Source organism: Chaetodon auriga, chromosome 12, assembly GCF_051107435.1.
Source record: "Chaetodon auriga isolate fChaAug3 chromosome 12, fChaAug3.hap1, whole genome shotgun sequence".
Classification (NCBI taxonomy): domain Eukaryota; kingdom Metazoa; phylum Chordata; class Actinopteri; order Chaetodontiformes; family Chaetodontidae; genus Chaetodon; species Chaetodon auriga.
In genome coordinates, this window is record NC_135085.1 from 1,177,636 (window position 1) to 1,321,814 (window position 144,179).

Genomic DNA, 144,179 nt, shown 5'->3' on the forward strand with positions numbered 1-144,179 from the left:
AGGGACAACCACAAGTTGTACAGATGACACATGAATCAGTTTTCACTGTTCAGGAAGAAGTAGATTCTAAGAGAGAAGAGATGCTACGACATGTACCTGAATGTTTGTGGTCTCGTTATAGTACTGATATTGGACTTGTGAAGTCAGCTCAACCAGTGAAAGTTGAATTACGACCGGGAACAAAACCCCCCTGGAAACACCAGTATCCATTGAAAGTGGAGGCGATACAAGGGATTGAACCACAAATTGAAGGACTTGTGAAAGCAGATGTTTTGACGATAACTCAATATCCGCAGAGTAATACGCCTTTGTTACCTATACAGAAGCCGGATAATTCTTATCGTTTGGTACATGATTTGAGAGCAGTGAATGATGTGGTGGCCGATTTTCCAGCAGAGGTGCCGGATCCGCATACTTTGTTGGCCCAGATTCCTCCAGAGTCTACGTATTTTACAGTGTTGGATTTATGTGGGGCATTCTTTAGTGTTCCACTGAGTATTGAGAGTCAGGGTCTATTTGGGTTTACATATAAAGGGCAGTCCTATGAGTACAAGAGGTTGCCCCAAGGATTTAAACATAGTCCTCACATTTTCAATAAAGTATTGAAAGATGATTTGATGGGGATAAATCATGTGTTGAAAAGTACAGTTATCCAGTATGTGGATGACATTATCCTTTGTTCCCCAGACGAGGAAACCTGTCATAAGGATTCAATTAAGTTGTTACAGATATTGGCAGAGAAGGGGCATAAGGCCTCCCAGAAGAAGTTGCAGTATTGTCAGGATAAAGTTGTTTATTTGGGTCAGACGATAACCCGGGGACATAGGAGTATTTCTGATAATCATTTAGAGGCCATTCGTAAGGCTCCGAAGCCCAGAACTGTCAGAGAGATGTTGACATTCCTTGGTATTGCTGGTTATTCCTCAGCATGGGTAGAGGACTATGCTAGTTTAACGGGGCCCTTGAGGGCTATGATTAAGGATACTGGGAATGCTCATCTTCACTGTAATCTTTCCTGGACTCAGGATGGGCTTTTGGCATTTGAAACGATCAAACAGAGGTTACAGGAGGCTCCAGCGTTGGCGCTTCCAGATTATTCTAAGAATTTCTTGTTGTATGTTTCCACTTCTATTGGAGGCAAATATGCATGTGCAGTTCTTTGCCAGTTAACAGGTATGGGGATAAGTCCTCAACCTATTTCTTATTATTCTGTTGCTTATTCAGATGTAGAGTTGGGATTGCCACTGTGTTATAGAGCAATGGTGGGAGTTTCTTTAATGTATGAAAAAGCGTCGTCTGTCACAATGGGTTATCCGGTGACGATTCTTACCCATCATAGTCTCAGAAATCTTTTGAACTATGGAAAATACACATTGACTATGCCTAGGCTTAGAAACTATCATAGGCTCTTAGAGCAAGAGGATGTTACCCTAGTGAAATGTGCCACAGTGAATCCAGCCGAGAATTTGCCAACTCCTGAGGATGGTGAACCACATGATTGTGTTAAAGAAACGGAAAGATATTCGAGGCTTAGGTCGGATTTGCAAGCTCTTCCATTGTGTGAGCCAGATGTAGAATATTGGACCGATGGATCTTGTTATCGCATAGGAGAAAAGTTGAGTGCTGGATATGCTATAGTACAAGCTCAGGGAGTTGACTTTGTTGTTGTGAAGGCTGAAGTAATACCACAGCCTGCATCTGCACAGCTTGCTGAATTGGTGGGATTGACTGAAGCATGTTTGTTAGCAGAAGGCAAGCGAGTGACAATATATACAGATTCTGCATATGCACATAATGTGTGTCACTTGTTTGGATCGGTGTGGAAAAACCGGGGATTTAAGAAAACAGATGGATCTCCGATACAGCATCATGCTCAGATAATGAAATTGTTGCATGCTGTAATGAAGCCTAAAGAAATAGCGATTGCAAAATGTGCAGCACATAAGATGGATATGTCAAGAGTGACACAAGGTAACAAGGTGGCTGATGAGGCTGCAAAGACAGTCACAGGTGCAGATAAATTGGGTAAAGTATTCTTAGTCACACATGAAGTGGACTTAGAAGACAAAATCACGCTTAAGGATGTGATTTTAATGCAGGAAGCTGTTCCTGAAATGGATAGACAGTTGTGGTTAGATCGAGGTGCCACCCAAGACTCTACGGGTCTATGGAGAAATCATGAGGGGCTGATAGTAGCACCGCCTGATTTGCTAGGTCTGATGATTCAAGAGGCTCATGGGTTAGCACATGTTGCCAGAGGTGAAGTTTGGAGGAAAATCACGAAGGAGTATGGTTTTTGGGCACCATACTTGTTGCAACAGATCGATTATGTCATAGGTCGATGTATAATCTGTCTGAAAAATAATGCTCGGAGGGGTATGATAGTTCCACCTGGTCATATTCCAACTCCAAGGGGTCCTATGCGTGAATTGGTTATGGACTTTGTCGACATGATAAAACCAGTTGGAGGTAAAAGATATATGCTTGTCGTTGTGGATAGATTTTCACGATGGCTGGAAGCTTGTCCAACTAAGCGGAAGGATGCTCAGTCTGTTGCGAAGTTTCTGTGTAGAGAAGTTATAAGCAGGTGGGGACTTCCAGATCGGATATCCTCAGACAATGGAAGGGAGTTTGTGGATAAAACTGTGAGACTGATCTTGCAAAAATTGGGAATTAAACAGCGTTTTGGATCAGTCTATCATCCGCAAAGCCAGGGAATGTGTGAAAAAATGAATGGTGTTTTGAAAAATCGTATTGTTAAAATTTGCCAACACACAGGTTTAAATTGGATAGCTGCACTTCCGTTGGCTTTAATGGTTTGTCGCTCGAGTGAGCTGCGTGATTTACGTATGACACCTCATGAGTTGATGACGGGGAGACAGATGCCGACGCCCTGTTTACGTACAAGTGGAAAGGGTCCAAGTTTGGCCCTTTTGGAAGATGAAATGCGAGCATATGTTACATATATGGCTACTTTGCATAAAAGAATATCTACATATGTTTCTGACAGGCAAAGACAGGAGGAGATACAAGCGAGGCTTGATGAGCACAAAGAGCGGAGCACAGTGTTACCTGGAGACAAGGTGTTCGTGAAGGTCTTTAGAAGGAAGTGGTATAACGAACGTCGTGAAGGTCCCTTTGAAGTTGTTCGCAGCACTGGAACTGCAGTCCAGGTTAAAGGGTCTCCGACGTGGTATCATTTATCACATTGTGTTAAAGCACCGAGAGAAGAAGTGCTACACTCACAGAGTCAAGATATTGAAGGTTCAAGAGAGAGAGAAAGAGATGGGGGAGAACATGCAGGTGAAGAGAGGCATGACGACCTCCAAAGTCAAAATCCAAGAGAGGAGATTGTCCCTGGTATGGATGATGATGATGACACTATGCATATTTCTGATGATGCCAGAGTTGACTCTGCAGTCAATGGACAGGAAGGGAGGTTTGGTAACATTGATCTCCAATATGTCCCAGAGAGAGAGGGGTTACATCCAGAGGTATGTGAAACGTCAGAGGTCACCAAGGGGGGTGACTCCGCTGCAGGGGAATCTGGAACCTCAGTTAGGAGACGTAGTCCAAGACCAGTTCGGAAAAGGGTTAGACCGAAACGATATGACGACTAAGGTTGAAGATATTTTGGGGAAATTTGCTCAGTTGACTACAGTGGAGCCTCGGAAGACGTCTGTGTCACCAACTTCGGAGACAACAGTAGTTAAAACTGAGTTAGGAGGGGTGATTTCTCTTCCTTGTAAATGTGGACGATATAACGTTGATAGTAATATTCCACCGGTGTGGAGAAATAGTCGTGGGAAAGAGTTGGTGGTAACAGGAACTGAAGTTGAGAATATTCCTCACAGACAGAGGAAGTATTTGTTGTATAACGATATGAGAAGGATGAAGATTAGAGATGATTGTTCACTTGTCGTACGAAATGTTACATGGAAGGATCAAGGAGAATATACATGTACTTACATAGAACCAGAATTTGAATACTCTTTAATACCACCCTATTGGAAATCGGGTTCTATAATTCGTAGGGTGATGGTGATGATAAACGATTTGAGTTTGATTAGACCCTCTACGGTTGCTGAAAGAGTTCAAGAACAATCTACTGTAGTGACTACTGTAGGAGTGAACAGCGTAAAAGGGGAAGCAACTACTCCAGTTTTGGAAGTAGTTGAGAGTGTTAATCTGTCGACTCAGGCTACTACTGTAGCTACGATTTTGAAGAGAATGGATGTTACATCAGTTTTGAAAGCGACATCTGGGGTGTCGCAGACATTTATAAAGATAACCAATACATCTGAGCAAATGTCTGCAACCTCTGAGACGGTAGATGTGGATAAGAGATCTTTCAATTTTGAGGGGATACCAGAAGATCAGTATCATACTTTGAGGAAGAGAGACACTAAGTGGAAAGCATATGGCTTTGACTCTTCAGTGTTACGAATTACTGATCCATGGGCAAGCAGGAACTTGTGGTTCCAGCAGTTGACTCATTCTGTGAGATCAATAAGGAAGATGAATTGTCCATGCGTGGTGAGAATCCCATCGCCAGGTACATGGCCTGCAATTCTGGAGGCAGTGCCAGAGCCGCTGGCTACTGTATGTCAGTCTAATGCCTTATCATGGCTTTTGTATCAACAGCGATCAACAGTAGATGTGATAATGGCCTTGTCAGTGAAATTGTTTAGGCCAGGATCTGTTTGTTCTTGGTTGGAGGAACTGCCATATATGAACTTACTAGATCAGCATGAGAATGCGCTGACAGCGCTTCCTGATGCATTGGATGTGAAACCTGTGAGGGCGTCCGATTGTTTCTGCTCGAACAATACTTATAATGGACCTGGGGTGTTTATGGGAATATCAGAATGCAATAACTATATGATGTATTTGGGTAAAGGTAAACGTAAGGATGGTGATGAAAGGTATAAAGTGACTTTTCAAATACCAGGTCGTAAGCAAAGTAAAACTTTGATGGTACAGGACCAGGTTTTGCCTGGAAATGTGACTATAGGTAATTTTCAGGATATTTGGTGGGTTTGTGGTGACAAGGCATATCTATTTCTACCATATGGATGGATAGGATGTTGTTATATGGCAACACTGAAACTGCCATACGAGGTTCTTGCTGTTCAAAGAGAAAAAACACCTGTTGAGGTTCAATCTAATGCCATTTCTAAAAGTAGGAAGAAAAGAGATATGGCACAGTTTCATAATCTGGAGGCTTATCATTGGAGGATTAGCTTAGGAGAAAAGTGGGGTATCGGATTGTTTCCATGGTATGGTGTGACGTTTTTGGCAGACCATATTGATAATATTACTTATACCCTACAGGGTTTTGCAAACGAGACGATTAGAGGATTTGAATATTTGTCAAATACTCAGAAGAGTCATAGACTGACATTGCTGAAGCATGATATGGCTCTTGACTACATTTTGGCTAAACAAGGAGGTTTGTGTGTGGCCTTAAATTTAACTGGGGATGCTTGTTATACCTTGATTCCTGATAGTTCTGACAATATGACGAGTGTTATAGATGCCTTGAGGCATATAAGGGATGCGTTTGGTGCTTCAGAGGGATCAGGACAGTCTGCAAATTCTTGGTTACAGGAGAAGTTAGGTCCATTAGGAGCAGTATTGGTTCAGATTGGAGTAGCATTCCTTATGTCATTGTGTGTGCTGTTTTGTTTCTGTACGCTGCTGTTGACCTTTGCGAAGGCTATGATATTGAGATGGGTTGGAGTGGTGATGCCTGGAGAGCAGGTTCAGATGCCATTGTTGACTAAGATTGACGATGATGATGAAGCAGTGATGTTAGGCAGTGAATTAGTGGAGAAATACCCATTTTAGATGTAGTCTTGGAGTTTTCACCTTTCTTGTTAGTGTTGCTTGTTGTTCATGGGTGTTTCCTTTGGTATTATGGCAGATGTAGGGCTCTATGCATGATTGTGTGCATGATAATGGATACCGCCCCATTCAACCCCGGAGGGGGGAAATGGGAATAAGTTACATTATATGTTTTATTTTGCATTTGTTGTTTTTGCAAAGATACTGGTGCTTTCTTTCCTTTTTCTGCCTAGAATGACACTGGGGGACGACTACTGTGAGAGTAGTTGGTTTTTCACGGACTCTAAGGACACCAAATAATCAACTGACGGCCGAGCAAGGATACTGTGGAACCCCGTGTGGGCCCACAGGACCAGTGCAACTACATGGAGAAGCTTCAGTGTGATCCATATCTCTGTTTTTGTCTACATGTTATAATGTTGTAGTTTGTTTCCTCTTATTGTAATCTGTGCTATTGATGTGCTTTTTCTGAAGGATGATGTTGTAAGTGAGCAAATACATAGGGATCTCAGATGTTTTTTTCTTTGTCGATGCCTAGGGATAGAGGGGCTAGGCAGGGACAGGTCCATTGGAAGGTCCGATGGGTCGACTAGCCTGAATTTGGACATTGTTTGATTTTATTTTTCTGAGATCTCTATAGGTGTTTGTTTAATGTATGTTTAAAACATATGTCTTAGTTCCTCTTTCTTTCTAATTGGCTTGGAGTACTATATGTGGTCACCTGGGGCAGAGGGGCCGTGAGAGAATTTTTCCTGTCTAAGAATGTGCGATGGATATTTCATGACAGATGGCTGCCTGACAGGTTTTTTGCTCTCATACTCCATAAATTTGTAGTGTTGCTAAGGTTAAGCTATAGTAAATGTATAATGGAGGAACTGTGTTTTTGATGTGATGGTAGACATGTCTGAATTAACTATTTTCGAGACTTGTCAAGTCTCGAAGGGGGGAAATATGTAGTATCTGCTCATCTTTTTGGGCATCCCCTCCCCTGAGCTTGGAGATTTTTGTTGCTCGTAAATACCTTTAACCTAAAGATGGAGAGGCCATGATTATATTAGGCCCTCACCTGTTGTGCGACATATGTTCTGTCACGACCATATTAGGTCTTTTTAACTTTCTGTATTTAGTTGTGTCAACACAACTCCCCTATATAATGCATGTTCGAGATGCTGTATGTGTGTGTTGCTTCTATTGGTTGAAACCACCCAGACATCGCATGCTGTCTGTGATGCTGTACTTGCTTCAATAAACTTTTTTGAACAAGACAGTATCGGCGGAGAACTTCTTCATCGTCTTCACTTCATTGCTGCGTCTTCGATATACAACAATATAAATATAACTCTATGCATTACATTAACGCTCAACTTGGACTTCTTTCTGAAAAACAGACTGTGTTTCCGGTAAATAGCAACAACAAAAAACAGACTTGTGTATATATATTTAAACTGTTATATTTCATGCTCTTATTTTCGTAGATGTGTCATGCACCAATTTCACCAGAAAAAATTCCTCGTATGTGTAAAAGCGTACTTGGCAATAAAGCTTTTTCTGATTCTGATTCTGATTCTGATTCTAAATGTCTTCCCTAATAGTGGGACTAGTTCAGACCTTAGGATGTGATACCATTGAGAATCGAAGCCATCTAGTCCCACTGCCTTACCCAATTTTAGTCTGGTGATGGCTGCATTGATTTCCTCTGTTGTAATTGGTTTTATTAAAATCTCACTTTCAGAGTCTGAAAGTGTAGGTAGGTTCAGATAGCCGAGAAAAGCATCCAAACAAGCCTCCCCAGGGGCATCAGGCTGAGTATAAAGGTGTTTCAGCTTTAGCCTTGACTGTAAATCTGCTAGTTTCTGCCCTTTGGTTCTTTTTAGGTGAGACGTAATAGAAATTAATTTGCCCCTCATTACCGCTTTGAGTGTGTCCCAAATAATAATTGCTGATACCTCTCCTGTGTCGTTAATTTCTAAAAATTCTTTTATTTCTTCCTTTATTTTAGCAACTATGGCACGGTCATTGAATATATGTGAATTAAATTTCCATAGGGTATTTCGTTTTTTCCTAGCTACCTGCAGGGACATAGATATAGGACTGTGATCAGATAAGTCCCTTGTTAGTATATCACAGTCTTTAATCTTAAAACTGTCCACCTTAAACATAAAGAAGTAATCCAGCCTAGCATAGACTTTAAATGAACCAGAATAGTGAGTATAATCTCTGGCAGACGGGTACAGCTCTCGCCACACATCTATAATCCCCATTTCTACCATATAGGAGTTGATTTTCCTTGTGATTGGATTAGTTTGATTAGTTGGATTGGATGAGTCTAGTTTGGGATCAAGTCTAAAATTAAAGTCCCCCCCACCGTGCCCTGGGAGTCCACCATTAAATCAAAAATCTTCCTATAAAATACCCAATCACTCCCAGGTGGGGCATACACATTTAGTATTGTAATTTCAGTTCCCTCAATCCTTCCTATTACCCTGACAGATCTGCCTTCCTCATCATGATTTCTGAGATATGTTCATAGTTAAGAGCTCCAGAGATAAGTATAGCCACACCCCTCTTATGTTTGGATTGGACAGATGAAGAAAAAACATATTTAAAACCCTTTCTCTTCAACCTCAAATGATCCGTTTGGTTCATGTGTGTCTCTTGGAGTAGGGCGATCTGAGCTCTTTTTTTCTTTAATTTAGATAAAATCTTATTCATCTTAATCATATTCAGAACCCCATTGACGTTAAAGGAAATAATTTTCACTGGTTCAGTTTGCATGTACTTAAATTAACTGACAGCAACGTATTCCCACAACAGCAGCAGACCCCCCCCCCCCCCAACAACAACAGCAGCAACGAACAAAATAAACACAGAACAAACAGACTGGAGCAAAAGCTCCTAACCAAACTTCAGCAGTGAATCACTTCCACTGCTTTCCTTAGTCTTTGAAGGAATACCCCTACTTTCTCCCTGAAATAGGGGGCCTTCCATAGTGATGACACCCTCAAAAAGGAGGATACCCGCCCATTTTGGCTCGACACTAGTTAAATTTTCATCATATCGTCCATATCACACACTTAACTTAATAATAGTTCTCCTCCCTTCTGAATACTTGCAGCCTCTCCTTGTACCCTGCAGCTCCCCGGTCCTGCCGCAGGCGCCGCCCCCTGACCCCCCGCCACGTCGCCCATCTCTGTAAACTCTCTCTGGGGGTTGCCGGTGGTTTAATCACACTCACTGGGAATCCCTGGCTCGCCAGGTCCGCCGTCGCCTCCTCCACCGTGTTGTAGATTTTCACTCCTTCCTCAAAAAACACTTTAAGACGGGGTGGGTAGAGGGTCCAGAACCGCAGGTTCTTGTCTTACAGGATCCTCCGCACCTCCGCGTATTCCTTCCTCATAGCCATAATCTCCGGCGGATAGTCGTGGTCGAGATTTATCTTGTTGTTCCATGTGAAACCTTTCTTCTGCCAGGCCAGTCTGAGCACTTCTTCTTTAACAGTGAAACACAGAAACTTTATCAGGATCGATCTGGGCTGGGAGCCGCTTGGTGAGGGGGGAGACAACGCTCTGTGCGCTCTCTGGATCTGTAATGCTGTTGACGGGGGGATGTTTAAATTCTCCCGGAGTAGCTTCTCCACAAAATGAATCATGGATTCTGATCCCGACTCTGCACCCTCCGGGACCACGTACAGTCTGAGTGTCTCCCTCCTCGAGTAGGCCTCCATCGCTGTCAGTTTTGATTGAAGTTTTTCCTGTGCTGTTATCATCTCGGCTAGTAACTCCTCTGTATTTTGGAGCTTATCTTCCTGCTCAGCGACCCTGCCCTCCACTTTGTTGAGCCTTGCACTTGTTTTGTCCAGCTCCCCCCTGATGCCTTGTAGCTGTGTTTTCATATCCTGTCGAAATTCTTTCACTTCATTTCCAACGCCTCTTAGCAGTTTCAGGATCGTCTTCAAGTTTACCGGTTCCTCCTCTTCCTTCGTATCAGTGCCATCGTAGCTAGGAGCGGGGGAGGCACCCCGGCTAGCCCCAGGGGAGCTAACATTAGCTTCTTCTGTTAGCTGCACCACGTCGTCTCCAGCTTGTTCGGTAGTTGACTTTTTACCTCTCCTGTTCTTTTTGCACGTCATCTGTGCCCCTTTCTCCTTGTTGCACTTCGCTGAATAATGAGATCACTTTGGGGCAGTTTTAATAACTCTTGTCGAGAGCTCTCTCGCTAAGCTGCTGTAGTATCTGCTCCTCTGCAGGACACTCTTCCCCCAGGGCTTTGAGGAATCTTGCCGCTCGTAAATACCTTTAACCTAAACGTTGAGAGGCCATGACCATATTAGGCCCTCTCCTGTTTGCAGTATATGCTCTGCCATGACCATATTAGGTCTTCTTTAACCCTTCTGTGTTAGTTGTATCAACACAACTCCCCTATATAATGCATGTCTGAGATGCTGTATGTGTGTGTTGATTCTATTGGCTGAAACCACCCAGACATAGCATGCTGTCTGAGATGCTGTACTTGCTGTAATAAACCTTTTTCATATATAAACAAGACAGTATCGGCGGAGAACTTCATCATCTTCACTTCATTGCTGCATCATTTATACACAACACTGCCATCCCCTCTAACCCGGAACTGGAAGCCCCCTGGAATGGTGTTATTTATGGTCTGTTCTCCAACATATGGGTTTCAGTGATAGCTTTACTTCTATGATTAATAAATAATGAATATTGTATGCTAACCCTTCTGCAGTTGTTATAACAGGCAGCACTTGCTCATCTAGGTTTCCAGTTTCCAGATCCTCTAGTCAGGGTTGCCCTCTATCTCCTCTTTTATTTTCTCTGTATTTGGAACCTGTTGCCCAGGTGATTCGGCAGTCTGAGGCTCTCAAACCAATTGTTATTCACAACACATCACATTACATTTCTCTGTACGTGGATGATATTTTGATCTTTACAAAAAGTCCCTCTAAATCCCTCCCACATATTCTTATTGAGGTCTTTAGCAGTATTTCAGGTTATAAAATAAACCGGACAAAATCGGCTTTAATGTTATTGGGTGGATTGGGTGACACCTCTCCCTAATATCCCAGTTGTCTGTAATTTTAAATACTTAGGAGTTCTAAAAGATGTTGATGGTGATTTGAAAAGATGGGGTATGCTCCCTACTTCTTTTCAGTCCAGACTCTCAGTAATCAAGATGAATATATTGCCTTGCATTAATTTCGTCAGTTCTATGATCCCTCTAGCTCCACCGGGTGGTTACTGGAAGAAGCTGTATTCTATTATCAGCCCTTTTTTTGACAGAACACACACACACACACACACACACACACACACACACACACACACACACACAAAAAGATATTCATGGGGCTTTGTTTTGCGTCCACTTATCACTTGGCTGAACTCAGAGACTTGTGTGTGTGTCATGGCGCCCCATCAAAGAACATTTAACATATCCGCATAGCCAATCTAATCTGATTTATTCTAATATACCCCATAGGACAGTAAAATGAGACTTTGGGCCAATAATTTCAGATCTTTTCACTGTATGGCATAAAGTCCACTGATTTGCCAAAATTGGCAATAAATTCTTTGCTCAATCTCCTATTTTTCATAATTACTCTCTCTTAATTGAGATGAAACCAATTTTGTTTCCACAATGGAGGGATAGAAGTGGATGTGTTTTTACGGACATCCTAGGGAAACAAAGTCTCCGTGAATTCCATGATTTAGAGAAGTCTTATAACTTATCGGGCACTTTTTATTTTTATCTACAGTTACGTGCAGCAATGCGTGCTCAAGGTGTTCCTTGGGGCACTGAGTTGGGAAATCACCCTCTTCATGCCATTTTTGATACTAAGGGAAAAAACAATTGTATTTTCTCTGACCTATATATATTTATAACTAAAGTCTAATACAAACCTCTATCACTTAACAGACTCTGGAAGACAGATATTAATAACTCCTCGGATTTAGACACACTATATGGTCAAATATATCCCTGTCATCCAGAAATCCGGACCATCAAATGATAAATTATAAATTTATTCACAGGTCTTATTTAACTCTTCGAAGACTACAGCAAATGAAACTCAGAGATAACCTGTATTGTGATTTCTGTCCAGACAATACCATTGCTACTTTCTATTATATGGTTTGGCAGTGTCCAGAGGTCAATAGATTTTGGGATAATGTCTCGTCCATCATGTCGAATGTCATCAAAGAAGCCGTCCCTCACTCACAGTATTTGCTTCTACTTAATGACACCTCATCTTTAAAGCTAACTATAAATAATAAGCGTCTCTTATTAGCTGGTCTCATAGCTGCTAAAAAAATGATAGCCTATCGTTGGAAACCACCAAATGCACTGTCAGTGAGGGAATGGCTTTTTTCTTACTGGGATATTGCACCTTTACATTATGCCAAAACATCTAATATAGACTGCTGGTCAAAGTTATTAGAGAAAATAAATGATATGTCGTAAATACTTATGGTCAAACTGTCTTTCTCAGCTATGTTTGCATATATTTGGTCTATATTTTCATATACTTTGTCCACTTCTATGCTTGGAATGTTATTAATTAATTAGTTATTAGTAATTAGTTTAATTAGTTATTAAACCTCTAAATTAATGTTGCATTCATTAATAAGATAAGGGGCACCAACCTTCCTCAGCTAAGAAGGATTTTATATATCATGTCTTGTAATGCTGATGTAGTGAAAATGAATGAACCAACAGTAGATCAGTCTGATAATCTAAGGCGTAAATTCTCAGCACAGGGATTACTTATACCCAGCTCGAAAGGACACCGTCTGACCACGACTTGTATGAAAAGAATTATTTATTAAACACAATAATGAAATGAATATGAATAATGGATACGATACGAAGTAATACAAAAAACTGCAGAGAGAAACTTATGGCAAGAGAATGGCAAAATGAGTTTGCCGATCGTGAGAAGTAGGTTTAAAGGGAAAAATGGGGATGCGAATGTACCGTTAATTTGTTGAATAAATGATTGCCCTTTCCACTGTGGCGGTCCCGGGTAACACGTATAAATTAAATAGAGTGACCACGAAACTTCGTAAGTACAAGCTCTTAAAGACATTAAACCATGCTTGTGTTATTTGGGACTCAAAAGCCAAACCAAGGGGGCTTCTCGGTGGCCATCTGAACATACGCAGTATAACAAATAAATGTGAACAAGTGCAACACCTGTTATATGAGTCAAACTTAGACTTTCTTTGTATCTCTGAAACATGGCTTCACTCTAACTCCCCGACGGCTGGGCTAAATGTGATGGGATATAACATCTTCAGGAAAGACAGGTCTGAGGGTAGAGGTGGGGGGGTGATGTTTTACGTCAGAGAACACCTAAAGTGTAGACAATTAAAATGGCAATGTGTGAATAATCTGGAATGTATTGGACTCAACATCACTCTCTCCCCACATTAATTGGGATATACAGACAGCCATCAGCCTCTAGTGGTTTCTATGATGAACTGCAAGACATTCTTAAAGAATGTAATTTTAAAAACGAAATTATTCTAATGGGAGATGTGCAAACTTCCCTGCTCTGCCGAGTTTGGGGCGTCACCGTCGCAACACCGAACGTCACCGGAAAGACCCGAGTAGTCCCGAAGGACAACCGACAAGTTACGTGTAGCGTGCTGCGCACGTCTTGTTCAGGAGAGACAGCGCTAAACAACCGGGTTGTGGCTATCCATGTCGTTATTTGCTGTTGTGCGTGAGTACAAAGTATGTTTGCATTTGTTGTTATTTTATGTTGTAACGCACCACCATACCTGATGCATGTTCTTGCTCACGGACTTTTTTCTAAGTGATGTATGTTGCTACGGGCCGGTAATGCGTCCGTCTTTATCCATGTGTGTGTTTTAACCGTGTGGGTCTGTTGTGGTTGAGTGTTTCATGCATGGATGATTGCAATATCTGACGATATGTATGTTACGTTGTGTGTAATGACGCAGCCTGAAGCGCCCCCCGTGCGGCCATTAAGAAGTATTAATAGACCAAAGTTCTTGTTTTACTGCATTCTTTGTGTGCTATCATTCGTGTGTTTATCTTACAGACATGTTAATAGCTGTATTGTGTATTTGTTCCATACTTCAGGAAACCACATCATAAAGCAATACAAGCATCCTGCACCTTGTTCATGTGTGGACCAAATAAAGAAGAAGAACAAAACTCTCTGGACTAGCTGCAGTTTTTCTGACCGAAAACTAAGGCCAGACTGTGTACGCCAGCATCCAACATACATTTCACAGGAGACTTTAATGTAAATTGGAATGATAAAACAAATCGGAAATGTCTTGAAGCGTTAACAAACAGCTTTGACTTGGTACAAACAATCAAAGAACCCATTAGAATAACAACTTCGTCAGAGACATGTATAGATTTGGTTTTCAGTAACAAACACGAAAGAATCCAAAAAATCTTCAACATGGTTAACAGGACTGTCTGACCACAACATGATTCTCTTCTCAAGAAAATTAACGAAACAAAGACTTATTTGCCCCCCCAGTGACAAATTAGAACAGTTGAGAATACCAAAATGTGAAATTGAAAATTTAGAAACTGCCCTGAGTGAAATAAACTGGTCTGAGCACCTTACCGGTGAACAGGTTGATGATAATTGCAACGCTTTCATGACAGTAATACAAACAACCATGTCTGGCTTTATGAAAAACATAACACATAAGCCAAGGAAAAAAAAATCACCTTCCCTGGTTGAACAGTACAATATGGTCACTGATGAAACAGTGGGACCATGCACTCAAGATAGCTCTCAAGACAAAATCAACACATAATAGACACTTGTTTACTTCACTCAGGAACAAAGTAACTAAGGAAATCAGAACTGCAAAGGCAAATTTCTTTGTTAATATTATAAGCAATGCAAGAGGCAATGCCAAGGAGATTTGGTCAAACATAAAGAAATTAACAGGAAATAATACCTCTAACAAGAACATCAGGGAGTTGCAAATAAATGGAAATTTAACACATGACCCAAAAGAGATGGCAACAGCCCTGAACTCTTATTTTATTGATTCGGTAAAAAACCTTGCCACCAACCCCTGTTTACAAATCCATCCTGCAATGCCTCTGAACGCCTCTACTCCAGTTTTTAATTTAAATGAAGTCTCTCAGATGGACGTAGATCGGGTGGTCTGTGGTTTGAGAAACTCTAAAGCCAAGGATGTATTTTATATGGACACAATGTTTCTTAAAACGCATAAACAATCGCTCATTGCCCCGATGACCAGCATAATTAATAAATCTATAACCGAGAGTACGTTCCCAAATTCATGGAAAACTGCAGTCATCACTCCAATTTTTAAATCTGGCGACCCTGCAACAATCAGCAACTATAGACCAATAAGCATTCTCCCTGCAGTTTCCAAAGTAGCAGAAAAGCTGGTGGCAGAGCAGCTTATTAAACATTTGAATGACAGTCCTTACAACCTGAATCCAATGCAGTTTGGCTTTAGAAAATATCACTCGACAGAGACCGCCATTTGTTTTTTTCTGGAAAACCTAAAGTCTAAAATTGACACTGGGGGTGTCATAGGAGCTGTTTTTCTTGACTTAAAAAAGGCGTTTGACACTGTGAATCACCAAATTTTACTAACTAAGTTGTCATATTTTAACTTTTCTGTAGAAGCACTGTCATGGATCGAATCATATATTGGGCAGAGAAGACAGTGTGTTAGAGTTTATAATACAACATCCACAACTTTTGAAAATAATCTTGGTGTACCTCAGGGCTCAGTCCTTGGACCACTTTTATTCAGTCTGTACATCAACGACCTGCCAAACTGCTGTCCATCAAATGTAGCCTTCCAGATGTCTGCCGATGATGCAGTCGTATATGTGCACGCTAAAACAAAATGCCAAGCTGCACAAGACTTGTCAGCAGCTATGTCTGATGTGTCCAACTGGCTGAAACATTCCCAGTTACATCTCAATGCATCAAAAACTGTTGCATGTTTTTCTCAAAAAAGGCAAATGTTGATTTGACCACTGATGTGCTTGTCGATGGAACAAAACTTAAAGTCGTACAAGAATTCAAATATCTAGGAATTACTATCGATTCACAGCTCTGCTTCAAACAGCAAGTAAAAAACACCGTGAATAGAATAAGATTCAACTTGTCAAATTTCAGATATATTCGAAATAACTTAACTACTGATTCTGCAAAACTATATCTAAGTGCGATGATCATGCCATATATGACCTACTGTGTAACAACTTGGGCACTGGCATGCAAATCCACACTGAGGCCTGTAGAAATCGCATATAAGCAGGCTCTAAAAGTCTTAGACAGAAAGCCCAACTCACACCACCATTGTAACATCTTGAAGAAGTACGAATTGTTGAGCTGGGAAAATATAATAATATATGCAGATTCTACCCTAGTCTACAAGGTTCTCCATGGACTAGCACCACCGCCATTAAAAGATTTCATAAAAATTAATACGAACAGGTCAACCAGAGCAGGTTCCAGAGGTGACTGTCTGGTCCCTTACAGGAAAAGTGCATTTGGGCAGTCAGTTTTTTCATATCGAGTGTCTCACTCGTGGAACATGATACCAAGTGACATACGTGACTTACCAACCCTTACCTCCTTCACAAAGCATCTAAAAATGTGGCTACTAGAAAATCAAAACTGCACCCACATTGAATCCTGAATCTTAAGTCATTGGATATTCTGTATTGTTATGTGTACTTTATGTATCTGAAATTTGTACTTGTATTATTCCTGTGTATTTGTCTGGATGTTGGGAATGTTGCTGGTGACGGGCCAGTCTGGTGATCTTGTATGCCTGCATACATTTGCTATGTATGCAACTTTTGTAAAGAGCGTATATAATTATATCTATGTATGCTAATATGTGCGATAACACCTGCACACACACGTCTGTGTGTGCAAAATATGTGCAATTGGGCAATGTGCAATATCCATTCAGCACTTTAAAACTTTAGCACTTTAGCACCAAAGCACTTTAGCACTTATATCACTTTAGTACTCCAGCACTTTAACATTTAATTGTCATTTCTGTTTTTGTTATTGTTTCTTGTTTCTTGTTTTTTGTCTGTCATGAGTAACAAGGTTTTTTTGTCTGTCTATGCCATGTACTGTACCTGTCATTCCTATTGTTATTGTACCTCACACCCTTTTTACTGATAATGTATCTTGTTTTATTAACTCCATGTTAACACCAACCTGCCTAGGGACAAAGGATGGAAATTAGCTGCTTGCTACAATCCTACGTATTTATACGAAAGTGTCTATTAATATGTATTGTCCCTGATGTCTTCATCAAATAAAAATAAATAATAATAATAATAATAATTGAGAGAATTTAACAAATTGACAGTATCTTAACCTCATGGACCAACTCTTATTCAAAACCGCTTAAGCATGCCTACTTTGTCAGCGCCGCTCCTGTAGATGTCTGCTCCGAACTGACATGAAGAGGCTCCACGTTACCGTCTGTAACTCTGATCTGCGCTGCGGGCTGCCAGACGAATCAAGCAAACCACGGTTGAGAGCCGGTGTTGGACAGGGATGTCTCAGGAGCTGAGGATCTTTGGTGTCAACTACAGACGAGGAACGGCTTCTGACGGTTATTTAACCATTTAACCAGCGGGTCAGCAGCAGGCTACAGGTTTTAGGTTGAGTTGGCGACTGTGTGGCGAGACTTTAGATTGGTAATAAGAAAATTAAGAAACTCTACGATGGCCAGTCGAAAATGTCTTAAATTATTACGTTACTAGAATTTTAACACAAAAACAAAACAAATCATGCGGCTTAATGTGGCGAGCAAAAATTAATGTTTCATGAAGATAAAAAAACGAGAAAAATACGTTTTCTGAATAACGAAGTAATATGGACGAATGAAGACGTATTAAGACAAAGACAAAAAGAAGACTGAAGACTAACAAAAGACAAAAACAACTGAACTAAACATAACTGAGCGTCTGCTACATGCTGCAGCCAATATACTTGCTCCAGGGCGTGTCTAATCAATAGGCCGTCACGCATGTGGGATGGTTCGCAGACGCGCAACGTGATTTCATTTCACAGAGCGAGAATTAATTAATGATTCATACGAGGGGCTCATCTGCTTCTCACTATGGTCAATCGAATATATTTTAAATGATCAATTTTCAATGCCATTTCAACATTGTTCACAGCATGCGTCAGACACCTTGGATGAATAATAACAACATTCAACAATAAACATGATCACATTTCCGAATACTAAACCTAATAAACATGATGACTAAGGGTATAACTGCCTTAATATGATGACGGAATAAAGAAGGGCAGACTATATTTGCCGAAATGATTATTGCTATTATAGTTACTTATTAATAAATGCCTCCCACTAAACACATTCAACCTAACCGCTATGAACCCCTAGATCGCAGTAATGGTTCCACGGTAGAAACTCAGAGAAAGTTTTTTGGAACAGTTAAAATCACAGTTCTATCATCCTGTAAGTTAGAAACACCAGAAAAGCATTGTTATTATACACATCGCGGGCTTAGTTATGTAAAGACATCCACAGTTAAATCAAACACAGAGATTTAGTTATTTTGGTAGGTTAAGAAAAAGGCACAGAGATGTACAGCACAGTTTGCTTCAGGAATGTCTAATTTACAACCCATCAGCATAATCTGGTTTGTAGATTCCTTTGAGACATGGCATTTGTCCGTCCAGGCAGTTTTATTGTCCTTAACTCCCATGGGCTGTCGAGAAAGAGTTAGCACCTCCATGAGAACGTCCTGAGCAGAAGATACCCTTTGAAGTGGGAGCCATCAGTGACTCTTGTTGCCCTGAAAGAATGTGAGAAGTTGTTTTACAACCAGACATCTTGTCTCTGCCTGAGTTCACACCTTCCTGTGAACCTTCCAAATGGTCAATAACTCTTAAAAGTATGATTGTTTTATAACTCCATTTCTCCTGAGGAATGCAAAGAGGGGAAAAGAGGGTCAGTTACAGGCCAGTTCTGCTACACACATGTACATAGCATATTATATGTACATCATTTAGTTATTTTGTATATGTGCATACATATATTCTATGTATATTCTATGCTACATCTATGCTACTTCTGTGGATATCGTCATATTATGGAGGAAATTAGCATTCAATCGATACTTCTATGCCTGAAAGATGTCTATTTTAATTCCTGGGTGGCAAGGAGAAAGGGTTGAGAGTGGTGTGCGTGTGTGTGTGTGTGTGTGTGTGTGTGTGTGTGTGTGTGTTTTCTTTTTTCTTTTTTATTCTCTCTTCTTTTCATTGTTCAACCCCTCTATTTCATCATCATCATCTTTTTACTCACAGTTCTTATGTATCATGGGGGAATGGGGGTCTCTTTTGACACCCCCTTCTTGAGATCACTGAATTCCTATGGAAATATCTGTGGCATTGTCATGGCCACCGACGTTCCTCCCCACTCCCTTTATTTTTTGGTCTAACCCGCCGTGCATCGGAGGAGTGTGTGTGCGGAGCAGGCGGAGCAGACCTCAGCGTGGGATTGGCTCGTTCTGCAAGTATGATCTCCCTTCGCCTCCCACCTTCGGCTGTCCGATTGGTGCAGAGTCGGGGCCCGTTCACCAATCACCAGGTGCCAATCGGGGACGGGATGCTGAAAGGCTCGAGTGGACCGGCACTCTGGGCGGCTGAGGAGCAGCACGCCCAACGTTCGTTGTGTAGTCATATTTTGTGAAGAGGCATTTTGTAGTTTGTGAAGGACTGGGCCAGGGCCAGCTTGAAAACACTGATCTCACTAGTGATACCGCGGTGGTGAAGTTTTGTTAGTGCACACTAGGAAGAAGGGGTGCTGATCTGCTGTTTTTGTTAAGCTTTAGTTAAGCAGAGAGGGTTTTATTTTTGGATGGTTTCTTTTGTTTGACAAATTAGGGTAGTTCCAGAGAGTCCTCTTTTGGTTTTGATTGTTTTTTGATTTATCAGCACTCGTAGGCCCATTTCCTTTAGAGTTGCCTCTGGTGGTTTTTGTTTGTACATATCATTTTCCTTACCTTTAAAATAAATAACTTTGTTGAACCAATTACAACTGGTTTATGTTGCTTCCCTTTTCCCACTACGAGCTAGGGATCGTAACAGGCATGCTGAGTAAATTTAGAGATCGCCGTCGTCATCACCCATAGAGAGCATAAGTGCATCTTCCTCCAGTGGAACAGGTGTCACCAGTGACAGATGTGGTGGCACTGGTGTATTAGTGAAGCAGATAAGTGAAATAATCGTTCAAATGGTGATGCAAGCATGAAATTTGGTACCTGTACTCTTCAAAACCTACTTTAAAATAAAAAAAATGCTGACCATGCAAAAATCCAAGATGGCAACCATTTTCCAAGATGGCTGACATGTCACACTGAGCCCCATTGTAATGGGTTATAAAATTGAAGAAAAAAAAAATCACAATGTTCAGGTTTTTGGACACTATAATGGCAAGTGAAGGTAATTTTGTCCATGGCAGTTGCGTATTAGACTTTAGCCAAGGTGGTGTCCAAGATGGCTGCCGCAAAAGACAAATTTTTGCCATATCTCAGCTACTAATAGAGACAGACAAAATTAATGATTTTTGTGTAGTCACACCTCACATTGGCAAGTGCACAGATCTGTACAGGTGAGACCCAGCCTGTGGCACTTGCACCTGCCACGACTGATTTGCAGCCGCATTTGGTCAACTGTTGGCAACTCTTGACTATGGGGGAGTTGGTTGTCCAGAAGACCTGCCATTCTTCACCAACTTTCTGCCATCCCCAGTCAGCAGGACTCTCTGCTTCTGGCTGACATTTGGTTTCCTGGGCCCAAACACAGGCAGCCTTCTAGGCAGCACGCCTGGTGTGCTGGAGCAGAGCTGAGCAGAATTGCCTTGTAAGGCAATTTCTGGCAAACATGTCAAGCCTGGCCTCATCCACAGAGGCAGCAGTGCTGGACCTGTCATACATCGGTATGACAAACTCCTCCAGTATCTCCAGGTCACCATCTTCCACTGTGAGAGGGTACTGGCTCAGCTTGGAGAAGAAGAGGGGAGGCCTCGGGACAAATGTCCCATGTTTGCCAATAACATGCCTTTTTTTTTTGCCTTTATTGTGACAGAGACAGCTGATGACATGACAGGAAAGAGGGCAGAGAAAGGGGACGACATGCAGCAAATGAGGGTGGTACAGGTGGGAGTCAAACCTGCGGCCACTGCAGAGGGCTGACAGCCTCAGTACATTGGGCGCGCACCTTACTTACTGAGCTATAGGGGCGCCCAGAATAACATGCCTTTGACCTTCTCCTGGCCGACATAGTGACACAGGTCATGTACACTGATCTAACGCAGGCTCTGACCTTGCCCAGATACCACCCACAAGCGCTCTAGCCCCAAACTGTGAAGGGTAGGGAAGGCATTCAGTACAATGACGACAACATCTATATCATTTGTCTTGACCATGATGGCTTTGCTTCCATGTTCTGTGGCATATTTGGCATGCACAAAGATACGGCTGTCAGCTTCCTCATGAGAGCACTTCTTCAGTCCCTGAAGACCAGTTTCATGAGTGCTGAGGACAGGAGGGCCCTTTGTGACAATGACTAGGTTTGCTGCAGACATTTGGGCAACCTTGTCTGCCAGGAACTGGAACAACTCCGTCTTGTTGTCATTATGCCTAAGGAAGTTACGCCAATTGGACGGAATGGTGTTCTTGTTTGTCACCTTACATCTCCCTTCCTGGCCATGTTGGGACCTGGTCTCAGCTTTGAGGCTGGATGGCCTTAATTGCCTTAATTCTGTACTTACAAATGTGGAAATTGCTCCATTGGATTCTATGGCCCAAATGTATGCGCACACCAAAAAAATCATGTGTAAATGTTCAGTAGTTGCCTAGGTATGAATAGTTTAAATTAATGGCAGCCATCTTGGATGCCATCTTTATAATCAAATTGTATGTTATGACAATAATTAAAACAAAACTCATTAAGCTAGTTATCAATAAACATTTTTATCTCAAAATATCCATTAGGCAACATTTAAAAAAAAAAAAAAATAAAGCAAAATGTGGTCAGGCAAGGCAGCCATCTTGAAAAATGACCGCCATCTTGGATTTTTGCATGGCCAGCATTATTTTTGAAAAAAGTAGACCTTGAAGAGTACATGTACCAAATTTCATGCTTGTGTCACTATTTGAACAATTCTTGTGAAATATGCAATTATCTGCTGCACAAGAGTCACAACTTGGGCTTCCCAATTGTCAAGCATTTCATCAATGCAAAGGGTACCTGCAGAAGATGGCGATGTTGCCTTGATGGTGGCTACCACTTCCTCGGTGAGGTCCAGTTGAGCCTCCACAGCCATCGCCATAGTCGCTGCAACACAGCAAGCCATGCACTGCCTGTGCCCATACAGGTGCTGACCACACACATTAACCAACATTGTGACAAGGTGGCCAGGTTCAACGCACGATTCATACATTCTGAGTAACAGCATGGTTGGGAACAGACTACAAGCTGGCACTGTGCGTGATGGGTGGCTTCTTGGTGAGTAAATTTATTCGTGTAATTGTCCTAATATCAATCCCCATGATACGCATTCAGCATGTGCGCCCCCAATTTCTGTCCCATCTTCACAGCATCATTACTAGTCAGTGGTTAAAGTTAGTGACTTGCTGTTTCTTGCTGGTTAAACTACAGCTTAAGATCTTTCTAACAAGCCCCTGATTGTCTCTGTGTGCAATGTACTCATGTTAATAACCCCGTGCGTAGTGTGAGATGTCTTAATCAGCCTCACCTTTTCCCCGGCGTGCTTCTGTACTAATTTACAACAATAGTGTGCAATCCATGTAAGCAGTGTATAAAATTAATGAATGGAAACTGTAAATCCAGTTTACTTTGTCTGCTTTCAATTGACCCCAGGCAACCGTGGCTACCCACTTAAGACCTGGCTGATGACCCCTCTCACCAACCCTCAGACTGACCTAGAGCGGAGTACAATGACTTCCATTCCCGCACTCGGTCAGTCGTTGAGAGGACAATTGGTCTGCTGAAAGGACGGTGGCACTGCCTGTACTGGGACTGGGGCTATGCTGCTGTACAGTCCTGAGAATGTGTGCCGCATTGTGATGGCGTGCGGCGTCCTCCACAATGTGGCACACCAGCACGCCATACCACTGCCAGAGCAGCATACCCCCCACCAGATAAACCAAAAGCTGGACCCCTGAATGTGCATCCTACCGAGGAGGCCATTCGGGCCTGGCAACATTTGATTTCAACCATGTAAAAGAGGCGAGAACGCGGAATTCACTTATTCACCAATGCATTTATTGATTCAGCAATATTTGTGAGGACACCTATTAGTTGATTTAGGCGATGATTTATGCCGCCTATTGCTCTAATGATTTCTTGCTGTGACTCCAGCACAGCACGGGTGAGGACACGGCCAGTGGGGTGGACAGCAGCAGCAGCAGCAGCCGGTGGATGCGGCGTACTGGCGTCGGAGACGCTAGGGATGCTGGAGGAATCCCCTGAGTCTGTGACGCCGGAGATGCTGGGGACAGTGGAGGAATCCCCCAAGTCTGTGGCACATGGCTGCGACTGCGTGTCCTCAATCAAACATAATCCGTAATCAAACATGAGTCAAAGTCTTTGATATCCTCTTTGATATGCTACCATGTTTAAATTTAAATTCAAAAGATATCAAACCAAATTCAATACCATACATACAGCATTTACACATGAACCTCTGTCTTATAGGGCTGTGAGCAGGCTACTGTCTGAACACATTTGTTGTGAGTTACACCAATACATAGGTATTTACCTTGGGGGTAATCAGAGTCACCCACATGTGCTCCCACCACCCCTGAGAGAGCAATGTCACCCACAATTGCGGCGACTCTCTGTTCAAACGGGGTGGGCCCCTCTCCTCCTGTCCCCCCACCTGTTTTGGCCACACTTTGGTGGTGGGCAACCATCCTCCGCTTCACATCCACCTTGATGTTGGACCACTTCTTTTTTACTTCTGCTTGTGTGCGCTTCTCTGACCCCACAGCATTGACAGCGTCTTGTGTTTGCCGCTTATGCCAGAGGACAGCGTGCCAAAGAGCACATTTTTGCGCACCTCCGCTTCAGCGAGTGGCGGCTCCAATTCGCTTTCAGTGAAATTCTTTTTCTTTCCCGTCTTAGTCATTCTTTTTTGATTTTCGTACAGAGAGGGGAATCCCAGGTGCAGGGCTCATTTATATATGATTTGCGTGTTTAAATGGGGGCGTGGACACGGAGGGATCGGGTACTCCAACATGTGTGCTCAATTCCACGTTGATTGGGATGTACAAAGGAAATGTGCTTGGATTCATGCGTGTGCACAGATTCATACATCTGGATATTTTCGTGCGCACAACGTTTTCTGGATTTGAGCGTATGCCATGTCTCAGGAGGAAATCCACACAAGTCTTTGTACATGAGGCCCCAGGAGAGTAAGACATTCTATCATACTCACAGTGCATAACTGATGAATGATAATATATTAGGATGAGGGTTGAGGGATAAAGGGAAGACAGGGTGTAGGGAAGGAGAGATGAGGGGACCAAGGGATGAGAAGTGAGGGATGGAGGGATGACACAGTAGGGGAGGAAGGCTGAGAGATGAGAGGAGGATCTTGGGGGCATCAATGAGGTGATGCAAGAATTGGACAAGGAGGGACTTGACTTAATTTCCCTGATGTAGACTTGTACAGTGAAAGTTGTAATCTTGAGAATGAATTGGAGGACGGTCAGAGGTTTGAAACAGGAAGGTAGAAGAAGAGATTTTCTTCTGGACTATCCGTGCCCCCAAAGAATGACAGCTAGGATGACTGGGTACATTTCACAGGTGGTAAAGGAGGGGGTAAGAGTTGTGAATTCAGGTGGTCATTGAGAATCACCTGCCACCATGGTAGCCAATGGAAGGGACTACATATGTGAATATGTGGATGTCTTCTGGCTTGGTGACATGGTTGTCATGAAAGGAAGATCTGTGGGGATAGGAACTGGTGGCATGGCTTTAGCTCTATCTTGCATGCATCATTGAACATGATGTGACCTTGGAAAGAAGGAAAGGAGGTATCGCAAACATATTGACCTTAACTTCAGGAGTCTGCTGATCTTCGAACAGATGGCTGTCCAAAGAGTTGAAAATGAGCTCCCGGTCCGTGGTGTCAGAATCAAAAGTGATCTTAAATATTTGTGCTGAAATGGGATGTGTTCAGGGCGTGGTCTTTGTTTTTGAACTTAGTTATAAAACTTCACCATTGAGTAATGTGTAGGGGAATAACGTCATTAACCCTTTGGGTTTAATGTTTGCACTCATTAATATAGAAACAGGCACCAACCTTCATCAGATCAGAGGGATTTTATTTATTCTATTTCTTTTAATAATTAATGAATTAATGGTAGATCAGTCTCATCATCTGAAGCGTAAACTCTTGATACAGTGATTGTTTACTTCCAGCTCAAAAGGACACTGTCTGACAACGACTTAAATGAAAAGAATTTTTTATTTGGCAGAATAATGAGAATGGGTGTGAATAATGAATGACACGATGAATAACATGGATTATATGGTGTACCACAAAAAACTGGATGAAAAAGCTATAGCAGGATAATAAAAGGAATGAGTTTGGCAATAGTGAGAAGTAGTTTTGAAGGAAAATTGGGACGGGAATGTAGTATTAATTTCTTGAATTAAGCGAGTCTAATGAAAATTGAGATTGTTATAGCCTACGACACCAACTCTTATTAAATGCAGCATAGAAAATGCCTACTTATGTGCCAGTGGTGCTCCGATGATGGTCTGTCCCGAACTGACACAAAGGCTGTTGCTCATGGCTCCGATCTGCGCTGTAGTCCAACAGGGACAACCAGTCGAGCTGTGGTGTTGAGAGCTAATATTGGACAGAGATGCTTCAGAGGCTGGCCCCTTGTGTTGGTAACAGAAGAGGAGCGGCGCTTCCAGTGGCTATTTGACCCAGACAGATGGGTTGAGGCTGGCTGCAGGACTTTGGTCCAAAGAGGTTGACGACCGTATGGCAAAACTTCTCGGTTAATAATAAAGTTGAGAATACTTTCTATGGCCAGTCGAAAATATCTACAAAAATATTATTACGTGACTGCCTTAATGGTTAAAGAAAAGAAGACTTTGGCTTTAAAGCCGTAGTAGGTAAGATCAAGAAGAGAGCAGACTTAGCCTGAAAATTTGAACCAACACAATGTAGCAGGATAAGCAGTTTGGTTACTTTAGTTTCCGGTATGCATTAAGGTGCACTGGTATAAAAGCGGTAGTCCGCCAACTGTCTCTTCCTCTGTGCTTCTATCGTCACCGGTGTCACTTCCGGGTCAGCGGTTGTGTGTCCGACAGGTATGGTCGTATGCTGTTTCATCATGCTGGTCATTTGATCCAGTTGTGTTTGACTCATTTGTATTGCGCTGTAGGGCAACTGTTGGTTTGCTGCTCCGTGCTTACTGTGATTATCTGGCGGCTGCCTGGAGTCCTTTTGCCCCCCCTCTCTTGTGAGTGTTTTGTGCTGCTAACCAGGTACGTACGCGCCACATGCTACCATAACAATTCTAGCCTTCTTAGTAGTTGCTAACAGGCTCTTTTTGAATTAGGTGCTATTTTAACCCTCTCATCGGGCCGCTGCTGCTTTGGTTGTACCACGTTTGTGGCGTGTGCTCGCTGCGGCTGCTTGCCGTCACGGCGTCCTGTGGCCGTCAGGGGATTGGTCGCCACTTCCTCTGCACGATTGCTGGGCCGCACGCCAGGACCGGGCGCGATAATTTTTTTTTTTTAATCTTTTACTGGGGATTGAACCCCTTTTATTTTGAATGAGTGTGGCTCGTTTCATTTTATTATTATTTGTAAGTACTGTGCTGGTGTTTATTTTTTTTATTTCATTTATGTAATTTTAGTTTGGTAATCCTGAGTTGTTTTTTTTTATAATTGGGGTAACTGAGTTTGGTTTTGTGTTCTTTATTTACTTTTTTTTCTTCTTTTCCTTTTCTTTTGGTTATATTGGGCAGCCATTATTTGATATATTGTTTAGTCTGCGACCTGCCCATAAATTGTGGTTTCGTTTTTTTGGCCCTGATTAGGTTTGCCTTTTCCTTTGTGTGAATGGGGTTTTTTTTTGTACTGTTTTTTTAGAAAATAATAAATGGTATTTTAAACTTGGAACCACGTCTCGTGCTCTCAGTAACCACGAAACCTGTGTGCCTGGTGTCTGACCAGAGTAATTCCCTGGGTGAAATTCCCAGGGTGGCGTTGTCGAGCTCTTTAGTAATAATAGGAGTTGTACCTATCCTCTTTATCACCTCCTCGCCACAAACTTGGCGTTGTTGGCAGGATTTTACTGTAGAAGCGAGGCGGAGACGTGTGTTCCATTGTTTTTCTTAATTATTTGTTTTCTTTTTGGTACTGATACAAAGCAGCAGCGGTTCTTTATTAAAATTTGCACTCATGGAGGAGGAATTGCAAGAGCTGCGAGATCTGGTTGCGCAGTTAAAAGCTGACAATGAGAGGCTACGTCAAGAGCAGGCCTCTGTTGGACCCGCCCCTAGTGCCACACCTTCAACCTCATCAGCAGTGCCTACTGCCACCGCCAGTGTCCCTGCCGTAGAGAGGTTAGTGTTTGTACCTCGTGACAGAAAGTGCCCCATGTTCAGGGGAAGATCAGGGATCGCACTGGGTGAATGGATTGAGGAAGTACAGGCATGTATGCGGGCTCGTCATTTATCTCTAGCTGATCAGGCTTTCTTCCTCTTCGATCATTTAGAGAGTGAAGCACGTGAAGAGATCAAATATCGCTCTAGTGCAGAGCGTGGGGTTCCAGCTAGGATAGTTGCTATACTTCAGGAACTCTATGGTTGCTCTGAGTCTTATGTCGCCTTACAGGAGGCTTTCTTCTCCCGAAAGCAACATGACGGGGAAACGCTTCTGGAATTCTCCCTCGCCTTGATGGGTCTTATGGAGAGGGTAAGGCAGCGTGCACCGACCGGAGTGCCTAATTCTGAGGTTTTGTTGCGGGACCAGTTTGTCGAGCAGGTTATGGATAGCACCTTACGACGGGAGCTTAAACAGTTTGTGCGTAGACAGCCCACAGCTACATTGCTTGACGTCAGGGGGGAGGCGATTAGGTGGGAACGTGAAGGTCTAACAAGTGCTGTTAGAGGCCGCAGTAACTCTGTTCCCTCAATCAGTGGTATTCAGTATGGAGTCCAGGGTGCTCACCCAGTTGCTTGTGCTCTTCCGTCATCTGAAATAAGTGAGATGAAGGAAATGATGAGGCAGCAGCAAGAGCAGCTTAATCGGCTAACTCAGGCCATGGCTTTAATGCAGCGCCCTCTTCCACACAGTCGTTCAGCGCAGCGTGGGCCTGTACTATGTAGACGCTGTCAGCAACCTGGCCATTTTGCTCGGGAATGTGATGGTGTGCGTGCTCCCTCTCGTGCCCAGTTCTCCTCACTAGCTCCCCAGCCTTTAGCTAGGCAGCCAGAATCTGCCCCGGCTTCGGAAAACTAGCACCCACCGAACTGCAGAGCCACAGTTTGGGTGGGGCCTCTACTGGCTCAGATGCTGTGCAAGGTGAATTGGCAGATGCACCAAACCTGGTTTCGTCTTGTCCCCATTTGAAGGTGGATATGGGTGGAGTTAAGGTGCCATGTTTGGTTGATACTGGTTCTATGGTTTCCACTGTTACAGAGAGCTTTTTCCGCCAGCATTTTGAACCATGGGGTCAAGAGCGCCTTAAATCCTGTAACTGGTTGCAGCTTAGGGCAGCTAATGGGTTGGATATTCCTTTCCTTGGTTACCTGGAGCTAGATGTTGAGCTGTGTGGCAAGTTGATTTCACAGTACGGCGTCTTGGTAGTGAGGGATCCTCCTGGCGACGCTTCCCTTCAGGTCCCTGGTGTGATGGGAATGTATGTGATTCGGAAATGCTACCAAGAGCTTTTTGTGCAGCATGGTTTAGCCCTGTTCGAACTGTCCTCTGTCACTCGGGCCCCACAATCTGTCACACAGGCGTTGCAGAAGTGTCATCAAGCAACCACGCAGATCCCTCCAAAGTTACCTGGAAAGGTAAAGGTCAGAGGTAAGCGTGCATGCCGCATTCCAGGTGGTGTGATGAAAATAGTAGCCGTTACATGCTCAGAGCAGTTTTCTGATGCCACAGTGTTGTTCGAACCCCTGGACTCTGGTTTACCCGCTGGCTTGCTGGCTTCTCCATCTTTGGTTAGGGTGGTTAGGGGTACAGCATACATACCCATTGTCAATGTTGGTTCCATTGATGTACTGCTATACCCACGCACGGCTGTCGGCACTCTGGAACAGGTGAATGTCGTGAGCTTACCTGCAGGAGTCACAGAGGTTCCATCCACTGTAGCCACCATAGCCTCTCAGACAGCCCTACCTACAGTGCAGGACCAGATGGAGGGTTTAGATCTGTCTTCGTTGTCCCCAGAAGAGCAAGGTCAGGTGAAGTCTCTCCTCAGGAAATATACGCCTGTTTTCTCTGCTCATGACAGTGATTTAGGTTGTACCAATCTAATATCTCATGACATCCCTCTTGTAGATGAGACCCCTGTCAAACAACGCTATAGGCGTGTCCCTCCTTCTGATTATGAGGCTGTCAAAGAGCACATTAACCAGCTTCTTGCCGCACAGGTGATCAGAGAAAGTAGCAGCCCCTACGCCTCCCCCATCGTGCTAGTTAAGAAGAAGGATGGAAGTCTGCGCATGTGTGTCGATTACCGGCAGCTCAATGGCAAGACCCGGAAGGATGCTTTTCCGTTGCCACGCATCGAGGAGTCATTGGATGCTTTGACAGGTGCCCGTTGGTTCTCCACTCTGGACCTGGCCAGTGGGTACAACCAGGTCCCAGTTACTGAGAAGGATCGACACAAGACCGCATTCTGCACCCCATTTGGTCTGTTCGAATGGAACCGTATGCCATTTGGACTCTGCAATGCCCCCAGTACCTTTCAGAGATTGATGCAGAGAATCTTCGGTGATCAACAAGGTCAGTCATTGCTCCTTTACCTTGATGACATTGTGGTGTTCTCTTCTACTGTACAGCAGCATCTTCAGCGGCTTGATGCGGTACTGGGTCGGCTTCAGCAGGAGGGACTAAAGGCGAAGCTCTCCAAATGTACCTTTTTCCAGCCAGAGGTGCGTTATCTTGGCCACGTAATATCTGCTAATGGTGTCTCCACAGATCCGTCCAAGATAGAGGCTGTGGCAAAATGGCAGCCTCCCAAGACAGTCTCTGAGCTCCGGTCCTTCCTGGGTTTCGCAAGCTATTACCGCCGCTTTGTAGAGGGCTTCGCAAAGCTGGCAGCTCCTCTTCACCGACTGGTAGCTGAGCTGGAAAGCACCAGGCCCAAGCGGAGGTCCACACAGAACTTCATCGGGAACTGGACAGAAGAGTGCAGAGAAAGTTTTGAGGCACTGAAGTTCAAGCTCACGACTGCCCCCGTGCTTGCCTACGCAGACTTTTCTCTGCCTTTCATCCTCGAGGTTGATGCCAGCCATGGTGGGTTGGGAGCAGTGCTCTCACAGGAGCAAGAAGGCAAGGTGAGACCCATAGCTTATGCTAGTTGAGGACTGAGGCCCGCAGAGCGTAATATGTCGAACTACAGCTCGATGAAGTTGGAGTTCCTGGCCCTTAAGTGGGCAATGAGTGAGAAATTCAGAGAGTATCTGTTGGGCCATCGCTGCATTGTTTACACGGACAATAATCCCCTCAGTCACCTGTCCTCTGCAAAGCTTGGTGCTGCAGAACAGCGCTGGGCAGCCCAACTGGCCTCGTTTGACTTCGAGCTGAAGTATCGATCTGGCAGAAGTAACCGAAATGCAGATGCTCTGTCCCGTCAGCACTTGCCTGGCCCATCAGACTTCGAAGCCATGCTCCCTGGTACCTCGCTTCCCAAACCCCTTCAGCAGGCCCTGAAAAGGGAAAAGACAGTGATAACTCAAGCCACCGTCACTGTTCTGCCTCACCAGACGCCTTCAGATATCTGTGCCCTTCAACTGGCTGATCCAGTCATCCAGGAAGTCCGGAGGTACTGGGACCAGGGGCGGCGTCCCAGCTATGGAGAGCGGCAACAACTTTCCTCACCTGGGCTCATTCTGCTGCGTCAGTGGAGCCGGTTCGTGGAGAGGGATGGGATCCTGTATCGGCAGATCTTCCGCCCTGACGGTGCTGAACCGATGTTCCAGCTGCTCCTGCCTGCTGTGTTAATCAGGGAGGTGTTAACCCAGGTCCACCAAGAGCATGGGCATCAAGGTGTGGAACGGACTCTAGCCCTCCTACGATCTAGGTGCTATTGGCCAGGTATGTCCACAGAGGTTGAACAGTGGTGCCAGGCATGTGAGCGGTGTCAGTTCGCCAAGGACAACCAACCCACTGCACGGAACCCCATGGGACATCTTTTGGCGTCCAGGCCAAATGAGATTCTGGCCATCGACTACACACTGTTGGATCCTGCTAGAAATGGCATGGAGAATGTTTTGGTGATGACAGATGTCTTCAGCAAGTACACGCTTGCGGTCCCTACCCGTGACCAACATGCCACTACCGTGGCCCAGGTTCTGGTGGTAGAGTGGTTCTCTAAGTTTGGGGTCCCGGCCAGAATACACTCTGATCAGGGATGTAACTTCGAGGGCGCCCTCATCCAGCAGCTTTGCAGTCTTTATGGCATTCAGAAGTCTCGCACGACCCCATACCACCCAGCTGGCAATGGCCAGTGTGAGCGATTCAATCGAACTCTCCACAACCTGCTGCGCACATTGCCCCCATCTTGGAAAAGAGACTGGACCTCCTGCCTCCCTCAAGTCCTTTACTGTTATAATACTACTCCCCATCAGGCAACAGGTGAGTCCCCCTTTTTCTTGATGTTTGGACAGGAGCCCAGACTCCCCATTGACTTCCTGTTGGGTAGAGTCTCGGACCCTGTCAGTGGAGATGTTCATGAGTGGATTCAGGAGCATCAGGCCCGATTGCAGATGGCTTTCGATGGTGCACAGGAACGACTGAAGACAGCTGCAGCACGCAGAAAGAAAGCTCATGATCAGCACATTCGAGGTGAACCCCTGATGGAAGGTCAGTTGGTTTTGCTGCGTGATTTCAGTGCCAGAAGGCGGCACAAAATGCAAGACCTATGGGGCCCCACAGTGTACCGAGTTGTCCGAGCGCCTAAGGAAGGGGGGGCTGTGTATTCCATTGCCCCAAAGGATGATCAGTCCAATGTCAAACACGTTCACCGCACCCTGTTAAAGGCTGTGATTGGAGCAGAGTCCCCTGGTTGTGCTGCTGCTAGTAATTCACCTCTCCCAAATACACCAGTCTCTGATGATGAGTTGTCCTGTGATGATGACTTGTTTCTGGTTCCTGAAACTGCTTCTGTCTCCACCTTGCCAGCTACCAGAACGGTGACAGGGACTCAACCCACACCTCAGGTGCCACACCTTCCAGTTGACCTGGTCCCCACTGAGCCAGGTCCTTCTAGCCTTTCTGGCATAGCCCCTGCTCAGCCATCCGTATCTCTGGTTATTCCATCCACCACCTCCTCTGAAACCAGCAACATGGCACCACGGAGATCTGCACGATCAACTGCTGGTCAGCATTCCAATGTCCACCGCATCCCAAGGCCGGTGGGGGACTTGGCATTGGGGGCTGCGAACTCCCAAGGTTCGGTATCGCATGCTGTCACTGCACTCTTTAGGCCCTGGAGCTAATTATAGTTTTAGTTCATCGTCGGGGCGACGATACAAAAAGAGGGGGTAGATTGTAGCAGGATAAGCAGTTTGGTTACTTTAGTTTCCGGTATGCATTAAGGTGCACCGGTATAAAAGCGGTAGTCCGCCAACTGTCTCTTCCTCTGTGCTTCTATCGTCACGGGTGTCACTTCCGGGTCAGCAGTTGTGTGTCCGACAGGTATGGTCGTATGCTGTTTCATCATGCTGGTCATTTGATCCAGTTGTGTTTGACTCATTTGTATTGCGCTGTAGGGCAACTGTTGGTTTGCTGCTCCGTGCTTACTGTGATTATCTGGTGGCTGCCTGGAGTCCTTTTGCCCCCCCTCTCTTGTGAGTGTTTTGTGCTGCTAACCAGGTACGTACGCGCCACATGCTACCATAACAATTCTAGCCTTCTTAGTAGTTGCTAACAGGCTCTTTTTGAATTAGGTGCTATTTTAACCCTCTCATCGGGCCGCTGCTGCTTTGGTTGTACCACGTTTGTGGCGTGTGCTCGCTGCGGCTGCTTGCCGTCACGGCGTCCTGTGGCCGTCAGGGGATTGGTCGCCACTTCCTCTGCACGATTGCTGGGCCGCACGCCAGGACCGGGCACGATAGTTTTTTTTTTTTAATCTTTTACTGGGGATTGAACCCCTTTTATTTTGAATGAGTGGACGTGTGTGTGGCTCGTTTCATTTTATTATTATTTGTAAGTACTGTGCTGGTGTTTATTTTTTTTATTTCATTTATGTAATTTTAGTTTGGTAATCCTGAGTTGTTTTTTTTTATAATTGGGGTAACTGAGTTTGGTTTTGTGTTCTTTATTTACTTTTTTTTCTTCTTTTCCTTTTCTTTTGGTTATATTGGGCAGCCATTATTTGATATATTGTTTAGTCTGCGACCTGCCCATAAATTGTGGTTTCGTTTTTTTGGTGTGCAACCTTATTAATTGTTTTGTTTTTCCCTTTTCAGTTGCTGTAGGCCGGTGGTGGCGGTGCTGATGCTCTGGTGGTGGCATCCCCCTCGTTTTGTCTTGCTGTGTCCCTGGGAGCGGGTTTTCTTCACGGAGAGTGTCTGCCACGTGTGCCTGGTGATTTGAGATTCTGTTTTTTTTCCTTTCTTTGGTGGATCCTTCCCCTGCACTAGCCTTTGCCCATCCCCTTCGGCCTCAGCCCTGATTAGGTTTGCCTTTTCCTTTGTGTGAATGGGTTTTTTTTTGTACTGTTTTTTTAGAAAATAATAAATGGTATTTTAACCTTGGAACCACGTCTCGTGCTCTCAGTAACCACGAAACCTGTGTGCCTGGTGTCTGACCAGAGTAATTCCCTGGGTGAAATTTCCAGGGTGGCGTTGTCGAGCTCTTTAGTAATAATAGGAGTTGTACCTATCCTCTTTATCACCTCCTCGCCACAACAAGTTTCATGCCACTCTGCTGCACTCATGTCCTGCCTCCAACCCCCTCCTCCCTGCAGCGTCTGTGCGGCTGCCCAGTGGTATTGCTAGGGTGTCTTGGGGCTCCAAGCAAGAAGTCCCTGGGTCTCCCACCCCACCCGTGAACGCTGCAAAAATTTGGTTTTTGTACACATAAATGCACAACTTCTGGGACATTTCAGATGAATACTGAAAAAATAGATTAGTGGCCTATCAATAATCGTTGTTGTAAATAAATGGCTGGGGCCCCCCTAGTAGCTGGTGGCTCCAAGCAACTGCGTGGCTTGCCTGTCTGCAAGCCCCGCCCCTGCGGCTGCCGTGACTGCGACCAAAGATACTCTGCTGACGCGACTTGAAGTGGCCAAATAGCATACATGACATGGAGCACGAACCTGTAAGAGCAAAACATAAACTCACCTCAATGCAGCTAGATTTATGACGCTGGCTATACCCAAGTTATAAAGTTGTTACTCAGTTCTTTATTTGACAATAAAAAGTCAAACTTGAGATCACAGAGGTTTGCATATGAACGTGTAAGTAATTGCCTGTTTCTATCTACAAACACTTATCATTGAATCTAATGTAATAGCTGTTGTTAGCTGTTCAGCTGTGTATGTATGTACATTTACTTTATCTTGTGACTTCTAGGACCAAATTCAACAATTGGATTTACACCAGGCACGCCACATTTTGGACTGAAGTTTGACACCAGACCCCAGTCTCATATTTGATGTCCTCAGCCAGCTGGTACCTGCTGCTCCTCCACCAGTTCCTCCTGTTCATCTCCAGCCCTCCTGGTGCATCTGCCAGAGATGCAAGGACATGCCTACACTAGTGGAGAAGAAATGCTACAACCAACAGCCACCAATGTGCACTTCAAGACTACCGCACATGGAGGTGTACATTTTGCAGGGGGTAGTCTTGCGCCTTGCCAGGAGTATTTGGAATGAGCTGTTTGCTGTGGCTGACCTTCCAGATCCAGGAGAAGACAACAGACAGTTTCGCCATGCAGCATACCGTCAATTTGTTGCTTGGCAGCACAGGGTTCTGGGTGCTGGTCACAGAGTTGTCATTTCAAGCTGCTGTGTGTGGAAAATCCGTGACTGCTTTCCAGATCCTTATGGACAGCATAGGGGGTTTATTCCTTGGAGGGTGTAGCTGCTTTTACACTTCTCGTCGTCTTCCTCCCGCTTTATCCGGGGCCGGGTCGCGGGAGCAGCAGTCTGAGCAGGGACGCCCAAACTTCCCTCTCCCCGGACACTTCCTCCAGCTCATCCGGGGGGACCCCGAGGCATTCCCAGGCCAGCCGAGTGACATAGTCACTCCAGCGTGTCCTGGGTCTTCCTCGGGACCTCCTCCCTGTGGGGCATGCCTGGAACACCTCCCTAGGGAGGCGTCCAGGGGGCATCCGGTAGAGATGCCCGAGCCACCTCAGCTGGCTCCTCTCGATGTGGAGGAGCAGCGACTCTACTCCGAGCTCCTCCCGGGTTACAGAGCTCCTCACCCTATCTCTAAGGGAGTGCCCTGCCACCCTGCGGAGGAAACTCATTTCAGCCGCTTGTATCTGGGACCTCGTTCTATCGGTCATGACCCAAAGTTCATGACCATAGGTGAGTGTAGGAACGTAGATTGACCGGTAAATCGAGAGCTTCGCCTTTCGGCTCAGCTCCTTCTTCACCACGACGGACCAATACAGCGACCGCATTACTGCTGCCGCTGCACCGATCCACCTGTCAATCTCACGCTCCATTCTTCCCTCACTCGTGAACAAGATCCCAAGATACTTAAACTCCTCCACTTGAGGCAGGATCTCTCCTCCAACCTGGAGGGAGCAAACCACCTTTTTCTGGTCGAGAACCATGGCCTCGGACTTGGAGATGCTGACTCTCATCCCAGCTGCTTCACACTCGGCTGCGAACCACCTCAGTGCATGCTGAAGGTCCTGGCTCGATGGAGCCAACAAGACAACATCATCTGCAAAAAGCAGAGCCGAAATCTGCCGGCTCCCGAACTGAACCCCCTCCGGCCCCTGACTGCGCCTAGAAATTCTGTCCATAAAAATAATGAACAGAACCGGTGAAAAAGGGCAGCCCTGACGGAGTCCAAGATGCACCGGGAACAGATTCAACTTACTGCCGGCAATGCGGACCAGGCTCCTGCTCCGGTTGTACAGGAACTGTACAGCCCTCAGTAGAGGGCCTCCAACCCCATACTCCCGGAGCACCTCCCACAGAATGACGCGAGGGACACGGTCGAATGCCTTCTCCAAGTCCACAAAACACATGTGGACTGGTTGGGCAAACTCCCATGAACCCTCAAGCATCCTGTGGAGGGTATAGAGCTGGTCCAGTGTTCCACGGCCAGGACAAAAACCACATTGTTCCTCCTGAATCCGAGGTTCGACCATCGGCCAGATTCTCCTCTCCATTACCCTGGAATAGACTTTCCCAGGGAGGCTAAGGAGTGTGATCCCCCGACAGTTGGAACACACTCTCCGGTCCCCCTTTTTAAACAGAGGGACCACCACCCCAGTCTGCCAGACCAGAGGCACCATCCCCCAACTGCCATGTCAGGGGCCAACCGGTAGTCCTCCCCCATGGCCTCCCCGAACTCCTCCCAGACCCAAGTTTTTGCTTCTACAACCGCCCGAGCTGCCGCACACTTAGCCTGCTGGTACCCGTCAGCTGCCTCAGGAGTCCCATGAGCCAACCAAGCCCGATAGGACTCCTTCTTCAGCTTGACGGCATCCCTTACTTCCGGTGTCCACCACCGGGTTCGGGGATTGCCACCACGACAGGCACCGGCGACTTTACGGCCACAGCTACGGATGGCTGCATCAACAATGGAAGTGGAGAACACGGTCCATTCGGACTCGATGTCTCCAACCTCCCTCGGAATCTGGTTGAAGCTCTCCCGGAGGTGGGAGTTGAAGACCTCCCTGACAGCGGGTTCTGCCAGACGTTCCCAACAGACCCTCACAGTACGTTTGGGTCTGCCAAGTCTGTCCCGCTTTCTCCCCTGCCAGCGGATCCAACTCACCACCAGGTGGTGATCAGTTGATCAGTTGGCCAGATGATACGACTACAAAGTCAATCATTAATCTCCGGCCTGGTGCCACGTGCACTGATAGACATCCTTATGCTTGAACATGGTGTTCGTTATTGACAGACTGTGACTAGCACAGAAATCCAACAACACTAGGGTTCAGATCAGGGAGGCCGTTCCTCCCAGTCACACCCCTCCAGGTATCACTGTCGCTACCCACGTGAGCATTGAAGTCCCCCAGCAGAACGATGGAGTCCCCGATTGGAGCACTTTCCAGTGCCCCAGGGACTCCAAGAAGGCCAGGTACTCTACACTGCTGTTCGGCCCATAGGCCGAAACGCTCAGCGGGGAGAACTCCAACACATGATGGCTGAGCTGGGGGGCTATAAGCAAGCCCACACCAGCTCGCCGCCTCTCACCGTGGGCAATTCCAGAGTAGAAGAGAGTCCAGCCTCTCTCAAGGAGTTGGGTTCCAGAGCCCAGACTGTGCGTGGAGATGAGCCCGACTATCTCTAGTCGGTACCGCTCAACCTCCCGCACTAGCTCTGGCTCTTTCCCCCCCAGCGAGGTGACATTCCATGTCCCCATAGCCAGAGTCGTTGTCCAGGGTTTGGGTCATCGGGGCCCCCGCCCACGACTGCCACCCATAACGCAAAGCTCCGGCCCCTTCTGGTCCTTCCGGTGGATGGTGGGCCTACGGGAAGGCGGGCCCACATCGCTCCTTCGGGTCAGGTCACTTAATAGCTGTAAATAGTCTTAGGGCTATGTCATTTATTAATCTTCATTATTATTTTTATTTATTATTCAATAAAGTTTGTTTTCTAAAGTGATTTGTTTCTTATTGCATAAATGTACAAATATAAAACCTTACACTATTTATTGAAATATCATTTGGACTACTTAAAAAAGAAAAATACAACCTTCAGTTGAAGTAATAAGAATCACTGGGTCAATACTAGGCATGAAATGCCTCAAAAGCAATTAACAAGCTTATTAAAAACAAATAGTAACATTTTAGAAACATTGTCTAACTTTAATTTACATAGTAATAAAACAAATTTTGTTGTGTACAGTAATAATGCACAGCATTCTATTTCTGGGATGGCAATCTTTATTCATCAAATTGAAAGGGTAAGCCTCATGTCTGGGGCAATGTCTGAGTTTGCTTTTTGAATTATTATATCTTGATGGGAAAAAGAGTTGTTTCAAAGTAATTCTTACTATCACTCAAACTAACAGAATTTTGTAACCACTAGATTGGCCATAGAGGTTAGACTGACTCCATAGCAGTCATTCTTACCCTTCCCTCTGCTGACTTGTGTCTGCAATAGTTCCTGGGTGGTTGGAGCTGGTACGCCAAACAGCAGTCCATGTTGAAGTGGGTATTATGAGAAACATACTGGGTGTGGATGGGGATTTAGTGTCCAATGAAAGTGAAGGCCGGAAGTGGGGGTTGTGTGGTGGGGGAATGAGTAGAGTGGTGGAGGACAGTGTTCTTTTCAAAGCAGCAGTAGAAGGTATTGAGGTTGTCAGCAAGGCGTAAACTGTTGGCTGAGTGGGGAGCATTGGGATTTAGGTTGGTGATCTATCTGAGTCCATTCCATACAAATGCAAAGTCATTAGCTGTGATTTGTTGTTGTTTCTCACCATGCAACCGTGGTGCCCTGCTAAACCTGGTCTACACAAGGTATTGTTATCTGCCTGAATTGAGAATCATTCCTATTGATAACTAACGTACATTGTTTCCAAAACTTGAATGGCAGGTTCCTCAGCCTCACTGACACCAAGACCCTCCACAGCAAAGTCATCATCTCTGCAGAAAATCAAATTAAAGATGTCAGACCACAATCCTTTTTGCCTGGTAACAAAACAATAAAGTAGTGCTCAGATTAAATCTAAATCACCTACTTTATATTCTGTGTAATGTTGCAGACATGCCTCAATTTTTTTTAGTTCTGCTTATGTTTGTAGAAAGAATCAAAGATCGTGATCAGAGTTGGACCAAACATCTAATTACATAGCATGAATCCAATCGGACAATCATTTTCTTATCTATCAGAGAGTACCTTGCCAACAATGCTGGAAAGTGCAGGCATCGGATGTGTGGCCAGCCAACATTTGGTTGGTGTTGACATTGTCGTGAAAGAACCTGCCGGATAATTGCAAGAGAATATACAGCATATAATTTGTTTGTCTATTTTAAAATTTTAAACAAATACATCTAACTCAGGTAATATCCTCCTGACATGTCAGCTGGGGGTTAACATTATTGTAAGTTCATAAAGAGCAGGCATTTAGACCCCCTAAGTTTGACAACATTACCGTTGCAAATAGTCAACATTGCTGGCCAACAAATGAGTGGATATAAATCTTTTTGACATGAACGCTAATCTATGGCAATATATACTTGGTAAAAAAAAAAAAAAAAGAAAAGAAAAGAAAGGAAGAGAAAAAAGCAAACACTTTTTTCAGTATTTCATGTTTGGAGAAAAGAGAAACTGTTGTATCGTAAGAATGAAAGAAAGCTAGCAGGCAAGCTAATTCAGAGGAGCGGTGTTTACTTCTTGTGAGTCAGATACAAGTGCGCGGTATATGCATGGTTTACATAGGGTCACACTGCCACCTACTGGCTTGATATATTTATGCAGGCACACGCGTATACCACATATCCCTCTTTTTAAGAATAATTCCTCTCATGAAAATGCGAACAGATAGTGAACGTTAGCTGTGTCAACACTTCAACAGTAACCAACCTTGCATAGGTAATTACAAAATGAAAATAACAAACTGAAATTAGCTTCTGAATATCTCAGTATTCCCTGTAATCTGTAAGCAGTACTTTTTAGTGAAACATTAAGACATCTCAAAACAGTGACACATTTGCACTTAGAAAAATTTCCAGTTTTCTGTAGTCTTGTGCTGCCTGTAAAGAGCTTCACATGGAGAAATATGTTAATTAGAATTGTCCATAACATCATAAATTGCGAACGTGTAACAGTCCATTAATCACACCAAATTCTGCCCCTTTTAAAAGACAGAGTTCAGGTGTCAAAATCTCTCAGACATGTTGAAACTGCCTGCAACTCTGCTGGGGCATGGGACATTATTGAGCAGGTGGGGGCACCTGAGGGAGCACATAAACATCCTCAGGCTGTGCACAGGTACTGGGTGTGGGCACATCAGGGAAGGGGGAACTTGCAGGGGACAGGTGTATGGCGTTCCATACTTTACCATCAGAAAGTTTGTAGGTTGCAGGGCCTTTCTGAGCAACTACCCGGAGGGGCTGTGTGAACCTGGAGTGTCCTTTCTTTGTGATTCCTGGCTTCCTGATCCAAACATAGGAACCACACTGAAACTTTGGAGACTGTGCACCACGTTGTTCATCCACATAGTGCTTTACTTTGGCCTGTTTCAGAGTCATAGTTTCTCTCACAGCATCAGGCTGAGCAGATGTGCAAGGGGAAGAGATGTTTTTGATGTTCAGCTTGGTGCGGAATGGATGGCCATGTAGAAGTTCAGCAAGGGAGACTTGAGACAATGCATGAGGAGTGGCTCTATAAGTGATGAGGAAGTTTGTGACAAAGGGCTTCCATGGCTGACCTTCAACGTCAGCTGTTTGTAGACAGTCCTTTAATATTCTGTTCCATCTCTCAACTTCTCCATTGTTTTGCAGATAGTAGATGGACCTGTGGCGGTGTGTAATGTCCTGAGCTGCTAAGAAGGCCTCAAATTCAGCAGACACAAATGAAGGGCCGTTGTCAGTCACAAATTCAAGGGAGTTGCTTTCACGGCTGAAAACAGCAGACAAGAATGTAATGACAGTAGCAGACATAACATCTGAGGCAAATGCTACTTCAGGCCATGTACTGTAATAGTCCACCAATGTGATGGTAAAATGGCAGTCGGGTGGGGCAGAGTGGAATGGGCCCACAATATCCATGGCAAGTTTTTGCCAGGCTGTATTGGAAAGGGGCACCGGTTGCAGTGGGGCAGCTCTGGTTATGGTGGTTTTGTCATGCTGCAAGCAGGTGTTGCATGACTTAATGGCAGCTTCAACATCATATTCCATACCAGGCCACCGATAGAGCTCTCTCAGTCTCTGTTTAGTCCTTATTATACCTTGGTGAGGGACATGGGCAAGCTGTATGAGTTGTGGCTGAAGAGCTGGGGGAATCACGACTCGGTGAGGACCTCTTACCAAAACCTCATCAAGTTCAGCCAGCTCAGTCTGTACATGGTAGAATGGCAGAAGAGCAGGATCAAGGCCTTTAGCTGTATGGGGCCAACCTTTTCTCAGATAAGAAATAATCTGCTGCAGCACCCGGCAATCTTGGTAGGCCGTATGTAGCTGCTCTGTAGTAACAGCTGCAAGATCCACAGACACCATTGCTATCATGTCCTTATCCAGCTCTTGTGGGTCAGAAGATGGCAGGGGCATGCGTGACACACAGTCTGCTATGACCTGCTATGTTATCAAGACCTGGCGTGTATTCCCTCAGTATAATTAAAACACGAGGCGAGCAGATCATCTTGAAATCCTCATACCTGCTCTTCCGAAACCTTTGGTGGACAGCAGGGCTGAAGTGGGCTATGGTCTGTGTGCAGGGTGAAGTGTCTTCCCCACAGATATGTGTGCAACGCTCAGCTGCCCACACACAAGCAAGAGCCTCTTTCGCTATGTCAGAGTATTTCCTCTCACAGTCAGTAAGGGATGCAAATGCAACAGTCTTTTCAGTGTCTCCGTGTAGCTGAGTGAGCACTGCACCTACGCCGTAGTCACAGGCGTCTGTATTGACAAGAGTAGGGAGAGCAGGCTTGAACAGTGTAAGCCCTGGGCTTGTGGCAATCAGTTCTTTAATGCGAGAAAAAGCCTCTTGTGCAGCATCAGTGTTATGGTATGTAGATTTGGACCAACAGTAGCGGAGCCGGACACAGTCAAACAGTTTTCACAGTTATTTAATGTTCAACAGAAAATACCGCTGGCTAAGGCGGAACACAAAAACACCAGCTCTTAAAAAAACCAAAGGTGGAGGAGACAAGAGACATCGATCCTCTGTGCGATGGGCGGAGAAGCCAGAACAGGAGGCAGGGACCCACAGGAGACAGAAACCACGAGGAGACGTAGGTGAGGTGACTGGGAATAATCTGGCGACGAGGTGGAGGAATGACCAGTGTTTTATGGAGAGATGATTAGTGAAGATGAGACACAGGTGTGCCTCATCTGGAGACCAGCAAAGGCAGAGATTGGCCAGCCCCGTCACCTGTCGCACCTGCAGTAAGAAAACCAAAAGAGGGAGGGGGAAGGTGAGAGAAAAGCACAAGTACAAATACCAAAACTCAAAAAACACCCACAAAAAACACAGACCCTGACAATCAGTCCATTTAAATTCTGCATTTTTCCTCAGCAGTGCACAAAGAGGTCCCACAACAGAGGCGTAGCAGGGGATGAACTTTGAATACCACCCTGTGAGGCCCAGGAAGGACTGTAGGGCCGTGGCATCACGAGGGGAGGGAGCCTCTGTGATAACAGTGACGTGGTTAGGGCTGGGACGGATGCCCAAAGCAGAAACAACATGGCCCAAAAATGTAAGTACATTTTTTCTGAACAGGCACTTTTCCACATTTAATTTCAGTCCACTGTTATTCAGTCGGTGCAGAATAGCTTTGAGTCGTGTCTTGTGCAGCGTAGGAGTGTCAGCATACACAATAATACCATCTAAGTAACACGGTACACCATCCAAACCGACAAAAATCTGTGACATCTTCCTCTGGAATGCACTCTGGGCTGATGTGAGACCGAAGGGGACCTTAGTGAACCGAAAAAGTCCATCATGAGTGATAAAACCAGTAAGGTCTCAGCTCTCAGGGTGCAGAGGTACCTGATGATATGCATTTCGTAGGTCAATAGAGGAGAATATCTGTGCTCCTCGTAGCTCATGAAACACCTCCTCAATATGTGGCAGTGGATGGCTGTCAACAACCACAGCCTTGTTGGGCTCATGTAGATCTGGACATATCCTGAGCCGACCCAACTTTCGGTGCACCACTACTATGGGCGAAACCCATGGTGAGGAGTTCAATGACACCATCCTTTTCCAGTCTCTGTAGCTCCTGGGACACTGCATCACGTATGGCGAAAGGCAGATGATGCAGCTTTTGCTGCACAGGCTGTATTTCAGGTCTTACCGTGACTTTGTGGACAAATCCAGTAACTGTTCCAGTATCTGAAGCGTCCGATCAGCAGCTGTGTACTGTACAGGGACAGCAGGGGATGTGTTAGTAGTGACATGACCATCTCTGATCTCAAGTTGCAGGGCATTGAAGAGATCCATGCCTAAAATAGGAGTATCTGCTGGGACAATATGAATGTACTTGAACGTGCATTTTGTCATGTATGTCACCACCAGTTCCAAACAGCCTAGCACAGAAATAGGTTTCTTTGTGTATGTGGTCAGTGTCTTTCTGTGCTTTAGGAGAGGGTTGACCATGACCATACATGTGCTCTAGGAGAATAGAAACACCAGCCCCGGTATCCACAATCAGATCAGCAGCAATTGTAGAGCCACCTGAGGCCTTCATGGAGACGGTGCACATTAATTTACTGCTCCGTGTAATTGCATCATCTTCATCAACTAATAGCACTGTGACGCTGTCACTGGAAACTTCTCCCACATTGCATGAAGCAGTCCTGCTCCTGCACACTCTGGCAAAATGTTCAAGCTTATTACACTGTGTGAATGTGACTGATTTAGCTGGGCAGTTGGGGTAACTTGCAATGTGTGTGGAAGAGCCTTATCTGTAGCATGTCTTGCCAGCTGCTTTTGAGCTGTTCGAGAGAGCAGTCTTAGGAGGTGGTCTGGGACCAGAGGAGTGTTTTTGCTGCCTTTGCTTCCTGCCACGAAAAGCATTCTTGTGTGTAACCGTGTGTATTAGCAGAGCATGCTTCCTCTTATCCTCCACTTCGTCGGCCTGAGCAACCACGTAGTTATCAAACATGCGAATCCATGCTTCAAAAGGCACCGTAGGCTCACCTGGGCTTTGCAAAAATGCCAGAGGTGGCGAAATCCCAAGCACAGCCAACCTCGTGAAAGCTAGCAGGAAAGCTAATTCAGAGGAGCGGTGTTTACTTCTTGTGAGTCAGATACAAGTGCACAGTATATTCACAATGCATGGTTTACATAGGGTCATACTGCGACCTACCGGCATGATATTTATTATTTATTTATGCAGGCACACACGTATACCACAGAAACTTTTGTGAATATTTCCTAATAAGCAGTAAACCACATAGGACAACATTAGCTGTGAGAGCATGGATGACGCTACACATACATATTATGAGGACAAACACCAAACCAAGACTGCACAGTCACTTTATAAAGGTATTTTCTGCCGTTTTCTAACTAAACAAGACAACCAGTTATGTTAGCCTTAGCATCAAAAAAAAGCCAACCCTGCCCAGCCACTACATCAGAATTGCTAACATACGGCAAAATGTTACTGTAACAATTACTGTATTAGCTTTATGGTTATTTTCCCCTGAAAATCAAAACAAATAGAAATCAAGCAGGGGTAATTACCTGTCAAGTAGAAACATGGCCAACTCGGAATCGGTTTTAAACCCTTTCCGGTCACGTAGCTCTGAAAAGCTACTCTGATATTTACCCTTGTTTTATCTTGGGCTTGGTTGAGTACTTTCTTTTTTGCTTTTTTGTCCGGTAATCTTCTTTTTTGTTGTCTTAGTGGTATATGCTGTTGTTGGCAGCAGCAGTATGAGCAGTTTCTCCTTTGCGGGTGGCTATTGCTCCGCCATAGCTTTATAGCCTCCTGACGCCACTCACAGAGCTGTTTGACTGAGCGGCAGTCAGCAGCATGAGCGGAGGGAGGGGGCGATTCTCAGCTTATGTGAGTAGTGATTGACAGATGTCAGACACTCCCTCAGATGCTCCTCTGGCTCTGATTGGTTGTTTTGTGTCAGGCGCGGTGGATTCTTGCAAATCGCAGGAGGAGCAGTAGGTGGGACCAATGGAGCTTTTTTTTTTTCACGTATTAGATATTTCATGCACTGCTGTCTGGGCGTAGGGACAGTTTTAGCAACTGTGACAAAAAATATTACTTTTATACAAGTTACCTACAGCAGCTTTAACTTTGAAAAAGTTATGCAGTTTAATGTGGCGAGCAAAAATTGAAGACTGGAAAAAGAACTAGAGAAAAAAGTTTTCCTGAAGAGAAGCGGAAAACAACGTGAAGACGTGACACAACTAAAGTGCAGTGAAGGAGTGAAGGTAAAAATAACTGTTTGCTGCAGGTTGCGGGGAATATACCTTCTGGCGCTCTGGGGCGTGTCTGTGACAAACGGGCCTTTGTTCGCTTTAGAATGATTTACAGGTCAACACTGTTATTTTGCCCTAAAATAAAAACAACATTAACTAACGATTGCGTGTGATGGACTCATCTGCTTCTCACTATGGTCAATCTCAGAGTTTAAATCAGGGGTCGGCAATTAATTTTTACAAGGGGCCGCATGAGAAACCTGAGCTGTGTTGAAGGGCCGAACCAACAACAACTTGAACTTAACTCTGCTCAATATTAATTTCTTCCATTGTAAAAAGCAGTAAATTATATATTTCGATTAGCTGCTACTGGTAATCAGAAGAAAAAGGATATTCTGTAAATATTTATATGAAATTATGGTGTAGGTCAAATGGGATATTATTCCTATAGAAGTAATGAACAGTAAAAACAAAAACAATCATTACATCAGTGTTTCATTTTATTTTTAACATGTTCATCTTCACAAATACTGAAAAGGTGTTTTGCAGTATGTTAAAGATCAGCAGTTGGTCAACTTGTCAACTTGTTCAGTGGAAAAATCCAGTCTGTCTTGGGCTTGAACAAGTGCATTGAAATCTGGCTGAATGTCTGAGAATGTCTGCATTCTCTTCAAAAAATGGTTCATTTTTTTCTAGCCATTTTGTGGGACATGACATAACTTGTCGACAGCTGCATCTCTGGATGTGCAAAGTTTAGTAAAAAGTCCTGTTGATTTTGCAGCTTAACTAGCAAAGCATTCGACTCCCTTGCACGCTCTGGATTAGACAACTTGTTGTATTTCCCCTCGTGTTTGGTCACGTAGTGGTGATTCAAACTGTAATCCTCGAACACAGCGACCTGTGGACCACAAACTAAGCTCACGGCTTTACCTTTGACTTCTGTACATAAATATTTAGCAGTCCATGTCTTGTTGAAAACATGGCATTTGGTATCAACTCTTCTTTTTTGGCGTAAACTGACATTTTGAGGGCTAGCTGGCCAGCATCACTTGTAGCTGTTCACCCACACATGTGCCTCCTTGCGTCAATTTTTAAAATAAAAGCAACACAGTTGTATTGCGTGCACAGCATAAATACTTTTTCATTTATGTTGTAATTTATGATTGACCTCACGGGAGCTGGACAGGGATGCCCTAAGGGCCGGACGTGGCCCACGGGCTGTAAAATGCCCAGGTCTGGTTTAAATGATCAATTTTCAATCACACATTGTTTACAACATGTATTTTGACACCATCAGACACATTTTGTTGATTAATGGCAACATTCTTCAATACTAATACAAGCGCATATGATAGCTAATGGTATAGCTAACTAATAGAACAAAGGAACAAGGAAAGTTTGTAGTCTCTAAATGGCAGTATGGTTCCATAGTAGAAACCTGGACAAAAAGGATTATGAGAATTAAATTCATATTTTTGTTATTTTACAAGCTAGTAGCACAGGAAAAGCATTGATGCCATACAAATTGTGAGTTTAGTGCTGTGGGAACATCCAAAATTGAATCAAGCATATCGTTTGCATTATCCTGATGTGGTAGAAAAGAAAGCACACAGACACACAAAACAGTTTTGCTACAGGAATGTCTGATTTACAACTTGTGGATGCTATGTGTTTCTTGAAAAGATTAGCATCTCCATGAAAACAGTGATAGATAACCCTTTGTAGTTGAAATGTCTTTCCTCTCCAGGTCTCCTGAAGGAATGCAGGATGGAAAGGTTAGATTAAGGCCTCTTGTTCTCCTACAAATGTCTAAAATTTGGTTATCGAGACTTCATCATCATTTAATTAGGTTCATATGAGAAACCAAAAGCTCTTGTTTATTACATAAACTTTGTAGCCCCATTATGAGGTGGGGACTTCTGCCATTTAGCTAATTCCAGAGCAAACTCTGCATAAATATTATGATACTACCTTACACAATTCACATCAGAATAATGTAAATATAAATGTCAATTAATTTATTTTGCATCCCTTTTTATAGTCTATTTGACTATTTTATAGTCTATGTCTCCTGTTTATTCCTACTTGCTGTCTGTAACACCAGAATCAGAAGAATCAGAATCAGAAAAAGCTTTATTGCCAAGTACAATTTTACGCATACGAGGAATTTGTTGTGGTGAAATTGGTGTATGACACATCTACTAAAATAAGAGCACAAAATATAACAATTTAAATATATATACACAAGTCCATTTTTTGTTGTTTGTTATTTTCCGGAAACACAGTCTGTTTTTTCAGAAAGAAGTCCAAGTTGAGCGTTAATGTAACGCATAGAGTTGTATTTATATCAGTGTGACAAAATGAGTCCGAGGTGAAATGTGAAGAGTGTAAGGGGGGGTTCCGGGCCTTGTTGATAAGGCTGACAGCAGACGGGAAAAAACTGTTCTTGTGGCGTGAGGTTTTGGTCCTGATGGACCGCAGCCTCCTGCCAGAGGGGAGTGACTCAAAGAGTTTGTGTCCGGCGTGAGAGGGATCAGCCACAATCTTTTCTGCACGCCTCAGGGTCCTGGAGGCGTACAGGTCCTGAAGAGATGGGAGATTGCAGCCAATCACCTTCTCTACAGACCTAATGACACGCTGCAGTCTGCCCTTGTCCTTGGCAGTGGCAGCAGCGTACCAGACAGTGATGGAGGAGGTGAGGATGGACTCAATGATGGCTGTGTAGAAGAATTACCTTAATTATACCCTACCTTACCTTAATTATATCTTATTTTATCTTGTTTGTTGTTGTTGCATCTTGTTTTGTCTTAATGTCATGTTAATTTTCTGTGTCAAAGCCCCACCTCTCTTAAACCTTCAATGTCTCCAGGCTGGCCAGCAGCTCTCAGTCATCGGGACTATTTCAGTCATATAAGAGCTGAGCCAACTTTCACACTTTAGAGTTAGATTATCTCTTACGGAATGGAACACTGCATGCTGTGGGGTGGATCAACAGCAACAGGGAATGTCCCTCTTCTCTTACCAACTATTATCTTATTGCACTGGATAAGAATATAAAACTAATCATTGCATACAGTTTCCAGTGCAATAATGGCTATACTACATTTTACTGTAGTGATTGGCATAGCGATAGCGATCATACATTCCTTGTGAAGTGAGTCTTGAACCTGGAAAGCAAAGGCAAACAATACACAAACACATTATGTAAAATGTAAACCCACTCTTTAATTTACCTGAACATTTTAATGAAAAATAACTGACAATGTGCATTTTATCACCAGCAAAGATGACAGTTTCATTTAGCAATCAAGCCAAATATTCAAAAGTCAGTCATGAAGTTTTAGGGAAAAAAAAGTCTCTCAAAATGCTTTAAAAACATACACAGCATACAGTGATGTAGAAATCCTATACAGAGGGGAAAAAATTACATTATTATTTCAGATATCAGTCATAATAGGTTCTGTTGGGGCAAAAATATGATGATGCATAAGGTAGAATTAGCAGAAACTATACAGTTCAAATAGCATTTTAACACTTAAAATATTGGAGCTCCATACACATCCGTAATGGGCTTGACTCTTAAGTTATCACATAAATCACTGTCAACACCTATTTCATGAAACAAGCTCTCATGACATAAATGAGCAGGGTTCAATTTCACATTTATTACCAATTATAACTTAGCACAAAAAACATTCCTAATTAGCCCAAGACACCCTTATCTTCCCTTCCTCATTCTCCTGAAAAACAAAATTTTATCAAAGAAACCAAAAAGACAAGTGCTGTTCAAATCCTTTCTTCCTCTTTCCAACTGAGGTAACCTCTTTCTGTGAGAGCTTGTTTGCGCTCGTTGATCAGACCTGAGTAAACCATTATGATAGTATTTTCTCTGCTTGAAACTGACAACACCCACACTCCAGCAAAGGTTTTATTATGAGGAACACCATAGGCCTTCCTCATTGCAGGTTACTTATGATCAAATACACCACTGAAGGCCTAGGGCAGGCACAAACATTTCTTCCTAATAAATGAGTGTTCTGGTTGAAAATAGCACTGCATTTAACAGAGCACAAGAGTCTGTTTGGTGTCTGTATGTTGCCACAATGAGAAGATGAAATACTGCATGTTAACTTGAAAACCAATCAGACACATAGTACACAAGTACTACATATCAGTTAGTACTATGGGACATGATTTTACATCTCAGAAAAGTTACTGGGATGATAATGATTATATTGTTCATAGTGACAACCATGAGTTAAATGGGCATATGTTGCTATAATTTACAATTTATGGTTTGAAAACTTGGGTTTGCAATATGCTGTGGCCTGTTATTATGTTATCCAGGGATGTTCTGTGTACAATAACACTGAATAAAACATACTTAGTTTTGAGCCCTTGACTCCTTGACTACTGCTGCCCTTGAAATATGTGGTTTTAGAGACTTGGTGATTAAGAAATATGAAATACTAGGAAATACTTATAGGGCTAGTTTTATGAACCATATGTGATGGTATGGGGATGTGTTAGTGGCTATATAACATGGGTAATTTGCACATCTGTGAAGGCACCATTAATTCTGAAAGACATGTCTTTTTCTGATTACTTCCATGCTTATTCCAGCTTAACAATACTAAGCCACATTCTGCATGTTACAACAGCATGGCTTCATAGTGAAAGAGTGCAGGTACTTGAATGGCCTGTCTGCAGTCCAGGCCTGTCTCCCAAATTTGAAAATTTATGCTGCATTTTCAAGTTCAAAAATACAACCCCAATTCCAAAAAAGTTGTGACGTTATAAAACGTCAAAACAGAAGGCAATCACTTGCAAGCAAGCTGTGATTACCTACAATGGTATTTACAAGGTGTTCCTGAGCATATGTATTAATAACCCTTACATACGCATGTTTCACAAAGCGACAAACCTCGCCTCATCTTTGTTTGTGGACAACTGAGCCATTCGATGATGCCCCTTTTCAATCATGATATCATATCACCTGTTACCACCCATGTACCTGTGGAATGTTCCAAACAGGTCTTCTCTGAGCATTCCACAACTTTCAAAGTCTTTTGTTTCCCCTATACCAACTTGTTTGACTTGTGTTGCTTGTACCAAATTTAGTATAAGCATATATTTACAATTTAATATCTTGTCTTACTTGCACTGTATTCAATTGAATGTAAATCAGAAAGGATTTGCAAATCATTGCATTCTGTTTTTAGTTACATTTTACGCAGCATCCAAACTTCTTTGAAATTGGGGGTTGTGTGTGTATATATAAATAGTATACATACATATACAGGGGTAGAGGAAGTATTCAGATTGTTTATTTAAGTAAAAGTACTAATGCCACTCTTGTAACAATGGTGTCAACTGCTGGCCATGGACCATCTGGTCCATCCAAGCTTCCCATCCAGTCAGAATAGAAACATTAAAATCATTTAAATAATGAAAAGGAAAAACAGCAAATCCTCCTATCTGTGAAGCTGGAACAATGAAATGTTTGAAATATGTATCAATGTAGTAAAACAGTTTACAATTAATTTCCTGTCAACTGACTAATGAACTGATGGTTTCAGGTTTATAAACTGTAGTTAGATTTATATGCTCTTTATATTTGTTTGTAAAATAACTGGTAACTAAAGCTGTAAGGTCAGCACTGTCAAGACTGCATGCTGTCGGTCAGTGGTACAAATTTGCATGTCAAAGTTCATCATTGTTGAACTTACCTCGTACTTGCAAGTGAATCAACTGATCACAGAAAATCTACTGAAACCATTTAATTTTGCCACAAAATGCTGCTCTGACCGAGCCTTAAATGCTAGTTAGATGCTATATGATGAGAAATTCTATTAATTTGCTGCAGAGTGGGTGAAATGCAGTTTTCAGATCAGACTTTCACACCTCTGCATGTGAACTCTGTGCTTTAACACCACAACTTTGACTCATTAGACCTACAGTAATACAATACCTGTGGGCCCAAATCATCGTCTTCCAGTTACGATAACACAGCACCATTCATGTTTGGCATCACATACAGTTGCCACAGTGCATTTGAAGCTGTCATTTCAACTATTAGAAGCGTCACTTCCCCCTACTGTATGTACAATATTCAGGATGTTCCCTAACAGCCACACAACTGTGCTGATTACAGGCATTCAACGCTACATCATTGCTTACAGCCCTCCCCATATTCCATAGTGGCAAGAAATTCAAGTAAAAATAGATTATGACACATAATCAACCCAAAGTTTGCTAACAAACTCTCCTTCTACACGTGTAATTAGTATTACCTCTATGCTATTTCCCCACTGGATTCCACTTTGAAGTAACTCTAAGTTAAGCTTTAATTAAAAGATGCTAGCAGGGAATTCTGATATCCTCAAGATGGGAAAAGAAAACACACACACACACACACACACACACACACACACATATAAAAAGAGATTAAGATTAAGAGATTTTCTTAATCTCTCTCTCTCCATATATATATACATTACTACAGTTCTATAAATTGTCAAGTTACTCTTACAGAACAGCCGTATCTAAAATAAACCATTAGAATGGACTTGGTAGAGGATTTAGTTATCCAAATGTAGTCACATTTAAAGACACCGAGTGCCTCCTAACGGTATACTGACTTCATTGATATTTGTTCTAACCTTCAAAACCCCACCTCTTATATCTCTGGCTAATCTTTGGTGATACGGTGGACTTGCAGTTTCAAGATTATATATTTGGTTATGCTATATACTCTGAGCTATTTACATTATTATAACAAGCCTGAATGAGCAGTTTGCAGCAGGTTTTCTGTCAGCAACTATGTTGTTCCTATATCCTGATTTTATAGAAACATAGTTTATAGGTAGTGATGAATTTTTCTGCTGAAAATGTTGTTCATGCTGTATCAGTTGACTGTGTTATTATCCAAGAAGAAAGAAGAAGCTATTTCTCTGTGGATAGTGGACAGCACTAAATTCCCAGTGATGGAATGAAGAAGATGCATGCCAGTTGTATTTCTGGTGTTCAGTGGGATTCTATAAATGAATGGAAAAGGAGCTTTTCAGCAAGTTATAATCTAAAAATGCACTGTAAGCACCATACTGCAGCCTTGTTATGACTTTCATACAAATCTAAGAAAACTAAAAACTTTCACACACTGACTTTTACTTTAACTTCTAACCCATTCCAAACTGTTAACAGTTACTCAAAACACTCCCTTACTTATATTTTACAAACTTGCAAAACAAAACTAGTGAAAATCTGCATGTTAAACTAGGCACCACAATCATAACAAAAATAAATTATGCTAAATTCTGAGTGGAAACATTTAAGACAACGCTTCTTCTTCTGTTAACATAAACTTAATGAGGAGTTCAAAAATTCCTGTCGAAGCCTTTCATCCAAACATATAAATATATAAATATATTCGACATCGCGTGTTAGAGGTGGTTCATTTCAAATGCCAAATACTTTATTTTGAAACCACCATTCACACAGCAGCAGCAAAAATGTTCTTCAGAACAGAAATCATTGATATTTGTAAAACTGCTGATTTCAAAGTCTCATCTTTTGAAAAATTCAGTTGTGTGTGTGCATGTGTGTGTGTGTGTATATATAAATATATATATATATACACACACACACACACACACGCACACACACACACACACGCGCACACACACACACACACACACACACACACACACACACACACATATATATATATATGGAAATTATTTGTAAATTACAAAACCAAAACCATAAAATTAAGTGCGTCAGCATTTTGGCTTGTGGTTAATGATAATTAATCATCAGGACATTGTTACACAGAACAGGTATCATGCCATCATGTTGATTAACTATTAAAATGTCTCTATTCAGACAAAATCAATGTTTATCATTATTCAGCTTAATCAGCAAACACATTATTTTATTGGTTAAAGCTGAAAAATGCATGTTAACATATCAAAACATAAATAAATAAATGAGATATATTTTGCATCATAGCTCCTTTTTTGTGGCATATATACTATAAAGGCAAAATATCAAAGCAAAAAAAAAAAAGTTAGTTTGTCACATTTTATTATGTAGGATTCTTGGGATAGTCTGTAAAATAACAGATCTTGGCAGATTTTTTTTGAATACTACATGAGACAAAGTCTCAAATTCTGTTGAAACTGTGTGATGGCTGACAACATAAGGGAAATCATTATCATCAACTCAACATCAAATAGTATTTTGTTAACAGAGGAGTAATTTACTGATAGCAAAATACAGAAATATGCAAACTAAAATGGTATGATAAAAATAAATAAATAACAAGCTCCACCTTCTCCAAAATGGCCAGAAAGTCATACAAAGTAGTAGACCTAAAACTAAATGCTGAAGTTAACTGCAGCCCTTCAGCAAAGGTATACCCAAAATCAGTTCTAAGCAGAGGAGAGAAAAAACAAAAATAGCAACTTTCTTGGACTGAAAGTGTTAGTGCAGTTACATAGGTGTACCTTGCTGTGTTGCATATTTAAAAATATAGTCTGCTATGCAAAATATAATTTAAAGTGAAAAAGAATATCAGCAGGTACCATGTTATACATGGATTATGTGTTTTGTATACTAGTATATTTCACAGACATCAGTGGAAGCATCTGTTCCTCTTTAAGACAGTACCTCTGAATATTCAGTGCAGTAGATGGTCATGGTATTTTAGGTAATGTTGTCAGCTTGGGTGTCGAAAAGGAGACCTCATATCGATCTTTAACAAGCAATTTTTTTAGCTTGAGCAAATCTTGAAAATGAATTTATGTAAGCTCTGCTTTGTAGTCATCCATCTCAGTCTTAGGGCGTATTCAGATCAGGAAAGTCCTTTGGTCCGCTGTCTTTGGTTTGGACCAAAACACAATGTTTCTTTTTTGGTTTGGTGCGATTCCTTTTCACATTGCAATTTTTGCAAGAGCCCTAGAATTTGTCAACAAACCCACATGTTTGCAAAGATCGGTCAATCATTGGACAAAACGCTCAGGGGTGGGGTAATGCAGGGTAATGCAGTAAAAAAAAAGGGGGGGGGGGGGGCTGGTGAAAACAAACTATGGAGATTATAGAGATTAAGTGTGTTGCACTCGTGCTTTGATTTGTTTCATACAGTCACAAACATTTGCTGAACTTTTGGAGCATCAGGTACTGAAATTATTAAATGCATTGGCATTTTTATGTGTGTTTTCCGGCATACTTTTTATGTTGCCTTAAACTCCAAAAGACATTTTGTCTCCTCTTCGCTCCATGTTGAGCCACGATTCATTTTAAACCAATGGTCTGATAACGTGCAGCTAATCTTTGGAGTTACCGCGCTAATCAAAACAATAGTTCCCATAATGCCCGCAGCAACGGCAGCCTGTTGCGTCCAAAAAGGCATATAATTTTTAGAACAGGGTCAGACCGAGCGCGGTCACTTTCACATATCAAGGGAACCGCACCAGGGTTCGTTTGGAATCGAACCGAGACCACCTCTCTGGCTGGGTCTCAGTCTGGCTGTTTGGTCCGCACCAGAGTTTGATGGTTTGTATTCACACTAGCCCAAAAGGTCTGCACCAGCAATTTTTTGGGTTTGGTTTGAACCAAACAAGGAAGGTGTGAATACGCCCTTAATCAATACAGCTGTCTATGCCAATGGCAAAATCGCTTGTGCTTTGCTCATGCATAACTGCAAACCTGCAATCACTCACTTGATTTCTCTTCATATGACAGATCCAAACAGAGTTAAGTATGTAACTTTGGTTCTATGACTTCTGGATGACTACTGGAGATATTGTATTGGATTTATTGTATTGTAAAAACACAAAAAAATCAGGAGGATTTTCCTGTGAAAGCAGCCCCACTGTTGGGCTAACTGCTGCACTCACTGTTTTCAAACCTAGCCTGCTATAACAGGTGGTCAGCAATATAAAACAGCGGGCGCTGAGACCCGCAGAAACAGATATAAACAGATCGATAGTTAGAGTGATATAAATAGAGCAACTCTCCCCGGACATGGCACAGGGAAAATTAGCCGAGTGCTTCACATTTTTGCCTGGGTCCCTCTGACCCACCACCACGTCACTCTGTAAAATGGTAAGGCACCTGTTGGCTTCCATCAGCTCAAAGTGCATCTCCGAACATTTTCAGTCCACCACCCACCCCCCAACCTAACACACACACACACACACACACACATAAATATACACACACGCATGCACACAGCAGAAACAGACATATGTAAAACACACTAAGATATGTACAAGCTTAGTTTCCATCCAAATAGGTTTGAGTGGATTTATGTAAGAAAGAAGTGGAACAGAAGTAAAAATTTAACGTAATGTCCTTCACAACTACTCCAGAATATTGTTTCTTAGTCAACTTGATATTCTATGGCAGCAGGAAAGGCATTGATTGATAAAATAAAGGCTTGGTGTGACTGACCCGGTGACATAGTTCAATTAAAGTGCACAATGTGCTCTAAATATTGTAAATAGCCTATCTGATGATATTTAAATTTCATGAAAGCATGGCATATTGACCTGAACAGCAATAGTTTAATTTTATCATTATTCGACACTTTGTTCTTCTGGTGGATCGTTTGGGAAACAAATTCTCAGTCTCAACTAGAAGACGCACAAATTTTTTATTGCAGCATTTCAAAACTTTCAAATTTGCTGAACAGTTTGATGGAAATGGAGCTTCAAACAGACAAGCACACACATAACAGGCATTTACAGGCAGTATAGATGCCAGGCCTCACGCTCGCTCACATTCACTCTACTCTCCAGGCCTCCTGTTATTTCGAGCCCTGATAGACAGGCTCAGGGGCCCTATTCCAACCAACGTCTGCTTGCTTCAGCTGTCACTGCACTCTGAGTGGTGTCACAAATCATCGCCAGTCGAATCAAGTTGGACTCGGGGGGTGGGGGGTTATGGTGGAGGTTTCATCTTTCTCCGCCTCCGTGTGTTTTTTCCTCCACTTCTTCTCCTCCTCCTCCTCCTTCATACGTCAATTTCCAGTCCTCCGTTTTGCCTGTCTTTGCACTTTTGACTGGCGCCACTTTTAAAACGGCCCCTTTGTCTGATGGAGAGTTGGCCACTTGGGTGTGTTGTTTGGATGAGTCCACTGCAGGGTAAGAAAGTTGGTGATTAGGGATAGAATGACATGATGCCAAATGACATTCAGGGACTGTGTTTGGTGCCATATTACAACGATGCATATATTAAAGTAACCTAATTTGAAAATGGAAACATAAATCTTTAGATACAAAGCTAGATTTTAAAATAAATAACTATTTGGCAGTTTCATAGGTGATAGATGGGCTGTGTAACACCTTAAAAACAAATGATGAAAGTGCGACTAAAAAGACGTGATGTAAAACTATTAACAGTTTTTTATTATTGCTGTAAAGTCTCACAGTGGCCAGGGCCTTTATTTACATCAAATGCAGAATTGGGCCTTTCTTTGAAACAGGCTTGTGTTAAAGGCAGACCTATATTTAAAATTTACTTTGTAATAGAATCACTTATCTGATTGCTAAATTCATCCCCAAGACAGCAATTGTCCAATGATGGCTTTGGATTTCTCCATATGCCAAAGTGATAAGCATGTGGCTATAACAGGAGCAATACCCTGCATTTAAAAAGTTTGCAAGATGGTGTCTTTTCTATCCCTTCCAAAGCTAAAAACAATAAAGCAAAAGCATAAGGAATAGATGAAACAAATGAATTAGTGTGAATCTGCTTGAAGGTTGAACTGCAAATATTTGCATGTCTGGCAACTAGCTTATGATCTAGAGCAGTGGTGCCCAACTAAGGGTCTGCGCCCCCCACTGGGGGGCACCAGAGGTCACAGGGGGTGTGCACAATTTTGTCTGTACTGAGGCTGTGAGGTTACCAAAATTATATTTGTGCAGATTAAATTCATAAAATCCCAATAACACTCCCAATTGGATAATCAAAACTCTGTATAATCCAAATTAAATTATGTTTGGTCCACATTTAAATTCATTCAGTTATTTATTACCTCTGACCTTTTATTTATGCAAATAAAAGTTTGTAATTAATCTCTTTATTCATTTAGTGTGTGTAGGCAGGTATGAGTTGGGGCTGGGGGGGGGCTGGCTTGTCTTGGACACAGGCAAGGGGGGCTTCAAGGAGAAAAGGTTGGGAACCACTGATCTACAGTAGTAACTACCATTACTTCAAAGTTAGAAAGCCACGTTCACGGCATTCACACCCACTGTGTAGTATTTTTCCACTGTATGATGCTGCTCCTGAAGGCTACGAGAGTTTATGGTGATGTTGAAAGCTTTGTCCTGCTCTTTTTTCAATTTAGAGAAGTTTATAATCTAGCAACCCCTGCCACCATTTCCTGAGATATTTTTATGCTTTCCAAAGACATTAATCAAACAGTGAAATAATGGTGAGTAGGATTGGGCATCGTTTGAATTTGAACGATTCCGGTTCCGATTCCGATTCCTCGTTTCGATTCCGGTTCCTAACGATTCTCGATTCCGATTCTTTTAAGAGGCAGGGTCAAAAAAGTTTACATGTTTTAAATGAGCTAGCTAACCAGAGGCCTTTCTTGACAAAATAGTCTGAACTTCTCCATGAATTTTAATTGTATGAACTTCTTACTTTTTATGAACTTTACTATGAATTTCTCACAGGGCTGTTTTCAACTAGTAGGGATGAGCAAGTACACCACTATCTGTATCTGTATCTGTATCAGTGGCGGCTGGTGAATTTTTGTCTTGGGGGGGCGCACTTAATTTACCAAACCAAAAAGCGGAGTTGGCAACGCCAGACCACAAGAATTAATGTATATTATGTTTACAAATAGACAGTTAAATGCAGGTGAATGTTACCAGTTAGTGAATTTGAATTTATCTTCCCAGTGTTTGATATGTTTTGCTCCAGATAAGATATAATTGGTACACAGAAACCCTTAAAATCTCCTTTTCCATCATTAAACAGACCAAGAATGTATAAATATATTTTTTACTTCAACAATAAAAAGAGAAACAATTCATTTTCACAGTTTCCAAGAGTACCAAGTGCTTCTTCTGTCCAGCTAATTGTTTGGAACAACATATTTATATTTACATACTCAAATAAAAAAAGAAAAAAAAACAGCAAATACATACACATGAAACCAACAACACTCGACATTTTGTGTAAAAAAACAATCAAACCATCAGGCTTAAAGCCCAAAGTGCTTCTGTTAGCTAAAATTTATATTAACAACCTTAAATGACAATGAAAACACAGCAAATCCTCATATTTAAGACTATCAAAGCAACAAAAAATTGTCACTTTGTATAAAGAAAATAACTGAAACCATTAGGCTTTAAGCCAAAAGTGCTTGATCACGCTTGATCAGTTCCCTTGATTTGGAAAAGCAGGCAAGGGAAACAAAATAAAACACCAGCCTCACTGCATCCAGTTTGCCAAGATGTCTTCTCATACCAGCTCCGTGAAAAAGAGCGTGTATATCTCCTCCCTCTGTCTTAGGACTGCTGTCTAATTAAGACGTCTGGCCGGTCAGGTCCGAGCTCCTTCACTCTCAGTTTCTCCTGCAGTGTTCTCCTCTCGAACGGTGTTGTTTTCAGTGATTTTGTCTCTTCATTTTCTCCTTTTTCAGCTCTCTCTGTGACTAGCTAATGATCTTGTTTGCTAATTACTCCAACATTCTGCGCTCAACGTTACTCGCTTGGCGGTTTTAATTACAGGCTCGCAGGTGAACAAACCGCTCGCTCTCTGCTGCCACCCCATGGCTGGTGGTGTGTATAGCGACGGGGCGCAGTCAGGCTGCACCCCGCTGTCTCGTATCTCTTGTATTGAAGAGGAACGAACTGCGCATGTCAAAGTTATAACGGGAGTCAATGGGGAAAGATGTGTGCGCCCTGGGCCGGATATATGTCAGCTATTAGTAACTGTAGACAATGTAGGACATTTCTAATCTGACTATTTAGTGCAGATTTTACATTTTAGTAACTCACTTCAGACTATATTATTCATTTTGCCTTTTTAAAACATAGAATATACCTGTAAAAGTCATTTTAAAAAACGTTTTATTAAAGGAAGGGCTGTGTGATTCTACATGGTGTGAGACAGAGGGGGCGGCGCCCTAGCGCCCTCTATCGGCCAGCCACCCCTGATCTGTATCTGTCAACCATCTAAATTATCTGTATCCGTATCTGTACTCGGAGTGGGCGGGGCCTAACGGAAATGGGTGGGGATTAAATCTGTACATTATTTTAAGTCTGAAATTGATATACAATAAAAATATTAATATTGGCTACTTTGTGTGTTCAGCTATATGTGTGTATGTGTGTAAGTGGTCTGTAAGACTGTTTATTTTTTAATGATCTGTGTGAACTTGGTGATTCATGCAAACATCCAGTGATGGCAAAAAGGGGAATAATATGTCAGCAAAGAAAAAAAAAAACCCGACCGGAGTGGAGGCAGTGACCGACGCAACACGAGCCGTTTTCAGCTCTGTCTTGTCAATTGCACCGCGTACGTTACAAAACAAGTTCACCGAGTAACTTTAAATATCATACAAACCGAAATAGAGGCCAGCTGAAGAAAACCTAAGGAATATTGAAGAGAGCAACGTGAGCTAGAGTAACGGATACTCGTCTGAAACGAGTATCTGGCTCAACCCTGTCTACTAGTATATAAATATCAAATCTATGAACTTGAATATAAATATTAGAAATTTTCTTTTCACAGGTGTACACTTTTCACAAGAGTATAACTTGTTAGCTGCCTCAATGTTGATGTTGTTGAGACTGTTTTACTTGCTGGACTGGAGTGCGGTGCTAGGCTGAGGGTCGGAGCCAGAGCCAGAGGAAGAGGCAGCAGAGGAAGGCTGGCGCAGCGCGTCGAAGATGAGGCACTCTGTTATTTGTGCACCATGAACCCAGAGGTGTTTGACCATGTTGGTCGTGCACCCTCCTGTGCATGATATAATATTTTTTGTATCAGTGTTGCACTGAGCCGACTTGTCTTATTTTTATTGAAGTGAAGCCGCACTTTAGACCGCCGCCGCACACGGTCCATAGTTGCGCGGTAACACAAACGCTTCCGGCAGATTCTCCTTCGTTGGTGTTCAGCGGTTTCTTCTTCCGGTCGGCGGACTGGGTATCGAAACTAGGAATCGAAATTTAAAAATTTGAACGATTCCGGGAGAATTGGAAAGTTAGTCCTGGTTCCAATCGATACTCAATACTCGATGCCCAACCCTAATGGTGAGAGCTTACACTTTTCCTTATCATACTCACAACAGAATAACTAGCTTTACACCGCAATGCAAGAGCACTGCTGTTTATCAATTTCCATGTCTTATGTATCATCAACTGAGAGATGAGATGATGACTTGTTAGCTTTATTCTCACACTTTTAGCACAGTATCATGCATAGCCATCAAGTGCATATTTGAGACCCTTTTATGGGGTTCTTGTTTTAAAACAAATCAGCTGGAAACACTGGAACCTTAGCCAGAGATGAAGTTTTCAACTAACTCATGGCACTAAAAGTGTTCTGATCTTTAGGTAACATTGTATTGCGTTTCCATGAGAACACTGCACTCACAGCAAAGGCAGTTGTTCCAAAATCTGCTCTATTTCAGGTCTTCAAGAGCATCAACAGATCACTGGAGCCAACTCAATGTGTGCCAGAGCAGCAGGAATTAGATATAAACATACCAGTTTACCAACAAGGGCTTTGTAGATAACTAAAAAACAGTTGTCATTATGTCACTGAAGTGGGTGGCCTTGGGTCATCACAAGCATGTTGATATTCCAGAACTGAAAGGAGAGTTGTTTCAATAATCCTCTTTCGACAGATCAGAGGGAAGCTGCTTCGCTTCTCTGTTTGTTTCTAATACAGCAAGTTAAGCTTCAGCTGTATATTTCACTGTTATAGGATATGTTAGAATATTTTAGGAGCTTCTCTCTCATTCTGATGTGCTCCTGTATTAATTTTCTGTTGACACGAAATAGTGTTTTCATTCACGGATTTCCTGTTTTTTCTATTTTGCCATTTTTTGATTGCTATTAAGATACTGTATCATCAGTGAAACATTTATCAATATTTAAAGTAAAAATTTAAATAATGCCAACAAATCAGGCTAGTCTCTTGCTTCAACAAAGGTCTCATAAGAAAGTTTACTTGTACAAGTTATATTAAATAAACTTTTCTTTTATTATTAACTCAGTGTAAATATATACGTGACAAGGTTAAATTATTTCATAATCACTGTCAGAAAGTTATTTTATTAAGTTATTTATAACCCTGATTCCAAAAAAAGTTGTGTAAAACATAAATAAAAACAGAATGCAACTATTTGCTGATTTACAGAATGCAACTATTTGCTGACTTACAAAGTGTTCCTGAGCCCATGAGCACCTTGCCCTATTCTTGCTTTTGAATGAGTGAGCCTTTTGAGATGCCCCTTTCATACCAAGTATTCCACAGCTTTCCCAGTCTTTTGTTTTGTTTTCGTAACTCATTTGAAACGTGTACAAATACCAATGAATTTGATGAGGTAAAGCATTAAATATACTGTCTTTGTACTGTTTTAATTTGAATATATGTCAAAAATGATTGTAAATTATTACATTGTGTTTATGTTTTACATAGCATCTCAATTTATTTTAGAATCAGGGTTGTAGAAGCAATGTTTGATTATTCCCATATACAGGTGTCGCTCAAAAAATTTGAATATCATGAAAAAGTTCAATATTTTTGTCAGTCATTTCATAAAGTTAAATTATGATTATTTTTTTTTTAATTTTGATGATTATGGCTTACAGCTAATGAAAATCCAAAATTCATTGTCTCAGAAAATTTGAATATTACATAAGACCAATAAAAAAGGAAAAAAACGGAAATGTCAGCCTTCTGAAAAGTATGCTCATTTCTAAGAACTCAATGCTTGGTTGGGACTCCTTTTGCATGAATTACTGCATCAATGTGGCGTGGCATGGAGGTGATCAGCCTGTGGCACTGTTGAGGTGTAATGGAAACCCAGGTTGCTTTGACAGCGGCCTTCAGCTTGTCTGCAGTGTCGGGTCTGGTGTCTCTCATCTTCCTACTGACAAGACCTCGTAGATTCTCTATGGGGTTCAGGTCAGGCGAGTTCGCTGGTCAATCAAGCACAATAAAACCATGGTCATTGAACCAGCTTTTGGTACTTTTGGCAGTGTGGGTAGGTGCCAAGTCCTGCTGGAAAATGAAATCAGCATCTCCATAAAGCTTGTCAGCAGAAGGAAGCATGAAGTGCTCTAAAATTTCCTGGTAGATGGCTGCATTGACTTTTTTACTTCAGAAAACACAGTGGACCAACACCAGCAGATGACATGGCACCCCAAAACATCACTGCTTGTGGAAACTTCAGCAACTTGGATTCTGTGCCTCTCTACTCTTGACTCTTGGACCTTGATTTCCAAATGAAAATGCAAAATTTACTTTCATCTGAAAAGAAAACTTTGGACCACTGAGCAACAGTCCAGTTCCTTTTCTCCTTGGCCAATGTAAGACAGTGTCTCTGGTTCAGGAGTGGCTTGACATGAGGAATGCAACATTTGAAGCCCATGTCCTGGACTTGTCTGTGCATGGTGGCTCTTGATGCACTGACTCCAGCCTCAGTCCACTCGTTGTGAAGCTCCCCCAAATTCTTGAATGGGTTTTGCTTGACAATCCTCTTAAGGCTGCGGTTATCCCTGTTGCTTGTGCACCTTTTCCAACCACACTTTTTCCTTCCACTCAACTTTCTATTAATATGCTTGGATACAGCACTGAACAACCAGCTTCTTTAGCAATGAACTTTTGTGGCTTACCCTTCTTGTGGAGGCTGTCAATGACTGTCTTCTGGACATCTGTACTCAGCAGTCTTCCCATGATTGTGTAGCCTACTGAACCAGACTGAGAAACCATTTAAAGGCTCAGGAAACCTTTGGAAGTGTTTTGAGTTAATTAGTGGATTTAAGTGTGACATCATGAGTTTCCAATATTAAACTTTTTCACAATATTCAAATTTTCTGAGACACTGAATTTTGGGTTTTCATTAGCTGTGAGCTATAAACATCAAAATTACAAGAAATAAAGGCTTGCAATATTTCACTCTATGTGTAATGAATCTGTTAGTGGAGGCCCTAAGCCCAAAAAATAAGCTGTTAACTTCAAGTTACGATGCAAAGGTCCCCTTTGGTATGGAAGTACTTTAGGGTCATAGGAAACATTTTATCCAAAGAGACAAGTTAGATCACCCTTCAGTTCTTTTAATAGCCATTTTAAAAATGGCCGCCGACAATAAACCACTATTACACCATACCCCATATCTTTGCTTCTGTTAGAGCTATAATCATAATATTGGTGTCAAAGTGTACATTTTTGGGGTCCAGGAATTCGGTTAAATAGGTTGCAATGCAAAAAAAACAATGCTTCATTGTTTACCATAACAGCGGGGGGTAAAATATGCAAATTTCAATAAAAAATGTACGTTTTAACAGGGTAACTTACCCTCCCACCCCTCCCCCTAAACTTAGATTTACTTTTTCTTTGGTATTGTAAGTACCTGAGGACCATAGGAAATAAATTATCCAAAGAGACAAGTTAGATCACCCTTCAGTTTTTTTATAGACATTTTTAAAAATGGCCACCGACAATAAATCTCTATTACACCAGACCTCATATCCTTGCTTCTGTTAGAGCTATGATAATAATAATGGTGTCAAAGTGCACATTTTTGGGGTCCAGGAATTCAATTAAATGGGTTTCCAGACTATAAAAACTATTATCTTCTCATTACCCTCACAATGGGGGTAATATATGCACATTTAATTAACAAAATAAGTGTCAACAAGATGAAACGGTCCCTTTATAAAAAAGTAATTAAAAAAATCAATCAATTTTTTAAAGAGGTACAGCCTCTTATGTACATGCTATGTACTCTATGTCTCTGCCTGTATTTGTATCTGTTTGACTGCTGTCACCTTTGAGCTGCAGTTGTTGTAGCCAGTTGCAGCCACAAACATTAATTCTACACCAGGATAATTTATTTCCTATGGTCCTCAGGTACTTACAATACCAAAGAAAAAGTAAATCTAAGTTTAGGGGGAGGGGTGGGGGGGTAAGTTACCCTGTTAAAACATACATTTTGTATTGAAATTTGCATATTTTACCCCCCGCTGTTATGGTAAACAATGAAGCATTGTTTTTTTTGCATTGCAACCTATTTAATTGAATTCCTGGACCCCAAAAATGTACACTTTGACACCAATATTATGATTATAGCTCTAACAGAAGCAAAGATATGGGGTATGGTGTAATAGTGGTTTTTTGTCGGCGGCCATTTTTAAAAATGGCTGTTAAAAAAAACTGAAGGGTGATCTAACTTGTCTCTTTGGATAAAATGTTTCCTATGACCCTAAGGTACTTCCATACCAAAGGGGACCTTTGCATCATAACTTGAAGTAAAATGTGTCTTAGGGCCTCCACTATATATAAGTTTCACTTTCTGAAATGATTGACAAAAAATATCGAACTTTTTCACAATATTCTACTTTTTTGAGCTCAGGGGAGTCAGATAGTCCCGTCTTTGCTCTTTGATCAAAATTTGATCAACAGCACAAACTATGATGAGGACAGGGATGTACTTCAGACACTTGACATACCTTGCACCAAACCATTGCATATTGAAAGGAGCTGGATAGCAATGCTAATGAAATCATAGATTCATTAGAAACTTATACTCTGCTTGGATTTGTTTTATTCTGTATAGCCCATGCAGTTTCATGAGAGGTAGAAGCAAGGGTGGGTTCTCTGGTGAAGACATTTTAGCCCAAAGTTCCTCTGTATCCATCAGCGGCTAATCCATATTAAGACAAGACTTTATCCCATACTGGGGAAATTCAATTGTTACAAAAGCAGCATAAAAAGGAGAGGTTAAGAGCAGAACAAGTGAACAAAATAGGCAATAAAAAAAGATACAAACTAAAATCAACAATATATAAAAAGATACAAAAAATCAACTACAGATAAAAAGATACAAACTAAAATCAACAATACATAAAAAGATACAAAAAAATCAACTACAGATAAAAAGATACAAAATAAAAATCAACTAAGAAGGATATGTACATTATATACAGAGCATAAAATAAATATTTCCATACAGTGTACTTGGGTTATTGTACAGAAAAAACACCAAAAACAAAACACACGTGTGTGTGTGTGTGTGTGTGTGTGTATATGTATATACACACATATATATATATATATACACACACACACACACACACACACACATATATATATATGCTCTCAGTTATATGCTGAGAGGCCTCCTTGATTGATGAGGGGTTGATTGATGTCAGCTTGGCTAACATCGTCCTCTCACCCACCTCCTCGATGCTGTCTAGAGGGCAGTCCATGACAGACTTGACAGTCTTTTTCTGTCCCTCTCAGAGCTCCCACAGCCCCAGCAGACCACTGCGTAGAACATTGGAGATGCCATCACAGTGTCATAAAATGTTGTTAACAGTGTCGTGCACACTCCAAAAGACCTCAGTCTTCTCAGCAGATGGAGATGACTTTGCACTTTTCTTGTACAGGACATCTGTGTTGTTAGTCCAGTCGGTTCAGGTGAAAACCCAGTTATTTGTACTTGCCCACGATTTTGATGTCCAAACCATGGATGTTCACCTGTGTAGTCTGTGGCACCTTACTGGGGAAGTCTATAACCATCTCCTTTGTCTTGCTGGTATTTATATGCAGGTGGTTCAGTTCACAGAGTTTATCAAAATTGGGGATAGGAGGGTGTTGCTGGTATCAGGGATGCTCAATGGGGAAGGAGGGGGTGTGGAGAAGTAATGTCATCTGGTCCGGGCTCTGGTAGGTAGGGGAGGGAATGGGGGTAGAATCAAATCTATTGAAAAACAGATTCAGTTCATTTGACCATTCCCAGTCTCCAGATTCTGGGCCCCTCCCACTGTCTTTGGTGTGGCCAGAGATAGTTTTCAGGCCTTTGCAAACCTCTCTTGTGTTTTTCCTGTGAAGGTCCTCCTCCAGCTTCCTTTGCCTTTGCCTCTCCTTAGCTCCCTCTTCACCCTCCTCAGCTCATTCTTATGCCTAGATCTACAACCCCCTTCCTTTTCATTGAGGCTTTTAGTTCCAGAGACACCTGGGTTTTGTTGTTGAGCAATCATCGTAAATTCCTGGTAGGCACAGTGTTTTCTACACAAATGTTTATGTAGTCCATGGTGCAGGTTGTTAAACTGTCAATGTCTTCCCCGTATGGACTGCATAACACTTCCCAGTCCATGGTGTCAAAGCAGTCCCTCAATGCCATACTGGTCTCTTCAGACCACCTGTTCACATGTCTTGTGGTTGGTGGTTGTTTATTCACCACAGGTATGTAGGCAGGATGCAGGTCAACTAGGTTGTGATCAGAGCAACCCAGTGAAGGGAAGGGTCAAACGCTCTACACGATTTGTTGTTCACAAACATTCCTATGCTCAAACCTTTCATCTTACTACTCGCTGTTGCTCTCCTGTCCACTCTCAGAAATTGAAAGCCATCCAAATGAACATGTGCATCCAGACTCGGTTCATTCAGCCACATCTATGTGTAGCAAATGATGCTACACTCCTGGTACTCCATCTGCAGTGTGGTTAGTGCCGTTAGCTCGTCCATCTTACTAGAGAGAGATCTCAGGTTCCTCACAATAAGAAACAGTATGGATGGTGTGAACATCTATTCTTCTCATGGCACTTTGCTCCAGCACTGAATCCCCTGTTCCTTTACCTTATTTCCATCAGGATCTCCAGTCCTTCCACTGGGAGTACCTTCGTGTTGCACAGCGCATTCCCGTGTGTAAACAATGGAGCTGTGGCTGAATGGATCTCCCAATGTGCTTTGACATAGTCCAGAAAAGAGTAAAAAACATATTACTAGTCTCACCAGTTGTACATCCATAAGTGCACACCATTGACTGAGACTAGTGATGAAAGAAACACACAAAATTACAAAACACACGAAAACAAGGAAAAGCAGTTGGAGCTGCTGTAACTAGCTGCCACTCTTGTTACAAAGCCACTTTATCTTATCTGAAGATTCTCAGACCCAGGCTAGCTGCTCTTTAGCACAGCCTACAATGGCATATTGCTGTCCTGTTTGTTATTAAAGTTCCTTTTGACACTTATTTGTAGTTTCATATAATCTGTCCAGATATTCCATCATTTTCTTCATTTTGATCCAGTTATCCAGCTTGAGTAAAGATGAAAGAGAAAAATGCTTCCTCCGTTGTAAGTAAGTAATTGTACTGTAATGTGTAACGTAATTTCTTTTTGATAAAATGGATTTTGTAAAATTGGTCTCGAAAAATGCTTTTCAGGAATCGGTATCAAAGTCTAATTATCAGTGCCAGTACCTAAAATTTCTGAACAATACCCAGCCATAGCCAAGGCTAATAGTCAACTCTTTTGATATGCAAATCAGCAAGCACAAACACTATATATGTCTAGATTTATTTCCAAACTATTAGAATTATGTACGAATATGGTTGCGCTTAGCTGAAGTCTCATCATCTCAGCTGTGCTTTTAGCATGTCCTTCTACAATGGAAACATTTCATGTACATTTGTGAAAACCAGAAATTCCATTTCCATGGCCACACCTTAGTTTAAGAAAAGCTCTGTTACAGCTGTGGCAATGTTACAATTCAACCAGTTTTAGCAAGTACATGTGTTGGCAACCAGAGGATTACTCATAACCATGATTGTGGATTGTGGTATGGACTCATTGCATTTCTACAATTGGCTCTGTTTTGTCACTAGTTAACTTGCAACCATCTACTGGATTTTAAATGTATAGCTGTTATTCCGTCAAGGCCAAATTTGCCATATTTCACATTGTGAAAGTGAAAAATAATTGTGTGTGCCTGTTTTGTGGTGTGGATCTGCTCCAAAATTTAATGGGTACTTCCCTGGCCCATGCTACACCCTTCAATCAAGCTTCATGAAAATTGGGCCAGTAGGTTTTCCATAATTCTGCTGAAAAACAAACAAATCACCAAACAAACTGAGCCAAAAACATAACCCCCTTGGCAGAGGTAATTATACCAAAGTATAATAATATTTTAATAATGTTTCAAACGTGCAATTGATTTCGATGTGTTTAAATTATCCACATAATTATGTGTTATTTTTAAACTGAACAATACACAGTTTCATTTATGACGAGCAGATACTTTCTGGAACTAAGTAGTTCAAATAAATTCTTACCTGAATTCAGATTTGGTCAGGTGAGGAAATGGACAAAAATGATTGCTAGACCTACGTTCAACAGCATCACTAGAGCCACCAAGACAGAGTTAGGGCCCTGTGAAAACACAAGAAAAAACAATGCTGTGTTATGTGTTCCTGCTATATTAGAATATACAGTAAGGCGCACAAATTTAGTGTACTGTATGTATGATCCCCATGGGTAGCTGTTTGCAACAGACAAGCATTTATAAATTGACTATACCAGCCCATTATCAAGATGACAGCAGCACATGCAGATGTGTAAAACTTTGCGACATTTTTGTTTTGTCATTCTTCTGCCCTTATTACAGAAGCATGTACTACTTATAATAGAAATACACTGATCATCGTCAGAAAGGGAAGCACAGGGATTGTATTAAGAGCAGCAGATCTTGAGACGATCACAGCCCACAACAGTTTCCAAACACCCAGCCAGACCAGCTGGACCGAACACCAGTGCAAGTGATGCGATCGTCCATTATTCGCCCAGAGAATTGTGTGTGTGTGTGTGTGTGTGAGGGGGATAAGCATGGCCCTCAGTGAAACACAGACAGCATAGCAGGAGGGGAGAAACTAGTGTGACCATGAATGCAAAACCAGGTAAAGTTTCTCATAATGAACTGAAATTAAACAAGTGCACATAAATTAGGTAAAAGGTAGGCAAAGACATGATATTATGTTAATCATGTTGTCATTGCTTATTACCAATGCAATACAAGTTGTATCTAGCACTGTTGGTACTAGTTGCTACTGTAGGCTACTTTTTTATTTGCCAGAATGTCTCATGATGACAAATAAAATCAAAATCAAAAATCAAACCAGTTCAAGCTTGTACCAGACTGGCAAAACTGGAAACCAACTCAACTCAACAGGCTACAAAATCAGTAGGGCCCCCATCATGTGGGGCACAAAAGTCTCATCCGACCAAATGAGGAAGTGATGGAAATGTCCTCACAACAACTGGTAAACTCTTACGTGTGTGCAAACCATTTTACTTTGTACTGCTTTCTCAATGAGGGCCAGTACAAAGCAGGACTCACTTCAAAACTTGAAGCTCTAGGATGGATTGATAACTCCAAACTTGGAACCTGTCAGTTATACCATTTTTATGCTACTTTACTGTGTATTTTGCAGGTTATCTTGTTGAACTTGGCATTAGCATGTTCCATGGCTCATGTGGCTGACATCTATTAAAGGTCTGCAAGCAATGTTGGGAGTTTTCAATACGGATATACAGTCAAGAAAAACTGTCTGAACATTAAGCATCATTTTGGGCCTATTAAATTGCCCGAGTAACAGGTTGGATACTACTTTGCTAGTTGTGGAACTTCATACTGTAGTAGCAAGCTGAGCTGGCTTTGTTGTTACAGAAAGCCCCTTCTGATTCCCACTGCTATGTGTGTCTGTTGGGTGTTGTTTGTAAATGTACTTGACAGACATGCCCTGTGTTACATGGACTATTGCACTTATTTATATTTTGTTGTTTCTACTAAATGCTGATGTGACGCCAATACCTAACCCTTGTTTAATTCTGAGAATTAATCAATTTACATTTACTAATTAACCTACATTATTGGGCAGGAAACTCTCCTAAACACATCTGTTTTGTAGGCCTATACCTCTTTTTCATTCCTATTTGGAGCCAATAAATACTTTCCTTTTCTAAAGCTTTTTTTCTTTCTTGAGATATGTTTCCTTACATTGTCAGCAGACCAAAGAGAGGTGAAATTAAGGTTTGAGAGGAGTACCCCTTATATTTGTGAAATACAGTGATATAATCCAAAGGATACTAAAAGACAATATACATTACAGTCGCAGCCTGCTCACCCAGCTGTTGTCTGACAGGCAATACGGAAGTGCTCACTGCTGGACAACCGGACTGCACACCAGTGTCTTTCTTCAGGTTGTGAGATTCCTCAATTGATCCTCCACACTCCATTATAGATAGTAATTTATCTGTATGGCTTATTATTTATTCAGTCCATTTCCATAATTTCTGTTTTTGAGTAGTGTAGCAGGACTACAACTTGCACTGTACAACCCTGTGTTGTAGAATGATTATAACTGAACCTTGCATCTTAATCACCAACCAGCTATCAGGACAAAGTTACTCAATGGCTGGTATAGATACACTAGTATCCACAAAGAACCCATACTGTAGGTCAGGGGTGGGGAACAATTCATGAATACATAAAAGCAATTACTATTTTTTTTTTAGCAATAAAGACAATAACATAAAATGGTAGACTCACACATTCCTCTGAGTGATCCTGGAACGTTACACATACAGAGTGGTTGATATTATGTCAATGCATAATGGTGTCAGAATCAAAATGAAAATGCATGGTAACTTGATCTAACTCACCAATTCCTCCTCTACAATTTCAGGGGCTATCTCCACACTAGCTTTCTTGGTTTCTGCAAGGCTCTTTGGTTTGGTTGATTCCTGTCTTTTTGATTTGGGAGGCTCTGGTGCTTTGGTGCCCTCTTTTGGTGGAACTGTTGAAGAGCTAGCAACAATTTTAGTGCTGGCTGGTAACAATTTTAGTGCTGGTGTCTGAATCTGTTTGGCAGGTGGTGGCAAGCACGCAAGGCTTGATGGGTGAAGATCGTCCTCCACACCAATTGGTTCTTCAGGTGGCGGAATCTTGACATCTGCCTTGACATAGTAACCATGGTACTGGGAGTGAATCTGCCCATTACTGGGGTAACTGCTGACTGTCGTAACAGCTGGTTTGACTGCCGGAGGAGCTTCCTGTTGCCCCACTTCCTGTCTGAGAGAAAGTTTTGATGCTGCCTGTGTTATGCCTGCAAAGTACAAGAAAGGAGAAGGGACATAGTTAATGAGAGAATACATATATTGGCTGGGGGGTGTTGGTGGTTCATCAAACCTTCTTTTAAACTCAAACTCATCCAACCATTGTGGGGCACTCATTTATAATGATGTGGGGTAACAGTTTAAAATGACGTCATTAAAACAAATATAGAAATACAATTAATAAGCAATACAAGATACAAAAAAACAATCAAATGAAACAGGAACAAACAGAAGCTGAATGGTTCTTCATCATGGAATAAATTCATCCAGGAGTACTAAAGCATTAATTTTTTAGGATGCTTTGTAAAGACTTTCAGGTAGTTGGGGCACTGTAACTGCAGTTACACTACAGATTTATTTCTGTATACAAAACAAATGTCATAATTTGTCTATATGATATTTAAATGTGAGTTTACCATCTATCCATAGACAAAGATATTTATATTCTGTAACTCTCTCAATGTTGGATATTTCTACAGTGGAAATATGAAAGTCTTTGGCACTATTATTTCTAGCTCTAGAGAACATCATCATTGTGCTGCCATTTTTGTAAACCTCTCCAAGGCATTCAAGACTGTGGGTGGATCAATCCTTGCTTTTACATATTTTGAATAATGTTGGCTTTAGTTCAAGAGCTTGTTTATATGTCCAGTATTACTGATGGACAGCAGTCAGTGAACTATCCGTTCAGTTTTTACCAGTAACTAAGAGTGTTCCTTAACAGCCATGGACATTTACAGTTAGGTCTGGAAATATTTCGACAATAGGCTTGGGCAGCATCCAAATTTTGATACCATCAAACTTCCTCCACATTTTACTGTGGTATACGGTATTACCGTGACTAATTAAAAATTATGACGTAAGCCTCAGGTGGCCTTACCAAACTGTTGGCTTGTGCCTTCACTGTTCAGAAACTGAATACCAAATAGAGTTGGGCAGTATCCAAATTTTGATACCGTCAAACCATCCCCACATTTTCCCGGGGTATAAGGTATAACTGTGACTAATTAGAAACCACTTTGCAGGGCAGCATGACATGCGTGCAGTTCAGACAGTCAATGCTCACACCACTGTGCGATGAAAACTCGGCGAGCTAGCAGCCAAAGAGTAGCAGAAAAAACTTTGCTAAATCATAAAGTATATCTTACCTTTGCTGTTTCGTGGTCAAAAGTTATATTCCAACTCGAAAAAACACTGCTAATGTCTCCTCCTATGACTCTGTGTTAGTTCGACACCAATCACGAAGGTCCTGGTTGTTATTGACCAGCATAACCACGCAGTTAGTTTCACCGCTCCGTCTCATGAATGAGCAGAGCGCTCACAGAGGACTCTGCTGAGCAGCCCGAAGTGTTATTTTACTGTTCTATTTACATTTCGTCCTTTTATGAGAGCTAAGAACAATAGCAAGCAGAAAAAAGGCTGAAAAAGTGTTTTCAACAGAGGAGTTTCTCCGTATGCTTGAACGAGATAACGGTACTCTGCTCAGATGCGCCTAAATGAGCGCCTGGGCATACCTGTGTTAAAACATCTGTAAAACTGCTCAGGTTCATTTTTTCAGCATGTACTTTTGCACAGTCACCTTTTTCTCGAGTAAAAATTCAACCAGATACATTGAACGGAGTGGACTTCATTTTTATTATGACGATGCTACAATTATGTTAGGCACCTATAGACCTATATGCGCAGCATGTTTTTTAATGACGGTAATGAAACTGATACTGTTGCTATTTTTAAATACCGCGGGATACCTTATTACCGGATTACCGCCCAACCCTATTCGACAGTGACACAATTTTCAGAATTTTGGCCCTGTACGCTACCACAATTGATTGTGAAATAAAATAATCGAGATGAAATTGAAGTGCAGACTTTCAGCTTTAATTTGAGGGTATTTACATAGAAATTGGAGGAAGGGTTTAGGAATTGCAAACATTTTCATACTTAGTCCCCTCATTTTAAGGGACCAAAAGTAATTGTACAACTGGGTCAAAAGCTGTTTCATGAGCAGGTGTGGGCTATTCCCTTCTTATTTCATCATCAATTAAGCAGGTAAAAGGTCTGAAATTGATTGTGGCATTTTCATTTGGAAGTTGTTGCTGCTATTCAGCAACATGCGGTCAAAGGAGCCCTCAATGCAAGTGAAACAGGCCACCCTTAAGCTGCGCAAAAAAAGAGAAAAGACTAGAAGACTAGAAGTGGCCAAATCAACAGTTTGGTACATTCTGAAAAAAAAAAGAAACGCTCTGGTGAGCTCAGCAATAATAAAAGACCCGGACATCCATGGAAAACAACAGTGGTTGATGATCGCAGGATCCTTTCCATGGTAAAGAAGAATCCCTTCACATCTAGTGAAGTGCAGAAGTCTCTCCAGGATGTTGCCATATCATTATCCAAGTCTACCATAAAGAGAAGACTTCACGAGAGCAATTACAGAGAGTTCATTACAAGGTGCAAACCATTCATAAGCCTCAGGAATAGAAAGGCCATTCGAGTTTGCAAAAACACATCTAAAAAAGTCCAGTTCTGGAACAGCATTCTTTGGACAGATCAAACTAAGATCAACCTATACCAGAATGATGGGAAGAGAAAAATATGGGGAAGGCTTTGAACAGCTCATGTTGTGAAGCACACCACATCATCTGTAAAACATAGTGGAGGCAGTGTAATGGCATGGGCGGGCATGGCTTACAATGGCACTGGGTCACAAGTGTTTATTGATGATATGACAGAAGATGGAAGCAGCCGCATGAACTCTGAAGTCTATAGGAACTTTTGGTCTGGTCACATTCACCCAAATTCAGCAAAGTTGATGGATGGCACTTCACAGTACAGATGGACAAAACAACTCAATGACACAAAACATACTGAGAAAGCAACCTAGGAGTTTTTCAAACTAAAGAAGTGGAATATTCTACAATAGCCGATTCACTCACCTGATCTCAGTCCGATCGAAACTGTATTCCACTTGCTCAAGACAAAACTTAAGGCAGAAAGACCTGCAAGCAGGTCAGACAGGTCAGAAGACAGGCCGGTAGTCAAGGCCTGGCAAAGCATCACAAAGGAGGAAACTGAGCGTTTGTTGAGCGTTTGGTGGTGATGTGCAGGGGTTCCAGACTTTAGGCAGTCATTGCCTGCAAAGGATTCTCAACAAAGTATTAAGAATGAACATTTTATTTATGATTATATTCATTTTTACAATTACTTTTGATGCCTTAAAATGAGGGGACTATGTATGAAAGTGTTTGTAATTCCTAAACCCTTTGTTCAATTTTAATGTAAATGCCCTCAAATTAAAGCTGAAAGTCTGCACTTCAATTTCATCTCGATTATTTTATTTCACAATCAATTGTGGTAGCGTACAGGGCCAAAATTCTGAAAATTGTGTCACTGTTGAAATATTTCCAGACCTAAATGCCCATGGCTGTTAAGGAACACTCTTAGTTACTGGTAAAAACTGAACGGATAGTTCACTGACTGCTGTCCATCAGTAATACTGGACATATAGACAAGCTCTTGAACTAAAGCCAACATTATTCAAAATATGTAAAAGCAAGGATTGATCCACCCACAGTCTTGAATGCCTTGGAGAGTTTTACAAAAATGGCAGCACAATGCTTTTTCTTGTCCAAGGCATGGACAATGTCATTCACAACCAAAGTGGGAGAAGAAACAATGCTATGCATAGACCTTAGCCCAGATTGATGCAGGATAAGAACAGAATTTGCTGTGAGAGATCCCTTAAGTTGACAGTTAATGAATTATAGCTAAGCAGGACAATTTGGATATTGGTCTATGGTTATTTTGATCACTCCCATTTGACCCTTGTGCAATGGGATAAGATTGAAAGATAAGCAGTTTTCCAAACTGGGAACAACACTAGCAGAAATGGAAAGGTTAAAAATGTTGCAAGATGAAGAAAAAAAAGGATCCAAATTGTCTTCATATGTAGATTTTTTGGTATCCAAGTATTGGAGAACATCAAAAACAACACCAAGACAGAAGATCAAAAGTAACAGAGAGGCATGTTTTGGCTCTCTTGGAACAGATGCATGATGCTGGTTAATGACAGAAGGGTTCCATTATTATTTTCATCCTTAAAATAAGAATAAGAACGGATCTCAAATTATTCATATACTGAGGAGGCAGTAGAACTGCTTTTGTTAGATTTGACCACCTTTCAAAATTTTGCAGGGTTTGAATAAGAGCTAGAGACCTTATTCAAATAATAATCAGATTGATATTTTCTCACAAGGGATGTGCATTTATTCTAATCTGTCAAAATGAAGTCCAGAGGGATGACTTCGTTAGTGTGTTTCATGAAGGACCAAGCTTTATCTCTTGATAACAATAATGTTGATAGTCCAGGGGAAAGCCATCGACTAGCTCTAGTTTTCACTCCAATTTCAGATGTCACAATTCTAGATGTCATTTAGAAAAGCTTGTTTATTAAAATTTCTTAAATTCCTCTTTAGTGTGGAAGTTCTCTTCATGTGTGTATTCCTGATACAACACTAAAACAAAAACATCCTTTAGCAATGATTTTGTCACTCCTATTAAAACAAATTAACTGATAAGAATACATCTTAGAGAGTTCTCTAGATTAGGCCTGGTGGGTTTATTGATCAACTGAGATAAATTGAGGCTGGAGGAAGCCTTCCTTAAATAATCAAGACACATTAGTCAACCAATGCTAAATTTCCCCTAAACTATCATTTCTGAGATAGAATACCGGGAGAGCAATTCTGCCCTATAGTCAACACACCAAGCATCATCCGAAGGAGGTCCCAAAGTACACAAATCCTATTTACAACAAACAAATTGTTAGACCCATGATTTAACTTCATGGCAAGGAATTCAAAATATTTGGGCATGTAGAATAGAAACAGAAGAGAAAGATTTAACTTAAATGGCCATACCATTTTCCATACTCATCAACTCTCTCATAAATAGATTCTACACATTTGCGGCCACCTCATAATTGCTCATGCTATTCTTAAGGCATGTTTCAGAAAGAGACAGCATATATACATGTATGGATTATTTTGACAGGATGAAAAAGACTTGGTCTGAGAAGGAGCAGAATTGCAGGGAGTAACAATGGTATTAGAGCTAGGAAAAGCAGGAGACACAGATTCAAGTATGTAAGAGAGATAGGAGATAAACTGTCTTCAGATGTAGGTAAAACAGAGATAAGGTTATCTATGGTGGGCCTCTAAGAGGCTCACAAACAGAGATTACATGAGTTTGTGGTTGATCAGAAATTCCAAGACAGATTTATTAGTTTACGAATGCAGCTAAATTGAGATTGCCAAACTGAGGACATGGCAGCGAATCAGCGTCAATACATTGTTTTCTAGCATCCAGGACAGTGTCTGCAACTGCTGCAGTTTGAGTCCATTAGACCCAGTTTAATTTGTAGATGCAGTAGGACGATTGTGACAAATATTTGGAATCTGTGAATTTATGGGGGATACCTGAGCACCGGAGAGCAGAAGGTTTCAGCCCTTGGGATGGACACGTCGGACCATGGATGAGCCAACAACAAGACATGGAGTAGAGGAGGCAGCCACGCATGTCTTGGCTATGGGACTCTTACTAACCTCCAGCCCAGCAGAAACACATCGGGATGTAGACTGGGCTGCTTGATCTACGATGTGCTGCGGTCTTTTGGTGAAATTAGCTGGAGACCAAAACAGGTCCTCCTCTTGTTTGCATGTCAGGCAAAAGGCTGAATCCCCAATTGCTCCCTTAGGCCAGCATGTTGCATGGTAATTTGCTGCCATTGATGTGTGCATGTGTAAACTGATGAATGAGAAATATAAATTGTAAAGCACTTTGCATAGAAGTGCTACATACATGGAGTCCACGTATTGTACCTGGATCCCTTTGATAGTAACTGATCACATTAGCAACATAAAGCACAGTTAACCGGCATCTACTGAAATCCATCCATTGGAACACTAGCTGTTAACACTGCCCCACTCTGCTCCATCTTAACACTTTTTGTGTTTCACTATAATGCAAACCAGAGCAAAAGGAAAAAAATAAACAGCAGCCAAATGTTAAACTAAATAATATATACACTAAGAGAGAGTGACAGTGAGCAAACTGATAACTGACTATTTCACACTTTTATATTCAAGAATTATCTTTACAATTATTGCTGCTGTTAAAATTACTGCTGCTGGTCCGCATTTTGGTGCTAGAATTATTGCTGCTGCCAAACATTTAATCAGTCGAACTTCAAAACCACCATTCAACTTTGGGCTCTGATTATACAAAAGCTATTAAACAAATGGTTGCTGTGCAGAACAAGTTCACGCCCTAGATACCAACTATCAATATGTTCACATAATTTGTCTGTTGATGCTGTTTCAAAAACCATTAACAGGCAAATGTTATTTGCTGATGATGGATAAGAAAGACGTGCTGATCAGCCTAACTTTAACCCAAGTTCCTTACCTGCTGTCAAAGACTCAGCTGTTGGAGTTCTATTCTCTTTCCCAGCAAGCGCGGCGGGGATGGGAGTTTTACTGATGAAAAAGATCTTTTTAACAGTAGTGGGTGAAGGAGTGGGGCTGGGAACTGGGCTCTGTGATGGAGACTGGGTGGGTGTTGTGCCTTTCCGGTAGAAATGAGGGCTCCCTGATGGAGATTTCTCCTTTTTCCCCTCCACAGAAACCTCTTTCACCTCTATTGGCTCATGATGCTTCTGTCGTATGTAGTCAGGGCCTGAAATAGAGTAAAGGTTAACAAAAAATGAATAAGTAAATTAACTAAAACAGTTTACATTTTACAGGTAAATAGCCCTGCATTACAGAATAATACTGGCTTATTACAACATGGGTATTATATACATAGTTCTGTCCATCACGTCTGTCAGTTATGATAATTGTAGTCATCAAAGTAATTCAGACAATCAACCTTTTTCGTCACACAATTAAACAGCTTGCAAACAAAGCAGCAGCTTACTCAGATATCTAAACCACTGTATTTGGAGGTCAGACTGAAAGTGGACACACATGAAATGTCAAAAACAATCCCACATTGCACAGGAAAATTGAGTGCACACACACAAATTCAGTAAGTACTGTAGCATCTCCAGTTGAATAATGGTCTGGCTCTCTGACTGATGGTTCAGAGGTGCTTTAATAATCATTTGACCGTTCCACAACTTGTCCTTGAATGCCATGAACACAACTTGAACATACCGTAAGAGCTAGTGAGAAAGCAAAATATAACAAAATATTATATTACAGAATATATTTAATTACACATAACAATGTCTTCTTAAAATCCCTTTTTAACTCTTTTAACCTAAATCACTACTGACAGTCTCTACATTAGAGTGCCTTAATGTCCTATACAATTTTAACTCAGCATATTTATTCACATTTTAGCAAATGTTAACTTAAAATGTAAGAATGCTATGCTATACATAACTTACTGCTTCTTCCTAATTCCTCTTTTATATCAGATCCATTTCTGTCACTGGAAATTATATATTTCTTAAACAGAAGCGTTTCACATGAACAAAACCCTTTATAAAGCTGTCATGTTAACAACAGGGCTAATATGGCGATATACTAGCTTAACTACTAAACTAGCAAAACTACTAAACGACGTATAATAAAGTGACTCAAAATGCACACAATGTGAAATAAAACATAGACCTTGCGCTCTCTTTAGCCAGGTGCTATATTAGACAGAAATATTGCTTTTAATTTTGTTTTTCATGTGTACTTTGTATAGTCCCCCCCCCCCCCCCTTTTTAGTCTCTTTTTGACTTTCGGTTTTTCAGAATTTTCAAAATAAAAGCACCGACCTTTTAAAATTAAATTAATCAAAACACTTCAGAAACATGTTATTTGGGTCATTTACAAGTACAGTAGGTCAAAGTTGAATTGGAAGGTTCTGTCTTGGATTCCCTTTGTTCTCTGGCTTATGGACTGCACTAGTGATGGGTGATGGTTCGTACTGTGTATTTTTTTAAGGCAAGTGACGTCACTGATGACGTTCAAAGCCTCGCTGGTTCAGGAATTGGTTCGACTATCGGCGTGATTTGTGAACATATACATACTGCAATGGATCTGCTCGCACTTCGTGGGTTAATGTTGGTGTGAAGCGATTTGTTGGTTTGTGTGGAGCCTGTGTAAAAGACAGTTTTCCCCTGTGGGGGAACATTTTGATCTGATCTCTCCCAATAAAATAAGTACACATTCAGTAACATTATTACATGTGTTTTATGTTTGTATGCAATGTGCTATATTTTTCACTGTCTTTTCTTTTAATCCAAGGTGAAGTTTTTGTTGTGTGCTAAAGAACTGGGGTACAACAACAACACTTCATCTATGCTGAGGCATTTTTGCAGTTTGCCTGAAAATAATGAGGAGAACATGGCTGGACCCAGCCCATATTTTGTTTCTGAAAAAAAGAATTAAGTCCTTAAGTTGCACAATCAAATTCACTGCCGTCTTCATGTTCACAAGCACATTCACTGCCCCTCACCGTTATAAAACACTGCAACAGTTTGAAAACAATTGTTCCCCTGTCATTATGAGTTATTCAAATGTTGACAAAATCATTTATGGATAAACATTTGACAAGTAATATTAGATTCCATTGTATTGTCATGTTACATACCTATAATACACTAAACAAAAATCGAAATTTTATTTATATGAATGAATGCATGACTGATACCTGAAATGCATTTATTAAGATTAATTGATTTCTTTTACTTGATCACCATCTGGTGGTGAGTTGGGTCTGAGGGTGGGGGAAAACTTTAGACAGACCTGGTAAACCCAAGCATGTGGTGCGGGTGAACTGGGAACATCTGGAGGAGGCCCCTGTCTGAGAGATCTTCAACTCATACCTCTGGCAGAGCTTTTCTGGCATCCTTGTGGAGGTCGGGGGCATTGAACCTGAGTGGGTGATGTTCAAAGCTTCCATTGCTGAAGCTGCAGCGGAGAGCTGTGGTCTAAAGGCCTTTGGTGCCTCAAGGGGCGGTAACCCTCTAACACCGTGGTGGACACCGGTGGTCAGGGAAGCCGTCCGACTGAAGAAGGAGTCCTTCTGGGATATGTTAGCTCGGAGGACTCCAGAGGCAGTTTCAAGGTACCGACAGGCCCAACGGGCAGCAGCTTCCGCCATAGGGGAGGCAAAACAGCGGGTATGGGAGGAGTTTGGAGTAGCCATGGAGTCTCAGGAGGGGGAAACGGGGAACCATCCAAGCTGTATACAGTAAGGATGGGACACTGTTGACCTCAACGGAGGAGGTAGTCGGGCGGTGGGAGGAGCACTTTGAGGAACTCCTGCATCAGACCGATTCGCCCTCTATGGTAGAGGCAGAGGTAGAAGCTGATGGGGGATCAGCATCAGTTACCCTGGTGGAAGTCACTGAGGTAGTTAAACAACTCCGCAGTGGCAAAGCCCTGGGGATTGATGAGATCTGTCCAGAAATGCTGAAGGCTCTGGGTGTTGAGGGGCTGTCTTGGATGACACATCTCTTCAACATTACATGGAAGTCTGGGACAGTGCCTAAGGAGTGGCAAATTTGGGTGGTGGTCCTGTTGTTTAAAAAAGGGGACCAGAGAGTGTGTGCCAACTACAGGGGTATCACACTACTCAGCCTTCTTGGTAAAGTCTACTCCAGGGTGTTGGAAAGGAGGGTTCGGCCAATAGTCGAACCTCAGATTGAAGAAGAACAATGCGGGTTCCATCATGGCCGTGGAACAACGGGCCAGCTCTTCACTCTCGCAAGGATCCTGGAGGGGGCCTGGTAGTATGCCCATCCGGTCTTCATGTGTTTTGTGGACTTGGAGAAGGCATATGACCGGGTCCCCCGGGAGATATTGTGGGAGGTCCTGGGGGCGTATGGGGTGAGGGGGTCACTTCTAAGGGCCATCCAATCTTTATATGCCCAAAGCAAGATCTGTGTTCGGGTACTCGGCAGTAAGTCGGACTTGTTTCCGGTGGGGGTTGGCCTCCGTCAGGGCTGCGCTTTGTTACCAATCCTGTTTGTGATATTCATGGACAAGATATCAAGGCGTAGTCGGGGGGAGGAGGGTCTGCAGTTCGGTGTGCTGAGGGTCTCTTCGCTGCTTTTTGCAGATGATGTGGTCCTGTTGGCATCATCGGTCTGTGACCTCCGGCACTCACTGAATCAGTTTGCAGCCAAGTGTGAAGCAGCTGGGATGAGGATCAGCACCTCTAAATCTGAGGCCATGGTTCTCAGCAGGAAACCGATGGATTGCTTACTCCGGGTAGGGAATGAATCCTTACCCCAAGTGAAGGAGTTCAAGTACCTCAGGGTCTTGTTCTCGAGTGAGGGGACAATGGAGCGTGAGATTGGTCGGAGAATCGGAGCAGCCAGAGCGGTATTGCGTTCGCTCTACCACACCGTTGTGATGAAAAGAGAGCTGAGCCAGAACGCAAAGCTCTCAATCTACGGGTCAATCTTCGTTCCGACTCTCACCTATGATCATGAGGGCTGGATCATGACCGAAAGAACTAGATCGCGGGTACAAGCAGCCGAAATTGGTTTCCTCAGGAGGGTGGCTGGCATCTCCCTTAGAGATAGGGTGAGAAGCTCAGTCATCCGTGAGGGACTCAGAGTAGAGCCGCTGCTCCTTTGCGTTGAAAGGAGCCAGTTGAGGTGGTTCGGGCATCTGGTAAGGATGCCCCCTGGGCACCTCCCCAGGGAGGTGTTCCAGGCACGTCCAGCTGGGAGGAGACCACGGGGAAGACCCAGGACTAGGTGGAGAGATTATATCTCCACACTCGCCTGGGAATGCCTTGGAATCCCCCACTCAGGGCTGGTTAATGTGGCCCGGGAAAGGGAAGTTTGGGGTCCCCTGCTGAAGCTGTTGCCCCCGTGACCCGACCCCAGATAAGCGGTGAAAGAAGAGATGAGATGAGATGAGATGATCACTCAAGTTCAGCAAGTAATCTTTTCAGCTGCAGTTGTATGGTCATTTAAATGTAGTCACCTTATCGGGCAGTGGAAATAAAAGCCGTGTTTTACATACTAACATTAAATCAAGTGACCACCTGCATTTCAGATTGTTTGCTAGTACTGTACCTTTTTCAGAAACAGGAAAAACACAGGGCAGTCATTTTTATATCCTACTAATGAATACAGAGTTACAGTTCTTAGTCAGTGGCAAAATAAAGGCAAATATTTATCTACTATCTACTGCTATCTACTGTGTGTTATTGTACTGTTGCTGCTGTTACAGTACCTGGCTGATGGAAGGTTGGGGAGAGCTCTCTGGCCACAGCTCTGGCAATATCTGAATCCTGACTGGCTGACTGTGCGGCCTGGTCGGCAGCCTCTGCTTTGACCCGGGCATGGGATGTCCTGCCAAAATACACAATATTATACATAGACTCAGTGAGTTTAACATCCATCAAGTAAGTAACTAACATACTCACTAAAAGTGAAGCCCTCAGTTTGCTACATACTCTTAATTTGGTAGTGTTACATATAAAATCCCCTTCTTGCCCCACCTGGGGCGGTATTGTGCCTCCTTCAAGCTCGGGTCTATATATAGACACACACACACACACACACACACACACACACACACAAATACATGTTTCACCTGTAATAGTCCTGCACTGTTCAACACTTCTCTGAAAACTCTGAAAATGAAAGTTACCTCATTTCAACATTAATTAGACTGATGATTGTCAGTCACACGTCAAAGGAGACACCCACATGCAGCAGTGTTCCCTACTTGGAGATGTTTTCTCTGTGATCATATAGAGCAGGCTTAAGAACCATCATCTGAAAATGATAAGGACGGAAAAATTTTGTTTAAAATAGAACTTAATTCATGATTTTGAGTGTTCTGTGTCTTTAATAGTTCCACTACTTCCTTTTTTTCTCCTTGATTTTCAACATGCGCAGTCAGTAAAGTACATCAGTTTTCGGTGCCACACTGATTTATGTCCACACACTCCTCTGCTGTATAATTCATTCATTCATCAACCTTTATTTAATTCAAGAAGAATCAATGAGGGCTTTATTTCCAATTATATCTTAAGTACAGTCAAAGCAGAATAAATACTCAAAAAAATATTAAATAATTACAGAGAAAACAAGAGAACACAGTTAAAATGGTTACATTCAAGAGTTAGGTAGTCTTTCATCATGGTTATAAATTGACCCATTGGTACAATTGTGCTTAATATCCAGGTGTGTTGTACAATGTACTAAGTGTGTGCAGCACAAAAACTAAAAGCAGTTTTACCAAATTCAGTGTTGCCTGTAGGACTTTGATAATTAGCCATTCATTTGAGCAAGTCAAATAATGACTATAGGAACAGTTTAATAAGGAAGTGATGTATGAGGGACCTTAGAAATAAATAGCAACCAAGCCTGTCACGTCTAACTGTTAGAGATGTCTAGCCAAACTTTGCATACAAGATGCAATGATGTGTAGAATAACTGTAACGAATAATGAATCTTATATATCAGGAGTGATACAATAAATCTAAGGAATGAAAGTGGAGACAGAGACTTTTCTATAGATAACATCACCATAATCCAAAAAAGACAAGAAGACAACCCTTAATTATCCATTTTTTTTTCTCTGAATGTTGCATCTTACGGTCAGGGCTTCCTAAATGCCACACAGCAGTTGTGAGACAGGTACTGCCATAGCAGCTGTAAGGCACCTGTTCATCTACACATGACAGACCATGGATGACCCAGCAACAAGTACAGGGAGATAGTTGGTATGACTGTCCTCAGCAACTGTTTCGGTGGATGTCCCAGGGTGTACGTCAATGGAAAAGTGAGGTCGAGGAACTGAGCAACTCTCTGCAGCAGTGGTGTGTCTCAGAGGCTTGTTGCGGTACAGACAATGGCACAGAGGTTTTGGGATCTCCAATCGATTGTGGGCTACATGGCTTGAAACTTGAATGCTGCAATTGTGAAGAGGTGCATGAAGAGCTCATCCTTCTTCCACAGATCCTCCTGCAGGTGCCGGCTATCTTCAGTTATCTGTGAGTAGACAGGCTGACAGTTATCACACACGTCCATGGTCAAACTCACAGCTAGCCCGGTCACTAAAGGCGAGGCAGGCCTGGGGCAGCAGCAGAAGCTCAAGAGCAAGGGGTGATATTTGTGATCAGTCTCTCAAGTGGAAGTCCACGACTGACAGAAGTAAGAAATTTCTGGAGTGTTGGGGAAATACAATCCAGCAAAAGTCTCTGACTTGGAGCACCAGCTGGCTAAAAGCAAGCTAGTACTAGCTACTATCAAATTCCACTTGTGGAACAAATGTAAGAATTGGCGACTGTGAACAAACCAGGAAAGGCCGGTACGAGTGTTTGGTAGCCATAGTCAAGCAGCAGTGGAATCTGTTCATGAAATCATGAAATGAACAAAAAATAGGCTGTATTTCCAGAAAAGTTAAAAGCGCAGCGAAGAAGTATGAACAAACTGTATCAGAGCAGATGCCAAGTGATGCAGAGTGATAATAGTTCCATGATGAACAAAAGCTTGAAACATTGCATATTATTCTCATTTTCTAGAAAATTTAGACATACTTTAATGTTCAAAAAACATTTTTTTTTCTCATACTAGCCATTGCTGAAGCATCTCTACTCGCCTTCTGATTGAACACTGTTTTACTGCCTGTCTCTTTAAGGACCCCCTCCTGAAAAGCCCAGTCTACCCTGATTGCTCAGCTCCCACAAGCTTGAGCAGGACATGCCTACCGACTTCTGCATCAGCTCTGACAGTGTTTTCTTTTTGGAACCAGGGAAATCAATGTGACCGAGTTTAGATACTCTTCTACCATCACAGTCAATAATGACCTCTATACCAAAAACTATACAACGGTACATTTTTGAGGGTGAATATGACCCGAAATCATGGAGAAATGAACAACATTGTCAATCAGGATTACATGTTTCCCTGTCATTTTCCGTAGCTTAAGACTGTTACTGCTATCTATTTGTATGGCTCAGTCACATAATGTTAGCTTAGTATTTATGCCTAAACTCTAAACACGTTTGTCTTTACAGGTACATTTGTGAGAAGTGCTCTACAAAGCCTGGTGAAGTAGAATGCATTTGTTGTGAATAGATACAGAGCTAACATGTCAGCACATAACATTAGATGGCAATGTACATAACATGTAATTGCTCGGGGGTGAGGGATGAAAAGTATTATGTGAAACGAATACATGTGAAACATTAGTCCAGTTATTATTTCTAGTACAAACACACAAGCTAAACTTACTAAATTTATCAAAGTAATGGTATAGTGAGTATACTGTAGGAATCCCATGTGCTATCCTCTATGTATACATTTGTCATGTCTGACCATTGACACTTAACCATAATGGGGCACAAATCTGCATGGAATAGACTTTATCCTGCACCATGTCAACATAACTGAAGGTGGATTACTAATCTTACAAAATAACTTGCTTATGTAACCAAAAAACTGCTCAACACCCAAAGCTATTTTGAGGATTGCACTATGTCCATTTTGACTTTCTTAACTCTCTCATTTCACGAGTTCACAAGTTTTTGTTAGACAATTATTGCCACATTTATGTTTTAAAATGCTCATCAAAGCTGCTGATTAGCTGTCTCATAGTACTTTATAATATTGCATAATTTATATGGTCATTGGTCAGCACCATAATAAAAGTCTTGTTCTCATATTTACTCATCTATCGTATTTCCTACATGTACTAAAAAACTACAAGCAAAACTCACATTTTTATAGGATGTTAAATAGACAAAGTTTTGTGTAACACAGCTACTTGTGTAAGATGGCCAACAGTCATGGAAACTGATGAAAACAGAGCTATTTTCCCCATTAATAAGCCTATCAAATAGATGCTGAATAACATTACAGAAAAGCTTCAAACATGAAATTTAGACTGCATTATTTTCAGCAGATAAACTGGGAACTGAAACATATACACACACGTTTGTAGGGATATTTGAATAACGTCTGTCATCTCTGTTAAAGCTTTGGCCGTGTGTGCAGGGTAATAGCGAGCATCCAGCCTTCCTCCTCTTCCTCAAGGTGCAGACAAGGTCTCTTTATTGGCGTAGATATTAAAAAGGCTTGAGCTGAGCTCAATTAACTGGTGTTATTCAGGAACATCACACACTTGTAGGGATATTTATAAACATCCCTCCTCAAATATCCCTACAAGATGTGCCAGTTTAACTGGTGGTATGACTAATTGATTTAATAATGATTAATTAAACCACCAGTTAAATTGGAACGCTGCTTGTGATGCACTCATACAAAACCTAATTAGTCCTCTTGGCCTGAGACCAACAACATCACAAACCAACTAATACAGAAGGTGACACTATCAAAGTGTTTGCTAAAGAGTTACATTAGAGTAGCAGCACTAGCTAACTCAGTTGCAGACGAACAAATGTTATAACAAGCACATAGCTAGCAAGCCATGTACACAGGACTAGCTCGTGGCACCACAGCAAGCTAAACGTTAGCAAAAAGTTACTAAAATGTTTTTACTCACTGTTTCAATGCTTGGGGAAGGGTCCTGGATTGTTGCAATGGATGCTTTCTTCAATATTGATGTGGATACTCTAGCGTCATATAGCACCTGATTATGTATGCACACACTTTAATAGAACAACTTGGAATAGGTCAAAGCAAGTCTCAAAAAACAAAATCAATTGTCTTCAACATTTTTCTCCTATGGAAGGCTATGGAGTGATGTGTTTGGTGCACTGCCACCAGGAATAATGCACTGTTCGTGGAAAGTTTTCAGCGACAGAGCGCGTCCTCTCACATGGGAAGAAGTGAGCAGTGAGGGCACATGGTTATGCAAAGAAAATTCTCATTGGATTGTAAAGCTGGAATGCTTCTTGTTGTGGAGCTAGGAATGGCAGTAGTATGTTACTTCATGTTATCAGAGCTTTTATTTTACAACTCAGAGTTTCAAGAAAACAAAAATCACAAGTGATACCCAATTATTACAATATGGGACCCTCAGCATAGAGAATTCTAAAGGGTTTTTACAATTTGAAACATTTGTATTTGCATTTGTATATGTCAAAATTGGCCAAAAATGTAATGTGATTATTCCTTCAAACAAAAAACCCTCATAGGTTAGAACCATTCCCACTGGACGTTTGTGCACCATCAATGTATGTCCACTAAAAGTTTTTAGGCCACTGGCAGGCTCAGATTGATATTCTAAGTGTCTCAAAGCATCACGGAAAGGTCCCTATAGAGATTAAACCTGTTAGTTTAAGAGTAAGATCAGTTTTGTTTAACTAGAGACAGTTGTTGCTTTCACCAAAGCCACCAGACTCCATTCATAGACACATTAATTTTATCATTATCAAACTAACTTAATTTAAACATGACAGACACCAAAACCAGCTCTGGTTTGGTTGAAATAAACTTTTGATTCACTTTACATACATAATAATGTCCATTTTTCTTGGAAAGCATGACATTCCACACCTATTTTTGTTTTTTGACATCATTGCTGAAGCATGACAGCAATGACACGTAACCACTACATGCATGTTGTATTCAGCAACCACTCGGTTTGCATACTATTTCAGCTTATTTTCTTTTATTGCACAAAAAAGTAATTGATATTTAGGGATTTTTTATTTCTGAGTTGTTTATTTTTCTATTTGTGAACTGCCTCACCGGCCGGATCAAGGTGTCTCAGAGGCCACATACGGGCTGGAGACTGAACACTCTGTGTTCACACTGAACCCTGTTGTAGTTCCTACACACAAACTGAAAACATATGTGCTCCACTTAAGTGTTCAGGTGGTTACAAACAACATATCCACAGCTGATTACACTCACTCAATGTGTTAATGTTATGTATTATTATTAGCCATGGCGCTTTTAGCATTGGTAGTACCACAAGAGAAACAAAACTTGGGAAGCACCAGTCCAAAGGCCAGCCTTGCCACCAACAGAGTTCAAACCGTTCAAACCAGATATAGCACACAAGTGACTGTGTGTGTGTAGCTGGGGCCTCAGACAGTATTCCTGTCAGCTGTTCAAAAGTCCTCCTACCTGGCCTTATTTAGACAAGCACTATTCTGACGCACACACACAGGTACCCTGCCCCCCCACCCCCACACACAGACACACACACAGTCGTGTTTCCATCACTTTTGGGGACATTACATAGACTTACTTAGACTGTTTCTTTATTGATCGCAATTTCGGAAATTAGTCTGTTGCAGTAGCAGTTTAAACATACAGACAAGCACAAATTATATAAAAAAATATATACTACATTCATTTCCTTGAGACCCTAACTATCACCATAACTACTATTTGCCACAACCATTACATTTACTCTATCCTTAACCTAAACCTAGCCTTACCCTACCCTAACCTTAACCTAACCCAAGTCTTCACCCTAAAATTTTATGATTTACATTATGGGGACTTGCGTTTTGTCCCCATAGGAAAGGAAGTCCCCACAATGTGACTGTGTAAATAGCTTTATGTCCCCACAACATGGTTAATACATAGCCATGCACACAAGTACACACACAAACACACACCCCCACACACACACACACACACACACACACACACAGACACAGTCGTAGGTAAGACAGTCTTGCACGTGTGCACACACACTGTCATGAAAACCCATGTGCACAAAAACACAAACTGGCAATCTGGTAATGTGCCAACTTGCTTCTCTCTCCCCAGTCTACTCACCTACTCTCTTGAACTCTCTGTCCCTCTTTCTCCCTGTTTTCTCAATTTGTTCCCACTCTCTCCTTCACTACCTTGACATCTTTCTCCCAGATGATGAGAAAAGCAATGCAAGCCAAAACCCTCCCACACATTTCTGAGCAGAAGGTATTCATCGGCTGTCTACACTGCAACTTTCAAAGACTGCATCTCTGATTTCCTCTCCAGTTGTTATTGTTCTGGGGTTGACTGTCTATGTGTGTGCTCATGCTTATATGTATTTAAACATACACACAGGGATAGACATGTGTGCCCCCAGTCCTCATACCTGTGTGACTGTGGCAGTAACACATTCAAATAAACTACTTATACAAACTCATAAAGTAAAGTTTCCATGCATACATTCAAGGGGTGAGACAAGTTTCTTTGTACCCATTTGTAGGCCATCATGCCTGCAGAATCATGAGGACTGTCTGAAGCCACTGATGTATACATTCTGCTGTGCTCCATCTTACATCACGTGCACAACTTGCACACCCTGACAGTTTAAGTTGACACAGTCCTCTCTCCCCTAACAGCAAAGCAGAGCTTTTTTTCGTGATGGAATTAGATGGAACTGCCAAAAACAACGTGGAGGTATGCCTAGTGCTTGATGTATCAAGGGATCCCGGCCTTTCTGACCCAATAGCAGACATTTTCACAGTGTCATGACTTTTGTAGAGATGGAACAATGAAATTTCATTTCAGATTTCAAGAGGAGACATATTACTCTGATTACCACAAAGCAAACATATGAGTGATCAATCACTGTCACCATCTAGGTTCAACCAGACTGATCCTAAATCATCCTGTGACAAATTTTAGTTGCTAGATGACAGTAGAATAGAATTTATTGTTTCCAAATGGAAAAATTGTTTCCACAGACTGCATTATGTTCACTTTCAGAACATAGATAAATTTACATGCAACATAAATGCATCATAGAATACATACTGTATTATTGCATTTGTCAAGCTATGGAAATCAGAACCACTGTAGCGGGGGGACAAAACCTCAGCTGAAATAAGCCTTTTTCTGTCTCAATGTCCTGTATCTGGGTGAGAAGGGAGTAGAGTAAGAAATGGGTTGAGGGGGCACTATGGCCATGTGCTATTCAGGATTTTAACGTAATGTCCAATTGCAGATAAATACCTGTCTACTGGCAGATAATCTACTAACAAGTTTTTGGAGGTTTTTATCAGACTTAAATAGTTCTCACAGAAGGTAATCCACAAATATGTACCATGATCCACACATATTTCACCGTCCACAGTTTGATTTCCATTCAATTCAATTCAGTTTCATTTGTATAGCACCAAATCACAACAGAAGTTGTCTCAGGACATGTTCCATATAAAGGTGGTACAGGCCGAGCTCTTCTATCTACAGAGACCCAACAATTCCCCCATGAGCAAGCACTTGGTGACAGTGGCGAGGAAACACAGTGTCCACTGTATTTTTTTTATTTGTGTTGTTTGAAGTCATATCCACAAAAATACAGGGTGATTTGCAAATGTGCATGGCACACCGTAAACAAATATTTTAATTTTGTATAAAGATAACACAGGCTTTTGGTCTAATGATATTATAGTATTTGTGGACCCATCTGCACAATCCCAATTCCAATAAAGTTGGGACATGCAAATAAAACCAGAATGCAATAATTTGAACAACAAATAAATTGAACAGTGTTAACCAACACGCAGTGTTCCCAAGTCGATCCACTATAAAAGCAAACACATGAAATTGCTGGCCTTAATGTGATTGTTGGGTAAGTTGCACAAAAAATATTACTTGGCTATATCAACTATTTCAAATTATTTGCTCTAACCAACTGTACTGAGTTTTTTGTGAAAAGTTAGGCTCACTACAGCATTACTATTGACAGGATGGCAAATCTGAGAATTTTGAGACTACTGTGTGTATGCTCAATTCACTGCCTTGGTATGTGGTTTCAAAACAGAAGTTCCAGGGTTTTCATCCACCTTCTTGGTTTCTCCTGCGTGGGCATCCCCCTTGTGTGAAAAGACTTATGTAGAGGTGAGTATTTGTTAAGTGAAATAATTTTTGAGATGCTCTTTTTTGCCCCAGGTGAAAATTATAATTGTGCTTAATGACTGAATGTAATTACAAGTTTAAAATGTTAAGTACTTTTGCCTCATAAATTAATAAAGTGGTTTGTAATTGTCTTATTTTAATCCAAATGTGACAAGTAGACACAGTAGTCCCTATTTATTATGTCTGTTTTACAAACATTTGCTCACTTTGTTGCGGGCTAATATTAGCTGCTGGGTTCGAAATAATAATTCTTTGATGATGTGATTGACTGACGTTAACTATCTTGGCCTCTCCATCAAGCCAATCCATTTGGGAGTACAGTATGTTATGTTTTTGCAGCTCAAACGAGGACCCAAAACTAGGGCTGGGCAGTATACCAGGTCACACCGAATACCAGTGTATATTTTTGTTATGATATGAATTCTTAATATACCGCCACACCGGTGTATGTGATTACACAACGTTCTGAACACTGCGCCACGCGATGCTGTTTCAGACTGGACCATTTTCAACAAGAATGGTGCGGGGTGTGGTGAGGGTAAACTGTAGTGCTCTGGTGTTATGTTATGGTGATATACATTTTTGGTCATACTGCCCAGCACTACCCAAAACCATGCAAAGTATCAGAAATCACGAGCGGGGCCGCTCCAGAGAATGACCAAAAGGCAAAGCAAACTGGCGGGGCCACCCCAGAAGGCGACACAGAGACTGGGTAAATAGCTGAGACTGCTCAGGTGGCCAGCCAGGAGGCTGCACAGACTGGAGAGACTGGAGGTAAAGGCAGGACCCCTCTGGAGGCTGGGCAGAAAGCCGGAGGTGAAGGCCAAGACCCTCCAGGACCCAGGCAGGAGGATAGAGGCAAAACCAAACCCCTCGGGAGGTCACACTGGAAGCCAGCAACATAGGTGGAACTAGCCTGGAGGCTGTCACTGAGGATGGGGTGCTGGACTGGAGACCAGCAGCTGGAGATCTAAGCTAGAGGCCAGTGACAAGGTTGCAGGACTGGAGGCTGGTGACAGAGCTGCACGATAGGAGACTGGCAGCTGGGAGACTAGCTGGTGAACCAGTGAAGCCAGGAAAACAGGAGGCTGCTGAAACACAGCCCAAGGAGACTGCTGAATAATATGGAACTGAGGAACGCTTAAGCACAGGAATTCGTCACTGTTGTAGCTCAAGCTAAACAGCCAGGGATCATTACAGCTCAGGAACCAGAGATCGCAGAAGAACTGCTGCAGCTCAGCAGCAATTGGAGATTGCTGCAGCTCAACAGGAAAATGAGATTGCTGCAGCTCAGCAGGAACAAGAAATGGTTTCAGCACATGCACTAATGTTGCCGCAAAGCCAAAATGTTGACTGTGATACCAATAACAAGTTTAGAATAACCGTACTCGACACTGAAATGACACTTGAATGAACACTTAAGGGAACACTTAATCATCAAAATATAAAACAAAGTCAGTTAAACTATCAATCTGTCCATTTAGGAAGCGCAAGTGCTTGTGACTCAATTACACCTGCTTTGGTGTAAGTGAAAGCGACAACGGGCGCAATGGAGAGGTAAAAGCAATACAACCCCCAAGTTAGTTAGTTAGTGTCTTTGTCACTACTGGTAGCATGAGATGGCACCTGCAGCCCAGGCAGGTTGCATAGGTAGTCCAGCTTCTCCAGGATGGCAAATCCATATGTGTGGTCACAAGAAGGTTTGCTGTGTCTCCCAGCACTGTCTCAAGAGCATGGAGGAGATACCAGAAGTCCAGCCATTACACAAGGTTCACACTGAGCACATGTGACAGGCATCAAAGAGTCTGGAGACGCTGTGGTGAACGTAATGCTACCTGTAACATCATCCAGCATGACCATTTTCATTTTGGCGATAGGTCAGTGATGGTCTGGGGAGGCATATCCTCGGAGGGTCGCACAGACCTCCATGTCCTGATTGCCGTTGGGTCCTGGGATAGCGATTGTCAGACCCTATGCTGGTGCAGTGGGCCCTGGGTTCCTCCTGCTGCAGGACAATGCCCGGCCTCATGTGGCCAGAGTGTGTAGGCAGTTCCTGGATGCTGAAGGCTCTGATGTCATTGACTGGCCTTCACGTTCCCCTGACCTAAATCAAATTAAGCACGTATGGAAAGTTATGTATCGGTGCATCGGACGCTGCCAAGTACCACCACAGAATGCTACTTTGAATTTCAGTGTGATTTTGAATCCTGCCCTCAGTGGGTTGATGATTTTGGTTTCCATTGAATGTTGTTACATCATTTTATTCTCAACAAATTATACAATGTACATCGGTAAAGATTTTCAACTTGAATAATACATTCATCATGATCCGATGTGTGATTTAAGTGTTCCCTTTTTTGAGAAGTGTATATGTGTGTGTGTGAGTGTGTGTGTGTGTGTGTGTGTGTGTGTGTGTATATATATATATACACACATATATACATACATGCAGCACAGTTTATTATCTCAATGACTCTATCATCATGTGATGGGAATTACCATTAACTCCAGCAACCTAATAAGATTTTTTTTTTTTAGCCAGGGCCATATGTTCTCTATGGGCAATGTTTATGTTATGTTTTAGAGTTAGACATATACATGAATTAGCATCGCAACTCTGATATTATGTTAACAATCTGTTTTACACCACATGCTTAATACAAAATGTGTGCTGACTTTGGCAGCCATTAAAGCCTCAAGTCGTCTTGGGTATGACGCTACAAGCTTGGCACACCTGTTTTTGGGTTTTTCTCCCATTCTTCTCTGCAGATCCCATCAAGCTCCGTCAGGTTAGATGGGGAGCGTCACTGCACAGTTATTTTCAGGTCTTTCCAGAGATGTTCGATCGGGTTCAAGTCTGGGCTCTGGCTGGGCCGCTCATTACAGATTTGTTGCGAAGCCACACCTTCTTTGTCTTGGCTGTGTGCTTAGGTCCTGTTGGAAGGTAAACCTTTGCCCTAGTCTGAGATCCTGAGCACTCACGAGCAGGTTTTCAACAAGGAGCTCTCTGTACTTTGCTCTGTTCATCTTTCCATCAATCAATCTGACTAGGCTCCCACTTCCTGCCACTGAAAAACATCCTCACAGCATGATGCTGCCACCACCATGCTTCACCGTAGGGATGGCATTAGCCAGGTGATGAGAGGTGCCTGGTTTCCTCCAGATATGATGTTTGGCATTCAGGCCAAAGAGTTCAATCTTGGTTTCACCAGACCAGAGAGTCTTGTTTCTCATTGGTCTGAGAGTCCTTTAGGTGGAGAGGCTTCCGTCTGGCCACTCTACCATAAAGACCTGATTAGGAGTGCTGCAGAGATGGTTGTCCTTCTGGTAGGTTCTCCCATCTCCACAGAGGAACACTGCAGCTCTGTCAGAGTGACCATCAGGTTCTTGGTCACCTTCCTGACCAAGGCCCTTCTCCCCAGATTGCTCAGTTTGGCCAGGCAGCCAGCTCTAGGAAGAGTCCTGGTGGTTCCAAACTTCTTCCATTGACGATTGATAAAGACCACTTTGCTCTTCCGGACCTTCAATGCTGCGGAAATCTTTTGTACCCTTCCCCAGATCTGTGCCTCAATAGAATCCTGTCTTGGAGGTCTACAGACAATTCCTTTGACTTCATGGCTTGGTTTCTGCTCTGACATGCACTGTCAACAGTGGAACCTTATATACACAGGTGTGTGCCTGTCCAAATAATGTCCAATCTATTGAATTTACTACAGGTGGACTCCAATAAAGTTGTTGAAACATCTCAAGGATGATCAGAGGAAACAGGATGCATCTGAGCTCACTTTTGAGTGTCATGGCAAAAGGTGTGAATACTTATGTACATGCAATATTTCAGTTTTTTTATTTTCAATAAATTAGCAAAAATTTCTACAGACAGAAAAGGAATTTAATCCATTTTGGAAAAGGACTCTAACTACAAAATGTGTGGAAAGTGAAGGTGTATGCTGTGGTCAGATGAGACCAAAATTGAGCTTTCTGGCAAAAACTCGACTTGCCGTGTTTGGAGGCAAAGAAATGCTGACTATGACCCCAAGAACACCATCCCCACTGTTAAGCATGGAAGGGGTTTCATCATGCTTTGGGGCTGTTTCTCTGCTAAGGATACAGGAAGACTTCACTGCATTGAGGGGCCAATGAACAGGGCCATGTACCATAAAATCTTGGAGGAGAACCTCCTTCCCTCAGCAAGAACACTGAAGATGGGTCATGGATGGGTCTTCCAGCATGACAATGACCCAAAACATACGACCAGGGCAGCAAAGGAGTGGCTAAAGCAGAAGAACATTAAGGTCATGGAGTGGCCTAGTCAGTCTCCAGACTTTAATCCTTTAATGGAGGGAGCTGAAACTTCTAGTTGCCAAGCAACAGCCAAGAAATTGGAGAGGATCTGTAAAGAGGAGTTGACAAAAATCCCTCCTGAGATGTGCGCAAACCTGTGACCAACTACAAGAAACAAGGGTTTCTCCACCAAGTACTAAGTCATGTTTTGCTTGAGGATCAAATACTTATTTCACTTGATCAAATGCAGATTAATTTATAATGTGTTTTTCTGGATTTTTTGTTGATATACTGTCTCTTTCTGTTAAAATAAACCCACCATAAAAATTATAGACCGTCCATTTCTTTGTGAGGGGGTAAACTTAAAAATCAGCAGGGGATCAAATAATTATTTCCCCCACTGTATATACACTGTTGCTCATGAAGTTGGAATAAAATATTTTTTTATCTCTTTCCATGAAATGATTGTGACAATGTGATTTATTCTTGACAGGTAAAGTGTATCTTCTCAAAACTTATTATTACTATTAATCAATCTCTTCCAAACATATCACAATGAAAATGAAATCACAATTAACCTTTACTAACTGTAGTCAGGCTTAAACAAAATTGGGGGTATTCAAACAATAGGATTAAGGTTTTGGTTAAATTCTACAGGTGTGGTCAGTTTAACAGAAAACACATATTTGAGGAGATTTCATGCATATGAATGTCCAATATTACTCTTTCAAATGTCACACAATCACTAATATTGAGTATGGCCACGCCGACACGGATCAGTGCATTAAGATGTCGTGGCATACTGTCCACAAGCTTGGTGATGTTGTCAGTGGGTAGGGCGTCCCACTCTTCGGTCAGAGCCTTGGCTAACTCCTGTAAAGGTTGAGGAATATTGTCCCTCTCATTGATGGCTAAGCCTAAGGCATTCCAGGCATGCTCAATAAGGTTCATATCAGGGGAATAAGTGAGCCATGGCATCTGCTGCACCCCTTCTGCATCAAGATATTCTCTAACTGCAGCTGTCCTATGTGCTCTAGTGTTGTTGTCTTGCAGATGAAAGTTGCTCCCATAGACCGGTCTTGCATGTGGGAGGCAATGGTTCTCCAGAACGTCCCTTTACACAACAATGTTGACGTTTCCATTCAGCACCACCAATGGTGTCTTTCCTCTATAATGAATTAGTGATGCACGATATGAAAAATCTCAACCGATATCGATAACCAATAATTTCCTGCTTTTCATGGCCGATACCGATAACCGATAAGTTCATATTTTTATATTTAATATAATCTTCATATAATCTGCAGTTTGTGCATCCAGGAGAATAACAAATCTAGGATGCAGTGATGAAAAACTGATATTTTAGCAGCTCTGGCCTATCTATAACAGCAAACAATTTTGGCTCTTTCAAATGTCAATTTATTTTCATGTCATATCACACAAATATTTGTGGTCATCTGCTGTAAATAACAGTAACAGCAGCAAAGAAACTCATAGGCCAAACATTTACCATATGAAATGAATAAATCAAATGCACTAACATGTCAAATCATTACACAAAACAAAAAAGTGCATCCCTTGAAAATTGTTTAACAGAACTATGACTGGTTTATCTGCCTAAACAAGATTCATATTCAAGTATTTATGCATAAGAAATACATCTATTCAATCTGAAGTGCATGAGGATGAGGTAGGTAAAAGGTAGGTAAGGGAAAGGTAAGTAAAATTATATGCATTGACATTTGTCAACCTCAACTACAAAAAATCTAATCAAATAAATAAAACAAAGTGCATCCTCAAAAATAAGTCAATCATCAACCAAAGATTTACAGAATTATTAATGCTTTGACTGCATTGGGCATAGAAGAGATTTCTCTGAAATCTTAAAGTTCAAAATAAAAAACTTAAAAGGATTTCCAATTTCTACTCAAAATTTCTGAACCTCCCCCCAAACTATCTTTTCACTTGTCACTCTGTCTAATGTCTGCATTATCTTTTCTATTTGCTAGGTGAGGGCATCGGTGGGAGATTTTTCTTAACAAAAAGAAGCATCTCTGCCTTCTCACATCCAAGTCAGTTTCTTTTTTCATCAATAACATTTGCAGCAGCAGAAAACAAACGTTCACTGTCTATGCTGGTGCAAGGGGAGGACAGGTATTTCCGTGCAAGTGAGGCAAGGTCCAGGAACCGGGTTTTGTTGCTTCTCCAGTAGTCCATGGGGCTCTTGGATCGAGGAATCGTGGGCTCTGAGAGATAGGTTTGAATCTAAAGTAGTAGAACAGTAACAGAGAACAAGACAAAATTATATATTTAACATTACTATGTTTTGGTCTATTTTATCAGAAATAGCCAAAGCTTTATTTAAACAATAAATTATTTACCTGCTGATCTGTTTGGCTGTGGATCAGCTCCTTCGTGTTGTTTTCTTGAAGGATTTCTTCATACATTGTCAGCAGGGAAACATTGTTGTTGTCATCTGCCTTGGTTTTCTTCTCCTTTGGCTCTTCAACATTTTCTGCTGATGTTGCACATCTCACCTTGGCCTGCAACACTTCTGTTGCTTCCCTTCTTGTTGCTTGGTCAAAATAGCAGTCCTTATATCTAGGGTCCAAGATTGTAGCAAGAAAAAACAGGGACTCTGTGTAGATGTGACTGAAACGCTGCTCTATGGCTTGCAGTAGGGTGCTCTCTGAAGTTTTAACTTCATGATCTGTTGCAACAGTCTTCTTTAACAGACGCTTTAAGGCTTCAATGGAGGGGATGACATCAGCTGCTGTGGCTGTAGCTGAGCTAATGTCTTTTGTCAGCCGTTCACATGGGTCAAGAATAGTGAGCATGTTTTCAATTAAAGTTCACTGGTATGGGCTCAGAAAAGCAGGTAACTCAAAATCTACTGCATATGCTGCAAGGGCTCGCCTCTGCCCCAACAAACTTCTCATCGTGTAGAACGTGCTGTTCCATCTCATGAGCACATCTTGTTGAAGCCTTGCCTCTTTCATGCCTAGTTGTTTCTCTAAGCTTTGAAGACGGGAGGTGGTGAGTTGGGAATGTTTGAAGTGCCCTACTACCTTCCTGCTGATGGAAGCACAGTCCGTGACGCTTCTTTGGCTCAGCACAGCCTCGTTTACAGTGAGCTGTAAAGTGTGTGCCATACAGCCCAAGCTTGCAAGCCCACACTCCTCCATAGCCTTTGTCATGTTTCGTGCATTATCCGTGAGCACAACATGCACTTGATCTTTTGTTATACTCCACTGTGAGAGCATTGTTTCAAAAGCTTGGCATATCATTGTTGCTGTATGCGACCCAGGGCACTCCTGTGCGTGCAGCATTGCTTTTTGCATATTAAAATCTTGATCCAACCACTGAGCCGTTAAGCTTAACACGCTGACCGGACTGACATCAGATGTCCATATGTCTGTGGTAAAGTCCGTTCTTGTCGATCAAGTTGTGGATGTGTGTGGCAATGATATCATAGAGGGCAGGGAGGGACACATCCGAGAAGAAGCGATGGCTTGGGAGGGTGTAACGTGGCTTCAAATGTGCTATTAACTTGCGAAAACCCGGGTTCTCGATGACAGAAAAAAGCTGGTCGTCCAGCTCTATGAATTCCATCACTTTGCCGTTAATGGCTTTAGCCTTTTCACTGTTTTTGGAAAAGTTTTTACAGTTCTCAAACGCCTGCTGAATGGGGACATCCACACTCTGTATTGTTGTTTTAGCCTTAGCACCGCTAGCTGCTACCGTGGCTGCTTCGTATTCTTTCAAAACCGCTTCGCCACGATGACGACTTTTCAGGTCAGCAATAAGTTTTGTCGTGTTAAAACTTGAAGTCTTCTTTCCCCCTCTCGTAATCCTCGCTGAACAGGTTTTGCAAACAGCAATGCTGTTGTTATCTTCTGCAACTGAGAAAAACGACCACACTGGTGAGGCCATGTTGATTATTAGTCTGGCAGAGACTGGGCCAGGCTTGGGTCCTGTCAGTAAGGCGTGATAGATCACGTAACCAGCGCGTCATGGCCTAAATGTACCTATCGGATCAATTAAAAATGACGTAATTTCTCCCCTAATCGGCCGATATTTTATCGGTCCGATAAATATCGTGCATCCCTATAATGAATACCAGTCCATACCATCACTGAGCTGCCACCAGCTTGAGTGGTTTCCTGGATGCAGTCATTGCGAAGGTTTTCGCCACGCAAATGCCAAACTCTTCCATCTGCATGGTTAAGGATATAGCGGCTCTCATCCATAAAGATAACATTTCACCAGTGCCCAAGCTGTAATCTTTTGTGCTTCCTAATGAAGTCGAGCAACTCTATGTTCGAACAGTTAGGCGTGGACACTTACATTTACAGTTTAGCAGGAAACATTGATTCTATGGTGTCTTCTCCGCAAACCATGAAGGTGGTTTGCTGGCATGAAAACGTAGACCCATTGCATACATCCTGTAGGCAGGAAACGGACAACACAGCAAATGTCTTCTATAACACTAAACAAATGTTATGCATGAATTCAATTGACCTGGGTAAGTGGGACACAAAATGTAATCATTGCACCTTGTCAAAAGTGATTACTGATGCATTTAAATAGGAATAAACAGAGGATTGAGGATAAACAAAATTATTTCTACTTTATGGGGAACACACACACAGAGACATACACAATATACTGTATATATATACTGCATGCATATTCTAAATACGGACAGATTTCAGCTGGTTTCTTGGCTTTCCATGCCTTTTGCACCTCCTCTTCTTCACGTGTTCAATACTTCTTGCCTGTGTCATTCCACTTTATTTCACATAATTTAAGGACTTATTTGTTTTGATTTCTTTCTATTTGGATTACATGGGTTGTTACTGACATCTGGTGAAGAATTTATTTCAATAGCCCATTTGAAATATATAGACAAAAATGTTGATGCATTCAATACTTATTTCCCTGGCTGTGTGTGTGTGTGTGTGTGTGTGTGTGTGTGTATATATATATATATATATGTGTGTGTGTGTGTGTGTGTGTGTGTGTAAAAAAATGTTATTAATTTCAATAATTTCGTCATCAAAATCATCAACCTGTATTCTAGACCCCATCCCAACTAACAGAAGTTTTACCTTTAATTGGCTCTTCCTTCTTAGACATGATCAATCTGTCTTTATCAACAGGCTACATACCACAGTCCTTTTAAGTAGCTGTAATAACACGTCCACTTAAAAAGCCTACTTGTTCCAGGGATTTTAGCCAACTATAGACCAGTATCCAACCTTCCTGTCTCAAAAATTTTTGAGAAAGCAGTTGCTAATCAGCTGTGCGACTTTCTACACAACAATAGTTTATTTGAGGATTTCCAGTCAGGATTTAGAGTGCATCATAGCACAGAGACAGCACTGGTTAAAGTTACAAATGACCTTCTGATTGCATCAGATAAAGGACTTGTCTCTGTACTAGTCTTAGTAGATCTTAGTGCTGCATTTGACACCATTGAACATGGTATCCTATTGCAGAGACGGGAACACTTCATTGGCATAAAGGGAACTGTGCTAAGCTGGTTTAAATCCTACTTTTCAGATCAGATCACTCTCAGTTTGTACACGTTAATGATGACTCCTCTGTGCTCACTAAAGTCAGCTATGGAGTTCCGCAGGGTTGTGTGCTTGGACCAATTCTATTTACCTTATATATGCTTCCTTTAGGGAACGTTATCAGGAAGCACTCAATAAACTTTCATTGCTATGCAGATGATACCCAGCTATATTGAAGCCAGAAGACACCAATTCGTTAACTAGACTACAAGCGTGTCTTCAGGATATTAAGACCTGGATGACCTGAAATTTTCTGACGCTAAACTCGGACAAAACTGAAGATATAGTACTAGGCCCTAAACACATTAGAAACTCAGTTTCTGATGACCTAGCAGAAATGGATGGCATTGCACTGGTCTCCAGCACCACTGTAAAGAATCTGGGAGTTATCTTTGATCAGGACATGCCCTCTCACTCCCATGTAAAACAAATTTCAAGGACTGCCTTTTTTCACCTATGTAACATTGCAAAAATCAGGCACATCCTGTCTCAAAATGATGCAGAAATACTTGTCCATGCATTCATAACTTTCAGGTTGGATTATTGCAATTCCTTACTAACAGGCTGCCCAAATTTGTTGCTGAATATTCTCCAGTTGCTCCAGAACACTGCAGCACATGCTCTGACAAAAATGAGGAAGAGAGATATTAGAGAGGGATATATTTTTCTGATATTAGCCACTCTGCACTCCCAGTAAAATTTAGAATAGAATTTAAAATCCTCCTCCTTACTTACAAAGCCATAAATGGTCAGGCACCATCTTATCTTAAAGAGCTTATAGTACCTTATCACCCCACTAGGACAATGCATTCCCAGAATGCAGGCTAACTTATGGTTCCTTAAATCTCCATAAGCAGAATAGGAACCAGAGCATTTAGCTATCAAGCTCCTCTCCTGTGGAATCATCTTCCAGTCTTTGTCCAGGAGGCAGACACTGTCTCCATGTTTAAGAGTAGGCTTAATTTCTTGCTGCTATAGCATTAGACTGTTGGGGGACCTCCAAAGATACACCAAGCTTCTCTGTTCCTCTCTTCCTCTACATCTGCACGCTGTCCTGTTCATGTCCTACCATGGCATGTTACTAACTTTGCTTCTTCCCCATAGTCTCTGTGCTTTGTAGTCTTGCAGGTTCCCAAGGATAGTGGCTGAATCTGGATTGTGGATTACAGCTACGTGTCCGGCCATGGCCCTGCCTGACATCCACTGCAACTGCTACTACTATTATTACATCCACTGACACTGTTACTGTGCTTGCATTTCTCTGTGTGCTGATATGACATCAGCCCACCTCGACAAATTAGAAAAGAGCAAAAATGAAGCTAACACTGTAAGGCAGACAACCTGGGCTCTGAACTGCCTTCAAACTTGGCTGAATCTAAAAAATATCCAGGTCAACTTTCAGTTAGGTAAGAAGACCGAGCAGAACACAGTGTTGAGGCACTTTTATGGATCGATCCGGACAACAACACGTCTTACACCAGCCACAGCCTGAGAGCCACTGCCATACAGAAACTGTCTGATGTGGGACTCGAGACGAGGGATCATGGCAGTGAGTGGGCATAGGTGAGATGCTATATATAAACAGACACAAACCACAATGTCAATTTTGATTCATAGATAATGTGTTGCAGAACATAAAATACATATTTAAACAAAAACTTGTTTCACAGGTCTGAAAGCTCACTAAAAAGTTACAGGAGACCATCTATGGAGAGCCGGAAACGATGGAGCAATGTGCTGTCTGATCGAGCGGCTAACACAACACACATCATGACACCAAATCACTTGTCAACAGACTCTTATTTGCGTGGTAGCACATTAAATGGAAACATTCAGATAAATGTAAATGATACAAAGTAGTGGTAATATGCAGACACAGAGTAGCAAGCTTGTGTGTAGGAAATGTTTATGTGCTGCCCGGCAACAACCTTGTCTCCCTTCCAGTTGTGAAACTATTTGTGTTGACGGAGCCAAATAAATGATTAAATAAACAAACAAATCATAATCTCTTCGCACTTATTACTGTTAACTAATAAAATGCACTTGTAGAACTTTTGCATAAAAGCAATATCACACTCGAGGTCATGCTGTTGTTAGTCCAGGGTTTTGACAGGACAGTTTTCAAGTTCAGTTTCATATGTGAAGGATGTCAGTTTAAAGTCTCACATTGTGCTGTGTGCAGTTTTCAGGGGCTCTTCTCATTCTGATAATAATACCACTACTACTATGTCCTTAGGTGTGAGTGTGAGTGTGAATGGTTGTCTGTCTCTGTATGTTGCCCTGCAATCGACTGGCGACCCGTTCAGGGTGTACCCCGCCTCTCGCCCGTTGACAGCTGGGATAGGCTCCAGCCCCCCCGCAACCCCGAATGGGATACGTGGTATAGAAGATGAATGAATGAAGAATAATAATAATAATACATTTTATTTGGAGGCACCTTTCAAGTCACCCACGGTCACCTTACACAAAATAAAAGCATGAAAGATCACAAACATCATTAAAACAAAACAGCAACATAAAAACAAATAAAGTGCACAGTGTCCAGTTAGAAGGAATATGCCAGTTTGAATAGGTGAGTTTTGAGTTGGGATTTGAATGATGTGATGGAGTCTTATGTGTGAGGGGAGGGAGTTCCAGAGTCTGGGTGCTGATCAGCTGAAGGCTCGAGCACCCATGGTACCGAGGCATGACATGGGGATGGTTAGCAGTCCAGATCCAGGCGGCCGAGTTCTGAATGAGTTGCAGTCTGTTGATGAGTTTGGTGGAGAGTCCAGTAACAAGGGTGTTGTAGTAGTCAATGCAGGATGTGACAAATGAGTAAACCAGGATTTCGGTGCTAGATCGGGACAGTGATGGGCGGAGTCTGGAGATGTTGTGGAGGTGGAAGAATGCAGTCTGGGTGATGTTCTGAATATAAGGTGCAAATGAGAGGGTGCTATCCAGAATGACGCCGAGGCTCTGGGGGGAGAAGGGTACAGGGAATCCGTCGACAGTGATGGATGGAGCTGGGGTGTGTTGTGATTTGGTGAGGGTGGATTTGGAGCCGATGAGCAGGGCCTTGATTTTATTGCTGTTGAGCTTCAGGAAGTTCCTTCTCATCCAGCTTTTTTCATCCAGATTTTCCTGGTGGACCGACGTGCTATTTGGGACGACACGGCCACTTTTTTTTATTTAAATATTGGTCTGACTGGCCCATAATACCAGACAGTTGATCAGTGGCCCGATTGACACTGGGCTGGCCCAATCAAATCGTTAAACACCAGCCCCTTTTGCTTTGGTCCTGCCAGCGTAATGCATTTGGCAAAAAAAAAAGTCAGCGTTTGTTCATAACCACCGACCGGCCCTTGACACACGCTGGTCTACGGCCCATAGGTTATTTTCTTCACTGACATGTGACGGGGCTCATCTTGGCCAATCATATCATGAAACACTTCCCCTCTTCTGCATCGGTAACGTAATCTGTTAGGATCTTCGAAAATGGACAGAAAACGAAAAGGAGGTGCAGAGAAACTGCGAGACAAGAAGAAGCTGGCTCTTCAAGCCAACGCTGCCAAATGCCCAAAAATTTCTGATATGTTTGCCACGGCAGGGCCTTTATCAGCTCCCGTGGCCGATTACAGTGGTGGTGGTGGTGGCGGCAATAACATATTTTTGGCTAATGTTCTATGGCCAGGTTAGTTTGTATTCTAGTTAGTTTGTAATACCTAAGGTATAAGGTATTTATAAGACATTGTGTGTTATGTCTCTAGAAATAAGTTTTTTACCAGAAACATGGTTCAGTGTGATTTGTTTATTATTGTAACCATAGCAACATAGAACCAGTGCATCCTGGGAAGCAGGAAGGAAATTCTCTGTGGTGACATTCATTATTAGCAGTTGTCAGCTCCGCTGTTAAGATGTTATTCTTCATTTTCTTTCTTTGCTAAGGCAACGTCTGTGAGTATTATTCATCCAATACCATGAGGCTGTCGAGTTATTTCATGTTTCTGTGAATATAAACACAGTTGGATGCTAATGTGTTGCTAAGCCATGCTAGCTCATCATTCATTGCCGCTTATCGTTGACTATAGGTTAGCTGTGTTTTCTTCATGTTAGCTACGTGGCTAGGCTAGCTAGGCCCTGCTAATTGCCTAGAAATTGTTGTGGCATGTTTATTTGTTTAATAATGCTGCTTAATAATGCACTTTTTTTTTTTTGTTGTATTGTGATTACAGTTTTACAAGATTCCCAGTAAACTTTATGGAAATGAATCATCTATGTCCTGGAGTTTTTTGGGAGTGTTTAAACTGATTGGAAAGACAGCCCATGACATTGTGTATGCAGCCCTCTCCCCCATTCATGTGTCATCATCCCTCTTAAGTTTTCAGTTTCTACACTGCTATTTTTATCTTGAAGATTGACCAATAATTAAATCTCTCTCTCTCTTTCTCTCTCAAACATACATACACAGAGTTCAAAGTGCATTCAGGAGTTCAACTACATTCATCCTTTTGGAATGGGTAAATTCACAATTTATTGAGCACTAGTCTTGGAAGAGTTAGCATCTGATCCATCATTTCTCATCTCTATTCCTTCTCTTTCTCTTTTCTTTCTCCCTGAAACACATAGGTACACCCAATAGGATGGGTTACACTTTTTGGAAGTATTTAATGTGTCCACTCTCACTGATTCCCGCTAACTCATTGCATGGCTTAAGGTACGTGGTTTTAAAGAGCTGCACAGCTGGTATACACATTCAAGAGACCAAAAAGACTGAAAAGGTGTGCCTTATCGAATGTGGTGGGCCGGTCTGGTCCAACGTGCCAGGGCCGATTTTTTGTCCCAGTCCGCCCCTGGCAGGAACAGTGCGTGGGAGATGGTGTCAAATGCTGTGCTGAGGTCGAGGAAGATGAGGATGGTAAGTAGTCCAGAGTCAGCTGCACGGAGGAGGTTGTTGGTGATTTTGACCAGGGCTGTTTCAGTGCTGTTTTGGGAGCTGATGAGAGGTTGGCCAGTGGTGATCATCCAGGGTGGATCGTTTGAGGAGGTGCAAGATGAGGCCAGTTGTTGGTGAATGGTGTTGATTTTAGAGCTGAAGAAGTCCAAGAAGGCAGTGCACTGATCGGTGGAAATGTCTGGAGGGAGGGTTTTAAGAGGCTGAAGTAGTTGGCTGACTGTTGAAAAGAGGACTCTGTTATTACCTGTACCAGTGTTGATGAGGTTGGAGTAGTATGAAGATCTGGCAATGGTGAGGGCATTCTTGTAGTGATGAAGGTGGTCCATGTACATTTGGCTGTGTACAGTGAGTCCGGTCTTTTTGTACAGTTGTTCCAGTTGACGGCCAGTGGCTTTGAGGTGGCGGAGGTCAGGGGTGAACCAGGGAGCAGTGTGAGTAAATGGGACTGAGTGGGTTTTCAGGGGAGCCAGGGTGGTGAGGGAAGAGGAGAGACAGTTATTATAATAATGAGTCACCCGGTAAGCAGGGGAGGATGCTGGGGTAGGAGCTAATCGGGGTGGAGAGATCTGTGGTGTTTTTATGTTTGATGTTTCTGAAGGAGATGGTCTGTTGTTCTTTGGCTTTGTGTAGTTGGGTGTGAATGTCAAAAAGTACAGCTTTGTAGTCAAAAATGGGGAAATCAGTGACATCAAGGCTAGTAGGAGTGATGTCAGTGCAGCAGATTAAGTCCAGTATGTGTTTGTTATGGGCTGGGAGGTTGACATGTTGTGTGATACCGAGACAGTCCAGGAGTGATGTGAAGTCGTTAGCAAAGATACTGGAAGGGTTGTCAATGTGGATGTTGAAATCGCCAAGGAGGATAACAGTGAGGGACATTGCACATACAGATGTTAGTAGTGGTAAGAATTCATTGAGGAAAACAGCAGAGGGTTTTGGTGGTCTGTAGATGGTAACAATGATAGTGGGTTTGCGGCCTGTGATTTTTACTGCTTAACATTCAAGAGAGGAGTGATGGGGGACAGTGACAGCAGTGACTTTGATGTTATCATGGTGAAGGAGAGCGAGGCCGTCCCCCCTCCCAGTAGCACAGAGTTTACTAATTAAAGAAAAACCTGGTGGGGCAGCCTCATTAAGCTGGGAGAAGTCGTTTGGTTGCTGTCAAGTCTCAGTGAGGCATAGAATGTCAAGGTTATGGTCAACAATAAAGTCGGCGATCAACAGAGCCTTATTACTGAGGGATCTGATATTCAACAGAAAGGGTTTCAGACAGGTGAGTGGTGTATATGTGGTTGCTTTGAGCACGGGGGAAAGTACACTGTGATTGACAGGACGGGCAGTGCGGGAAGGGGGGCGGGGCTCGGTGGACCAGAAGGAGCGGATGTTTGTGTTACTGTTGTGTTGAATGTACTGAAAGTTCCATCCAGAGCCTCAGTGGATATATCTTGGTCGTTTGAGAATGTAGTGGTGGGGTGCAAGCTGAAGTGGAGGGGTCCTTGAGAAGGTACGGAGATGTAACATCTCCGCTACCGAGTAATGGAGCGGCAGAGTTGCGCTCCTGAGAGTCAAACACAGCACAATCCAAAGGAACAGATTAAAAATCCACATGATGAGAGATCGGCAGTGATGTAATCCAGCAGTAGATGATCCAGGTGATTATGAAGAAGCCAGAGTGCAGCTGAAGCAGAGCAGTGGAGTGGAGTGTGCTGGTTGTAGAGACTATTTAACTGCTTTCTCCGAGTCGCAGTGTTAGATCGAACAAGCCGAATCTAAACAATGGGTTTTGAGTCCGGCATTCATACGATACAATATTTAAAGAAATTGACATGAACGAAAATATAGCGAAATAGCGAAAACAGCGGAGGAGGCGCGGCAGCAACTTGCCAGTGGTCCCTCACCCCGGAAGTTTTTCAAGGTTGATTCTGACTTAACATCTACTTTTATTCATTATATTCTTATACACAAGCTTGATGATAAGAACAGCTAAATGTAGCAGCTAACATCAAAAAGTATTTCAATTACCACTTTTATAAGCAGTATAGCAATGATGCTGCTGAAAAAAAGACTGGCTGATGTGATGTGCATTGTTTTTGGAAATATGATGATGTACAGTCTCCTGAAGTGTATGATTCAACATTTTCACATGGTCTAGTGTTAAAAAGGCAAGCAAAAATTGCAAAAAATTGTAATATCGAATCACAGTACATTTCAAATCAACACTCGTATATTGTGATGTGTGGCACGATACTGGGAGATTAATATCAGCCTCATTGGATTCTTTTCAGACATCTGACATCTGGTATACACTAGGGCTGTCAAAATTGGCCAATTTTTCTATTTTGTATTTTTTATTGCCTTCCTACTACTATTGCTTCATGTTTGTGAGATCCTAGTTTCTCGAGCAGTGGATTAATAAAGTCATATCTTATCTCTATCCTATGTTATCTACTTGTATAAACCCGTTTACAAAAAAGCTGGGATGCTGTGTAAAACATAACTAGAAACAGAATGTGGTGTTTTGCAAAACATTGAAACCCCATATTAAACTGAAAATACCACAAAGACAACATATCAAATGTTGAAACTGAGAAATTTCACTGTTTTTTGAAGATGAATTTCAAAGTTGATGCCAGCAACACAAACAGTTTGACAGTAGCAAAAAAAAGACTGTAAAATACAACAAAGGAGACCCCGAACTGTAGAACAGCTGATATTGTACATCCAGCAAGAATGGGAAAACATTCCTCTTTTAAAATGACAGCAATTGGTCACTTCCCAAACTCTTACAGAGTGTTGTTAAAAGAAGAGGTGATGCAACAGAGAGGTAAACATGACCAAAGTCCCAACTTTTTTGAAAGGTGTTGCTGGCATCAAATTCTAAATGTAGATATAATTTTCAAAAAACAATGCAATTTCTCAGTTTCAACATTTGATATATTATGTTTGCACTATTTCTAATTAAATATGGGGTTTCAATGTTTTGCAAATCATCACATTCTGTTTCTGTTAATATTTTACACACTCCGGAGTTGTAGAAAAACATCCATAAATTTGCAATTAGTAGCTAGAGCAACAGGTGGCCATATTCTCTCACAAGCTGATGAAGCTGAAGTCTGTGCTTGAAGAAAGCTGAAACAAGTCAACCGAGAAAATGCATCCAGACAGCAGGAGAGAACAAGAAGGGTAGCAGCCTGGGCACAACCAGCAGGTGAAAGACAAAGTGGGATATCATTATGTAATCCAACAGGTCAGGTTCATCGCTGTTATCTCCAAATGAGTATGCTGTGTGTGATTACTAACTCGTATTACGTACAGTTGGTGTGAGCTGTGGTAGTTGGGTAACTTAGTTAGCTCACGTTAGATGATTTAGCTAAAGGTACAGAGAGATATTGAGTGGCAGTGCTCCTCCTGTTCCTCCTCCCACAAAGGAGCAGATACTGGTCCTAGTGCTGGGTTGATGCGGCCCTTTGGGGGTTGTATTGTTTTTACCTCTTCATTGCACCTCACTTTCATTTGCACCAAAGCAACTGTAATTGAGTCACAATCCCTTGTTCTTCCTAAAGGGACATATTGACATCCCTGAAGTTTAAATGACTTGGTGTTATACTGTGATGACTTAGTGTTCCCTTATTTTTATTTTATTTTATTTTATTTTATTTTATTTTATTTTATTTTATTTTATTTTATTTTATTTTATTTTGAGCAGTGTATATCTGTTGTAGGAAAATTACTGACATTTCTAAAACATGTAACATTTTTAAGTCAAATTAAATGTCAAGATAGGGGAGTCCAGTATGGCACTGATGAACTGCTTTGAAACCACTGACTGGGATGTGTCGTGTAGTCCATACAGGGAGGACATTGACAGTATAACAATCTGCATCGTGGACTACATCAACACTGCCTACCAGGAATGTATTGTGTTTCCCAAATAACAATCACTGGGTTTCCCCAGAACTGAAAGCCATAATGAAGGATTAAAAGAGGATCTTTAGATCAGGGGACAAAAATTAGCTGAGGAGGGTGCCTTCAGGGGGACAATGCCAGAGAGGTTTGGAGAGGCCTGAAAACCATCTAGGCCACAGCAGTGCCCGGGGAGAAGCCATGAATTTGGAGACCAGGAATGGGCAAATGAACTGAATCTGTTTTTCAGTCAATTTGATTCTACCTCCAGTGGAACGAACTGGAATACAAGGAGGTCATCACCAACTTTGTCAACTGGTGTTGAGTGAACCACCTGGACATTAATGCCAGCAAGAAAAAGAGATGGTGACAGACTTCCGCAGGAGTGTGCCACGGATTATACTGGTGAACATCCAGGGTTTGGACATTGAGATTATGAACAAGTAAACAACACAGATGTCCTGTACTGGAAGGGCCAAAGTCCTGCTAAGAAGACTGAGGTCCTTTGGAGTATGTAGGACACTGTTAAAAACTTTTTACGACTCTATGGTGGCATCTGCAGTTTTCTATGCAGAGATCTGCTGAGGTTGTGGAAGCTCTGAGTGGGCCAGAAAAAGACGAAACAAACTGGTCAGGAGAGCTGGCTCTGTCCTGGACTGCCCTCTGGACAACATCGAGGAGGTGAGTGAGAGGAGGATGTTAGCCAAGTTGACATCAATCATGGACAACCTCTACCACCCCCTGCATGAGACGGTTGGGGACTTCAGCAGCAGCTCCTGTAAAAGACTGCTGCATCCATTGTGTCAGACTCACATCCACTTTTTAATCCAAAAAGGTTAAAAAATAATGTCTGAACTCTCCTCCTGCCAGTAGACAGCACAAGATCAGAGCAGAATCTGGTGTCACTGGTTGTTTATTCCTCCAGAACCTCTAGCTCTGCCCCTGGCTCACTCCTGCAAAGCCCCCGGTTGTCAGCACCTATGTGTTGGCGAGCAGTGGCAAACAACAGTACAAAGCTGTAGGATACGTGCAAATATTCTCTCAAGTTGAATATTTTCAACTCACTCAAATATGTGTCCAGCATACATGACTATGCATTGACGATTCGCACCACACAAAAAAATTGCTTTATGCTTGGTGTGACCACACCATTAGGAGGCAGATATTGCTGAAGCTGCAATAAAAATCTCAATCTACAAATCTTCCTCAATGTTCTGAATGGAATCTGTACAACACTCTGTTTAACATGTACCTTTTAATTCTTTGCTTGCTGTGCTTTTGGATAATTCATTGCATGCCCTTTACTTTAAATTTGTGGAATATACTGGAATTTGTGAATTTTCCTTGGGGATGACTAAAGTATCTATCTATCTATCTATCTATCTATCTATCTATCTATCTATCTATCTATCTCAAGCAGGGGGACATAACTAACGCAGTTAGTTACAACACACAACTTGCTTTAGTGAGTTGTCTGACTGCTCTTTTCAGTTATGCATTCTGAGTCAGTAATTATCGGTACTGATAGGGATGATGACCAACAGGTACCCTGATGAGGGAAGGGTTTAAGATGCTACCCATGTAATATCAACATTTGCAGTTCAAGTCCAGCTTGAGACCTTTGTACATCATCCCCTATTACTCTTGCCCCTCACATTCTGTCAGCATCTGGTTATTTTAAAGGCAGAAAACAGGAAAAAATACTTACAGAAAAATGCATGCATGTACAGTGATTTAGTGGTGGCTTTCTTGGATAATCTTGCACAGATTTTTTACCTGGAGATGGCAATCTCTACTTTGGTTTTGGCAATGGCTGCTGCTCTCACTGCTCCCTCGATGGCTCGATCCACCTTTTGTTTGGTCTTGGTGTTCTTCAGTGGGATCAGCTGCTTCCTGATGCCCCGGGCCAGTACGTTGTTCTTGTACTTCCCTTCTTCCTTGGCACCATCAGGAAAGATGGTGCAGCCGTAGCCATGGCGTTTATTGTTCAACCACTCTCCTTCATACTTCATGCCGTTGGAGCGCTCGGAGACACCAAAGCCGCTGCGCTTGTCATTCTTCCACTCACCCATGTAGGACTCAGTGGTGGTGGCATCCACATTGTCCTCCAGAGGCAGGTAGTCATCGCCTGGGTCTCCGTCTCCAAAGCTGATTGTGGAGTTGGCATCACTTGAACTGATGCGGCTCATTGTGGTGTCGCTATGTGCTGAGCTGCGCTTACTTGAAATGGATGAGCGTGAGTCTGATTTGCGCAGTCGCTGAAGGCTACCAAATAGGGAGCCCCGGCGAAAAAGACCCTTCTTCTTCTCTGAACCTTCTCCATCTGAGTGGAAGTTGAGTACAAAGCCACCTCGTGTACCAGCTGGACTGTCAGACAGGCTGTCACGCAGTACTGTACCATTACTCTGCTCACTGCGTAGGGAAGCCAGCGAGGTTCGGAGAGGTGAGCGGATAACAGAGGCCATACCGTATGGAACACTTTGACGTACGCCGTAGCCATGACGCATTCCACCTGTCCACTGACCCTGGTACGTACCTAAGGCAGAAGCACAGGGGAATACAGAAATAGAGAGACACAAATATGTAAATAAAAATGAGTGTCACAATTACAGAATCACTAATAGACTACAGGAGTCATTGAAGACAAGTATATTTAAGCAATACATCACGACAGGCTGTGATATGCGCTCATTATATCACAGCTAAGGGGCGTTCTTTGGACCGACGCATAGCGGAGGATGCTGACTCTCACTTTACATTTTGTAAATCGATAAAAATAAACAATTATTATTCATATTGTTGAAAGTATTCTTAGTTTACAGCAGTTTTTCACACCTGTCTAAGACTTTTGCAGAGTGAGATATATATATATATATATATATATATATATATATATATATATATATATATATATATAGAGAGAGAGAGAGAGAGAGAGAGAGAGAGAGAGAGATACACATATATACACACACACACACACACACACACACACACACACATTATATTGGTTAAGATATGGTTTACAGATTTTTAACCGTTAAAAATTCAATATGGAAGGTAAATGGACTGTATTTATACAGCGCTTGTCACTTTTTAGAGCACAAGTCTGCATTCGCCCTTTCACACACAATCATACAATGGATAGGCCACCTGCTCATTACTAGCTTTTAACTATGTATATTGCCAACCTTCTGATAAGAGACAATCAATCTAACTCCTGAGCCACAGCCACCTCAGATTTGGCTCTAATACAGTAATTTCTGTGTGATGATAAACCTTTAAAATTTCAAATACATACACATGTTTAACATAACTATGTTTATGATTTGGAAATAAATGAAGACTTAAACAATGTAAAAAAGACAGAATTACAACAAACACTCCAGTCCAGTTACAAGCATTACTAACATTTATGAGGCTTCACAATTGTTTTTACTTAAATTTACAGTCAAAAATTCATATTTTGCTGATTTACATTTTAAGTAACACATTATGTACACAAATTTGTGCAAATTTATGTAAAAAAATATTGTAAAACAACTCTGAACCTGTGAAATGCTATTCCTTGTTTGGTTTTGGCATCTATTTTGTTAGAACATCCAAAAGCAGCACAAAACTCTGGCATTTTCTACAAACTGAATGGATCGGAACCTCCTGTAATATGGTGGCGGCAGAGACACATCTTACAAGCCTGATTGCGTCATTTACTATATATATCTGTGAGCAAGTTGAGCTAGATGACACGAGAAAATAAGGCACTATTTTCAAATTATCAACCAAAAGAAAAATCCCAAATGAGCCTGCACAGAAGAGATAAATGAAGAAACAACTGCCAAATAAAAATAACAGGTAAAACCCCAAATGGAAAAGGATTACCCTCTTAATTTTTGACAAGTAACAGCAGCCCTTGTTCTGTTGCTGTTACAGGGATGCTTCAGAAAACATTAAGCGATGTCTGCCCACAGACCCTAGCTGTAGCCAGCAACCTTCTGGATTGTAGTTTTTAGTTTAATTGTTTTTAGTTTAGAGTCACACACTTCGTTTGCCTTAACAAATGGAAATAATTTGAAAATAAATGTAACAAGAGACAGATCCGTTGATAAGGTTCATAAAAGGAGGGCATATTTAATACACATCTTTTCTATTGTATATTGGGTGTGAGTGGAGATTTGTAGAGACAACACACCTAGATCCTAATACATGTACAAACTATTTTGACATTAAACACTTGTCAGTCTAAAACCACTACCAGTAAGCAACATTGGGTGATAAGACAGTTTTTTGGCTTGGTTAGGAGAGCTCAGGCTCTGGCTCTGATGGCTTCAGCCGGAGAATGTAAGAATGTGCTATTTTAAAAGATGGCGGTAACTTGAGACACTGGCAAGTCTGTTGGTTGGCCAAGCATAACTCCAAGCAGCTATCTTTCTCTGTGGAATAAACCATCTTCACAGTGGTATACTGAGAACACTGGACTCACCTCTGGAAAAAAAATAATAAATAAAATGAGAAAAAAGACTCAGTGGCCTATATTCTAGAAGTTTCTCAAATTATTTACTAATGTCAAATTAAAAACAGAGCCCATCCAGAAAATTCACTATGCATATAGTGAAAATTTTACAATATTTTGGATTTGATTCATCAAATTAGTGGAGTTTTTCCATAATAAATAGAATAAGAGTTGCTGCTGACATATTTACTTGCCATGAATCTTCTACCCAAGAAGCCAATACAGATGGAGGTCCATATTCACTAAAGCCCAGTCCTTTTGTTTGGTTATTCCTGAATCTGGTAGTGTTAATTTGTAAGGGTTCCTTGTTTTTTTTCTGGGGTCTTTTTTTTCTATCTCTTGCTAATAAAAAAAAAAAAAATAGGGAGACAGTAGTGGCTGTGATGATTATTGAGAGCTTCAATAGCATTTTGGACATAGATTCTCATTTAGCTGACTAACTTTTTAAGCTTATAGCACCTTTACAAGCTATTTCAGTATCTCAATGTCTCCATTGTATATGTCTACCATTTGTGACCAGCACAACCAAATGCAGATATTTCTTTCTTTCGTTTGGTCGAATATTTGTTTAAAAGGTTTAAATAGCAAATTTGAAAGGAAAACCAGAAAAAATGAACTAATGGAAATGTGCTTTCCTGTTGTCATGTACTGTTAGGAATCTTGTAAGCCCTCAGACTTAACCTGTGACCCCTCAAGGGGGTCATGACACCCAGGTTGCGAACCACTAAAGCTGAATGATGAGCTCAAACTATAGCTCATCTAGCAACTGATAGGCCAATAATTTTTCAGTCTCTTCTTGGTCAGTAAATCTGAGTAAAATATATCATCATACATGTAGTGCCCATGTTATAGAAGGATATAGCTGTCTTGGGAGACTACAATCGATACTACACTCTTCTGTACATTTTCTTGCAGGATAATTCATCAACACCAATATCAGCACACATGTATTCTCCACAAAGAAACTGATGCAGAAGTGTGCCACATATTAACCAATAAATTAGTTTTCTATACTATGCTGAGGACACAGTACAGTCTGTATTACATTGTCTATAAATATACTACTAACAACAGATTGACCCTCAAGAAACTGAGTGGTTCCAAAAATTACAAGACCATGAAATGTGGAATACCACTGCTTTTATTTCAGCTGAGTTTTAAAAAGAAACTATTTTTCCCTTTCAATTAAACCTTTCAATTGAGTGCTTTCTATTATCTTGTGTGAATTACAATAGCACATATCACTGTTACTACTATGAGGCTTTATATGGATTACCATCTGTTGGTGTCCCTCAGGTCTATATAAAACCAGCTGTATTGTCATTTACAATAAATGTAATGATATAACCATTTATAGTGCATAAGTGTGGTTCATTTAATGTGTCAGTTCATGTTAGTCCTGGTTAATAACAGTTTCTGGACTTGAATGTGGCCAGATTAAATTTCTGAACCTCTTAGGAAAATATAATTCATTGTTGCTTTTTCTCAGTCTGATTATATGGGATTCAGACCATTTAGAAAAAAAACTGCAATACTGTCAACACTGTCAAATGTTGTCACATGAGGCCAACTGTGATGTAACAACTATTCACAGTTGGCCTCAAGCGGCAACTCCAATGACTGCTGCTCACACCTGGTCACAGGTGACTCCAACGACTCTAACAACTGCCACTGCACAGCCAGGCACACAAACAACCCTAATGGTCTCAATGACCATAATAACCACAAAGGTTAAATACCTGGGACTCCCCACCAGTCAGTTAGAACTTAATAAATCCCTTGGATGAATTTCAAGTTTCTACAACCAAGTCCAACTGCCCTTGATTCATTCCTCTTTAGATAACTATGTTCTAGATGATTGAGAGTCTTCACACACAATTGTCACTATTCACATGCATCTGGTATTTTGAGATAATCAGCACTGGCTAATGCCTGCACTCGTGAAGACAATTCAACAAAAAATGTCTGCAGACATGTCAAAGAAGTTTTTTGCTTTTTTTAAAGTTAATTTTTTTGATTGGCTGTGGACATTTAATTAGGCACTGCAGAGATTGCAAATCTGTTTAAGAGAACAGAGATGACGTAGTGTTAAATGTTTAAGTTCAGCAATTGTGCACCATTTGTTATTATTATTACATTCTTGTATTTTATCAGATGCATAGAAATGCGATAGCATTCTGGTCATCAGCTGCCCCATTCACTAAATATCAGCATTGGCATCAGACATTGAAAAACTGATTTCAGTCAAGACTTAAAATAATGTACTGATTTAAGCCCCACCCATTTCTGATTTCCAATTTACTACCACGCCCCGCCCACTCCGAGTACAGATACGGATACAGATAATTTAGATGGTTGAACAGATACAGATACAGATACAGATAGTGGTGTACTCGCTCATCCCTAGCAGCTACGTTCAGGAACATTTACATCTTGTGCCTTTTCACTCATGACATGGTAACATCAGAATGTGTTTATCATTTTTCCAACCCAGTTTAGATGAAACCATGCCATGATATCAATGCCTTGACAGCTTCCCAGGGAAACTCAAGCAAGTCACTCTTTCCTTTAGAGTCGTAATGGGAAACATGGTGCATTGAATTTGATGAATTTTACATTACAGTTTGTCAGTGTTAGAGAGTAATGAGAAACATTAATTCTGAAGGACAATGAGCTAACAAACAGTTTGAATCAAGCATAGCGACTGTATTCTCTGCTTGTGTCTGTGTTTTTCTTGTAGCTGTTTCGTAAAACAAACAGCCAGCAGTGGTAATGATTCAGACCATTGTGAGCTATACTTTCCCCGGCCGACCTCCATTGCAGCTGTGCCTCTGGGCTAGGCAGAGTGGACAAACTCAGTGTCACAGGGCGGGTTGCAGATGAGCAGCCCCTCCACACACAATGAGCTCAGAAAAACAATAGCCACAACTAATGTCACTTGGTTTCAGCAGTGGAACACCATGGATTGATTTGAGAGCAGACTGGTAAGATGGTGAATGCGGGTCCCAAACCAGCCTGACAGACTAGCCAGTACCACTGTTGATAGATGCCAGTCTAGGGTTGGAGCTCGGTCTGGCTCAAGGCAAAGAAGTGCTCATGGAGAGAGTGTCCTGAGGCAGCACATCCTGTGGACACTGACCCTGCCTTCTCCACCTAGCACTGAGACAGTCTGGCAGTGATGAGCAATGCCGGAGGAGGAGTGACCTGTATGAGTGTGGTTTCCATGAGAACGCGAGGTTTTCATCATAGTGAGCGTGGCTTCATCTAAGGTGCTGCCACAACAGAGGGGGAAAGGAACAGTCCAGCAGATGGTGGAAATGCAACACTCATGGATGCCAACTGCCATAAAACTCAAGAGAAGGAGAGGGGCAAGGCTAGTATCCCGGGGTATTTTAAAATAGCAACAGTGTCCAGTTCAATACCGTCATGAAAAAAATTGTGCTGCGCAATGTGCACATACACACACACACACACACACACACACCTGTAGAGGCATATATATGTATGTATATATATATATATATATATACATACATATATATGCCTTTAGAGCTCTACAGATTTCCCTGAATATTGATCCCTGCTCCCAAATGTTTGTGAACATTTCAGGCAAACATAGACTGCATGTGTGAAAGGGGAAACGCATGTATGAGACAGGTCAGTTGTATTGGTGGGGAGAGAAACTTTGTTACACAAGTTTATGGTTCACACCACCCTCTTACTTTGAAACTAATCTGACTGACAAGTACTTGCTCTTAAGTGTAAATTGAGATACCAAAATTGTGCATCCCTACTAATAACACCAACAAAACAATGAAACCAATATGATTACAAGCAGTGGCAAAAAAAAAATGTAAACATTCCACTATAAGATAAAAACACTTGCTTCACATATTAATCAAATTAATAATGCTTTTTAGCAAACATACTAGCTCAAAGATATATCCACAGCTTCTTAATAAAACTAAATAATAGTATTAAGTACAGTAAATCACAAACCAAATGTTGCACTTATGCAAGGGTGTATGAATTAATGGGGTAGATATGGGCAGATCTGTGGTCACTGAGCACAGTGAACAAAGTTTTTGCTGTAGATTTGAAAAATAGATACATTAATATATTCCAACACTGGAAAAACAGTTACTTGCATCAGCATCTATGTTCCTAATGTCCCTCTCACCTCCATCACCATACGTCTCCACGCCATATCCGTCTTGCAGTCCGTTACTCCAGGTGCCCTCGTACCTGGCCGGTGTGTTCAGGCTCTGCCGGACTCCGTACCTGCCCTTGAATCCGTGAGTCCACTCTCCCCGGTAAATCCACCTTCCCTTAGTTTCTACGCCGAGTCCGTGGCGTTTCCCTTGTGACCAATAGCCCTGGTACACGTTCCCGCTGGGCCAGGTGTAGACGCCGACCACCTCGAAACCACTAGACCACGAGCCGGAGTACTCGCCCTGGCCCTTGGGCCCGGTGCACACACCGTGACCGTGGGCTTTGCCGTCCTCCCAGCCTCCGCAGTACGTGCCACCATCGTCAAAGTCGAACCGTCCGCCCGTCATTCAAAAACGGAGGGTAAAAGTACTATTCGGTGGCTTATTAAGATGTCCGTAATGTGTGAGTTGTTTTCAGGTGTGAGGTAATGTTGACAGGGAAGCTCGAGTTAGAATACGAGCTCTCGGCGTAGGTGTGACGATGGCGACTGGGTGCATCAGCAGTGCTGTGTCGGTTACTGGAAGCGGGACGTGGGAGGGTGAGAGGCGGCCGCCACGGTCGCCAGAGTTACTCCACCAGTGAATGCTCTTGGAAACTCTCTCACTCTACTCTCTGGAGTGGAGATTTCTAACATATCCGTGATGAACGAATACGGTACTTCCTGTTTGACTTTCAAAAGAAAAGATAACCGTTCAACCAAACGTTTTTCAATCTTGCAGGGCTCGAGTACAAGAGGGAAAACAACAACAATTCAGATATATAGGGATTACATTTTCTATCACAGTGTGTAACCACAATAGTGGCATTGAGATTTTGATTTTTTTGATGTAGATTTATTTGTCCTTCTGCAAGGAAAATTGTTTCCACCTTCCACACAACCACAGAGTACACAGATACATCAAACAGAAACAGCAAATTTGACATATACATACCTGAATGCTACTTAATTTTTATGTCACAGCACACAGATACATCCAACCGGACAGGAAACATCGAATGTGATAAATACATACATGAATCGTCCACCATACACCACTGCATTCTCAAAACTTCACTTGCCTGTTTTTGGCTGATCAAGAAAATTAAATGCATGACAAGTAATGATATGAAATCATACAACCATAGATACTAAAAGCATACACATACCTCAATATAAACAGGATAGCCAATCTCTCTCAATTTGGCAAGCTTTTCATGACAATTCTAATAATAATAATAATACTTATGATTAATGCACACTCTTCTGCAGAACTGAATGCCCTGCAGAGGCCTATACCAATCATGGCAGGGGTCCTCAGAGCATTATACCCTGTTCCTCTCAAGTACCTGCAAACAGCAGACTGTACATTACTTAAATATGTGGTATTTTGCTAGGCAACATTGCTTTTCACAAAAGCATTAAGAGATATGCTTTTATATTGAAAGCAAAAACACCTCTGAGGTTGTATCCTTCCAGCAGCTGTCTGCCTGTGAGTCTCCAGGCCGGAAATGTATGGAACACGAAATGGTTGGAATTGTATGGATCATAAAATGGGCAGCACAGTGGCTCTGTCCTTATTAGGGTTCCCACACATCTTGGAAAACCTGGAAAAAAAAACAACTGAAAATCCAATTTTCCAGTCATTGAAAAAACATGGAAAATTAAATGAAAAATGAAAAAGCAAAGTGTCCTGGGACATCTTGTGTGAAAAATTGTTTAATTCTCCCATTTTCATTGAGCTGAGAATAAATTCCTAGGCTATCTATAATAGCTCCTTACAGCAGTTATCATTGTCATCTGAAAGGCTAAGTTACATTCATAGTCATATTAATGTTCAAATGGTAGTTTATGGATTAATGTATTTTGACTAGGTTGCTGCTGGTTATGTTGTGGAAACGACGTGAATGCACCCCAAAGTCATGTCACATGGTAGCACATGCAGCTTTAGTGACACTACAATTTAAGAAGCCAAAACTCAAAATAATGTAAGTTACATTATTGTTTAAATGTAAACATTAGTCGATGCTGGCTGGTAATTGTGTTTTGTTGCTGTTGTTTGTTCTTAGGTCAGGCTGATAGATTAATGTTGCTTTTTTCCTAACATTTTAAATGGTTGATGTTGATGTTAAATGGGTTAGTATGTTTGGTTCAATTTTCTACCATAAAAATCAGCATTTCCAACTAACAAAGTAATAGCCAAGATGTTTATGCTCTTGGTTGCGTAGTGCACTTACCTTTTTGTGAATGTCAGGTGACAAGGTAACTTTTTTCCCTTGTTTATTAGGGGCCACTTTCTGTGTTTAACAACACCTTGCTGAGAACAGGAAGGGAGGGGGAAGTGTGGCCATTTCTTTTGGTCTGAAATTGTGGTGCTAATGTGGCGTGTAGTGGCTGAAAATATCATACATAGAACCTATAAGGTTTGCGATTTCACACTGGTTGGGAGCAATGGTTTCAAATGTGTGTTGGACATTATTGAGAGAGTTAGATAATAATGAATGGGATCCCAACTGTATGTCAAGCACAGGCTAAATACTGGCTGAAAGCACTTTTTTACTTTGGTCACTCACAGTGGCTGTGATTAGCTTATAGCCAATATTACTAGTACAGGGGTATTGTATGGTGTGATAAACTGATAATAGTCAGTGGCAGCTAGTCTTAAAGGTATCATATTATGAAGCTTTTTCAATAAGTTACATGGTCTATGATTTCCATAAAACATGTTTTTGAAGCTGTTTGCTGGAAATAGCATTTAGGAATTGATTCTCAGCCCCCTCTATTTCCCTCTGTTTCAGTCCCTTTCAGAATGTGCTGTTTCTGGTGTCTGTAGCTTTAACAAACTAACTTTGAAACATAAATTAGGTATGGAAAGTTCAGTCTAGATTTATCAGTAGGCAAAACTGTAGCCTGCTATTTATGTTAGTGGTGTTCAGGCAGTTCAGTTATTGGTGTTCAGATAGCAATGATTAATATAATTCATAAGAAAGAGGGTTTCAGGTTGTGAATTAATTATGATTTAATAATTTTTTTTATTCACATGGCACATGTGTATCAGTGTTTGTTTGACTTGACTATTTAATTGTGTTAGTTTTGTTTATCCAAAAATGTATATGTAGTGCCGTCGAAATTTATAGACATGCTCTGTATTTCATGATTTGTTGCTTGGCATTTGCACACCATACAGGAAATGAGCCTTGAGAAAGATACTGTATATATGAAGAAAAGCTTTTTCCTATATTGAATTCTACGAATACTGACTGAATGTTGTTCCCGGTCAATGCTTATGGAATGTCGTTTTTCAGGGAATTTGCTCGATTCGTTTAAATACAACACCTGACAACATTTATTTGATGCTTGACAGCGTTTTAAAATGCCTGGTGGCTCTTATATAATGCCTGGCGGTTCATATATAATGCCTGGTAGCAATAAAACCAGGTGAATTTTGAACCATTTTGCATTCCAAAGTCTGCACACAGGCTGGTGATCAACAGTTTGGTCTTTTACATAAAGCAACATAAACATTTCAGGCATAGAGAATATTGGTTTCAAACACTGTATATAAATTTCACTATTTGTAGGCCACTGGAATGAAACAAATACAAATGCACAAGTTGCCAAAGATGGATATTTTACAATATATATAAAATGATAAGTAAAATCATAAATTTGATAAGTATGTAATCCATGATTTTCTACAAAACATAGTGGCAGTACAATGGGCTGCCTGGTATGTAATACTTATCAGCTGAATTTGCATGTCAACAAAGATGTAAAGTTGGAGTATTGAAATTTTTCTGATACTGGTGCTGTGGCGTTCATCAGAAACGAAGCAGTGAATCCATTACACTTTTAACAGATGTTAAAAGTCATGTAATATAATATCTATGCTAATAATAAGTATTGCTGTTGCTTGTCACAATTTGGAATTCTGTTAGTATATATTGATGTAAAATTCAGATTTCATTGTTTTTTGAATTTATAATGTATTTGTAATTCAATTTTGTTTTTTCAATTAAACAGCAAAAATTTGCATTGCCCCATAATTTCTCCATTTTCACAATACTATATGTCTGTACACGTTGATAATGACTTTGGCTGATACTGTTAACAATCCAGTCTGCAGGAACTGATGGATTACATCATGACGAAGGCCTTCAGATAAAATCATTCCACACTTCTGCTTTCATTCCATATCCTGGTAAATGACAGTAAACAGTTTGAGGCATCTGGACAGTGCACATCATGGTTTCTACATTTTGTGACTTACCTACAGAGCACGCTAGCTCTGTCCTACCTGGATTTAAAAGTAACAGATGCCAAAAATAATTATTGTTACAGAAGAAAAGTATGTAAACAAGTCATATTTCTGACTTCTAAACAAGACAAGTGTGATCAATGAAAACATCAACAGTCTGCTACATCTGTGCACAAGAGCGTCTCAAAGGACTGCAATCTCAATCCACTGTAAAACACTGCCATCTTCTGGAAAATCTCAATTTTACAGCTTAACCTGATGCCAATTTTCAAACTTCTTTTTTGGCATGGTTTTTATGCCTCCGCCGCTAAACACAGCCGTGGCCAGAGCTGTGGCGGTTCTGGGGAGGGGCCAACAGGGGCCAGTGCCCCTGTAGCACTGATTCTGGACCCCCCCTGTGGCCCCCCCTCCGAACGTAGATTATACAGTAGCGCCGAGTCGCCGACGTCAAAGGTGGAACTAAAGTGCGTGGCTTAACATTCTAGTCGGACCCTTTAGTGCGCTGCACCACTGAAAAAAAATGAGCGCGAACATGTGAAGCAGTCCGAAGATTACCACAACGACGAACGATCTTACACTGTCAAGGTAAGACTTCTGGTAAAGAAATGTTGTTTGCTAACTTTATGAATTATAATAGCATCCTGCCAGAACACCAGGTGTTAATGTCATCTTAAGGTGATTGTATGGTTCTAGCTGACGTTAGTTACTATCCTTAACGTACGTTATCAACAAAACCAAGCAAGCCCGCAACAGTAGGGTTGCTGAAGTGTAATTCCTCTTAATTGCTTTTTGTCTGTAGTGAAAAATGAGTACAGTACAGCTCGTACAGCTCATTGAGCCATACAAAGAAGTTTTTTTTTGAGCTCTACAGACTCTGTAAAATAGCTGTCGCAATCCCAGTAAGCACTGCTGCTTGTGAACGGAGTTTTTCCACATTAAAGCTTGTGAAAACCTACCTCAGATCCACTATGAATGACGACAGATTAAGCAATCTGGGTGTACTTAGCATCGAGTCTAGGAGGGCAAAAGCACTGAATCTTGACTCATTTGTTGATCGGTTTGCCAGAAATCACCAAAACCACAGAATACAGTTGCTGTAATAGTAGGGCAGCTTAAGACTATCCCACAAGATCTGCAACTATATGAATCTCTTATCAGCACTTAATTCAGTAATACTGTGACTATTATACTGTTTTTCATCATCACTGTAACGTTATGACTGCAATGGTTTAACAAGTTTTATGAAAATAAAAAGTCAAATAAGATTTCGAATCTTTGTCTTTTTTGCCGCGGGTTTAATGTGCCCCTCTATCAAAACCCCTGGCCCCAGCCAGGCCCCCTCAGTGAAATTGGTCTAGAACCGCCACTGGGCCAGAGGCCTTATATTTTCAGAATGTAGACTTGGAAATGAAAATGTAATTCCACAATGTGATTATAGTTTTGCATTTATATATGTGTGATTTTAGTGAAATTTAAAATGACAACACAATAATCCAATTTATACTTTAATTTACACATACTCGTATTGGCTTTCTATGACATTAAAATGAAATGCAAAAGTACATTTCATTTTTAAAGACTTAACCTGCTCCAATGTAGACAATATTCAAATGCACAAAGCAAAACATGTTGTGTGTACGAACACACTGAGACCGGAGGAAGGCGAACTCATGGCAATAGCTTACAGAGAGAACACAGGGCAGGCTGGTAGAAACAACAGAAGGTTTATTAACCAAAGGTGTCCACAAGAACGGGCAAACAAAAGGCGAGAGCAAAAACACTGATCTGACTGAGCTCCAACTCCTCTCACGACCGAGGCTGGGCTGGGCTGAGGGCTTATCCACAGGGCAAAGGCTCCTGGAAAAAAGGAAGACAGAATACAGGTCAGTGTGGACCGGACCAGCACAGAGGATCAGTCAACTGGCAGAGGAACGACAGAGTACCACTGAGGTAAGCAGACGATCTGATGAATACTGGAGGAATGAGCTGGGGTTAAATGCAGCTGCTGATTAGGTGGTGATGAGATGATGATTTGCAGGTGTGAGAGGAGGCGGGCAGGAGGAGCTTGGCTGGAAGGTGCAGCCGCACCGCACGGACCTAGACAGACACGGGAAGACAGACAAGACCACAAGGGGGCGAGGAAAACGCAGGGAAAACACGGGGAAAAAGGAGAAGACAGAGCCCTGCCTGACAAAACAGGGCCATCCAGTCTAGTGCATTCACATTTCACGCTAACATGAAAATGCAATTTGATAACAGACATATGTTTGCTTTGTACAAAGACTGTGGAAGTCTATTTTTAGTTACTGAGTCATTTATCATCCTGAGTAAGTAAGAAGTTAGAATGTCCTTAAATGCTTGGTAAAACTCAGCTCCAGGCCTGTCTGGTCCGGGACATTTACCAATAGGGAATGCCTTGATTGCCTCATTTAGCTCAACAACAGAAAAATCCCTTTCCAGAAATTTCTGGTTTCTATCATTTAACTGTGGCAAATTCAAAGAATCAAAAAATTGAAATCTCTATCCCTATTTGTTGCTGTGGAAGTAGAAGTATAAAGATCAGAATAAAAATCTCTAAAACGTTGATTAATATCTTTTTGGTCTGTAAGTATTTGCCCATTTTTTGACTGTATTTTGTGAATAGCTGATTTTGCCTGTTCACCTCTAAGTTGTCTTGAAAGTAATTTATGAGGTTTATCGTTTAAGTCAAAATGTTTCTGGTGGGTTTTGAGTAGAAGTTTATGAATTTCACTTCCCATTAAAGAGTTATACTCAGATTTTAATCTCAGAATCTTGTTATAGTCAGACTGTAGTAAAGAGGTTTTATGTATTTGTTCAATTTGAGTAATTTCTTGTTCTATTTCTTTACATCTCTTAATTTTTTCCCTTTTTCTATAGGTTTCAAAAGAAATAATACATCCCCTCATAGTAACTTTAAGTGCTTCCCAAAGCATAGAGTCTGAAACTTTATTAACATTAATCTCAAGAAAATCAGTTAGCTTTTTAATCATGTACTCTTTAAACCCAGGTTCTGTCAGAAGTAGAGGATTAAATTTACAGTTGTATTTTGGTCTAGAGAGAGATAACTGCAGCTGTAGTATAACAGGACTACGATCTGAAATTAATATATTATGATACAATGCGTTTCTGATGGTTGAAATCAAACCGGCATCAACTATAAAAAAAAAAAAAAAATCAATTCTAGTCTAGGTCTGATGAACATTTGAGTAAAAGGAATATTCTCTAACGTCAGGGCATTGTATTCTCCAGATGTCTACCAAATTTCTTGAATTACATGATTCAGGGTCTGAACAGCATTAATGGTTGGAGGAGGTTTAGTGGATGATCTGTCTAAAGATACATCCAAATAGCAATTAAAGTCCCCTCCAAGCACAGTATTAGATGATCCGTCTTCTGGGAGTAAATCAAAAACTTTACGAAAAAAGGGAAGGATCGTCAGACTTAGGCCCGTAGATATTCAACAGGGTAATGGGAAATGAATTAATACTCCCAGTGTAGGAGCGACGTCTAATACTTAGCCACTGAGATGACTTGACCCAGAGCCTGGTTGACGCGCTGCGCAGTTAAATACCGTGCGTCGATGAAGATGATGAATGAGAGTCCGGACATTTCTTCTTGGTGCGATGTGAAAGACGATTTTGTAACAATAGCATTGTTATTAAATATTGTCGTCCCGGACAACGGTTTAAATGGAAGGCCGGCTGTTGCCCGGTAACAGTTTTGACAGCCAGCTGATGTGTGTTTACGTTTGGAATCTGTCAGTTATGGGCAGTTATGTGGAGTTATGTGGTTCACCGGCTGCAAATAAATTAAGTGATTAAGTCTTGTGCTTTTACCGTACATTCTGGTTGATTATTGAAGACAACGAGACAGAATGAAACATGGTGGCAGCGTGTGAGTAAACAAGTACCGACGTCTACAGTTATCGGCGTGAAAAGAAGTTTAAAGAGTTTAAAGTGCCGCTAGTTTGTAACGCACCGAGAGACGACAAGCGTTTAGATGGAGGGGTTGAGACCGCCGCCGATTCTTGCTTTGGACTCGAGTAATCTGGCGAAGACATGGAAGTCTTGGAAAGAGGAGTTCACACTGTACACAGAGCTCACAATGCCAGACGCTGAGGAAACCACAAAACCAAGCTGTTTCACTACCTCGTCGGGGAGAGCGGCAGGGAGCTGTTGAACACTTTGTCAAATGACGACGCGTCGGCAAGAGTTACAGTGAGCTCTTTGATTAAACTTTTTGATGACCACTGTAATCCGAAACTGAACGAGACTGTGGAGAGATACGAGTTTTTTTTTTATGAGGGATCAAGGAATAGAGGAAACTGTTGACAAGTATGTCACGGACTTGAGAGTGCTGGCCAGCAGCTGTAATTTTGGTCAGCTCAAAGACTCACTGATAAAAGACCGGATTGTGTGCGGCACAAACAACTCTGCGCTGAGGGAGAGACTGCTCAGGGAGGAGAACCTGACGTCGGACAAATGCGTAAAAATATGTAGAGCCACGGAGCTGTCAAAGGAAAACTGCAAAACTCTACAAGGACAGATGGTGGAGGAGGTGCATGCGCTTAAACATACCACAAGGAAAAACAGGGATGATGAGGTCTGCTGTAAGTTTTGTGGAAAAACGCATGAGAGAAACAAAAGTAAATGCCCTGCTTTTGGAAAAAAGTGTTCAAAGTGTGGGAAAGAGAATCATTTTGCTATTAAATGTAAGTCAAAAACAGAGAATGGCAAGAAATATAAAGCAGTGCATGCTGTAACAGAGCAAGACAGTGACGAATATGAAGACATTATGACAATAACAGAGGCAAATGAGAAAAAAGAGACAGTGAACCAAATGGGAGACAGCTGTAGACAAGAGAAGCAGCTCTTTGCAGGAATGCTCATTGACAAAACACTAGTCAAGTTTCAGATTGACTGTGGAGCAAGCTGCAATGTCATTCCTGTACATCTCTTAAACCCAGACACAAAGCTGGAGCACTCAGACAAAGTGCTTATAATGTATAACAAAACAAAGCTGAGTCCACTTGGCTTATGTAAAGTCAAGATCAGGAACCCCAGAAACAACAAATTGTACAGAGTGTTGTTTCAAGTTGTGGACCTGGTCAGTGGAATTCCAATCCTGGCAGAAAGGCCAGTGAAGACATGAAGCTGATAAAGATACAGTATGAAAACATCATGGCTGTGGACAGTATTGTGACAAGAGAACTGGGGCCGGTAACAAAAGAAGAAAACAGTGACAAATGCATGACAATGGAGACAATTGAAACAGAGTATGAGGATGTTTTCACAGGTGATGGCTGTATGGAGGGAGAATACAGAATTGAAATTGACAACAATGTAACGCCAGTGAAACTGCCAAAACGCAGAGTGCCAGTTGCTATGATGGCACCTCTTAAAGAGGAACTCAAAGATATGGAGAGAAGACAGATCATCGCACCAGTGGAGCAAAGCACAGACTGGATAAGCAGCATGGTCTCAGTGAGTAAACCTAATGGAAAGCTGAGGATCTGCATAGATCCTAAACCTCTGAATCGGGCACTTAAAAGGAGCCATTTTCCCCTCCCTACCATCGATGACATCCTGCCAGAACTAGCGAATGCAAAGGTATTCACAGTCTGTGATGTGAAGCACGGTTTCTGGCACATCAGACTAGAAGAAGAGTCAAGCTACCTGACCACGTTCTCCACTCCATTTGGCCGCTTTCGTTGGCTCAGAATGCCGATGGGAATAAGCCCAGCACCAGAAGTCTTTCAAAGGAAGCTCACACATGCACTGGAGGGCTTATCTGGAGTATACATCATAGCTGATGATGTGTTGATCACAGGAGAAGGGAGAACACAGGAGGAAGCCAACAAAGATCACGACCAGAAACTGAGATGCTTCCTGGTCAGATGCAGAGAGAAAAACATTAAGCTGAATAAAGAGAAATTCAAGCTGCGACGACCAGAAGTATCCTACATTGGACACCTGCTGACTGCTGAGGGACTGCGAGTTGACCCAGAGAAAGTAAGAGCAGTCAAGGAAATGCCAAGGCCGACAGATGTGAGAGGGGTACAGAGACTGATGGGTGTGGTCAATTACCTGTCTAAATTTTATGAGCACCTGTCAGATCACTGTGAGGTTTTAAGACAACTCACACACAAAGAAAGCATGTGGGAATGGACCGATGTACAAGAAGATGCATTTCAGAGGTTAAAGGACAAAATAGCCAACACTCCAGTCCTGAAATACTACAACCAGCAAGAAGAACTGACGTTGCAGTGTGATGCATCAGAAACAGGTTTAGGAGCTGCCCTCACACAGAGAGGTAAACCAGTAGCATTCGGAAGCAGAGCCCTTACACCCACAGAGAAGGGCTACGCTCAAATAGAGAAAGAATGCCTGGCAATTGTGTTTGGAATGGAGAAATTTCACCAGTATATGTATAGCAGACAGGTGACTGTACAGACTGACCACAAACCTTTAGAGAACATTCACAGAAAACCACTACTTAGTGCACCAAAGAGACTGCAGAGAATGTTACTCAGGTTACAAAAGTACGATATTGTTGTGACATATGTACCAGGCCGAGATATGTTGTTAGCAGACACATTGAGTAGAGCATACTTACCAGAGAGCAATAAAGAGGACATTGAGACAGAGGTGGAAACTGTAAATATGATCAACCACCTACCCATCTCTACTGAGAGACTAAATGCAATAAGACTGGCTACAAAAGAGGACACAAAGTTACAGAAACTGATCAATGTGATCCTGACTGGGTGGCCAAAGAACAAAAAAGATATTCCAACAGACATTCAGCACTATCACTCGTTCCAGGATGAACTGAGTTACCAGGATGGCATAGTCTTCAGAGGGGAGAGAGCGGTGATTCCTGATGTGCTCAGAGCAGATATCACCCAACGTATCCACTCCTCTCACCTCGGAGTAGAAGGATGTCTCAGACGAGCAAGGGACTGTGTCTACTGGCAAGGGATGAATGAACAAATTAAAACTTTTATAATGAAATGTGATGTATGCAGGTCAGTGGACCCCAGGCAACAAAAAGAGACACTACACCCTCATGAAATAACATTTAGGCCGTGGGCAAAAGTGGGGACTGATCTGTTTTCCTTTCATGAAAAAGATTACTCAATAACTGTGGACTACTACTCCAACTTTTGGGAGATAGATTATCTACCAGACACTAAGAGCAGCACAGTCATCAGAAAACTCAAAGCCCACTTTGCACGACAAGGGATACCAGATGTGGTAATTTCTGATAACGGCCCACAGTATACCTCACAAGAATTCAAATGCTTCAGTCAAGTGTGGGAATTCAAACACAGTACATCCTCACCTGGACATGCACAGAGTAATGGGAAAGCTGAATCTGCTGTGAAAACAGCGAAACGTCTCATGCAGAAAGCTGCAGCTGCTGGACAGGATCCATATCTGGCAATATTGGACCATCGCAACACACCAAGTCAAGGTCTCAACACAAGCCCAGCACAAAGACTTCTAAATGGGAGGACGAGGACCCTTCTTCCTGTTAAAGACACTCTGTTGGAGCCACAGGTAACAAGTAACATACAAGGACTGATGCACAACAGTCAACGACAAGAAAAATATTACAACCGCACAGCCAAGAACTTGGACACTGAAAACAGGTGACAGGGTGAGAGTACAGCCTTTTCAGCCTCATAAGGTCTGGAAAACAGCACAGGTACTGAGACCTGTAAGCCACAGATCGTATGAGGTGAAACTAGACTCGGGAGGTGTTTTGAGGAGGAATCGATGCCACCTAAGACGCAACCATTGCACCTCTCCCACACCCACACAAACAGGGACTAATATAAACACACCAAGAACTGACACAATCGAGCAGAGTCATCCAGGGGACCAACCCACAGTCACTACCAGGTCAGGCCGTCAGGTGGTCAGGCCCCACTATCTGAAAGACTATACACAGTCATGATATGATAGGGGACTCTGGTAAAGACTTTTGGAAAAAAAAAAAAAAAAAGAAAAAGAAAAAAAAAGGTGATGTATATGCATATTTGCTTTTGAATTAATATTTGATACATATATAATTTTATAGGAACACTTTGAATGTAATATGTGATACACATAATAATATTAGATACATATTTAATTTTATTAGAAACAGTGATTGCACTTTGGATTTAATATCTTTTTGGTCTAAGTCAAATTTTGTCTCTGCACTGATAATAGATACAGCAGTTGGAAAGTAGGATTATTTTGTTTTAGAGTGGGATAGATATCCTTACTGATGCTCATAATATATGTTGTCTGTGTAAGGTTAATGTTGATTCATTCGTTATTAATTTTTATTCCTTTTGACAAAGGAAGTTACTTCAAAGAAAAAAAAAAAGAAAAGATGTAACAATAGCATTGTTATTAAATATTGTCGTCCCGGGCAACGATTTAAATGGAAAGCCGGCTGTTGCCCGGTAACAGTTTTGACAGCCAGCTGATGTGTGTTTACGTTTGGAATCTGTCAGTTATGGGCAGTTATGTGGAGTTATGTGGTTCACCGGCTGCAAATAAATTAAGTGATTAAGTCTTGTGCTTTTACCGTACATTCTGGTTGATTATTGAAGACAACGAGACAGAATGAAACAGATTTATTGTACAAAGCAAATTCCATAAACCGAGTAACAAACGAAAACCCAAAACGCCGGCATCTACCGCCCAAGCGGTCAAAAACCTTTTTGCCCTTCCGGGTCAAACACCTGCCAACGATACTGAACTGCATACCTATATGCTTTGATGCCCAGGTAAACTTACAGCGATACCACATGGACAAAATGAGGAATTGCAATACATTTTCCACACATAACATATTTGGCTGCTACACCCAGAGATTAAAATAAATCTCCCATTTGGATCAATAATTTTAGATTTCAATTTTATATGACGTCATGACAAATAATAACCACAACAGAGTGTACTCTCAGAGACAAAACCAGGATCAACACATATCTCTCCCCACACAGCCTCATCACCCCCCCCGCCGAAGGAAAAAGAAACATCCCCATTAGTAAAAGGAGAACGCATGGCGAATGGCCAGCAGTCCAGAATCCCTCTGTGAAAACGGACTTAAACATAGACAATGGACGAAAAGAGCCCATAGGCACTCCACAGTGGAGATAAAATGGAAAAATAACAAAGAATTCATAACATTTAATCCGCCGTCGCAGTTTAGAACTGCGGTCAAACCAGCGGACACTAAAATTAGCGTACCCACGTATTCTTACCTTTACGGTAAATGCATTCAAACGATCCCGAACGAGCGAGCAGGCACTATTAGGACTTCCGGCTTTCAAAATAAGATGTTACCGATCCCACACGAGCGAACAGGCAACATTAGGACTTCCGCTTTTCAAAATAAGATGCTAGAAACAGTAAATGAAGAATTTGCGATATCCAAATGTTATGACAATACACGTGACTGGCCCATAATTTCTGGTAATGCTTGATGTACTTGAGTAGAAGACATCTCTGACTACTTACACACTGACAATTATTCATTTTTACTGTATCTTTATTGAGAAATTTCAAATTAAAAGTCCTACATTTGGACTTTGAAATGGTCACATTTCTCATTTTTCCGACACCGTAAAAGCAAATTGCTCCATAATTTCTGGCAATGCTTGATGTACTTGAGTAGACAACATCTCTGACTACTGACACACTGACAATTATTCATTTTCACTGTATCATTATTGAGAAATTTCACATTAAAAGTCCTACATTTGTACTTTGAAATGGTTGCATTTCTCACTTTTGTGATACTGTAAAAGCAAATTGCTCCATAATTTCTGGCAATGCTTGATGTATCGGAGTAGAAGACATCTCTGACTACTGACACACTGAGAATTATTCATTTTTACTGTATCATTATTGAGAAATTTCACATTAAAAGTCCTACATTTGTACTTTGAAATGGTTGCATTTCTCACTTTTGTGATACTGTAAAAGCAAATTGCTCCATAATTTCTGGCAATGCTTGATGTATCTGAGTAGAAGACATCTCTGACTGCTCCCATGCTGAGAATTATTCATTTGTACTGTGTCATTATTGAGGAATTAAAACTCTACTGTTTGGACAATATTTATTTCCAAACAACCATTAACACTTTGCAAGTTCACTAGTCACAAGCCTCTGGGCTGTGGGAGGAAGCCTGACGTGGGTACAGAGAGAGCATGGAAAGTCCACACGCAGGATCAAAATGCTGCATAAATCACTTATTCATTTCCAACGTATTAAGTTAAATTCACAAATAAGCACATAAGAAAACCACTGGCCTACACGAACTGCCCTGACTTCCTGTGGATAAAACTTTAAAGAATTAGGCTAGGCTAGTTAACGAGTTCATGCATTCAGCCTATCACCTTGAGAGATGTGAACTGTCAATCTTCTGACTTCTTTGACTATCACTGAAAATGGCAGCACGACATGGGTAAGTAGCCTGTCCACAGATTAACTATCAAAATAGCTACATGGGGTGTTTTACAGTAATTGTTTCGTGGGATTTTGTACTTTAACACCAACTATTTTAAATGTTCCAAATCATTTGTTAATAGCGTATTTCACATTCTGGAAAATACTTAGATGTGTTTAGCTTCAATTTTCACGATGGTCATTCTCTCCATTCCTGTAACGTGAAAAGTTTCGCGTTATAACATGATAGTGAGTTATCACGTTATAACGTGAAACCAAGTTGTCAAGTTGTAACGTGAAAAGTTTAACGTTAGACTTTGATAATTATGTCTCAATTGCATATAAGGACCTGTCTTGCTCACAAGGCCTATTCTACTTGTTCAAGCTGCTAAACTGTCCACTTAAGTCTCTTTCACATGTTTTGGGAAATTGACTTGAACATGTAAAGAACTTCATTTTATATTGTTAAAAGTAGAATCTGTAAATTACAAAAAGAGTGTTGTGTCTTTTTGTTTTGTTCACATCAGAGTCTTTGCCTTCACTACCTTCGGAAAGGTAAGTGTTTTTTCCAGAAGTCTGTACTCGCTTGTCATTGTCTTTATATGACCAAAAAAATGACACTTGTTATTTCACTTTAAGTCTAGAAAAACTGTAAAAACAGCCGAAGATATAGTTGCAGTCATCGATAAAGTTCAGGCCACAGCAAGTCTTGAGGGTGTCACTTTGTGGGGAGAGGCATGTCAGTCCCTTGGAATTTCGGACAATAAAACCAATAGGTCAAGGCTTCAACATGCCTACAATCGGCATAAAAAGGTAATTGTTTTACTTTTACAGTTTAAAATTTTCATACATTTTTACATTTTTTTCCTTTTGCCTTCATATGTCACCTTACAAAACTTAAAATTGTTCGTCAGACAGCTGAGCCTGTCTTCCTGTGTGCAAAACTTTATTTTTAAATGTACGACTGTATGCTATAAAAACCTTTGGTTTAGAAATAATGAATTTTTAAAAAAATGTATTTTCTATATTTCTTGTGTTTTGCAGATAAAACTGAAGACATACACAGGGACAGCTGGGTCAGATTCCCATGCAGCCACTTCTGGGCCCCCTGAGGATGCTCAGACAAGCTCATCTGCGGCCCTGCCTCCAGATGCAGACAGTGCCGTACCTCTGCCCACTCTGACAGACACAGAGGTAAATATTGTCATGCTCAATACAGAAATTTAATTCAGACTCAGATTCAGATTCAGAATTCCTTTATTGATCCACAAGGGGAAATTGTTTTTTGTAGCAGTGCTCCATACAAGATAGAATTATAGATTAGAATAAAATTAGAAAGAAAGAATGAGAAAGAAATATATATATAAAGGCTGTATTAAAGAAAACAGAATATTAATACAAAGGATATATGTAAATAACAAATATACAACACAATAAAATGTACAGCAATAAAACAAATATATATACTGAGCAATTGGATGTGCAAAAAATTGATGTAGGATGTGCAAAATTGAAATGGAAAATATATATTAGAATTACTATATATACTGAATACTGAATGTGCAAAATTGAATTGGATGTTCAACTATCGCAGAGTCATCAGAAAACTTCTGAAGGTGGCAGTGTTAGGCCGGTTCTTTGTTGGAAGCCCAAGAACAGTCTGAAGCAATCTTCAGTTCACAGTCAAAGTATTTATTGAGGTCACATATAAAGTAATGCAGCGCTGGTCTCAAAAAGTCAGAGTTCCCTGAGGATCTCAGCCAGAATGAGCCCAGTTGTCATACAAAAGTTCACATTTATCATGTTGGGTTTGACCAACCCAGTACAATAATCAGATATACGTTACAGAATATAATTGGTCAAGGCGTGACTGCCGGATCTAAATGCAATAGACATCACAAAAAGAGAAGAGGAGACGAGACTGTCAACAACCAGTGTGCCACCTGCCTTTTTGTTATGAGAAGTGGCTCTCACCAGCCATGTTATCCTTACGGCTCTAGGCTATGAAGGACATCCACGTAGGCTAAAGATCAGAGCATGAGAACACATGAAATGACCAAAAAGGGCCTGATCATTACAGCAGGTCTCTGTGCAATAGTTGAAGTCCGTGGTGTAGAGAGTGAAGAGGAAGGGAGAGAGAACAGTTCCCTGCGGGGCCCCAGTGTTACTGACCACTCTGTCTGACACACAGTGTTGCAGGCGCACATACTGTGGTCTGCCAGTCAGGTAGTCCACAATCCAGGACACTAGAGGGGCGTCCACCTGCATCGCTGTCAGCTTGTCACCCAGTAAAGCTGGACGAATGGTGTTGAATGCACTGGAGAAGTCAAAAAACATGACCCTGACAGTGCTTGTCGGCTTGTCCAGGTGGGCGTAGATACAGTTGAGCAGGTAGATGATGGCGTCCTCAACTCCAAGTCGGGGCTGATAGGCAAACTGGAGGGGCTCCAACAGTGGCGTGACCATGGGCCGGAGCTGCTCCAGGACGAGTCTCTCCAGAGTTTTCATAATGTGGGAGGTCAGTGCCACAGGTCTGTAGTCCTTTGAGGCCTGATGGAATTTCATCAGCTGTCTTTTCATCTGGTCAGCAGTGAAGCACACTGTGGAGGTGACAGATGGGGGAGGTGTGGTGTAGTCCTCAGGTTGGTGAGTGAAGTTAGTCTGGCAGTCTGAGGAGGTGTGAAGAGGGCTCACACAGGAAGATGGGGGGGTGTGAGAAGGAGGAGAAGGAGGGGGGAGTGGGGAGTGGATGATGATGGTCGTCCAGGACAGAAAGCAGGGGAGTCAAAGGGAGGATGAGCCAGGCCTGAAGTGTCAAATCTATTAAAAAACAGATTCAGTTCATTTGCCTTGTCAACGCTGCCTTCAACTCCTCTGCTGCTTGTCCTGAAGCCAGTGATGGTCCTCATGCCACTCCAGACCTCTCTCAAATTGTTCTGCTGGAGTTTCCACTCCAGCTTCCTCTTGTATTTCTCCTTAGCCTCCCTGATTCTCACCTTCAGTTCCTTCTGTATCGTTCTCACCTCCTTCCTGTTACCAGCTCTGAAAGTCCTCTTCTTCTGATTGAGGATGTCTTTGATGTCCTTTGTCACCCACGGCTTGTTGTTTGGTCCACACAGAAGGTGATGTAGTCCGTGATGCACTCTGTGAGCCCGTCAATGTCCTCCCCATGCGACTCACAGAGTGCCTGCCAGTCTGTCACCTCAAAACAGCCCTGCAGTGTCTCATAAGACTCCTCTGACCATCTCCTCACTGTCCTTGTGGTCGTAGGCTGACTCTTCACTAGAGACACATAAAAGGGAGTGAGGTGCACAAGATTGTGATCTGACCTGCCCAGAGGGGGGAGGTCGGAGCAGCTGTATGCATCCTTGACGTTAGCATACAGCAAGTCCAGGGTTCTCTCCTCTCTTGCGGGACAGCTCACATACTGCGTGAAATTGGGCAGTGTTGTTGCCATGGTGATGCGGTTGAAGTCACCTGAGATAGCGATGAATGCACTCGGGTGTTGAGTTTGTAGACGGGCCACGGCGGATTGAATGATGTCACATGCCGCCGTCGGGTTGGCAGAGGGGGTAAATAGCAACGATGATGGCATGTGAAAACTCCCTTGGCAAATAATATGGCCTGAGTCCAACAGCCAACATTTCAATGTCCGGGCAACAAATACATTCCTTGATGGTAATGTGACCAGGATTACACCAACGGTCGTTGACTAGAACGACGAGCCCCCCTCCTTTACGCTTACCGCTCTGGGTGCGGCTGCACTCGTGCAGCATTTTTTTTTGGTAATTCAATGCAAAATTAAGAGAATTACATGTTCTGACATAATGAACAGTGAATGATAAAGGGTGCATATAATGTTTTACCAGATGACTTAATGACAGGATAGTTCAGTGAAGATTTTTTGTTTGTTTCTTTGATTATGTTTTGCAGCTCCATTCTTCACTGAAAGACTCCACAGACTCCATAACATCATCAGGAGATGATCGTGAGGAGAACTTTACTCATTCATTGGCAGACCAGCCTTGTTTCTTTATCATCCAAGAAAATGAGTGGAAAAAACTTTGGAAGAAACAGTACAAACGTCATTTTAAATCACTCAACTGGACACGGGTCATATCCAGTGGCATTCACAGTGTTCAGCCATTCTGCAGTTTTGCATTCAAGGGCCACAGTGTGAAAATGATTGGCTCAACTAGGAGTGGACCACTATTTTCTTGCTCTGGTTACTGTCTTTTCGATGATTGCCCTGTAGAGGTTGACGTGAAAGTTCATGATGAGTCATCACTTAAAGCTGTGGTGACCTTCAAAGGAGATAGCCGGAAGAAACACAGACGGCACAAAAATGACATGATGAGCTTAGAGTTAAAGATGGAAGAGGAGCACGAGTCGGAGGATGCAGTTATCCAGAAAATAATGCTGCACCCCAAAGGTGTGATGCTGTGGTCAAAAGAAACATTAAACCTATTCAACAAGCGTTGACATCATCATCTACTTGGATGCAACAGGAAGCATTGTGAAGAAAGGCAGGGGACAATCCTCACCTTTCTATGTCTACAAAACTGTTGTGAGACATCCATTTAAAGGATCATCCCCGTTCCCTGTGGCAACATACCTAACGAGTGACCATACCACTGCATCTGTTTCATATTTCCTCGGATCATTTGTGACAGACCTGACAAGAATTTATGGACCGAAAGCAAAGACAAGGCCAATTATGTTCATTTGCAATGGTTCTGTAGTCCTTTTGCAGTCACTGTCCTACAACTTCTGTGGACTGAGCCTTCCAGAACTGCTGGCCAGATATTATGCAGTTGTGATTGGTCAGGGGCAGGAGGATTCCATCGGGCTAATGAGTCTGCATCGCTGCTTGAGCCATGTTGTGAAAAATGCAAAGGACCTATGCCGAAAACAGTAAGTAACTGCTGTACATTAATATGGTAAAGATTTTGGACATCGCAACATTGTGAAATCTTTGTAATACTAATGTTATAAGCTTTCCCTTGCAGTGCCTCGAAACATTACCACCTGGCCATGCATGTGTTTGGACTAATGTCACAGGCATCAACAATAAGAGAGCTTGATGAAATTGTCGTCAGTGCCAATATGGTTTTCTCAAGTCCCCACACTGGAAGAAATGTTGAGAAGCATTTCAAAAATCTACAGATGTTGATGACAGGGTCTCCACCACAAGATGACACACACATCGAGGAGCAAGATTTTGTGGTGGTAATCATTCTGAGAATTGTACTTGTCATATTCTCTCTTCTTGGTCTTCTTCTCCTCTGTATTTATGCACTAGATTAAGAAAGCTCTGATCTGAGATATGACTTTATAAACCTACATTTTCAATACAAAAGTCCCATGTAAAAGAAATCCTTGAGCAGTGCCAAGCTTCTTTCATGAACAAAGAATCAATAAATACCATCTTTTTTCTATTTTGTGCTAGAACAATGTGGGACCAACACCATTCCTACATCATTTTGAGAGAGTTATTCAGAGAGAAGAACTGCAAAACGATGGGGATCCCAATGTGTATTTCAGCCCAACCTTCATCCCAACATTGCTGAAATACTTTCTACCTTAGGCTGCGCTGTGGACTGGCCTGCTCCTGGGTCAGTCTTCTTATTTGGCCTTTCTTTTGATATGTGCTTATTTTAATAGCTATTTATTGAAATTTATTGAAAAGACGTAATGTTTTTTCAGGTGACCTTGGACGCCACGGAACAGGTTCTGTGTATGAAAAGCTTACACAGAGGTACAACAGAGCTACCCGTAAACAGTCACAGATACAATAAAACAAATCATTTTGTAGTTCAGTTTAATCCTTTTGCAGTATTTCATGATGGATATTATAGATTACATTATAAATTAATGTTCTAACTGGAGCTGTTAAATACCAGGAGACAAGGGTTTTGATCAGAATTGTTTATTCAGAGAATTATTTGAATGTTGAACTGACATGATGATTGCAGTGGTTCTAAACAAAAATTCAATTCACAAATTCAAATATCTTGTGTAAACAAGTTATATTCCAGGCTTTGAGGTCAAATATTTACCAATGAAAGTAACACAAATATTTAAAATAATACTTACCCAAACATGTATTTGATCTTAATATTTTTTCACAAGTAAATCATGATTATTCACCACATACCTTAATATCAAATCATACCGTAATTGCAACAAATAGAAAAAAACTACTGCTAACATTGATGGTCTCTCAACAGCAACATAGCAAACACCAACAAATAATCTTGCAAAGGTATGTGGACACGAAGAGGAGGAAGTCATCATTCAAGGCCTCTACTTATAAAGTTGTAGGTATTAAGGCATACTTGACCATCACTTGTTGGATAAACTTATTGTTTTCTAAGAGTAAAAGACATTTTCCTCTCACATATTGTATATGTTCACTTACAGAATTACACCCAAGACAATAAAACACAAGGAATAATGGAGAAAAGTCAGTGGGATCTGAAAAAGATCCGTTTCCAGCAGAGATGACTGACCAGATTGGATGATTTTGTTCACACATACAAGATCACCCTGAATGCTCTTCTAAGGGAGTATGGAGACTCTCTGAAGAGGAAGCACAAGGTCAATAATTTGAAAGTATCCAGGAACTCTTTTGATTGCTGTTATTTCTCTCATGAAGTGGCACATAAGAACATTGCAACTGAGTTTTGAGAATACATATTTTACTTGTAACTTAAACATTTGTGATTATATAACCGATATGGTTGTTACTTTAACACCAGATGATGTGGGTGGTGTCGTAAACACAGCACACACAGGTAGTTTCAATTGAAGTCCTGTGCTGAGAAACAAAATCATGACATAAGTAACTCTACAATGACTTTGATAGACTACAGAATTGTAATGATAAAAACTTCACATTAAAGAACAACCGCGTTCAAGATAGTGAAGTTATATGATAATAAAATGCCTTCTAATGACGTAAAACACTACAACAGGGAATAAAGGGCTCTTGAGGAGTGCAGTTGAACACTTACAGTAACTGTAATGTGCAGTGTTAGAACTCTTATTTGATTACAGACATATCGGGTGGATGTGGAGCGATGGAAAGCAAGAAAGCAGTGGAGACGTGGCTTTTATGTGTCACCCCTAACCAAGCCCTTTCTCTTCAAAGAGAACAAGAAAAAGGTAATTGTTTTCAGTATCCATCTAGCTTTGCCATTCCAGATGTGGAAATATAGCATGAAAATGTATGAAATGTGTGTATCAAATACAATATTTGTGTTTAGCACGCAAGAAAAAAAGTCACCAGAATAGTGGAGGCCCTAAGACACATTTTACTTCAAGTTATGATGCAAAGGTCCCCTTTGGTATGGAAGTACCTTAGGGTCATAGGAAACATTTTATCCAAAGAGACAAGTTAGATCACCCTTCAGTTTTTTTTAACAGCCAGTTAGTGTTGTAGCCAGTTGCAGCCACAAACATTAATTCTACACCAGGATAATTTATTTCCTATGGTCCTCAGGTACTTACAATACCAAAGAAAAAGTAAATCTAAGTTTAGGGGGAGGGGTGGGGGGGTAAGTTACCCTGTTAAAACGTACATTTTGTATTGAAATTTGCATATTTTACCCCCCCTGTTATGGTAAACAATGAAGCATTGTTTTTTTTGCATTGCAACCTATTTAATCGAATTCCTGGACCCCAAAAATGTACACTTTGACACCAATATTATGATTATAGCTCTAACAGAAGCAAAGATATGGGGTATGGTGTAATAGTGGTTTATTGTCGGCGGCCATTTTTAAAATGGCTATTAAAAGAACTGAAGGGTGATCTTACTTGTCTCTTTGGATAAAATGTTTCCTATGACCCTAAAGTACTTCCATACCAAAGGGGACCTTTGCATCGTAACTTGAAGTTAACAGCTTATTTTTTGGGCTTAGGGCCTCCACTACTGGGTCCGAGCTGTTGTCTATGTGTAGATTAAAATCACCAGTTATCAAAATCCTGTTGTAGGTGGTGTGAATGACTGATAAGAATTCAGAGAATTCGCTGATAAAAGAGGATGAATACTTGGGTGGTCTGTAGACGGTTATGCAAAGAATAGGAGGGCTGCTACAAACAAGGCATGGTGCTCAAATGATGTAAAACTGTTAAAAGAGACTGCATTTGCAGACGTTGTAATTCTTGTGATGGATGCAGTTCTGCCTCCTTTCTTGCCCCCCCCTAGTAGAGAATAAAAAGTTAAAATTTGGTGGGGAGGCCTCAGTGAGAACAACAGGTGCATCAGTGCCAAGCCATGTCTCTGTAAGGAGAATGCCATCTAGCTTTTTGTCTAAAATCAAATCATTTATGATGAAGGATTTGTTTAAAAGAGAGCACACATTCAGCACAGCTAATTTTATATCTGTGCTGAACGTGCGCTTATCATGGTGTTTTAAAGGAATGTTAAGAACAGTGCTGGGTCTAAAAACATTCCTGGGTTTTAACTGTCTGTGTGAAGTGATGGTTCTAATGGAGTGAATGTCCTGAGTTTTTGGTGGCTGAGAGGAGGTTACTGATGTAAAGGTGTGTATGGTGTGGGTGAAACATGTGGTGGACGAGGGTGCGGGTGAGTGTGGGGCAGAGGGCCCGTGTGCGTGAGTCATACCATGTAGTCAGGAGGCGGCTGAAGTGCAGGACCGGACAGTGAGATCAATGTTGACTGATAAAAGCCGTGAACCCTCCTGGTTGGGGTGGAGACTGTCCCGTTTAAAAAGGCAAGGTCTGTTTAAAAACGCTATAAAATTGTCCACATACGGGATGCTTTTACTCAGGCAGTATCCCTTCAGCCACAGGTGCAGCTGGCGAAGCCGGCTGGTGATGACGTCACCGTAGCGTGGTGGGGGAAGCGGGCCGGAGATAATTCGGCGCTTCACCGTGTCCAACAGGTGGTCGATCAGCGACACGAAGTCCTTCTTCAGGACCTCAGACTGCTGGTTTTTCACGTCGTTGATGCCGGCCTCCAGGACCAGTGTGGAGGCCGGGCAGCGCACACACAAGAGCGGCGGATGCACCGGGCCGAGCTGGAGGGGAGGGACCATGCTGGACTGGTGGACGGATCCCACTTCCTGGACTGGTGAGAGCCACGAGCTGTGTCCCAATTCAGGGGCTGCATCCTTCGGAGGATGGGTTTGAAGGCCGATTACGTCATAACGCTGCGCGAAGGCTGTCCCAATTCGTCCAAATTCGAAGGCTCCTCCAAATGCAGCCGACAAATGCGTCCTCCTTTTCCCTGTATTTGGAGGATGCGTCGCTACTATCCTTCACGGCCTCCCATATCCCAAGATGCTTTGCGCACCGATTGTTTTTTTTAATAATGGCGACCTGTTGATATGAGGAGCTCAGTTAACAGTTAGCCTTATTAAAACTCTTCACTTACAAATGTTACAAGCTCGCATGTCAACTAATATCTTATTTTGGGTGAATACTCGATTGTGATTGGCTGCAGGGTGTCCGTTAAAAAGTGTTGTAGGACAACTATAAAAAAGTTCCGGTCAAATAGCCTGATTGTTCTAAATTATTGCACTGGCTCAAACGCTACTTGGTAACCGTGGCAACAGAAACTCAGAACATACGTTATTTCACAGTTTATTTATCACAACGGCAAGACAGTAGACAACATGAGTGATTTTATAGTTTCCTTTAACCACATTTAATGATCAGAGTGAATGGTGGATAATATTTCTTGCAATAAAAATGATTTAGGAAACTATCTGTGGACTTTGAGTCTTTGAAACAAAATTTGGCATCATCCTCTGGACACACACAAGCGGTAAGAGGTGCACTTGCCCTCTGAAACGATACTTTGTATCACGTAACATAACGTTAAGCAATCATGTCACTTCCCTCCACTGATTAGGCCTAATATAACAGTTGCGCCGACCGAGCTGCAGGTTCTGTGGCCTGAGCCGGTTACCTTGGCAACGCGTCACAACGAGCGATATTAAATAGTTCACTCAGCCGCCTCTTGTTAAAAACTTACGATTTTAACAAGAAAAAAAACAACATTAACGTATAAATAATTGATTTAATATTTATTTCTTTCGTAAGTGACCATGGTATAAGCGGGATAACGCCCTTCGAGGTGTCCATTATCAGAAATGAATGGATGACGCGGAGGCATGAACCGTCCGACGTGAAGCTGTGAAGATATTCACATTAGGTGAATTTGTAAGTTGCATAATAGGCTACATTTCGCGCCTCTTACAAGCGATAGGAGCTGTATGGGCGCATCTCTGCACCCCGTACGTGTGTTTTTCCCGGGTTAGGAGGGAAGAAGTTATGACGTTGTGAAGCAATCAGGAAATGCTCCGAAGGCTAGACCGTCCCATTTAGCGATAGTTGATGCGGCCGACGGAGGATCCTCCGAAGGACCCAGCCTCCAGAGACCGCGTAAGCTGGGTCCTCCGAAGGATGCAGCCGCTGAATTGGGACACAGCTACGGACAGCTGGGTGGACAGGTCCTGGCGGCGAGCTGGACCGGGCACCGACGGGAGGGAAATCCTGTAGGCTCAAGATGTCGAACCTGTTGTCCAGTGGCAGCTCCGGAGGTGGTGGAGGAGGAGATGGCCGGGCTCCAGCGCCCCGGTGCACCACCGACCAGGATTCCCTCGGCCTGAGTGGAGTTGAGCTTACTGGACCCTCCGCCCCGTCCTCCACGGTGAAGCAGTGCGACTCCGCGGGGCGAAGGCA

At 41.8% G+C, this 144,179-nt stretch overlaps 1 protein-coding gene across 6 annotated transcripts; it reads right to left on the minus strand.

Moving 5' to 3' along the window:
- Positions 1–47,474: 47,474 nt before the first annotated feature.
- LOC143329164 (junctophilin-1-like) lies at positions 47,475–119,384 on the minus strand. Of its 6 annotated transcripts, XR_013077871.1 has the most exons (8): positions 118,724–119,384; positions 111,813–112,572; positions 82,789–82,907; positions 78,005–78,274; positions 71,090–71,532; positions 68,704–68,800; positions 67,227–67,335; positions 47,475–56,535 (listed from the first exon to the last, which is right to left on the minus strand). XR_013077871.1 is itself a non-coding variant. In XM_076744934.1 (7 exons), exons 1-6 carry the CDS (start codon positions 119,100–119,102, stop codon positions 68,720–68,722), a joined length of 2,052 nt encoding a protein of 683 aa, XP_076601049.1. In that variant the 5' UTR covers positions 119,103–119,384; the 3' UTR covers positions 47,475–56,535; positions 68,704–68,719. The 6 variants fall into 6 exon arrangements, 5 of the variants coding, with proteins under 5 accessions (XP_076601049.1, XP_076601051.1, XP_076601050.1 ...); XM_076744934.1 differs by lacking the exon at positions 67,227–67,335; XM_076744936.1 differs by lacking the exon at positions 47,475–56,535 and having other exon boundaries at positions 65,625–67,314.
- Between the last annotated feature and the right edge of the window lie 24,795 nt (positions 119,385–144,179).

Coding starts and splice junctions, on each gene's coding strand:
- LOC143329164 (XM_076744934.1), bottom strand. CDS start 119,102: ATGACGGGCGGACGGTTCGACTTTGACGATGGTGGCACGTACTGCGGA. Junction 112,573..118,723: donor GGAGACGTATGGTGATGGAG/GTGAGAGGGACA, acceptor CTTCTGCCTTAG/GTACGTACCAGGGTCAGTGG. Junction 78,275..82,788: donor CCCAACCTTCCATCAGCCAG/GTACTGTAACAG, acceptor ACTCTATTTCAG/GCCCTGACTACATACGACAG.